The sequence below is a fragment of the Erpetoichthys calabaricus genome, chromosome 4, assembly GCF_900747795.2.
Source record: "Erpetoichthys calabaricus chromosome 4, fErpCal1.3, whole genome shotgun sequence".
Classification (NCBI taxonomy): domain Eukaryota; kingdom Metazoa; phylum Chordata; class Cladistia; order Polypteriformes; family Polypteridae; genus Erpetoichthys; species Erpetoichthys calabaricus.
The window spans coordinates 1,326,454-1,470,632 of record NC_041397.2 but is presented as its reverse complement, the minus strand read 5'-3'; the positions used below and the strand labels follow the sequence as shown (position 1 = coordinate 1,470,632).

General features: G+C 43.0%; 3 protein-coding genes across 4 annotated transcripts in view; all 3 read right to left on the bottom strand.

Annotated features, from left to right (window-relative positions):
- The window catches only part of LOC127527410 (tripartite motif-containing protein 16-like), a 46,976-nt gene extending 28,278 nt beyond the window's left edge, over positions 1–18,698 (bottom strand). The window contains exons 1-4 of the mRNA XM_051926049.1: positions 18,648–18,698; positions 9,871–10,030; positions 9,304–9,369; positions 2,388–2,918 (exon numbers count right to left, since the gene is read on the bottom strand). Of these exons, the coding sequence (XP_051782009.1) occupies positions 2,388–2,918; positions 9,304–9,369; positions 9,871–10,030; positions 18,648–18,698 (808 nt within the window). The remainder of the gene's footprint in view (positions 1–2,387; positions 2,919–9,303; positions 9,370–9,870; positions 10,031–18,647) is intronic.
- A 35,243-nt stretch (positions 18,699–53,941) lies between these two features.
- On the bottom strand, positions 53,942–96,166 carry LOC114641464 (gastrula zinc finger protein XlCGF26.1-like). The gene is made up of 3 exons (XM_028790494.2): positions 95,942–96,166; positions 72,501–73,000; positions 53,942–55,858 (listed from the first exon to the last, which is right to left on the bottom strand). The coding sequence occupies exons 2-3, from the start codon at positions 72,907–72,909 to the stop codon at positions 54,297–54,299; spliced, it is 1,971 nt and encodes a 656-aa protein (XP_028646327.1). The 5' UTR covers positions 72,910–73,000; positions 95,942–96,166; the 3' UTR covers positions 53,942–54,296.
- Positions 96,167–119,954: 23,788 nt separating this feature from the next.
- Positions 119,955–144,179, bottom strand: part of LOC114641471 (splicing regulator RBM11-like) — a 33,094-nt gene continuing 8,869 nt past the window's right edge. The window contains exons 2-5 of one of the 2 annotated variants that reach the window (XM_028790502.2): positions 138,407–138,569; positions 125,744–125,825; positions 124,223–124,316; positions 119,955–121,322 (exon numbers count right to left, since the gene is read on the bottom strand). In XM_028790502.2, the coding sequence (XP_028646335.1) occupies positions 120,990–121,322; positions 124,223–124,316; positions 125,744–125,825; positions 138,407–138,569 (672 nt within the window). In that variant the 3' untranslated portion in view covers positions 119,955–120,989. The remainder of the gene's footprint in view (positions 121,323–124,222; positions 124,317–125,743; positions 125,826–138,406; positions 138,570–144,179) is intronic. The other variant, XM_028790503.2, reaches the window with a different exon arrangement.

Genomic DNA, 144,179 nt, shown 5'->3' with positions numbered 1-144,179 from the left:
CTATCTATCTATCTATCTATCTATCTATCTATCTATCTATCTATCTATCTATCTATCTATCTATCTATCTATCTATCTATTTTGCTGTGTGAAGTTTAGAAAGGCCACAAGAGGCAGTAGTTTGGCGACTGGCTAATCAGTGACCCCCTTCTGTCCATCTGCTATCTTTAGCTTTTCTATTTCAGGTTTGTGGACAAGGCAGGACCCAACCCTGGACGTGGTGCCAGTCCACTAGAAGGCCCACACAAATTTGCATTCATATCAAGTGTGTGTCAGCTGACCAGAAATTACATTTTTGAGGATGTCAGACATTTCAGGATCCTTTTAGTGCCAAATCTGTGAACAAGAAAGAGGCAGTGCAGATTAATGTCCAATGTGTTATCAAGTGACTCAGTAAAACACCAAACTCTGTTACTACGGCTGACATCTTACTGACCAGGTTAGTCCTCTTTTTTTTAGACATTTTCAGTGAGTTCATTCAAAAGTGATGGACATCCTGAGTGACCAATGGAGGGGCACAAAATGTCTAGTGAGAGGACAACACTGTGGTCACATCTGTCACTCTGTGCTCCTACATATATAAACACTATTCAAGGGCTCCTGATACGCAGTCTATATGGTGGCTTTCAGTAGCTCTTCTCTAGCAGGACCACATGCCGGCCTTACTTAACAGGTGACATTCAATGACACTCAGAGGCCACAACAGTTGTTGGAATGACGGCCTAGAGGACAGGTGGCTGGGACTCATACAATACAATACAATACAGTTTATTTTTGTATAGCCCAAAATCACACAGGAATGGGCTTTAACAGGCCCTGCCTCTTGACAGCCACCCAGCCCTGACTCTCTAAGAAGACACAGAAAAGACCCTTGTAGGGAAAAAATGGAAGAAACCTCCGGAAAGGTAGTTCAAAGAGAGAGACCCCTGTCCAGGTAGGTTGGGCGTGCAGTGGGTGTCAAAAGAAGGGGGTCAATACAATACAATGCATCATCATCATCATCAGTGACCCCTGCTGGTCAGACTGGTATTTGTAAGTATGACATATCTCCACCCCTTACTATGACACATACCTGAGTGGCTAATTAACACTAGAATTACCAAAGCTTATGTGGCATTACACATGTAATTTGTCAGCGTGCCCGTGTCGATCAAACAGAGGAAGCTCTGCAGTCTACTTGTGACTTTACGCTGTAGGAAGATAAGTAAATAAATCAAGGTAAATAACATTCGATCTGGCTTTTATATAAGTAACATATAAATGTGCCTTATCTACAAACCATCACTACACATAATCACAAACAGGAGTTTGCACGATACGTTGGTGAGCTCTGTAAGCCGTGCTGTTTTGTTGAAGGACATGTGTGGGGCAGACTGACTGGCAGGATGACGCTGGACCTCGTCCTGCATGGAAACGGTGCCATCTTTCACCTTTACGCCTGGTGCAGCTGCGTTCTTCTTATATGCAAGTGGATATTTCTTGCGGGGAGGGTTTCTGTTCTCTTTCTCTGATCCGAGTTCACCTCTGTTATAGCTCGTCTTTATTTGAAAACAGCAGTGTCAGATCGGGGCGAGTGTGAACGTGACTGAGAGAATAAAACTGAATAAAAAAATGCTAACCTTTACAAGTACCATACATTTACAGCGGCGGTTACAGACTCAAATCAAATGTATGTTTTTATTGTATTATAGTAACAATAGGAGCAGCTCACAACTCAAAACGTTTATTCTGGGACACATGAAGACTCGAACCCAGGACCTTCTGAATAGGAGTCAGCAATTCTTACCACTGTACTACCAAAGCAGTCGCTACAAGGAGGTACACTGACCCCATTTCTTTTTCTATGGTTATAGTCTTGAATAAAAGCGCACTTGTTCTGTTATATTTGTGCTTATTTTATTTGATGGTTGGACTTCAGTCTTCACACATTATACACTTCATGTCAAAATTTTGTCTTTGGTACTAAAACAGGAAAAAGTTTGTCTTTTAGGTGTGTGTTCAACATTTCTGTCATCCTACACTTACATAGATCTTTGTAGATATGGAACACACCTGAAATGCATGTGTTCCAAATAACGATAGATTTTTTAGCCTATACAGCTCTAGGTGCCTGACTCCCTGAAAAACAAGGCTTCAGCTGGGAGAGGTTTTTGTGGGAGGTGCGAGCGGATTTGAGGTGGGCTGGATTTTCGAGTTTTTTCGTAAGCTTTGGTAATTCCAGTGTTAAACCCAATAATAATGGAGACCCTGACCGCTACATTCATCCTGCATTCTCATTCATGAATTCAGTCACAGAGGTGCTACCCACCCACACATCCTGTAAAATTCATTTTGACCCCAAACTACTAACACAAAGTGACCAGTGGCGGGTACTTGTCAGTGATTACCTGGCATCAGATGGCAGATTGTTACATTGGAGTCAAAACCAAGCCAAAATGCTGGATAGAGCGGCTCAGTGAAGGTGGTGTTGAACCTGTGCAGGAGGGTCATTGTCTCTGAGGCGCTATAAAATGACAAAGAGCCAGCAGGCCAGTCCAGATACACGCCTATTCTGGGGCTGTAGGGGGTGTGGATTTCAGTACCCTTGTTACCGTGATGCACAAAGTACTGGGAATATAAACACCGCAACTTCCAGGACTTGTCGTTGTTTCCAAGACTGCTCTCCAGACCATCTCCTTTCCTGCCCAGTCCTTTATATGCGACTCCAATCTCAATATAGTCTCCACTGCACTCCACCTCCCAGTAACAGCGAATCCCAGTCAGAACCTCTCTGCACAGAACTTGGTGCCAGTAGTCAAATCGGTCAGGATGATCTGGATATTCAGTCTCTGTCACCTCACATGTCACCTTCTTGTTCCCTTCAGACAGATGTAGGTCTCTGTGTGCCGTGCTGATGTCCAGTGTGACTGAACAGAAATCTGAAAGGAGACAAAAGAAAATGAGTGAGAAAATCTGGGAGTGTGTAACAGGACTGTGGGCGGGGCAGAACACAGACAATTAACAGGAACCAATCAGGAGGTGTGCTGACAAGACTCAGATGTGTGCCGCTGGCAGTAAAGAGCTCATTTGATTGAATAGAATCTTTGGGAATTAAAAATAAAATTCTGGAATTATGATAAATGCCATAAGGTTACTGTCAACGTCAGAGTTCTAACAGACTGTCCACATTGACAGTTGGCTTTATTAAATGACTCTTTTTATTGTCACCATCCACCTCTTTAATTTTAAAATCAACCACCAAACTGATTTTTCCTTTCCTCACAATAAACCACTGATCCTTTCATTCCCAGTCGTTTGTTCTTCCATTTCGAGTGGCCCACTAAATAGAGGGGTCACTCTGCAGGTCAGGGCTACACAGATTACGAAAATAAAAATAAAATCAGAACTGTCAGAGAATTAAATGTTTTCAATGAGTTGTCATAAAACTCATGACTGACACTCACACACTGAGACTGACACCTCGATGATTTACTGGTCATGAAGAAAGTCATCATGGAGTGAGCTGAAGCTGCACAGTCAGCAAAGGAGATGGTTCATTCAGTAGAAATGATCTTTAAAGTCCAATGATGCAGGTTTAGAATAATAAATGGAAAGAACAGAAACTGAACTGGAAAAACTTAATTCAGGACTGCATGATGGCATATTAAATGTTGAAGTATTAACCGACAAGATGTTTTCCATCAACGATCTTATTAATGACAGGAAAATTGATTTTATTGGATTAAGTGAAACGTGGCTTAGCTTTGATGGTGCGGCTGTTTTAATTGAATCTGCACCTTCAAATTACAGCTTTGCTCATGCAGATCGCCAAGGTAAGACAGGTGGCGGTTTAGCAAATATCTACTCGCACCGGTTAAAGTGTAAAAGGGTTGGCTTTGGTACATTCAAGTCCTTTGAGTATCTTGTCATTGTTATTCAAGGAGTTTCTCAGACCTCCTAAATATAATGCGCCTTTCTCTGAGAAATTTTCAGACTTAGTGTTAGTTATAATTATGAACTATGACACGTTCCTAATAGTTGACGACTTTAACTTTCATATCGATAATCAGTGTGACGCAAAAGAATTCATGAACCTCCTGCACTCTTTTGATCTGAACCAGCATGTTAGTCAGCTAACACACAAAGGAGGGCACACATTGGATTTAATGATTACTAAAGGACTAAAAGGTAATGTGAGGCAAATTGTGGATATCTGTTTATCAGACCATTTTCTCTTACTATTTAATATAGAAATAATGATAAAATTACTGAGAAGCATGTTAAAAACGCTTCTTTGATTCATCAGCAGCTTCAAAGATTACAAATATTTTAGGTAACCACTCCGTTTGTAGTGCTTACTACAATAGTGAAGATAATGTAAATAATACGGTGGAAAAGAGCTGCCGCTGATGTAGTCACACCTGAAAAGACAGTTGTTAAATCGTTACATGATGGAAGACCCAAAGAGTGTCTGATCTAAAGAGAACATGCTGGAGAGCCGAGCGTAAACAGAGGAACATCTAAACTGATCGTTCACTATAAGATATTGAAGACTAAAGTGACAGAATACAACAACACAGTCTGTCTCGAGAGGCAATTCTATTTCTCTAAAATTATAAATAACAATGCTGGTAATCCCAGAGTCTTATTCTCTACTGTTGATTGTCTGCTAAACCCAGAAGTCACTCAATGGAATGCCTCCAAGAAACTTCCAGTGAAACTTGTGAGGCTTTTGCTATATTTTTAATCACAAAATTAATGATATTAGAATTAATATAATACATCTCCCCAATACTGATCCTCTTAAACCCCAGTATTTTATTTTAAACAAATTAAATTCTTTCACCATCATAGATTTATCTGATTTATATAAAATAATTTCTCAACTGAGATCATCCACCTGCGTTCTTGACCCAATACCAACAAGTTTTTTCAAAGAAGTAGCTGCCGTGCTAATTGATAATGTTCTTGACATAGTAAACTCGTCATTAGATACGGGGGTCTTCCCAAACTGTCTTAAGACTGCTGTAGTTAAACCCCTACTTAAGAAAAATAATGACCCCTCTGCTTTTGAAAATTTTAGACTCATCTCCAACCTGCCTTTCTTAAGTAAAATCCTAGAGAAGGCCGTCATTATGCAGCTAAATGACCACCTCAATAAACCTGCTATTCTTAATAAGTTTCAGTCGGGTTTTAGAACAAATCACAGCACAGAAACTGCACTCGTTAAAAGTAGAAAATGATTTGCGGGTAAATGCAGACAGAGGCCATTTATCTGTTCTCATCCTCTTAGATCTGAGTGCCGCATTTGACACCATTGATCACAATATTGTTATAAATTGCCTTAGTCAGTGTGTGGGCCTCTCTGGCAGGGTCGTAAATTGGTTTGAATCAGACCTGGCAGGGAGAAAATTCTTTGTTAGTTGTGGTAATTATACTTCAAAGACCCCTGCTATTCTATATGGTGTTCCACAAGGATCTCTCTTGGGTCTGCTGCTCTTTTCGTTCTCCATGCTTCCATGAGGTCAGGTTATCTCGGGGCATAACGTGAGCTACCACAGCTCTGCTGATGACACACACCTATATTTATCAGTAGCGCCTGATGACCCCGACTCTCTTGTCTCAATGACCCCAATGTCTTAATTGTGTTTCTGAATGGATGAGTAGTAATTTTCTCAACTAAATAAAGAGAAAACAGAAATCTTAGTGATTGGCAAAATCAGGCCTGTATGGTAGAGTGGCCAGACAGAAGCCACTCCTTAGTAAAAGGCGCATGGCAGCCTGCCTGGAGTTTGCCAAAAGGCACCTGAAGGACTCTCAGACCATCTATCCATCCATTTTCCAACCCGCTGAATATGAACACAGGGTCACGGGGGTCTGCTGGAGCCAATCCCAGCCAACACAAGGCAGGATCCAATCCCAGGCAGGGTGCCAACCCACTGCAGGATACACACAAACACACCCACACACCAAGCACACACTAGGGCCAATTTAGAATCACCAATCCACCTAACCTGCATGTCTTTGGATTGTGGGAGGAAACCGGAGCGCCCTGAGGAAACCCACGCAGACATGGGGAGAACATGCAAACTCCACGCAGGGAGGACCCAGGAAGCGAACCCAGGTCCCCAGGTCTCCCAACTGCGAGGCAGCAGTGCTACCCACTGCGCCACCATGCCACCCACTCAGACCATGAGAAAGAAAATTCTCTGGTCTGATGAGACAAAGATTGAACTCTTTGGTGTGAATGCCAGGCGTCACATTTGGAGGAAACCAGGCACCGCTCATCACCAGGCCAATACCATCTCTACAGTGAACCATGGTGGTGGCAGCATCATGCTGTGGAGATGTTTTTCAGTGGCAGGGACTGGGAGACTAGTCAGGATAAAGGAAAAGATGACTGCAGCAATGTACAGAGACATCCTGGATGAAAACCTGCTCCAGAGCGCTCTTGACCTCAGACTGGGGTGATGGTTCATCTTTCAGCAGGACAACGACCCTAAGCACACAGCCAAGATATCAAAGGAGTGGCTTCAGGACAACACTGTGAATGTCCTTGAGTGGCCCAGCCAGAGCCCAGACTTGAATCCGATTGAACATCTCTGGAGAGATCTTAAAATGGCTGTGCACCAACGCTTCCCATCCAACCTGATGGAGCTTGAGAGGTGCTGCAAAGAGGAATGGGCCAAACTGGCCAAGGATAGATGTGCCAAGCTTGTGGCATCATATTCAACAAGACTTGAGGCTGGAATTGCTGCCAAAGGTGCACCGACAAAGTATTGAGCAAAGGCTTTTAGATGTGAAAAAAGATGCTTTTAAATGTGCTTTCTCAATTTTTTTATTTTTAATAAATTTGCAAAAACCTCAAGTAAACTTTTTTCATGTTGTCATTATGGGGTGTTGTGTGTAGAATTCTGAGGAAAAAAATTTATTTAATCCATTTTGGAATAAGGCTGTAACATAACAAAATGTGGAAAAAGTGATGAAGCGCTGTGAATACTTTCTGGATGCACTATATTAGAGAGGGGTTTCCAAACTTTTTCATATGACTGTATATATTAAAAATAGCAGCGGCCCTAGCCCTGCTCCCTGCTGGTCAATTCTAATGAGGTTCCTCACACCATCACCCTCTGCTTCCTGTGTCTGAGCCAATTATGCACTAATCTGAAAACGTTAACCTGAACTCCCACTTCTTTTAGTTTGATGCCCACCCTCTAAGGTGGCACCTTATCAAATGCTCCATCTTCTGACCCCACGCTGACTGTCTTGTCCTTGCCAGGTGTTGCTCGATCTTATCCTTAATACTGTAATTCCTTCCATTAATTTTCCTGTGATGCATGTTAAGCTTACTGGCCTATAGTTGCTTGGATCTGCCCTGTCACCCTTAATAACATGCATATATGCCCAGCATTTGGCCTACTTCCACTTTTTAAACAAGAATCCCAATTTTCAGTGAAATAATGTAAATTGACAACAGTGATTTTCATCCTCCATTTTTTGTTCCACACAACATACTCTTTGCTTTTAATTTCAGATGAACACTATAAAATAAATGAAAATGGCACAAATGTGTGTTCTGTAATACACTGTTCTCATGTGGTAACTGCCTTCAGGCACTTCCTGTGAAACTTCTACACCTCTCACTGTCCACTTGGCCCACTCTTCTTGAGCTTTGATGGATTTCTTCTCCCAACTGTAATGTCCAAATCTTTCCACAGATGTTAACTTGGATTCAGTTTGGGGATCATAGTTGACCACCTCAGAACATTCCAATGCAACTTCCACCATATTTGGGTGGTCTTACTTGTATGTTTTGGAGGACCCATGACCTGCATCTGAGACAGAGCTTTGTGACATTCGCTTCAGAATTTCTTGATGATCTTCTGCTTTTATTGTGTCCTGCCATATTCAGCACAGCAGCCCCATTACATTGATGACCTCCTCCAGGTTTCATATCTTTTCTTTGAACACCTCGTTTTGTCTCCTGTGGACACAGAGCTGCTGTCACTTACCATGAAGCTCTCCTAGACTGTGGCTTGTCAGCATGCATTTTAGAAAAGGTGTTTGTATCTTTCTTTTAAAAGGTGTGTCTCCTACTATGGAGCCCACTTTTTTTTTCAAAGAGCAACAGATGGCATTTCTTGATGTTGTTGTACTTTAATCTTCCAAGTCAGTTTGAATCTGTCTCGATGTTTTCCTTGGTTCTTTCTCCACCATTTCAACTCTCCTTCTCTTCAATCTGGTGTTAGCATTAGTCTTGTGATCACATCCAGGAAAGCTGGCTACAGTCACATGGACTTTAAATACGGTATCTTGATAGTGTTAGCTACTGTGGTCACTGGAACATGAAGCTCTTTGGAGATGGTCTTGTAGCCTTTACCTTGCTTGTCTGTGACCTTCTTCCTTTCCTCTTCTTCTCTTGACCTCGTTCAGTGTGAGGCACACACAGCTGAGTGACTGATGACCCTGGTGATACTCGTTAGAGGAATCAGTCTGCTTGAGATGTCACAACAGTCCAGTGAGGTCTTTTAACTTCTCACCACAATTTTCTCCCTGCCATTTTCATTTGTTTTAATGTTTAAAATATGTGAAGTCAAGAACTCAAAGCCAAGTGTCTGCTCTGTGGAGTAAGGAATGGTGGATGGCAAGTACTCGTCAGATTTGACCTTGTGTCACATTTAATTGTGATTAATTTTTAAACCAATACCTTTGGCTGTGTCTGCATATACAGTCATGTGAAAAACTAAGTGCACCCCATGACATTCAGTGCCATCACAACCTTTTCAGACTTCTTCATTTTTTCATATTTTTTATGTTGCAGCCTTGTGCTGAAATCATTTAAATGTATTTTTTACCTCATCAAACAACACTTAATACTCTCAAATGTTCAGGTTCATCCCATTCTATCAGTCATCATTGAGATGTTTCTACACCTTGCTTGGAGTTCACCTGTGGTCAAATAAATTGACTGGACATGATTAGAAAAGGCACAACTGTCTATAGAAGGTCCACATTGGAGCAAAAACCAACACATGAGGTTGAAGTAATTGCTTGTAGAGCATAGAAACAGGATTGTGTCAAGGCACAGACCTGGGGAATGACACTTGAAGAGATTCACACCCCATAGACTGCTTTGGTTCTTCCCTGTCTCTCTATCCCATAATGCCCCAGTCACAGGAACCCATCACTCACACCTCATCAGTCACTCAACACTCTCACGGCTCTTTCCGATGGCTACACTTTCACATCATAAGCCTGGCCTGAGATTTTAAATGAGAATTGATTAATATTTTGATGATCCATTTAATCAAAGCACAAACTCACATTGTAAAAACTCTTCTCTGCTCTGAGGTTCAGGAGACTGTAGAGGACAAATTGGAGCTTCATGACCTGAACATAAAAACAAAAGAGAATAATGGAAACTTTGATGACAGCATTGTGTAATGTTACTTAAATTCTTAAACACGTATTACAAATGCACCGCAATTAAAATAAAACAGAAAATGACCAGCAGCTGAAGCACAAAGCATGATGGGTTAACAACAACAAAATTGTCTGGTAATTGTAATTATAAAAAGATTTTAAAAAAAATGTAAGAATACAATAAAGTGTGATCAACATACAGAAAAATAGCTGATATGATATTTCAAAGTGAAGTGGCCAATCAAGAAGAGAAATCAAATGGTAAAAGCAACTGTTTGCTTTGAGCGTCTGATATCCCTCTGCTAGTCCCTGTAAGAGGCACTATATACAATAAAACATCTCTAACAGCAAAGGCTGATGGACACGTTCAAGAGCAGGCCTTCTTCATGCGTCTCAGTTTCCTCTTATCGTCTGACTGGTCCTTTTAAATGACTTTAACAACGGCCACAACATGAACAGACACTGTACCTGATGGAGTCAATGTCATGATGTCCCACTGGCCGATCTCCTCCAAACTCTTCTTCAGACAGGACTGTTTCTTTCTAAGGTCCTCACAAGAGAAGTTCTCAGTAACAGAGAAGCTGGGTGAATCTCCCTTGGCAGGAAGGACACAGTGAGATGACAAAGTCTGCATCAGGAGAGAAGAGCCAACATGGAGAAATTAAAGAAATGTTTGTTAGAAGAAACACTTCTGGTTTAAGGGATCTGTGTGGTGGACAGCCAACCTGGTTAAATGGGCATTCATGTTTCATTAATGTATTTCTTAGTTATGAGCGTGTACTTCAGTGTAGTTTCCCATAAATTATTATCGACCTTGACTTTCAATGGTCTTTTTAATGCATCAGAGGTGAGTCACCAGACTGTGAATGGGGGAGGTGAGGATGCTGCGGGCAGACGAGTGCAGAATTGACTAAGCACATAAAACAAGACATTATGGTCTAAGGCACGTAAGACAAATTATGGCCGTTTCACACTTCCAGTGTTTGTTTAGCATTTTAACGACTTTTTGCACACATTGCTCAAACATTTTTCAAGGTTTTCTTGGGCACTTTCAGGTGTTTTTCAAAAGTGTTTCATGCATTTTTCCAGGGTTTTCAAAGAAGCATTTTGCAGAAATGATTTGACATAATTTCCATTGTGCAGATTGTTTGCCATCTAGAGGCACCTGCCAAGTACCGTTTCATGAGATTCAGAGTGTAGATATATGAGGCTTGCCCGAGTTTCTCCAAAAAGTCATCTATATGAAGCATTGGTTACACATCGAACTTGGAAATCTTGTTCAAGCGGCGGAAATCTATACTAAACCGGACCAAGCCATCTGCTTTTGAGACCAGAACAATTGGGCTCTGCCATTCGCGTTTGCTTTCACAGATAACCCCCAATTTGAGCATTAGAACCACTTCCTCATGAATCACCTTCCTCACTGCACATGTTACGTATAACAATAATTATTATTATTATTAAACATTATATAAATGTTTTTATATAAAGACCATTACAAAACATATTCAAAAAACAGAACTTTGCACAATACCTTGGCAAGCTCGGCATGCCTTGCTCATCGTTTGAGTTCACTTCTGCTATAGCTTGTCTTTATTTGAAAACAGCAGTGTCAGATCAGGGGGAGTGTGAATGCGACTGAGAGAAAAAAACTGAATTAAAATAAAACGCTAACCTTTACAAGCACCACACATTTACACCGGCTGTTACAGTCTCAAATCAAATAAATGTTTTTATTGTATAATAGTAAAAATAAGAGCAGCTCGTTACTCAAAAAGTTAATTCTGGGAAGCAGCCAGGATCAAACCCACGACCTCTTGATTACGAGTCACCAGTTCTTAATGCTGTACCACCAAAGCACTGTACCCTACCCAATTTCCTTTTCCCTTTTTGGTTATATTGTTCAATAAAAAAGCACTTGTTTATTTGATATCTGGACTTTAGACTTCACGTATGATACACTTCATGTCAAAATGTTGTTGTTAGTACTAAAACATGAAAAATGTTTGTGATTTTAAGTATGTGTTCAGCATTTCTTGCCTTGCATTTCCTTTCACCCTACACTTACATAGATCGTTGCAGACACAGAACACACAAGAAATGCACGTCTTTCAAATAACAATTGTGGTGAGTGGCTGGGGGTGGTACCCAGCCGGGACACCCAGGAGGACTGGAGGAGGGCTTAAGCCTTCTCCAGACCACGAGGGGACGACTGCCCTGGTGGCTTTGGGGACCATGGGAACTGAGCTTGGAAGCTCAACCCTATAGGGGCCCGTGGTCACCGCCAGGGGGCTCCCCAATGCCTGGACAGCCCTGGTCCTCAGCACTTCCGCCACACACAAAAGTGCTGGGGGGAAGATGTGCTTCTGTGTGCACTGCCGGTACTTCTGGGGAGTGCCGGTGGAAGATTATCGGCAGGCACCTGGAGCACATCCAGGTGATTATAAAAGGGGTTGCCTCCCTCCGTTCAGGGGCTGGAGTCAGGAGGACGAGAGTCTTGGAGGAGAGGAGTGGAGGCGGACCTGAGAGAGAGAGGCATTACTGTGAAGGCCTGGACTTTGGGGGAGTTTTGGGGTTGTGTGCACTGTTGTAAATATTAGTTGTGTAAAGAAATGTGTGTTGGGTGATTTAAACATGTCTACCTACCTGTGTCCGGGACAGCTTCCACACAATATATTATTTACCCTATTCAACTCTAGGCACCTTACACCGAGATAAACAAGGCTCGAGCTGGGAGAGCTTTTTGCCCGAGTCGAGCTCGGTCGGTAGGAGGGATGAGACAGCAGTCTGCCTGCTGCTTGTGCTGATCAACAAATTTACAAAACAGAAGATGCTGATGGAGAGGTGCGAAGGAATTTAAGATGGGCCAGAATTATGAGTTTTTTTCGTAGTGTTAAACAACTATTGCAGTGAGATTAAACTTTTAAGTAAATGAAAATCTTTAAAATCAGTCAAACAGTGACCAAAACAGATTCTTAAAATGATGTCAAATCCTACATGACAGGTTTCTCAGGGAAACGATTATGGAGCAGAGTTAGAAGGCGAAGAACGTGAAGAACATTAAACTTGACCCAGGATCAATCTTCTGGTCCATACCCCTTCCAGTGCATCAAATATTCCACTGTCGACCCTCGTCTTCTAGAATCTACCAGATATTGTACCTCACACTCTTCAGTACCACCCATAGAAACAGCTGGTAAGGGAGAATGAAGAGAATAATATGGTCTGCTGGAAACTGGTCTTAACCTGGAATTATGAAAAGTGGCTTGAATCTTAAAATGTGCTGGCAGAGGCAAACTATAGGATGCCTAGCAAGAAGGCTGACCTTTTATGCCAGTTGTTGACCAAGTCAAAGTCACAACCCTGGAGATCCTGCCACTAGAGACAAGGGACATGACCCTGACAATGGTGCACAAATGGCTCCTCTAAAAGAAACAGGCCATGAAGCATCAGTTTACAGCTTAAATCATGATGAACAAGCTCCGGCTGTTCAAGAACTGCCTTCTCGTCTGGGCTGGACTCATCAGCCACTTGTGCAAAGTAATTATACAAGTTAGGCCAAACCAGATCACTCTGAGCCTTTCTCCACAGCCAATGGATGTCACCCCCTGGCAACTCGTAGTGCAGCTGCAACAGGTGGATGGTAACTCTACCAACTTTAGTGAGTCCACTCCTAATAATAAGGATATTGGCAGATGGTGGAGTGCCAGGACATACACTTCTGTGTCCCAGTGTGTCTCATGTAAACAGAGCTCAGAGGAACTTTGCACTTTGCTCTATTTGCCCTTCCATCAGTGAGAAAGAATTTTACTTTTGCACTTTCCCTAAGTTGCTTATGAGGCACTTTAAGCTTATTTCACAAACTACATTTCATTAGGGTGTAAGTGCTGCCAGTATTTACGACTGCCATCTCCTGTGACACGTCACACTTGTACGGGCACCGCTAAGAGGAGCAAGGTTGGCTGCAGCAAGGTGATATTGACACAGAGTTCTACCAAGGATGTCTCTCGTAATTTGGGACAGGGGACTTCCTGAGTCATGGCATTCTAGCGAGACTCGATGGCAGCACAGTCCCCCTCCACTCGGGACCTCAAATTCACTAACTTATCCACTCATTTTACAAGCTACCTCAGAACAGCTGCCACTCAAGGAACACATGCATCAAGGGCACATCACAATATCTCTTCCTCATGCATGTCAGAACATCGCTTAAGGCACAACACCCTGAATTCAAAGGCAAAGTCCCTGAGACTCTGTGATGGTTTTTGTACAACAGTCCAGTGCTTCTCCTCCAACAGCACCTGGTATTCATTGGAGAGGAACACATTCAGAAAGGCAGTGCAAAACTACACCCAGTTGTTACATTTAAGCTGCTCCACAAACCACCAAGAGTGAGCCAAAGCACTGAGCGCCACATTCAGGAATCACCGCAGCTCAGCACCGTTCAGTGGGTGCAACTCCATGAACAGGAACTCCATCCGTGCGGCCACATCTGGTAAGGATGATTGTCTCCAGTCACTCCCCACCCCTGCTACAGGAGTCAACTGCCTCAGTGGCTGCGAGACAACACGCCAGCTCTCTTGCACCTGCCTTCTGATCTCCCATCTCATGTTGCACGGACTATGTGAAGAACTGTTCCAAATGCTGCATCCTCACTGTCGTCTCACCGGATACAGGCGTGGCTCAGGCCTTGATGAGGAAGTAAACACTCATCTTTGTTATTAAAACTGTGGGCGATGTTGTCACCCTGTACCTCCAGTTGCCCTAGGCCAGGGGTGGGCAAAGTCATTCCTGGAGGGCCACAGTGGCTGCAGGTTTTTATTCCAACCCAATTGCTTAATAAAAAGCAGTTACTGCTCATGTAACACTTCTGCTTCATTTTATTTGTCTCGCTCATTAAGATTTCAAACCCTTATTGCTTATTTTAGTCTTAAACAGCTGTATGCTTGGTTTTTAATTGTCTCCTTATCAGCAATAAGATGCAAATGACAAAAGAGACAGACATTTCTCCATTTAGCTTGTTTCCATTTGTATGTATTTATCGTGCACTATTTGGTTTAATTAAATACTTGGAAGGAAAGTGAACAGAAAAAAGTGAAGCACTGAGAATTACTCATCAGTTTTAGACTTCAAATCATTTGGATGAGATCCTTAGAAAGGAAAAATAAGTGTAGGATATGAGAATTACATGACATGGCAGAGTTAAAGCACTAACAAGCTATGAAATTGAACGATTGACAAGGATTGTTTTTTAATTAAGCAACTGGGTTGGAACAAAAACCTGTAGCCACTGTGGCCCTCCAGGACTGACTTTGCCCACCCCTGCCCTAGGGCACAGCATCACATCTTGCAGAATGTGTCTCCAAAGGCTCCGGACTGGAAATGTACAAGGTGTGCTACAGGCTTCACCCCTCCGTCAAAGGGGTTCTGTGACATGGCATAGCCTAGGCGTCGGGCACATATCTAAACAGTGTGCTCAGTTCAAGCTCCTCACACCACCCTGACATTTGTGATGGTGTGATGTGAAAACAGGAACTAGAAGGGTGTGTATTTTTATTCTGGCTTGAACCAGCTCACCAAAATGTGTAGCGGTCAAGATGATGCTAAGATTCCCATTGGGATTAATAAAGTATCTATCTATCTATCTATCTATCTATCTATCTATCTATCTATCTATCTATCTAAGATTCAAGACCGTTCAAAGGCAGTGTTCTGTTTATTTTACTGTGGGAACCCCAGGAACACACCCAGCCTTGACCAAGCACGCATATACTCACAGAGACACTGCTAGCGGCACAAGGAATGGATAGGTAACTATGAAATATACTGTATTAATCAAAATAATGATAAAAAGGAACCCAAACTACATACACAAAGGGTATCCCTAACTCCCTGACAGCAATGATAAATTACAGCTCTAACAATAAACTAACAATAAATAAATACTGACTGCAATGTCCAAAACAGTCCAGAGGTCCTTATAATGCCCACAAGCTGAATTGAATTGGTATATTCTAACTATTTCTTGTCTCTCTTACTACAGATTAGTCTCAGTGACCTGCCTTGCCGTTAAGTAAGGCACGGAGGGCACAAGGTTTCAAACTCTGCCTTAAGGTGCCCAGTAGTATGTAATGTAACATGCAGCTCAATTCATTTAGAATGTACTGAAGGTGAAGTAAAGCATCTTTAAGTATAGAAAGCAACTGAAGTTTAACAAGAAAAACCTAACTTTAAAGTAGAGACATTTTTCCTTTTTTGCCTTTTATTCTATGTGTGTAACAACCTTTTATTCTTTATTTTCTTTATTTCTTTATTCTTGTGTGAACTGCTCACCTTGAATTTTCACTAAATCTCTTTTAAAACAGACCAAGAAATGTAGAAATGTCTTTTGGTACGCGTTTGACTCGTGCTTGATCCTGCCTTACCTACCAGCAGCTACAGTATCCAATCAGTATGAACTCACACAGACAGGCGGGCACAGGACAACAAATACATCCGGTAGGAAACTATAATCCAGTGGTGTATAGGAGGCGTATTAACAGAACAGACGGATGATTGCAATCCCCTCAGTGTCTTTTAGGTTCCTTTTCAAAGGGCCTGCTTGCTCAATCTTCTTCCCAGGAGCCCCTGTGCACTCTGAAGCTGTCCAATAGCATTATACCACTGGGGCTGCTGGGAGATGTGGTACACATAAAATAGCACTGCTACAATACAAACAGAGGGGTCATGGTCTGAATTTAGCACAGGGGAAGAGACGCATACTGTCAGGTGCATCAAACCCAGAGGTGGAGGTGTCTGACTGTTTTCAGGATATTGCAGGACTGGATAAGCAAATCTAAGTACTCGGAGATGGTAGGTAGGAATGAAGTCCCAACTGACACATCCAAATCAGTGTACAGAGAAATGAAAGAAGTTAAAAACCGGAATTGTGGTGCAGCTTTGATCCAGAGGCTGAAATCTCATATAGGGTATGGCGGATGGCTGGGGCTCATGCCCAGCTGGAAAACCCAGAGAGAGGAAGGACCGGGAGTAGAGCATTATCTCCCCCAGAACATGAGAGGGCAACCATCCTGGTGGGTGTTGGGGCCAAGGGAACAGATCTTGGAAGCTCAACCCAGTGGGCACCAGGATGGTTCTGGAGCCATGAACTGGAGCACTTCTGCCACAGCAGGAACTGCTGCCAGAACAAACACCAGGTAAACCCAAGCCCTTCCGGAAGCCCATGCAGCACTTCCGCAAGAATATCAACGGGCACCTAAAGCAAATTCAGGTACAATATAAAATGGGCCACCTCACTCCATTCATAGAGCCCGAGTCGGCAGGCAGAGGACAGAGCTTGTGAGTGGAGACAGCAGTGAAGAAAGAGAGAAGGAAAGAACGGACTGAGCATTGTGGGTTTGTGCACTGAATGGTGCTGTAGAAGGCAGAAAAATAATAAAGGTGCGTGTTTTGGACTTGGGTGTCCTGTGTCTGTCTGTGATCCGAGGCTGAATCTTCCACTAGGGTTTTGATTTACTGGTGCAGAGGTAGAAGTCCTACGTGGAGAGCTAAAAAAAGTCTTTTGGCTATGGTCAGTTGTCATTGTTCAGCATGCAATAAATGACATGCATAAGGACAGTCTATCAGATGTGTGGTCCAAATTGAAAGAGTTTATTGTTGTGTTGAGGAGAATTGATAAGGTGGTCATCTCAGAAGTTCTACTTGTGTCATTTACCACATAATCACAATCACAATGGATCAATATAGTGCCTGTGCCATTTAACAAACTCCATAGAACACCTGCAGAAAAACCCACAAATAATACAAAGAATATACAAACTGCACATGGGCAAAGAATTGAGGACACTGGAAATGTAAGGCAACAGAACTGAGCAAGAACATGGACCCAGCAAGGCATCATTACATTTGTCACACACGTGAATATTGTAGATGGTTTACACAGGCTCAAATGATGTTGTTTCTCAGCCAAACCAGGGGTTAGTGCTGTCATATGATGCTTTCTCCTGTTGTCCCTCTGCAGACCAACCGAAGAACGATCCCAGTAAAGTCGCTTCCGGGCTACAAATCCTGTCTCCTGATGACATCACTTCCTCTTTCCAGAACCCTCCTCCTCATGACCTCACTTCTGGTTTTGGTCCATGATGCCCCACCTCTTCCTGTCTACTCAATTTAAATAGAACAGCCATCTCAATGTTAGTCAATCCAGTTGTGGACTCCTGTCTGTAAAGACGTGTTCATTTTATTGCATATATCTCAGTATACGGGGTGGCCATCCCCAAACCTTTCTCTGCCTTCACTCTACTTTATTACACGTCCTAGTGTAGATAATAGTGTTACTAAGGAAAAGGTGATATTTTTAGAATCTTTCTGAATCATTCTGAATGTGAGGAAAAATTGTAAGACTTGTAAATATCTAAAGAACAGAAACTGTGGTCGAAGACTCAGACAAGACAGCAGGTGTGGTTATATAGCAGCTTTTATTCTTCAGCGTCACAGTGAGCAGAGTTTCAGAGAGCAGGCAATCAATATTAAAGGACAGCGTCAGAGCTCTTCTGAACCCCGTCTGTTGGGTGGGGCAAAGTTTTTATACCCCTAGAACGCGTGATTTAATATCATTATGAAATGCAACAGTCGACACTTTTATTTTACACAATCCTTGAGCCCCTTCAACGCCCCTTGTGCAACTTGATTTCTTGGCCACTTTGTTATGGCGTTCAGATGTAAACTAAGGGAAAACGTGATAAGGCAGTCTCATGTGTGGAATGCTTAGACCTTGAGTCCTTTGGACAAATATTTTTCTGTTTGCTCAGCAAAGCATGTTTTTAAAGCTTACTTCTGCTTAACTTCTTAGACAAGGATTAGTACAAGGGAACGAAGAGAACATTCATCTTTCACACAATCACAACAATTGAAAGTGCACTCACGAGACCAGTGGAACACCTAAAGCTATGAAGTCAAACAAAGGTGTGACCCAAAAATGAACACAAAAAGGCCAAAAAAGGATGTTGTGCCCACCAATCTCATTCAGAACATCAGTGCTATCCTGTACTTTAAGTTAATGTTAGGGGATGAAAATAAAAGTGTGACTGATAATCCAAACAAACAAAATGTGGAGGGCAGTGACATGCTATGAAGGGCATAATAAAACTACTTCTGTCTGAAAGCATTTTCCTGTCCTACATGTCATTACTAGTGAAGCTCTGCCGGCTCTTCTAATTTTAATTTATCGCCTTAATTCCACTCACCCTCATTTTGTCCATCATCCTCCTTGTCTTCTTCTGTTTCTTTTTACTCATCACGAGTCTCCTCCTGATTTCTCTCCGTGTTGTCCCCAGCCACTTCTGTTTGGACACACAAGAGGACATGCGTGGTCTTATCAGAATTCAATTTAGTTTCACGGACCACCTGAAGAAACATTTACTGGGCTCAGGTAAACCTGACAGGAAATCAAATAAGCAACATTATAACTAAAGCCAGAGAAAATGAACAACTTAAAATTTAATTCAAGGAAAAAGAAGACCACTGAAAGTTAACTAACTCAGATTTGTATGATGAAGACATTGAAACAGATTACTACATGGTGGGCTGCTTTAGGTCATGAAAGAGGACCACATTCAGCCTCCGTTACCAGTGATGGCCAAAGTGGCGGCTGTGAAACCAGTGAGGTCTAAATGGGCAACTGAGACGGTCAATAAAGATGAGCAGGGTCTGCAAGACAAGCCGGCAGTGGTCATGAAGGGAACGCGGAGAGATAAGAGAGCCTGCTCTGCTACAGATGTGGAGAAGAGCACAGAGCAGCAGAAGGACATCTCATACACCAAATTGTCATTCTACAGCGGTGGACCCTGTGTGTCAGTGTGCTGCACTGTCAAGTTTTCCCCGACTGAAAAATCGTACCTTCACCAATCACACTACGCCACTCTACTTCTTCACTCCCAAAGTCGTGAATACTGCTTTATGAGGACCTGTTCTTCCACCTCCACTGCTTCAGGGAATGCGCCAAACTGCATAATACATTCTCACCTGTTTCTGGGGTTTGAACCCTGGCTGTGGTCGCTCACCATCAGACCTGAGGCATCTAACAACACCTTCTGGGACTGTGGCCATCGGGCTTAAATGTGGCTGCCTGCAGACTGGTGTGGAGTGTGTTACTTGGCCTTTGCACTCTCTGCTGCAACTGTTCAATTGGGCCACCTGTCCACTTCCTGCTCGGGTGAAACGTCCCTCCATCTCAGTTCCTCAGGTGGCTCCTGTCAGTGATGGCCTGAGGTATGGAGCAGTTTTTCTGCCTCACATTTTTGGGACTGCAGCTGAAGTCCACATAAGTGAAGTGGTTGATGCACTACAGCTGTTGGCTATTCTCACCTCTGAGGCCCCTCAACAACTCATAGCTGAGGGTCTCACCACAAGAACTGTGACTCGGCAAAATCGAATGGCCACGGATGTGCTCTTGGCATCTGCAAGGTGACAGGGCAGAACTGTTGCTCCTACACTTGTCACAATATATTTGACCTGGCCTGTAAGTCTCTTTAAGTAGCTAATCCAACGTTTGCTCCTGATTGGACATCAGGACTGAATGTTTACTGGTTAATTAATTCTTCTCTTTCTTTCTTTTTGCCCAGCTTGGTTAAGGGCAGTATCCATTGCTTCTTTCATAACGTTTGTCATCATTATTTTTTGTGCTACTGTACCATGTGAGCTTTTATGTCTCCTGTCACCCACATCATGATAGACACGTCTGCACCCTGAATCAGCAGTTTGAATTAAATGCTTTTTGCGTATTTTTGTCGTAGAAGAGCAAAAAGTTGGAAGGTGTGTGTGGGGGGTTGGGGGGCTGATAGTTGATTTTGCTCTTAAATATGATTTTCACTAATTCATTATATTGAATGACTTTGGTTTGCCTTTAGCACTTGTAGGCAGGACTTTACTTAAAGTCTCTTGATCTGTGACTCAGTCCCGCTGCTACTCTTCTTAAGGGCATCAAGGCACAGAAGTAAAGAACCACCTTGGCAGGGACCTGAGGGCGACATCAAGCTTTATGCAACAGGGCCTCAAGTGAACACAAGTAAATATTCAAATGAAGATCAGGACATGACAACACAACACACACTAACAGAAGAGATGCCGATCCTCGAGTATAAGATTCATTCAGTTCCACATAAACTCAGTACACATGTATAATTGTTGTAAATTGAAATAAAAGCCAACAACTCAATCAGTATAAACAGACTTGTACTGAGACCACCAAGACAAGAACTTGTTAAATTGATCCTTCCATGTCGGAGCTCTTGATTACACAACTCTGCCTGAAAGTCAGTCCTGCTCTCCAAGTCATCTAAGTGGGTACTGTTATCTTAGGGGTACAGTGGGTGTTTTTCAAGTTGAAAGTTCTCAAATTGGGGTCTTCATGAATTAACCCTTCCAGGCCTGTGTGGCATTTTAAGTAGACTTCAGAGCCCTTTATTCTGCCCCCATTCTTCCAATCCCTTCTTGTTCAATCAAAGCAAAGACTGTTGAAGCTGTCACCTGTAACTTGGGACACAATATTGTCGACCAAGCTCCCGGCTTGATGTACTAACTACGCTCCACTTTGTCCCATCCTTTTTAATTTGCTCCTTGAGCTTCTAGTAGTTGCAGTTTGTAACTAAGATTTACACCATGGTGGTGGTGGTGGTGGTTGAGAGCATGCACAGATATAGCGTGTTGCCGCACACACCTCAGGGTCCCAATTAGGACCGAAGTGCAGTCGTGCAATGAGTGACACCTCAGTACCAAATACTCCCCATAAAAACTCTCTTTATGCTGATGACATTTTAATGTTTCTTGGAAACGCCACCTCTGACTTTCATGATGCCATCAGTTTATTTAGCTCCTTCAAAGTCCTGTCTGGAGGTAACATTCTGCTCTCTTCTTCTTTACATCTCATCAGTACAATAAATCATCAGTGCAGTTTTAGACGGGTTAAAGATTCTCTGTCCTCCTGGTCTCACATGCCTCAATTGTTCTTGTCTAGACTAACCCTTACTTAGAATTACACAACTTGGCGTCAACCTTGACATCTGTTTGTCGTTTGCTAAATCTTCCCAAAGTCCCTCATCCTGATTTTCACTTGGACCTAACCTGGTCCACCCTAGATTTGTCACTTCTCTGTTCCGCTTCTCTGAATTTAAAAGAGCCAGACACATTAAATTAGGCCCATTAGCCTCATATGCACTTACAGTTTGGTACAAAGAACATCAACATGAAAGACCCTTCTGATGTCCGCATTCAGAACGATAGACACTTAGAATAAGCTACCAAGTAGTGTGGTAGACAGTGAGACATTGGGGACTTTCAAAACTCGACTTGATGTTTTCTTGGAAGAAATAAGTGGAGAGGACTGGCGAGCTTTGTTGGGATGAATGGCCTGTTCTTGGCTAGAGAGTTCTAACGTTCACATATAAGCCCAGTCTGGTTATAGGAGGTAACACCCTATTGTATTCCTAGTCTGAGCAGAGCATGGCCTTACTATACGTATATATAGTGTCTGAGGTTCAGATTTTCTATTCCATCCTTCTCATTGTCCTCTCCTGTAGTATTCTCTTTACTCCCCAAGTTCTCCTTCTCTTGTATCTTTCTGCTCTTCCTCTTTCCTTTGTTGTTTTTAGGAACAACTTCTGCAAAGTTAGCCCAAGCTTTGATTTGGAAATCACCTGGCTCTATTCTTGTATTTCTTGTAATCCTTATTCCCTAACCTTTTTCTTGTTGAATTTTTTGCTGCCATAATTAATGGTGTGACCAGCTCAGATGTTTTTAAGTGGCAGACCTATGGAAATCTTGTTTGGATTAGCCTAAAGTCCATGTAGAATTTATTCATTGATTGATTGTGTAGCTGTTCCTTCTCTCCTCTGTGTTAAACTCCTGCTGTTTGGGTGGTTGATGTGGGCTGGGTGTTTCATATTATTCAGGTTATGTAATGAAAATTGATTTAAAAAAACCTAATGAAGCTTTGACTGCTCCTCTAGCTTGAATTTCTTCCTTCATAATTTGCTGTAAACCAGGGGTCTCCAACCCTTTTTCTACCGAGAGTTACTTTTACAAAATGAAAATGGCCGAGAGCTCCTCATGTTTTCTAATGTTTATTCTCATAGCTTATTTCAACCCAAACAAACTGAGTAAGCTTGTTTTGCCTGAACATTTACAGAATGTTGGTGTCCACAACTCACATTTTGCATTAAAACATCACAAAAAATATTGAGTTCACCTGCAAGTGCATTTTGTATGTCTGTACGCATTTTCTCATGTATCTCACACTATTGAATTTAAACATGAGTGCTGTCAAAACAAAACAATGCAATTCCAAATCCACTGATCTGACTTCTTCATTTGTCATTTTGTCACATGTCACTGTGTCACTTTATTCACAGGTCCAGTCGCATGAGTGATGTGTTGTTTAGTTAGTCAGATGACTGGCACTGAGGTGTGTGGTGGAGTGGAGCTCATTTAAATGTCCGTCTGTCAGTCTTGTTCTGAACTTTGACCTCATGACATTCATGTCAGACTCCCAGAGGTTTGGAGATCCAAACAAAGTAGACATTTTCAGAGCTGCTTGGTGAAGATTCTTACAGTTATCTGGCTCTACTAAGCTCCAGAAATGCTGAGAATGCTGTTGAGACTTTAACTGCACATTATTTTGAAGGTTTACTAATATATAAAAAATCCAATGTCTGTCTGCCTGTCTCTCTGTCCGCTTTTCATGAGAGAAATACTTAATGGATTTAGATCGGTTTTTTTTCTATGCTTGAACATTCCGGTTGATTTTGCGACTACTCTCATTTCTCTGTGTATCATAGTTCGCTTGCCATACTAATTTATTTGTGCGAATCCCAGAGACACGCAGCGGGCTGAGGGGCAGGGAGCCTTCCTCACTCACTTGCCAGCTTTGGGGCATGTGCCTTAACTCTGCTTAGCTAGCGAACGAGAGAACAATTGAATTCAACTTTGTTGGATATTTAAAATAAAGTGTCACTTCGGTCTTGATGAGTATGAGTCCAGATATTCTCTTAAGTGTATGTCACATTGAAAAGAGAGATTGCAGTTCAGATTGTGGATTGTGATTTTGTGTTAAAAGGATCGTGATATGATTTTTTGGAAAGATCGCCCAGCCCTAATTTGACCAATCAAGTTTTCAAATTTATGTAGGATTCATTAACCCTTTGTCGACCTACTTGTAAAGGGGTTGTGAGCTACTGATAGCTCGCAAGCGACATGTTGGAGAGCGCTGCTTTAAACGAGGAGCTCAAAAAAGTAACTTAATGTCATCGTCTGCACCACTAAGCAATCTTCATATGTCAGGCAAGGAGTGGAAGTCAATTATTCATAATATACTTGGACTTTCTTCATCCATCTATGTAAAACTAGTTATTGTTCATCTTAAAATTGTATATCATATCCATCTCTCTAGACTCAAATGATTGCAAACATCTCTGCTCATTTAAGCTATAAACTCACTGATTTCCTACAGCACTTTTCTAGCATGTTGATTGATTTGCTTATCTCCAAGAATTCTAAGGCATTTTCCATAAACTAAATGGGAAAATGATGTGTTAAGTGATGTACAACTGGAAGAAATGGCATTATCTTTATGAGGACCAGTGCAAGGGAAATAAATAATGGAAGCCAGAGGCAGTCAAAAAAGAGCATTTGAGCGTTACAAGGTCAGTGGCTCAGCCACCTCAGGCAGGAGACAACCTGGTCAGCCTCAAAGGAGGGCGGCAATGCGTTTTTAGTCTTTCATCTTGAAACTGCCTTATAATGTATTTGTCTTGGCCTAATATAGAGTACAGTATAAGTTGGTGTTCTGTATTGATCATCATAATCACAGCATTTTGATTTTCCAGTAACCCCAGTGCTCAGGGTACCAAAGGAATTCTTTTGCTCTGATGTCTACCAAAGTTTTCCACTTTTCCATTTCATCCATCCATCCATCCATCCATTTTCCAACCCGCTGAATCCGAACACAGGGTCACGGGGGTCTGATGGAGCCAATCCCAGCCAACACAGGGCACAAGGCAGGAACCAATTCCGGGCAGGGTGCCAACCCCCTGCAGGACACACACACACACACACACAAACTAGGTCCAATTTAGAATCAGCAATCCACCTAACCTGCATGTCTTTGGACTGTGGGAGGAAACCGGAGAGCCCGGAGGAAAACTTTTCCATTCCATGAACTCCCATTATTCCATGAACATGGTGCTCACTTGCCATTTTCACAGAGCCGACTGTGGGTGACTTCTTGCAGTTTATATGCCATTATGCCCTACCATATGACAATATTTGAGGACATCTCTGCTCAGTCACAATGTGCTTGTTTAAAGCACACAAATGGAGACTTTGTGATTGGTAAACAGGCAAGTTGTGAGAAGGGCTTAGGAATTTTTATTTATGCGTAATTCTCCAGAAAGCTCAGATTGAGGAACATTCTGCAAGAGGCAGTGGTGAGAAATGTGCAGAAGAAAGGCCAGTCTGTGGGAATGATGACACAAGTCAGTTAAACATTTATGGTATTGATTCAAATACTATGTGTGACCCTTCAGGATGGCCGAGATCTTTAACAATCCAGTGTGTTATGCATGTCCTGAACAAGAGACACCTGTGTTTCAATAATATTTTGTGCCAACTTCACGATCCTCTGTAGTGCCCTGTAGCCCTGGGCTGAGCAGGTGCCGTATCAGGATTTTACACAGACAGTACTGATGAAGTGCACTGCCCACCCACAGAAGCAGGTGAGCATCCATGAAGACATTCAGTTCATCTCTGAGGTCTCACTGCCTCTCTAAAGAGCACACATATAAACACACAAACACAAACACCTGACGTGATATTCACAAATAAAGAACAATAAAAATGACATCAACAGCAGCACTCACTCTCTAATCTCTAAAATTAGTCTCCTTGACTGACCCTATGAAATTTGTTTGAAATTTAAAGTAGAAACACAAATGAGGGCCACTGATTTCTAGACATCAAGTGATCTGCACAATGTGCTGTTGACTTGTCATTTGTCCTGGATGGTGGATTGATAGACAGGAAGAACACCAAACCCAGAAGACCAGTCCAGTTGCAGCTGCATACGTTCATTTTATGACACACCTGGTGGTGGTAACTCCATAGCTGAGTCATTCCTCATAATTTCACATCATTGATCATATTTGCTCTAAACACAGTCTTTTTATTTCACTTGACAGTGAATTTTGGAAATCCCCATGCAACACTGGACAACAGAGCTACAGACTGAAACGAATCATAATGGTGGTTGTTGTACTGTCACATGTACAGAACATCATGAACTTCTGACTTGCATGTCTTACCAAACACGAGTGGTACGGCATACTCCAGTGTGGACAGAGGAACAGCAGCATGCTAGGGGAGACGATGGTGTGACGGTGAACACACTTGACTTACACATTTGATTCTTGTCCATTTATTTAACTTTTTCTGTAATCAGGATATTAAGAATAATTAAATACTAAATGGAGATGCATTTAGTAACTAAAGTCTGAAATTCCTTGTAACCTTTACACCTTTGATGAAATCTGCATAAGCCAATGGGTCACCTGAAAATAAAGGGTCCTGCTATGTGGTACATCACCACGTGGTGCATGATATCCCTCCTGCCATCCCTTTGCTGGGCTAACATGTTAATGTATCTGGCTACAGCCTTCTGATTTTCGGTTTGCCCACGCATTACCTGACACATATTGTATGAGCTAAGTTTTGTATTAACGTTTTTATGTTCAGTTAATTTGAAAATATGTTAAATATATTTGTAGATCACAGCACGGTGGCGCAGTGGTAGTGCTGCTGCCTCGCAGTTAGGAGACCCGTCTTGGTTCGCTTCCCAAGTCCTCCCTGTGTGGAGTTTGCATGTTCTCCCCATGTCTGCGTGGGTTTCCTCCCACAATACAAAGACCATGCATGTTAGGTGGATTGACAATCCTAAATTGTCTCTAGTGTGTGCTTGGTGTGTGTGTGTGTGTGTGTGCCCTGCGGTGGGCTGGCACTCTGCCCAGGTTTGTTCCTGCCTTAACCCTGTGTTGGCTGGAATTGGCTTCAGCAGACCCTGTGACCCTGTGTTAGGTTATAGCAGGTTGGACAATGACTGACTGACTATTTGTAGTTCAAGATTAGTTTATATACAGGTGCTGGTCATAAAATTAAAATATCATGACAAAGTTGATTTATTTCAGTAATTCCATTCAAAAAGTGAACCTTGTATATTAGATTCATTCATTACACAACATTAAAAGGAATAAACATTTGAAATACATCCATCTGTGTGTAATGAATGAATCTAATATACAAGTTTCACTTTTTGAATGGAATTACTGAAATATTTTAATTTTATGACCAGCACCTGTATTAAGAATAGGGCTAGATAATTATTTGGTTCTAATGGGATATTGTTACTTTAAGAAGGGGTGCTGGGTAGCGGGAGTTATGGGAACTAGGAAGTTATTGTAAGTTTGTGAGTGGATTAACAGGGTTTTCTTACCGTGTCTGTCTGTCTTGAGTTTCATTTTGACTGTGCAAAGTGGAAAATAAACGGCAAGGACAGGACTCGCGTAAGTTCCTGCTGTAGCCACCGTTTTGTTTCACTCCTTCATTTATCTCGCTTGAAATTTGATTGTCTGCCTTTGTCGTTAATTACTCTTGATTGCCTGTCTTAAGCTCGACGCTCTCGGAGCCTTTGAAAAATTCTATCGATTTCCGACCATAAAAGCTTGGTTATGGAGGATACCGCAGCTTCAGCGGCCGTCTCTGTCGGCTGAGGGGGATTTTTACTTTCTGTTTTGCTTGAAGCTTGAGGGGTACCTACCGGGTGTCGCGCTATTTTGGTCTTGCAATTGTAATCCACTAAGCTGATCCACTAACTGAACATGCTAGGCTCTGAGATCTGCTGTTTTCATAAAGCCATATCATAGCACTCTGAGAATGTTTTAAATTTCTTAGATTTTCGTTACCTTTGGCCAGTAGAGGTTATACCTTAACATTTATCTCTTCGAGGTGAGCCTGCGCACGGTGAAAGCTCATTTCATACATCTCAGATACTACAGAAAAATTTGCGGGATCGCTTTTAGGGCTTTTGATCCTAGACATGAGAGCAAAAGGCTGTTGTTGCCGTTTTTTAATGCGAGCACAAAAAGTGAGTTAAATTGATCCTCATTTGTGTCTGTACTCCTATCACTACTCCCTCTGGCTTCTCATCGACTCTTTAGACATCCTGCAAATGCGTTAGCAACTGACAGCGTATCCAGGCAACAGCGTCACAACAACAGCTACGTCACAGTCGCAACGTTCCTCAGACTTTCTCAGGTAAAGGCAAGTCAAACTTCTTTAATTTGTCAAAAACAGAAACAATCTTCGTCAATGCCTTTAAATTCTAACACAGTCTCTTTAAGTTTGGGTACTGCGTCTTAAATTTTCAAATCCAGACATGCAATTATAGAAGAGAAGAGCACAGTACCTCACAGTAGTCCGCTGCTTCTTCTTCTTCTTTCGTTGACTTGTGCTCAGATGATAGTGTCCGTTTCAAAGCCTTCGGATGGCAGTTTTCTGACGAAAAGATGTAGCTGCGATTACCCAAGTTCTGCAGCTTTACTTTTCTTCATGGGATTCTAGCAATTGCCTGACGCGATCAAATGATTCCACAGACAGACGTTTTAAAAAACTTTAGTAAACGTTCAAAGTAAAACAGTTCACACAAAAAACAGAGAAAAAACAGATATTGCAAAGTAAAGTTCTTGTTTAACAAAAGTTCTATTATGACTTATATCTTGTTCGTTTCTTTAAGTTCTCTCATACATTTCTATACGTTTATAAAACTGTACGCCAATCCCAATCACAAACTGCTAAGGGGTCCATCAGTCCATGTTAGCAATGCAACTCATTCAAACTCACACACTGACTCAACTAACACACCACATTACTGACCTAGCAAGAAAGTTCTCATATCTCATATCAACTTACAGGGGGTGAAAGGCTACGCCATAATCTAGAACTGTGAAAGAACATTCGATTCTATTCTAGCAAACGTTTCTTAAAGCTTTATTTATCCTTGTAAGATTGGCTCTTACAAGAGTGCTTTACTTTATTTGATCCAGTATACTAGAGGTCATCGTCAAGAAATGGCTAAAGGCTGCGAATGAATGCCACCAAGGGAAGGCTATGCAGAAGCCAGAAAGCAACTTGAAACCTACTATGATGACCAAATATTCATAGCAGACCAAATCAAAATCAAAATCTATATTACTAAACCACAGTTTAATTTATGCAAGGACGCACCGAAACGCATGCGCACTGCGCTCAAATGCAGCGGCTTCCCACAGTCAGTAGGTGGCGCCCACTTCAGACACACCAGAAGCAAACACGGCTCTACAATGAAAGAGCTCAACTAACGGAAATACAAAAGGAGCCCGTATGGATAGACACAATGAACGAAGGCGCCCACACAAAGAATCCGCTGTAGTACAAATGCTCCGCGGCGCCCCAGAGTCAGTAGGTGGCGCCCATTTCACGACCTGTCAACTAAACATGAGGTAAAGCGTGCACGCCAGGTTCTACAGCCGCCCGGACGTGACCGCCCACACCTAAACTTGCTGTGCTCCACTCTGTCAGCAGTCGGTGTCAGCAAAGGCAACGGAATCACGTCTCCACAAAACGAAACCGCCTTAGTCCAGATATGCTTATTTAATTAAATGACATTTCCTCAGACGCACCCACCTTCCATGATATGTCATCTATCTATCTATCTATCTATCCATCCAAATATCGGACGGAACAGAAACTGATTGCCATTCTTGGAGTTACGATTCTCTAGAGAGTCGCAGGCTTGCTTACTTGTTTATTTATAAAGCACAATTTGAAAACATCGTAAGTGTAAACCAATGTGCTGTACAATAAAATCAAAAAATATCAATAATAAATCAGTAAACAAAGAAAGAACAAAAATTACATAACTACTAAAACAATTAACTTAAAGGAACCTTTTAGAAGATAAACAATTTACAGAAAAACAATGGATATGGGCGGCACGGTGGCGCAGTGGGTAGCGCTGCTGCCTCGCAGTTGGGAGACCTGGGGACCTGGGTTCGCTTCCCGGGTCCTCCCTGCGTGGAGTTTGCATGTTCTCCCCGTGTCTGCGTGGGTTTCCTCCCACAGTCCAAAGACATGCAGGTTAGGTGGATTGCTGATTCTAAATTGGACCTAGTTTGTGTGTGTGTGTGTGTGTGTGTGTGTCCTGCGGGGGGTTGGCACCCTGCCCGGGATTGGTTCCTGCCTTGTGCCCTGTGTTGGCTGGGATTGGCTCCATCAGACCCCCGTGACCCTGTGTTTGGATTCAGCGGGTTGGAAAATGGATGGATGGATGGATGAAATGGAAAAGTGGAAAACTTTGGTAGACATCAGAGCAAAAGAATTCCTTTGGTACCCTGAGCACTGGGGTTACTGGAAAATCAAAATGCTGTGATTATGATGATCAATACAGAACACCAACTTATACTGTACTCTATATTAGGCCAAGACAAATACATTATAAGGCAGTTTCAAGATGAAAGACTAAAAACGCATTGCCGCCCTCCTTTGAGGCTGACCAGGTTGTCTCCTGCCTGAGGTGGCTGAGCCATAACTACTAAAACAATTAACTTAAAGGAACCTTTTAGAAGATAAACAATTTACAGAAAAACAATGGATATGGGGCGGCACGGTGGCGCAGTGGGTAGCGCTGCTGCCTCGCAGTTGGGATATCTGGGGACCTGGGTTCGATTCCCGGGTCCTCCCTGTGTGGAGTTTGCATGTTCTCCCCGTGTCTGCGTGGGTTTCCTCCAGGTGCTCCGGTTTCCTCCCACAGTCCAAAGACATGCAGGTTAGGTGGATTGGTGATTCTGAATTGGCCCTAGTGTGTGCTTGGTGTGTGGGTGTGTTTGTGTGTGTCCTGCGGTGGGTTGGCACCCTGCCCAGGATTGTTTCCTGCCTTGTGCCCTGTGTTGGCTGGGATTGGCTCCAGCTGACCCCCGTGACCCTGTGTTCGGATTCAGCGGGTTGGAAAATGGATGGATGGATGGACAATGGATATGAAAAAAGTCATAAATTATTAATAAAATTGATACCACAATTACTCATATACAGTACAGTTAAAAGCAATCGTGTCTTAAGTCTTGATTTAAACATTTGAGTTGACGATGCTGACCTCATTTCAATTGGCAGAGCATTCCATAACTTTGGTGCTAGAACTACAAAGGCACAATCACCCCTGGTCTTCATCTTAGACTTTGGCACAACCAACATGTTGAGAAGAATGTAAAGAGCGCACTGGTGTATACGGAACCAGCAGCTCAGCCAGATAGGATGGGGCAGCACCATTTATTGACTTATAAACCAAAAGTAAAAAAACAAGAGGGTATTGATTGAGGATATGTCGCTGCAACAGTATAACACAGATTTTCCAGAGCGCAGCTGTGAAGAGAAGGTGGAAATGTCACAGGAGGACATCAAGTTCATGCTCATAGCCTCAGAATCTGCGAGACTGGTAGGTGCCCACTATTGCTTAAATTTGCGTTTGAAAGATGAAGCACTTAAAATGCCAAACAATCGCTGTATTGCTTAACAGCGTGCTATCAGGTTCAAAAGAAAGTCAAGTCAAGTTGGGGAGCATGCACTGGTACAGCGCTTTACCGCACCCACCACACGATGAAACAATTCGGGATCCCGGTTGGCAAACCCCCAGGCAGACACACGGTCCAGTCCCACCCTTCGGAAATTACCCTTCATCTGCCACAGCCAGGTGTTACGTGGGCGACCCCTTGGCCTGGTCCAGCCACTTGGACCCCCAACAATGAGGATCTTACGAGCCGGATCACCCTCGGGGAAACGCACCACATGGGCGTAGTGCCGTAACTGACGCTCCCTCACAATGCAGGTCATGTGCCTCATTCGGGACTCCATGAGCAACACAAAGTCAAACCAACGGTACCCAAGGATTCTCCAGAGAGACACAGTACCAAAGGAGTCCAGTCTACGTCTCAGGTCACTGGATAGCGTCCATGTCTCGCAACCATATAGCAAGACAGGAAGCACCAGGACTCTAAAGACTTGGACCTTTGTCCTTTTGCATAGATATCAGGAGCGCCACACACCCTTTTGTGGTGACCTCATGACCCCCCATGCTCTCCCAAACCGTCTACTGACTTCATAGCAAGAGTCACCAGAGTCACATGCATGTCTCTGCTGAGGTCAGTAAACCTCTCGACAAGGTCAACACTCTCTCTACAGAGACACACTGCTGATGGCCGTGCCCAAGAGATCATTGGTTTTTATCAGGACACTTGCAAGCCCAGACACTCTGACTCCTCATTCAGTCTCTCAAGCGCCCCGATCAGAGCCTCCATTGACTCCGTGAAGATCACAACATCGTCCGCAAAGTCAAGATCCGTGAATCTTCTTCACCAACAGATGCCCCACAGCTGCTGGACCCCACGACCTTGCCCAACACCCAGTCCATACAAGCATTGAACAGAGTAGGAGCAGAACACACCCCTGATGAATCCCTGAATCAATTGGGAAAAACACAGAGGGTCCACCTCCACTCTGCACAGCACTCACAGTATTAGTGTACAGGCCAGCCATGATATCCAGCAACCTTGAGGGGATCCCGTGAACCCTCAGGATGTCCCATATTGCAGCTCGATCAACTGAGTCGAATGCTTTATGAAAATCGACAAACGCTGCAAAGAAACTCTGCCAATATTCACGTTTGTGCTCCATGAGAATCCTCAGTGCCAGGATGCGGTCGATGGTAGACTTCTTAGGTGTAAAACCAGACTGCTCCAGTCGGTGGTAGGTGAGCAAGTGATCATGGATCCTATTGAAGACGACCCTAGCAAGGACCTTACCCGGCACCGAGAGCAGTGTTATCCCCCTGTAGTTGATCACCCTTCCCTTTCCAGATAGGGATGACAAGTCCCATTTTCCAGTCAGTTGGGATGATGCCAGTCTCCGAAATGGAGACAAAGATTGTTTGCAATGCCAGGAGGACAGCCTTACCACCAGCCTGGAGAAGTTCACTCCAGATACAGCAGATCCCTGCAGCCCCCACTCCCCTCAGCTGGTTCACCACCTGTGCCATCTCAGTGAGACTGGGGGGTTCACAGCTAATTGGAAGGTCAGCCTCAAGAACCGTGGACCAGAGATATCCAACGTCCTAGCCAGAGGATCAGCTTTGAACAACTGCTCACAGTAGCCAGCCCAGCGGGTCACAACTGCAGTGTCATCTGTAAGGACCGTTCCATCAGCTGCCCTGACTGCGACTCTCCGAGGAACAGATTCAGATGTGTGTAATTCTTCGATTCCTCTGTAAGCTGGACGTGGGTCACGAGACCACAGATGGTGGGTCACTTGCTCACAGATTCCTCTAACAAACTCTGAGGGCAGATAAGTTCAAAAGAAAGCTGAGCAAAAATTCAGGTTTCCACAAAGACTGTAAAGCATGAAAGACATTATTGAGAAGGGTTACGCTGTCAAAGTACCCAAAGAAAGCCAGAATTGCAGTGAAGGCAGGGTGTGGTACATACCACAGCACGTCGTGTACCATCCAAAGAAAAATAAGATTCGAGTGGTCTTTGATTACACAGCAACCTACCAGGGGACTTCACTTAATGAACAATTATTAAAAGGTCCTGACGTAACTAATACTCTCTTTGGTGCCCTTACAAGATTCAGAAGGGAGCCAGTAGCATTAATGGCAGACATTAAGTCAATGTTCTACCAAGTTAAAGTCCCAGAGAAAGACACTGATCTCTTATACTTCTTATGGTCGACAGAAGGTAACCTAAGTAATGAATTGGAGGATTTTAACATGACAGTACATCTTTTTGGTGCCACCCAGTTGTGCTTCTTATTCTTTCAATAACTTCTATGTGGATGACTGCTTAATGTCAGTGGCAAAGGAGGAGCAGCAATAAAACTGGCAAAGGAGCTCAATGCTTCAGAGGTGGATTTCATTTGACCAAGTTGGTGAATAATAGCAGAACGGTTTTATTGTCTATTCTTGAAGAAGACGGAACTCTTGAAAAAAAGACTTAGACTTGAGCCACAGTCGGCTTTCCACAGAACGTGCTCTGAGCGTCCAGTGGTGCACAGAAATGGGCAGTTTCAAATCCCAGATAAACGTACAAAACAAGCCCACTACAAGGCCTGGTATTCTGCTCAGTTTTTGAACTCTTTGGGTTCCTAGCACCCGCCATACTGCCAGCAAAGCTTATCTTAAGGGACTTCTGCAAAGATAAATGTGGGCGAGATGAAGAGGTAGACATCAAACACATTCAGAAATTGACAAAATTCATGGATGACTTACCATTATTAGCAGACTATAAAGTAGGCAGATACATCAAACCTGCACAGTTTGGAACCATAAAGTCCGCCCAAGTGCCCCATTTTGCAGATGCCAGTGAAGACGGGTATGGCACTGTCACATATCTGCTCTTGACTAATGAAGAAGGCAAAAAACATTGTTTATTCTTGATGGGCAAGTCAAGAGTCGCACCATTGAAGCAGGTCACGATCCCAAGATTGAAGTTGACAGCAGCCATTGTGGCAGTTAAAATGGACAAAATGCTAAAAGGCGAACTTCAAATGCTCTTACAAGAATCTACAATTTGGACTAAGAGCACCACAGTTCTAAAATACATTTCAAATGAAAGCACTCGATTCGACTTTTTTGCCAACAGAATCTTCGTGATCAGAGATCATTCACAGCCTTCACAGTGAAGGTATGGCGCAAGTTAATAATCCAGCTTATCAAGAATCAACATGACAAGCATAGAGGAGGCGACTGAGCCCATCAACAAACTAATCACCTCCTTTTTGGATTGGCTACACTTGAAGGAAGCAGTGGCTTGGTTTCTCAAGTTTAAAGACATACGGCAGCACTTAAAAAAATGGAAGAAAAAAAACATTTCAACTAGAAGTCAGTCAATCTAAAAGTAATCCAGAAGAACAAAACACACTCATCACAGAATACATGAAAAGGTATAAACTGACTATAAAACCAAGCCCCATTTCTCCAGAACACTTGACTAAACTGAAACAGAACTTCTCCGCCTCACTCAACTGCAAGAATTTCCAGAAGAATTAAAGGCTTTAAAGAAAAGAGTTTGTGTAATAAAGAAGAGTCAACTCTGTAAACTTGACTGAGTCATACAAGATGCAATACTGAGAGTTGGAGGAAGACTCAGCAAAGCTGCAATGCCAGAAGAAGCTGAACATCCTGCGATTCTTCATAAGCATTCACGTGTTGCTTCTCTCATATTGCAGCTCATCTACAGGTGCTGGTCATAAAATTAGAATATCATGACAAAGTTGATTTATTTCAGTAACAAGGGGGCTCCGCCCCCTGGTCGCTTTGCTCGCCTACCCCCGGCATTTTGAACCCGTGCCCGCTGGGCAGCCACGCGTGAGGATGACGCACGTTTAATACGGAGCGTTCGCCCGTGTCACTCTGGGGCCCCCCACTGTTAATACAAAGGTCTTTCCGAACTATTATGCGGTGCATTGTGGAGCACTGCGGACTCTGTGGTGTTTCTCGTTTCACTTCGAATCTCGTTTAGTTGAGCTCTTTCTTTTTGGAGCAGTGCCTGCCTTGTTTGCGGCATTTCAGACGCACGTTGTAGGCACCTGCGTTCATTAATTATATCCAGGCAGGCGTGTGTTTGTATCTCGGTCACTCGAGATGTGTCGTGTTGAATCCGTGCCTGCTTTGCTTACGCAGTTTGAGACGCGCGTTGTAGGCTTCCGCGCTTTCAGACGCGTGTCTGTACCATCTCGGGTTTGATGTTTGAACCTTTGTGGACTCCGTACTGTGTCCAGTTTCATTCTGGGGCGGAGCGTTGACTCTTTTTGTCTTACTATGTCTCCTCCTGCGCTTTCACCACACATTAGTGCCACTCACAATATGGCGGCGACGCCTGCGCCTTACGTATTATGTCGGTTTTTACCATGCTGTGTAGGCGCATTTGCCTTTTGTACTTTATCGCGCCTTCCGACGCACGATGTAGGCGCCTGCACTTTCCGGGTCCGCCTCCGCTGTGTGGTGTGGACGTTTAACTGTCGCTGTTTCTGCCTTTATATTCTGTATCTCGGTGTGCATGTGTTTCGTGCCTAGGTTTTTTTGAAGCTGTTGCATTCCAGTTTTCATCATCTGTAACTCGCTCTCCATGTGTTCGTCCCCGTTCTTTAATGCCTTTATAAAGTTTGACTTTGTTTCCTACTCTGTGTTTTATTTCTGACCTCGCTTTATCCCGCTTGCGGCATGTCAGACGGTTCGTAGTCTCTCTCGTTTTACTCTGGGCAGGGGGGCTTTGTTCTGTAACCTGCTCTGCATGTGTTTGTCCCTGTTCTTTAATCTCTTTATGACGTTTTACTTTGTTTCCTACTCTGACAGTTCGTAGTCTCTCCCGTTTCACTCTGGGGGGGGGCTATGTGTGGCATTTGCGCAGTATGTCTTTTGCGTCCACGAGCAGGTCCCTGCGTCCATATCCGGTTTACCATTCTCATTTAGTAATATGGATTCCATTCAAAAAGTGAAACTTGTATATTAGATTCATTCATTACACACAGACTGATGTATTTCAAATGTTTATTTCTTTTAATGTTGATGATTATAACTGACAACTAATGAAAGTCCCAAATTCAGTATCTCGGAAAATTAGAATATTGTGAAAAGGTTCAATATTGAAGACACCTGGTGCCACACTCTAATCAGCTAATTAACTCAAAAGCCTTTAAATGGTCTCTCAGTCGAGTTCTGTAGGCTACACAATCATGGGGAAGACTGCTGACTTCACAGTTGTCCAAAAGACGACCATTGACACCTTGCACAAGGAGGGCAAGACACAAAAGGTCATTGCTAAAGAGGCTGGCTGTTCACAGAGCTCTGTGTCCAACCACATTAATAGAGAGGTGAAGGGAAGGACAAGATGTGGGAGAACAAAGTGGACAAGCAATAGGGACAACCGCACCCTGGAGAGGATTGGGAAACAAAACCCATTCAAAAATGTGGGGGAGATTCACAAAGAGTGGACTTCAGCTGGAGTCAGTGCTTCAAGAACCACCAGGCACAGACGTATGCAAGACATGGGTTTCAGCTGTTGCATTCCTTGTGTCAAGACACTCTTTAACAAGAGACAGCGTCAGAAGCGTCTCGCCTTTGGACTGCTGCTGAGTGGTCCAAAGTTATGTTCTCTGATGAAAGTAAATTTTGCATTTCCTTTGGAAATCAAGGTCCCAGAGTCTGGAGGAAGAGAGGAGAGGCACAGAATCCACGTTGCGTGAGGTCCAGTGTAAAGTTTCCACAGTCAGTGATGGTTTGGGGTGCCATGTCATCTGCTGGTGTTGGTCCATTGTGTTTTCTGAGGTCCAAGGTCAATGCAGCCGTCTACCAGGAAGTTTTAGAGCACTTCATGCTTCCTGCTGCTGACGAACTTTATGGAGATGCAGATTTCATTCTCCAACAGGACCTGGCACCTGCACACAGTGCCAAAGCTACCAGTACCTGGTTTAAGGACCATGGTATCCCTGTTCTTGATTGGCCAGCAAACTCGCCTGACCTTAACCCCATAGAAAATCTATGGGGTATTGTGAAAAGGAAGATGCAATACGCCAGACCCAACAATTCAGAAGAGCTGAAGGCCACTATCAGAGCAACATGGGCTCTCCTAACACCTGAGCAGTGCCACAGACTGATCGACTCCATGCCACGCCGCATTGCTGCAGTAATCCAGGCCAAAGGAGCCCCAACTAAATATTGAGTGCTGTACATGCTCAGACTTTTCATGTTCATACCTTTCAGTTGGCCAATATTTCTAAAAATCCTTTTTTTGCATTGGTCTAAATTGATATTCTAATTTTCCGAGATACTGAATTTGGGACTTTCATTAGTTGTCAGTTATAATCATCAACATTAAAAGAAATAAACATTTGAAATACAGTAATCCCTCCTCCATCGCGGGGGTTGCGTTCCAGAGCCACCCGCGAAATAAGAAAATCCGCGAAGTAGAAACCATATGTTTATATTGTTATTTTTATATTGTCATGCTTGGGTCACAGATTTGCGCAGAAACACAGGAGGTTGTAGAGAGACAGGAACGTTATTCAAACACTGCAAACAAACATTTGTCTCTTTTTCAAAAGTTTAAACTGTGCTCCATGACAAGACAGAGATGACAGTTCTGTCTCACAATTAAAAGAATGCAAACATATCTTCCTTTTCAAAGGAGTGCAAAGCAAGCAGTCAAAAAAAAAATCAATACGTGCCCTTTGAGCTTTTAAGTATGCGAAGCTCCGTTCAGCATGTCCTTCAGGAAGCAGCTGCACACAGCCCCCCCTGCTCACACCCCCCTACGTCAGCGCAAGAGAGAGAGAGAGAGAAAGTAAGCTGGATAGCTTCTCAGCCATCTGCCAATAGCGTCCCTTGTATGAAATCAACTGGGCAAACCAACTGAGGAAGCATGTACCAGAAATTAAAAGACCCATTGTCCGCAGAAATCCGCGAACCAGCAAAAAATCCGTGATATATATTTAAATATGCTTACATATAAAATCCGCGATGGAGTGAAGCCGCGAAAGGCGAAGCGCGATATAGCGAGGGATCACTGTACATCCGTCTGTGTGTAATGAATGAATCTAATACACAAGTTTCACTTTTTGAATGGAATTACTGAAATAAATCAACTTTGTCATGATATTCTAATTTTATGACCAGCACCTGTATATTACTAAACCACAGTTTAATTTATGCACGGCGGACGCACCAAAGCGCATGCGCACTGCGCTGCGGCGCCCCAGACTCAGTAGGTGGCGCCCAAACAACACAACCTGTAAACTAAACTTGCTGTAATCCACTGTGCCAGCAGTCTGTGTGGCATGTTTGAATCACATAACGGTAATTCAGTAACACAGAAACAAAAACGAGAACGCATGGATAAAAACAATAAACGGAGGTTCCTATAACGCGCTTCACAAACACCAGAAGCAAAGAAGTCACGGCTCCAAAACGAAACACGGACGGCGGACACACCGAGGCGCATGCGCACTGCGCCACAGTGCCCCAGAGTCAAACCCAGCGTAACTTGCTCTAATCCACTGTCCCAGTAGTCGGTGTCAGTGGAGGCAAAGGAGTCACGGATCCAAATGGAAAGAGCTCAACGATTTATAATACAAAACCGAGCCCGTACTTCCCAGAGTCGGTACGTGGCGCCCAAGCACCACAACCTGTAAACTACACTTGCTCTAATCCTCTGTGCCAGCAGTCGGTGTGGCATATTTGAATCACATAACGGTAATTCAGTATTAAATGTAAGTTGGATTTTGCTTCCTAACAGTAAACGACTTCTACCTAACGACACAGCCACAGAACAACAAAGACGAGACCGCATGGATAAAAACAATACACGGAGGCTCCTACAACGCGCTTCAGACACACCAGAAGCAAAGACGTCACGGCTCCAAAAAGAAAGAGCTCAACTAATGGAAATACAAAACGAGCCCGTATGGATAAACACAATGGGCGCAAATATGTTTATTTAATTAAATGAACTTTCCCAGGACGCATCCACCCTCCATGATATTTCATCCCTCCAAATATCAGAGGGAACAGAAAGTGATTGCCATTCTTGGATTTGTGATTCTTTCGAGAATCGCGGGCTTGCTAGTTCATAAAGAAATCAGACATTGTGGGCACAACTATGTTCTCGCACAGTTACACCAGAAATACTGGATACCTCAAGCAAACTCAGCTATCAGAAAAATAATTTCAAAGTGCACAGCATGCAGAAGACACAATGAGAAAGCAGGGCAGCAAAAAATGGCAGATTTACCGGAAGATCACCTAGTACCTGACCAACCGCCAGTCACCAATGTTGGAGTCGATTATTTTGGTCCCTTTCAAGTTAAAAGAGGACGAAGTCTGGTCAGGAGGTACGGAGTAATCTTCACTTGTCTAACAATCAGAGCTGCACACATAGGCATTGCACACAGCTTAGACACTGAGTCATGCATCAATATGCAGATTCATTTGCAGAAGAGAAAGCAGCTACAAAAACCAATTAAAAAATCTTGACCAAAAAAAAAATCAGCAATGCTATGATGAAGAAGGAAATCAAATGGATTTTCAATCCACTATAAAGGTGGAGACAAATCAGAAGCTCAATAAAGATTCTAAACTCAATACTTTAACCAATAAACACTCGACAATGAAAGTCTCCAAACAGAATGTGTGAAATTGAGTCAATCATCAATAACGGACCCCTCACAATGACATCAGATGACCCAAATGATGTGGAGGCACTCACACCCAACTTCTTGCTGCTACTGAAGACACAACCCAACATGCCTCCTGGACTCTTCTCTAAAAATGACACTCAAAGACGCTGGAAGCAGCTTCAATACATGGCTGATTTGTTTTGGAAAAGATGGTCTAAAGAGTATCTGCCAATACTTCAAGAACATCAAAAATGGCTAACAGCAAGAAGAAATGTTGAAGCAGGGGATGTTGTTTTAATTGTAGATGAATTTGCTCCCTGCAGTTCCTGGGTAACGGGGCGAGTCATCAAGACGATGCCAGATGCCAAAGGTGTAGTCAGAAGAGTTTGTGTGCAGACCAAAACCAGCACACTGGACAGGCCTGTCAATAAACTGGGCCTGCTACAAGAAACGGCCAATGTTTGAAATAAGAAATTCTTAAATGTTTGTTTGCAGTGTTATTGCTAGTGATTTGCAAAAACCAAAGTTAGAATATAGTTAGTGGCTTTTATTAAAGTAAGATATTGTAATTGTCTCGGCTCCTGCATAATCAATTAGGGGCTGGAAATGTAAGAGCCAATCTCAGAAGGATAAATAAAGCTGTAAGCTAAAGTCAAGTAGAACAGAATAGAATGTTCTTTCACAGTTCTAGATTATGGTGTAGCCTTTCACGCCCTGTTAGCTGATATGAGATATGAGAACTTTCTTGTTAGTTGAGTTGCATTGGGTCACTGCTTTTTGCAGATGATGTTGTCCTGTTTGCTTCATCAGGCCGTGATCTTCAGCTCTCTCTGGATCGGTTCGCAGCCGAGTGTGAAGCGGCTGGGATGAGAATCAGCACCTCCAAATCCGAGACCATGGTCCTCAGCCGGAAAAAGGTGGAGTGCCCTCTCAGGGTTGGTAGCGAGATCCTGCCCCAAGTGGAGGAGTTCAAGTATCTCGGGGTCTTGTTCACGAGTGAGGGAAGAATGGAGCGTGAGATCGACATGCGGATCGGTGCGGCATCCGCAGTAATGCGGGCATTGCAACGGTCTATCGTGGTGAAAAAGGAGCTGAGCCGCAAGGCGAAGCTCTCAATTTACCAGTCGATCTATGTTCCTACCCTCACCTATGGTCATGAGCTATGGGTAGTGACCGAAAGAACGAGATCGCGAATACAAGCGGCTGAAATGAGTTTCCTCCGCAGGGTGTCTGGGCTTTCCCTTAAAGATAGGGTGAGAAGTTCAGTCATCCAGGAGGGGCTCAGAGTAGAGCCGCTGCTCCTCTGCATCGAGAGGAGTCAGATGAGGTGGCTCGGGCATCTGATCAGGATGCCTCCTGGACGCCTCCCTGGTGAGGTGTTCCGGGCACGTCCAACCGGGAGGAGGCCCCGGGGAAGACCCAGGACACGCTGGAGGGACTATGTCTCTCGACTGGCCTGGGAACGCCTCGGGATTCTCCCGGAAGAGCTAGAAGAAGTGGCCGGGGAGAGGGAAGTCTGGGCATCTCTGCTCAAGCTGCTGCCCCCGCGACCCGACCTCGGATAAGTGGAAGACAATGGATGGATGGATGGATGAGTTGCATTGCTAACTTGGACTGGTGGACCCCTTAGCAGTTTGTGATTGGGATTGGCGTACAGTTTTCTGAACGTGTAGAAATGTATGAGGGAACTTAAAGCAACAAACAAGATATAAGCTATAATAGAACTTTTCTCTATTTTTTGTGTGAACTGTTTTACTTTGAACTTTTACTAAAGCTTTTAAAAATGAAGATATTTTGTCTGTGGAATCATTTCAACGTGTCAGGCTATTACTGCAATCCCATGAAGCAAACTAAAGCTGCAGAACTTTGGTGATTTTGGAAAGACGCAGCTACAACAACTTTAAACTTTCGGTAGTGGATACCCTTTGAAACCCAGCTAATAAACTACTAAAGCCAACTAGGAACTCGTCAGCTACAGAGGCGTCAGCCATATAAAAGTGTGGGCTGATTCTGATTCTTAGTGACAACTGCCATGTGGGAATATTCTACTCTGCACACCCCACACCGCTTACCCCACGGGTGCCCCTGTGTTGGACCTGCATGCCCTGATGTGCCAGCCACTACTCCACGATCCATACCCATATTTAGAGGTCATCATACATCTACAGCCATTTGGGGGTCAATGCCCACCAGTATTGCTGTTACAGTCAGGACTGGCTTAGTGGCATACGCCATTTACAACGTGTCCTAAACCTTTGTTTACTTCAAACTCTTCTTATGCAGTTCTTCCTTTATTCCTCATTTTTACCCATCATGCCTTATGGCGCCACTCCAGAACTCATCATCTTTCCTTCTCCTATTTACAGCAACAGGGGGTGTGATTGGAACAGAGGGAAGTGAATTAGAAAGAAATGAGAGAGTGAGTGAAATAGAGAAAGAAAAAAATGGAAAACATCAAAAAAAGAAAAAAGGAGAAAGACGAATGAAAGTGGGCCAGCACTTGTGTGCCCCCTTATACACACACACGGTCACACCACCAGGGGACGTCAAGTGTCAAAGATACTCATCACGATGATCCAATCGGTAAGATCACAAACTCACATGGATGAAAACGGACACCTCAGTACCTGAACAGAAAGAGAAACATGGCCACTGTTAAGAAGGCCTTTGCTACCTCAGATCCATTCACTGCCCACTAATGAATAAAACCGTGTGGTCTAAATGTGACACAAAGTGACTCATGAAATACAAAGCAGACTGCTGAACCTCCAGCCGATGCCCACATTACGCACTGACGCATATTGAGTTCAGCTGCGATCAAAGACTTGGTAGACTCACCAGCTCTCACTTTATGTCTCGGCCTCTCCTCTTCACCGCAGACAGTCTTTAGGTCCTCTTAGTCAGACAAGTCAGCCATGCAGAGCTCAGCTGGAGAGGCCAACAAGAATGAGCAGATCAGAATGTGCCGAGTGGCTTTAAAGGCTTTGGTCATCAAGTGCCTGGAGGTCTCTTTATGTCCAAGCACAACTTATAACAGAGTTTGACTTTCCGGAGGCTTCAGACAACCGTGAAGAGACAAGCTGCAGGGTTACAGTAGTGAGTAGCTCTTTGGTAAGCTGGGCCTTGTGATGTGACCCTCAGTCTCTGTCAGTGAAAGAGCTGCCTTTTGGTCATCACACCAAACATTGAACATTACAAAAATAGGATGTGTCCCCAGTGTCTTTACCGCTCCTGTTTCTGTTGAAATTCCCCAGCCTGGTTCAATCAGCTCATAATGCTGCTGATTATTAATTAGTGTCACTCAGTTTTATTTGTTTATTCCTGCAATGTTTAATCTGCCATTTAACAGGTCAAGACTGTAAGCAGAAGCCACAAATTTAACAGTCAAAGGAAAAGGCAGGTTTGGAAATGTAAAATGTACCTTCTGCTACTGACATACGGATGTAGAAAACAGCAAATCCAAGATTAAATGAAAATATCTGCACAGGGCTGTATGTGAATGCTTGATCACTCTGGACCTAAATGTGTCCACCAGCTCACCGTCTGCTCACTGCTGACCGACACTTCCATTTCACAACGGTCTGTTCTCTAATCCAGATCTCGAAGAGCAGCCAAGGTCAGCACGAGATGACCTCAAGCAATACATTCATCCAGAGGGCAAGACAACATGGTTATGAGCCTGTAGAGTCTGAATGGCTGCCAATGTGCAGATGTGATGTGCACCTGAGTGACCAGAGAGAGACCAGTGGATTCATGAGGTCAGACAGTGAGGATGGAAGCAATGGATGAGTTGACATAGGGGAGAGAAGAAGGAAGCAGGGTTTAGGTCAGCAGTGAAGGGCTGTAATAAGTACATAAGTTTAATATGTCACTGTGCTCTGCGCAAAAACTATTTTATAAATCCACTCACATGTATAGCTAACACAAAGCCAGATTTAGCACACAGGGGCTCAGCATTTAGAACTGCTAGGCAAGCATTAGAAGACAAGAAAGGGACAACAGCGAAATGGGCATTGTACTATTTGTGTGTGACAGAGTCAGCATGATATTGGATCCTTCTCTTTGCCTTGTTTGGCATGGCATGATTTACCTAAGTAAGGGCCAGCAAATGGAGAAAGGGTATAAAGCTTTGGAACATTGCCTGGCACACCTTTGAAGCTGAAGGACGGATGAGAGATAACGTTATCTGATCCTGAAAATCCTTCCAGCCCAGCGACAAAAATGGCAGACTGTATACATCGAGATCCCACTTTGATAATAGTCTTGCTATGGCTTCCTCGTTTGTTATGCAGTGTAAATAGTCATTAAAGAAAGCTGTTATTTTCTCTTATGTGATTTCTTACCGCCGTTATCACTATGGGAAGGGTGTCGCCTTTTAATATTATATCTATATAGTTTTGGGTTACTTAAGACGCTGCAATTAAAAAAGAACTTATTCCAACCAGGGAACTATCACCCCCTAGAAGAAAACAATGGTGTAGTCGGCAGGATTGTGGCTAAATTAATAACCCTATAATATTTATAATGTGTCATATATATATATAAAATACGATTCTGATAATGGCGGCATGGAGGGTCTCGGTTAAATATTAAAGTTACTGGGATGGTCGCGCGCACAGTCATGGACTCCTGTGGCCGAGTTATACTACTCTAAATGCCTGGCCCTAACTGGAAGGGGATTTTAATCCCGTGAAAGTGCAAGAGGCGGTCATGAAACACGGGTTACAGTGCAGGGGCACTAAATAAAAACAGATAGCTGCCAGTGAATTGTGGTAGCTTCTGCTAATCGCATTATGCGGGTTGAACATAAAAGTCCAAAGTATGACTATAAAATGTGGGAATAAATTAAAAAATAGACAAAACTAAGACAGACACAATAAATTATAAAACAACAGTTTTAAACTTATAGACACGAGAGTGGTGGTCCAGAATAAAGCGAAATGGCACCTGGGTGGACAACACAGATTAATCAACTGCCGTACGAATGTCCAAAACCTGCCAGAGAAGTAAATGCCGTGTTGGAGAAAACTGTTATTAAATAAGTTACACCGTTAGCCGTTAGAAATAATATTTTGTAAAGCTATGAAGAACTGCGCGTTATTAAGAGTACGGAGCACAAAGCAGAGCAGCGAGCGGAAGCACGGAGCAGCGGCGTCTCCCAAAGGCATGTAGCCCTTCACAAACACCCAAGCAAGTTCTTCTGAAGTAAAGCCGGCAGCTGACCAGTAGAAATAACCGGCAGTGAGAAATTAAAGTCAATCTCTCAGCGGGTGGTGGAAACTTAAAGCCGACAGTCTCTAAGTGATTCAGCTGAACGCGGAAAGCACTTAAGTTACTTCAAAAAACGGAGAAGATGACATCAATACTAAACGTAAGTTCTATCTGCTCTCTGCCCGTTGGGGGCACATTTATATGTTGTGTGTCCTGTTCAGGTTTTCCAGCTGACATTGTAGACAGCTTCACCTGCCAAAAGTGTTTAGTTAATTTAGAGTTGGTCATGAAAATACGCGAATTGGAGGACCGCATTAGGAATCTGATAGCGATTAGGCAAACCGAAAATTGGATCGACTCGGTTTGTTTAGACAATTCGGCTACTTCTGATTCGGCTTCAGTCTCTCCTGGCCCCACTGTAGTCAGTGCACGGCCAAAGTCAGCAGCACCAATTCAGCCACAGGGCGAGTGGGTAACAGTAAGACGGGGGTCTAAGAATCCAAAATGTAGTCCCCCGGCACCCAGGTCACCAATTCGGACCCAGAACAGATTCTCAGCACTCCGCAGCGCGCCTGTGGAAACTGAGAATAAGAAAGTGCTCATAATTGGCGATTCCATAGTGCGGAATGTTAGAATTCTAAACTGTGTTAAACCAGCAGTTCATGTTAAGTGCCTCGCAGGGGCCGCATTGGACCGTGTCGCCGACGATGAAGTATCTAACTTATTGCTGCATGTCGGCACTAATGATATTTATTCACAGCAATCTGAGGTATTAAAGAGGAACTTCATCTCTCTTTGCATCAAAGCTAAAAGAAAATGTCGGAATTTAGTTGTATCTGGCCCCTTACCAAGATTATATAGAGGGGATGTGATTTATAGCAGATTGCATTCCCTTCACTGCTGGCTAGAAACCTGGTGTGCAAACAAAAGCATAGCGTTTGTGAACAATTGGGATGATTTTTGGGAAAGGCCTGGATTTTTCAGAAGAGATGGTCTTCATCCTAACTGGAGGGGATCTTATGTATTATCCCAAAATATGGCAGCAAAACTGCCTGGTTGACTGATTAGAGCACCATCCAGGCCGCAGTCATGTGATCCTAAATCACAGGCTGTTGTTTATCCCACCTGTTACTTTCCTGAAGCTGTTACCCATAATCCTTGTCTTGGGGCATCCAGTAAATTTAGTCTTGATACAAACCTTAAATTAATTGATAACCAAAAAATAAGGTGTATAATTAGACCAAGGGATAAAACCAGACCCTCCACCAGGGGCATCTGTAATAGAAATTTACTACATATTAAAACAAAAAGAAGCATACAGCTTTAAATGCTGCTAATTGAACATTCGCTCTCTTGGCACTAAAGCTGTTTTGGTAAATGATATTATATTAAGTACAAAATCTGATCTGTGTCTTCTCACTGAAACCTGGCTTAGTAAATGTGACACTGTCCCCCTAGCTGAGGCGTCACCAGATGGCTACTCGTTCCTTCATAAGTCTAGAGATTCTGGTCGAGGAGGGGGCCTTGGAATAATTCATTGTAACAAAATGCAAATCACTTCTAAAAATTTAGGCAACTTTACATCCTTTGAGGCATTCATTTTAAATATTAAAACAGATTCCAACACAATTATAGTGCTAGTCTATAGACCACCAGGGCCATATTCATTGTTCATGTCTGAATTTAGCAACCTTTTATCTGACTTGGCTATAAATTATGATCACGTAGTACTGATGGGAGATTTTAATGTACACATTGATGTGGAAACTGACACTTTTAGCAAATGTTTTACTTATTTGTTAAATTCAGTAGGATTTTGTCAGAATGTCAAAGGTCCAACTCATAATCATAACCACACATTAGATTTAATTATAACTTACAAAGTTGAAATTCAAAATTTAATTATTACTCCATTAAATGAAGTTATTTCTGATCACTATTTAATTACATTTGATTTAGTCCTGCCCTTGCCAACACACTCCCAGATTAAAACAAAGACAGTGCGACATCTAGATTGTAATTCTGCTTCAAAATTTATAGATACTTTGAGTAAGTCGAGTGTAATTGTGGAAAACCATTTAGATCAGTTAACATCAAATGTAAACACAGAAAACAATTTAGATGAGCTAACATCACATTATAATGTGACCTTGAGAGATGCTCTGGACACAGTGGCTCCCCTTAAAACAAAAGTGATCAAAGCACATAGAAACTCTCCCTGGTTTAATGAAAACACTCGAGCTCTTAAATTAGAGTGTCGAAAACTGGAGCACAGATGGAGAACAACAAAGCTACAGGTCTTTCAAATTGCATGGACAGAGAGTGTTAATAAATATAAAAAAGCCCTCTTTAAAGCTCGGTCAGAATATTATTCTACATTAATAGATAGCAATAATAAAAATCCTCGGGCACTGTTTAGAACAGTGGCTAAATTAACAAATGGAAATTCAGATCAACAGTGCAAAATACCAACAGACATTAGCAGTACAGACTTTATTAACTTCTTCAATGAGAAAATTAAAAATATAAGATCCCAGATCTCTGCATCACAGTACAAACCAAACACTAGCTTAGCAGACCCTGTCTCACATTGCACTCAGCACTTTAGTAATTTTAATCATGTAACTGAGCAGGAAGTCTTAACTTTAATTTCTAAAATGAAGCCCACTACTTGTTCCCTAGATCCAGTGCCAACAAAACTAGTAAAAAGTGCAATGGATGTTCTTGCAGCGTCTATCCTAAACATTATCAATAGTTCATTATTGCATGGCACAGTACCAGATGCACTAAAAGTGTCAGTCATTAAACCATTACTTAAAAAGTCAGACCTTGACCCACATATACTTAATAATTATAGGCCTATTTCAAATCTACCATTTCTCTCTAAAATACTAGAAAAAGTAGTCGCCAGTCAGCTTCAGACACACCTTATGCATTACAATTTATTTGAGAAATTCCAGTCTGGTTTTCGCACTGGTCATAGTACAGAAACGGCACTAACACGGGTTGTAAATGACATTCTGATATCCTCTGATGAAGGAAACTCCACTGTGATGATGTTGTTGGACTTCAGTGCAGCATTTGACACCATCGACCATTCTATTTTACTGCACAGGCTAGAAAATGATGTTGGGCTTACAGGCACCGTGCTCGCTTGGTTTAGTTCTTATTTATCAAATCGATTCCAATATGTACAGAAATGTGCTGACAGGACTCCATCATTATACACAGAAGTTCAATATGGTGTCCCGCAGGGCTCAGTACTGGGACCTTTACTGTTTTCACTTTACATGCTTCCACTGGGATCTCTCATTAGGAAACATAATGTTAATTTTCACTCGTATGCAGATGACACCCAGTTATACCTTTCATTTAAATCAAATGAGGTTTCTCCAATGTTGTCTTTAATTAGTTGTGTTAGTGAATTAAAGGAGAGGATGAATAAGAACTACTTGTCTTTAAATACAGATAAAACAGAGATGTTAATTGTTGGAGGGAATGATGCTGATCACAACAATATTTTGTCATCATTTAACTCAGTTGGAATCCCAATTAATTTTACTGAATCAGCCCGCAATCTAGGAGTTATCTTTGACTCTAGCATGTCATTTAAAGCGCATATTACAAAGTTGTCCAAAACATGTTTCTTCCATCTTAAAAATGTTAGGAAATTAAGGCGCTTTTTAAATAAACAGGATTCTGAGAAATTAATTCATGCATTTATCTCTAGTAGGATTGACTACTGCAATGCGGTGTTCACTGGATGTTCAAACTGTTCTTTATACAGCCTCCAGTTAATCCAAAATGCGGCTGCGAGAATTATTACAAGAACAAGAAAATACGAACACATAAATCCAGTTCTTAAATCCTTACACTGGCTCCCGGTTAAGTTTAGGACAGATTTCAAAATCCTTCTTTTAACATATAAAGCATTAAATGGTCGAGGTCCGGCTTACTTGTCTGAACTTATCATGACTTACAAACCTGAGCGCACATTAAGATCTCAAGATGCCGGTCTGCTTATGATTCCAAGGATTAATAAAATAACAGTGGGAGGTCGAGCTTTTAGTTACAGGACCCCTAAACTGTGGAATGGTCTGCCTGCTACTATAAGAGATGCCCCTTCGGTCTCAGCTTTTAAATCCCGGCTGAAGACTCACTACTTCAGTTTAGCACACCCTGACTAGAGCTGCTGATTAACTGTACAGACTGCATCTCTGTTGTTAGTCATTAGCACTTAAACATAAGTAACATGACAGTTATAATTGGATACTAACCCTCACTTATTCTGTTTTTCTTCTCGGTACTCAAATGTGGCACTTGGTGCCATGGCCCACCTGCCAAGTTGTTTTGCCTGCCTAAGGAAAAGTCATCCCAGATGGAGGATCGCAGGAATCGTGGGAAAGAGGGGTCCTTTCATCGGATTGGCTGGCCCAGCACTGTTTCAGCCGTGGAATGGCCAAATGGGGGAGGCAGCTTGAAGGATGAGGTCTCCAGCACTTACACAAATCCAAATCTTATTATGGGATATATCATCTACTGTTAAATTCTGCTCTGTACTTCTAAAATTTATATTTTTTATTTCTTACTATATTGAGAAATTGTTCTGTGTACTGTACTGTATTGTATTGTATTGACCCCCTTCTTTTGACACCCACTGCACGCCCAATCTACCTGGAAAGGGGTCTCTCTTTGAACTGCCTTTCCTAAGGTTTCTTCTATTTTTCCCTACTAGGTTTTTTTTGGGAGTTTTTCCTTGTCTTCTTAGAGAGTCAAGGCTGGGGGGCTGTCAAGAGGCACTTCCTGTGTGATTTTGGGCTATACAAAAATAAACTGTATTGTATATGTTTATATGGTTATTTTTATATTGTCATGCTTGGGTCACAGATTTGCGCAGAAACACAGGAGGTTGTAGAGAGACAGGGACTTTATTCAAACACTGCAAACAAACATTTGTCTCTTTTTCAAAAGTTTAAACTGTGCTCCATGACAAGACAGAGATGACAGTTCTGTCTCACAATTAAAAGAATGCAAACATATCTTCCTTTTCAAAGGAGTGCGCGTCAGGAGCAGATAATGTCAGAGAGAGAAAAGCAAACAGTCAAAAATCAATAGGGCTGTTTGGCTTTTAAGTATGCGAAGCACTGCTGGACAAAGTAGCTGCAAGGAAGGGAACAAGCATTTTTAGACAATCGTCCGTATCCTCTAGGCCAGTATATGAACAGCCCCTCGGCTCACACCCCCTCCGTCAGAGAGAGAGAGAGAAACAATCAAAAATCAATACGTGCTGTTTGATCTTTTAAATATGTGAAGCACCATGTGGGAAGCATATTGCTTGCAAAGCAGCCACATGTAAGCCCAGCAAAGAAGGGAGCACTGTGAAGGTAATCTTTCAGCGTTTTTTGAGGAGCGGCCGTGTCCTCTAGGGGTGCGAACAGCCCCTGTGCTCACAATGTATTTGAGGAGTTTTATTTAATACATAATACACGCTGTGGTTGGGTAGCTTCTCAGCCATCTGCCAATAGCGTCCCTTGTATGAAATCAACTGGACAAACCAACTGATGAAGCGTGTACCAGAAATTAAAAGACCCATTGTCTGCAGAAATCCACGAACCAGCAAAAAATCCGCAATATATATTTAAATATGCTTACATATAAAATCCGTGATAGAGTGAAGCCGCAAAAGTCGAAGCGCGATATAGCGAGGGATTACTGTATATACACTGAATTCTAATGATTTGTATAATGCCATGTTAGGATGTGCTAATTCTTTAGCGAGTTCACCTTTAGAGGAGCTCTGTATTACCACGAGAATCACCATATAGCAGTTTACCTAGAAAACCCGGACAAAGCGGTATAGATGCAAATAATTTAATTACCATTTCACCAAGAGATGTGTACGGTATTTGATCTACAACAGAAGATTATAGACTACATAAAAATCTACACAAAGCAGCATAAATGCAAATAACTTAATTACCATTTCAAGCTACCGCAACACTCTACGCAATCCTTAAATATGGCTCTGCTAAATATTAGAGACTTTTTACATTAACGATCAGTGATCAGAAAATCGACTTTCCCTCAATAAGCGAAACGTGGTTCAGCTCAGACAGTGCAGAAGTGTTAACTGAAACAGCACCCCTGAATTACAGTTTTATTCATTTGGTTCGCCAGAGTGAAAAAGGCGGTGGTTTAGCGTGTTTTTACTCAAGCCAATTAAACTGTGAAAATGAGTTTTGCTACCTTCACGTCTTTTGAGTATCTTGCCGTGGTTAATCAAGGCGTTTCCCAGTCTCTCATATTGACACTTTATAGACCTCCTAAAAGTAATGTGTCCTTTACTGTGGAATTCTCAGACTTTGTATCTATAATAACAACTAACTAGGACAGGTTTGTAATTGTAGATGATTTCAGTTTTCATGTGGATGAGTAGAGTGACCCGAAAGCAAGAGAATTCCTGAACTTACTGCACTCCTTGAATCTCAGTCAGCACTTCAGGCAGTCCACACATAAGGGAGGACACCCGCTGGATTTAGTGATTTCAAAAGGATACAAAGCTGACATGACGTTGGTCATGGATATCGGACCATTTCAGAATATTAGTTAATGTAGAAATACTGATAACTACAACTAATAAGAAGCTTATTCTTAAAAATATATTATTTTGATACATCTGTAACTTCAATGCTAATATTCTAAACACTCAGTCCAATCGTTTTGCTAATAGTGTAAACAGTACGGTGGAAAATTTGAATGCTAAAATGAGAGCCGCTGCTGACATGGTGGCACCTGTTAAGAAATCCTGCAGCAATAAAATACCTTGAAGAACCCAAAGAGAACTTGCCAGAGAGCTGAGTGTAAATGGAGAAAAACTAAACTGACAGTCCACTATGAAATATGGAAGGCAAAATTAACTGAATATAACAACACCGTCCACCATGAGAGGTTGTCCTTTTTCTTTAAAATTATAAATGATAACACTAATAATCCAAGACTTTTATTTTCAATTATACTATAAACTGGTTTAAAAGACTAAGTTAAACTTGTGAGGCTTTTGCCATATTCTTTAAACACAAAATAAGGGGTCGTTACATTGGTTATGCAGGTCATTCAGAATGAAATAATCCTCACTCCATCCTATATCTTGGAAAGCCTGTCCCTGCCTACACTTCAAGTCATAACCTTAGATCTTTGAATGGAGGTCTGCTTAGAAGTCCAAGAGCCAAACTTAAAAGAAGTGGTGAGGTGGCCTTTTGCTGTTATGTAACCCAAGATCTGAAATACTTTACCAACAGAAATTTGCCAGGCTAATATACTGGAACATTTTAAATAAGTGCTAAAATCCGTTATTTTAATTTGCCTTTCTCATAGCTATGTTTCAGTTGTATTCCTGATAAACTCTATGGGCAGAGAATTATCATATTCCTCAGGGAACTGCAATCAGTGCTAATATCCACCATTTTCTGCTGTGGTAGCGATCTGTGCCACCACCACCTGATCAAGGCACCATGCAGCCCCCTGAGACGACGGAATGAAGGTGGGGGTCTCAGCTGTCCACAAGACCAACTTTATCAAATCCTATCCTGTGAAGCCTGAAAACTAAGAGGTTTCATTTAGGAACATTTATGTTGGGTAGAATGCCCACCTGGGGTTGGGTGGATTTTTGGCCCCCTTGAACCCCTGAAGATTTTGTTTTTTTCCACAGCCTAATTGGAGGCCATTTGACCGTACCTTGTTTTGTTGTTATTTATTTCTTTAATATTACTGCTTAATCTTAATTTTTTGTTATTAACATTCTTTTTGTATTGCACTTTGAACTACACTACTGAATGAAAATATGCTGCAGAAACAAATGTTGTTAGAACGTGGATGGACTTTCTTTCTATGGCTTCCTTAAGCTCATGCACCTCATTAAACTCAGATTTAAGGTTTTCTATTGCATAGTTTTGAACATTGGTTATTCTATGTACACAAAAATTCCATAGTTCAAGGGTCTTTGCTTTAAAAGTTTTAGTGAAATTCAAAGAAAACACAATTCACACAAAAATAAAAACAGAAAATGATATCCGACACATACACTAATTCACCTCAGATGTTTCATTTTAAGGATTGCACACCTTAGTTGCGTTTCTTTACATTAACACAGTCCTGGTCAATAATGCTGTTAATCACAAGCATTTAAACATTCAGTAGAACATGCAGCCTCCAGAAAGTTTCATTTGAATCTGCCTAACAGTCCGTGCTTCTGTCTAACGGAGAGCATTTTGCTGAAGTGTAGCCGGAGTATCAAGAATGTCTGTTAATATGCTAATTACATGGAATGAAACAAGAACCTTCCATTATCTAAGCAGCTACTGCATCTAAAATTAACATTCTTTTTTACTTAAGAAAATATGTGTGCATTAACCTTTTACATTTACTTATTTGGCTGACACCTCTTATCCAAGGTGATACAATTGGTTCCATTTTGTTTGGTTTTCCAGTTGAAGCCCAGGCAGGTGACCTGCTCAGAGTCACACAATGTCAGTAGCGGGATTTGAACCCACAATCTCAGGGTTTGAAATCCAAAGCCTTAACCACTACATCTCACTCCAGCTTGGCTCTTACGCCCTCCAGCTGACTCCTTCCAGTATGAAGTCCACAGCTCCTTGAGAATCGCTTATCACATTCGGTACAAGTCTTCTCTCCACGGTGGATTCTCAGGTGTCTGTGGAAATTCTTTAAAGGTGAGAATCCTTTACCACATCAACAGCAGTAATACATTACTTCTCCAGTAACAGCAGCCTTCACAGCCATTCAAAAAATTCAAATTGAAGAATCTTTTGCCACGTTCAGAAGAGCAATGTGGCTTTCCTCAGGGTTCATTTCTCCACAATACTTTTTATAGTTTGCAAGCTTTACGGACAAGAATGAATCTCTCCGTGTCTTCATGAAGTGATATTTTTTTAGGTGATTTTTGCACTGAGACACTTATTCTCTTGGATGTGCTGCCAGGGATTGGCGTAGTACTTGCATTGTGCTTCGTTTTCTAATTCAGTTTTGGAGTTTTTTTTTTTGATAAGGCCTGTTGATCCTAGCACCACTGGCACAATCTTTGTTTTTATAATCCACAGCTGGGTTTGCCTTCCCATTCAGAGGGCACAGTAATCATTTGAGACTGAAACTTTAATGGTTTCTGTTTTATCAGATTGTTTTTCACTGAAGGCTGTGTCTGGTTTCTAAGTATCTATTTTTATTTATTTTTTTGGTGTGTCTTAAGTAACTAAACCTTCTGGCGTGAGGTCCAAATGCATTTGTGGTCCTGGTAAGGTGCATTTATTTGCATATTTTCCAGTGAAGTAATCTGGTGCCACTGCTGTGTCTCTGTGTACGTAACCTTTCTGCCGTCAGCACCTCGCAGCCTTTTCTCCAGCGTGTATTCTTGTGTGGCTGTTGAGATTGCTACTGTAACTAAATCTTTTGCCACACTCAGAACAGCAATATGGCTTTTCTCCAGTATGAATTCGCATATGTAGCCGAAGACTGCTGTGGTTGATGAATTGTTTGCCACATTCAGAACAGCAATAAGGCTTCTCTCCTGTGTGAATTCTTCTGTGGTTCTGAAGACTTTTGTTAAGGGTAAATCTTTTACCACATTCAGAACAGCAATATGGCTTTTCACCTGTGTGGATTCTTGTGTGGCTGTGAAAAGTGCTACTGTAACTAAATCTTTTGCCACATTCAGAACAGCAATACGGCTTCTCTCCAGTATGAATTCGAGTATGCAGCCGAAGACTACTGTGGTTAAAGAATTGTTTGCCACATTCAGAACAGGAATATGGTTTCTCTCCTGTGTGAATTCGTTTGTGGTTCTGAAAGCTTTTGTTGAGGTGGAATCTTTTACCACATTCGGAACAGCAATATGGCTTCTCTTGTGTGTGAATAAGTATGTGCTTCTGAAGACTGGTGTTAAGGGTGTATCTTTTTCCACACTCAGGACAGGAATATGGTTTCTCCCCAGTATGAAATTGCATGTGCTGCTGCAGGCAGCTGAAGCTGGAGAATTGCTTGCCACATTCAGAACAGTAATATGGCTTCTCTCCAGTATGAACTCGTGTGTGTCTCTGCAGACTGCCACTGTAAGGGAATCGTTTGCCACATTCAGAACAGCAATATGGCTTCTCTCCTGTGTGGATTCTTTTGTGGCTCTGAAGTGCGCTACTGAAAGTGAATCGTTTGCCACATTCAGAGCAGCAATATGGCTTCTCTCCCGTGTGGATTTTCTTATGTCTTTGAAGACTGTTACTGTCAGAAAGTTGTTTGCCACATTCAGAGCAGCGATAAGTCTCTCCCGTATGAATTCTTATGTGTGTCTGAAGACTGCTGTTACGGAGGAATCTTTTGCCACATTCAGAACAACAATATGGCTTTTCTCCAGAGTGTATTCTCATGTGGCTGTGAAGAGTACTACGGTAACTAAATCTTTTGTCACATTCAGAACAGCAATATGGCTTCTCTCCAGTGTGGATTTTTCTGTGCCGTTGAAGACTGTTACTGTCAGAAAGCTGTTTGCCACATTCAGAGCAGCAATAAGGTTTTTCTCCAGTGTGAATTTTTAGGTGTTTCTGAAGAAAGCCATTACGACGGAATTTTTTGCCACATTCAGGACAGCAATATGACTTTGCACTTGTATGAATCGACTTGTATTCTTCACCATCAGATTTATTTATTCTTATTTTTCTGAGTTCTTGGCTGGTATACATATCCTCAGGGTTATGTTGTTGATCAGTATTGATGGCTTGTATCTTTGTTACAGGAACAGAACTCCGCTGTGAAGTAGTCAGGGTCGAACTCTCAGACTCTCTTGTTGGTTTCTTTATCTTCTCATCGTCCTCTTTGTGTTGCAGTCTGTACTGAGGAGAAGGCTGAGCAAATGAAAATGTGGTGAGGCCGACAGTCTCCTGGAAATCTGCAATAACACAAAGAGATTAGTTTAATGCTTTTAATCCTTGTTTTCTTGTCCCACTCATTTCTATCTTCCAAATCGTGAACAGGACCCTGCAGTGGATGCGAGAATTTCAATGATGGACTCAGCCCCAGAGATTTTTCTTATTCTGTTGACATTCATCTTCATTGTGATACAGTAACAGAAAGGGGCCAAAAAATGTAAACCTTTTTACATGTTTTCTGAGAAAAAATGTAACGCTAAGGAGACTAATGTTAATTTCCTCAGTGCGTCGCCTTTCTGTTTTGTCTACAAAAAGCGAATGCTGTGTGTTGTACAACATAACTGAAAATGGCAGCGTTACCAATAAGTCAATTATGACACACAGCATGACACACTACCATCTGACAAAATAAAGAAATCAACATTAGAAAGACAGCATCACGTATCAGTCATATTTTAATTGAATGAAAATGCTTTCTGTTTAGAAAAGTAAATTCATTCTGTGATGCTGCCTTTATCTCAACATGTGTGCAAGTCAATTGTGCATATATACATACATATACATATATATATACATACATATATACATACATACATATATACATACATACATATATACATATACATACATATATACATATACATACACATATACATACACATATACATACATACACATATACATATATATACATATACATATATATATACATATACATATATATATATACATATACATACCGTATTTTTCGGACCATAAGACGCACCGGAATATAAGACGCACCAGTTTTTAGAGAAGGGAAATGAAGAAAAAAAAGATTCTGATGTCTTAAAACATTTTATGTGCATTAAAACCCAACATCACAGTCATAAACACATGTAATCAACCCTGTAAAGTGAACAGCAGCATTTAGAACCATTATTAACAAATACAGTCAGCAAAAGACAAAATTACTGTAAAACACAATAACGAGAGACTTCAGTAATAAAATAGAATAAAGTTGAACAGTTACGCTCTTTTAGGTTCTGCTTGTTTTATGAGAACCCCAAGAACTTCTTATCGCTAGAGTCAGAATCTAGAAAGCTCAGATCCTCACAATCACTAACAGGACTTTCGTCACTACTGGTGCTGGTACCGGTATTTTCATATAACATATCATCTTCAGTCCCATCTAAGGCATTGCTGATGCCACATTTTTTGAAGGAATGTACAATGATCTCATCCTTAACTGAGTCCCATGAGGTTTTCACCCACTCACAAACTTGGGTAATAGTGGGCCTTTTCATTCTTCCAGTAGGTGTAAGATCATGATTACCAGCAGCCATCCATTTGTTCCACTCTTCCCTCATAAACACTTTAAATGGTTTGTTGATGGACACGTCCAGAGGTTGCAGCTGGCTGGTAAGACCACCGGGAATTACAGCTAAATGAGTTTTGACTTCTTTAAAGTTCTTTTTTGTAGTGTCGGTGATATGTGCTCTGAACTGGTCAAGCACTAACAAGGATGGTTTTTTTTAAAAGCCCACCAGGACGTTTGGACCATACTTTTTCAATCCAGAGCCTCATTCCTTTTTCGTCCATCCATCCTTTGTCATGGACATGCACCACGACTCCGCGAGGAATTGCTTCTTTTGGAAAAGTTTTCCTTTTGAAGATGAGCATTGGTGGCAATTTAGTACCATCTGCACAGCAGGACAACACAAGAGTGTAATGGGTTTTCTCATGCCCTGAGGTTTTAACGGTTATAGTTTTTGCTCCTTTGTGGTCTACTGTTCTATTGGATGGTACATCAAAAGTAAGCGGGACTTCATCCATATTTCCAATCTGGCTTAGTTCAAATTGATTCTTCTTTCTGGCATCAATGACGAATTTGTGAAAAGACAAAATCTTTTCTTCGTATTCGTTGGCCATTTTTTGAGAAATTTTTGTTTTGGTGCGCATAGCAAGGCCAGATCGCTTCATGAATCTGTAGCACCATGATGGTGAGCCAGTGAAATCTTGAATTCCTTTTTCTACAGCAATGAGTCTGACTTTATTCATGATCATTTTTGTGGAGACTGAGAAGCCATTTTCACGGTGATGTGTGATCCACTCCTTTATGTCCACCTCCAACTCTGGCCACTTTGCAGCATGCCCACGTAAAGTGTGCTTACTTTTGTCCAACTTTTGCAGCTGATCCTCCTGTTTCCGCCACTCTCTAATCATCTTTTCAGAGGGAGGTGGTCCAAAGTGTCTCTCTGCTGCTCTGTTGCCATGTTCCTTGGCATATTTTATAACTTCCAGTTTGAAACCAACTTTATATGTGCATCTCTTCTGCTTGGACATCTTAGTGAGGAGGTGGTACTGGTACAGTATTTCTGCAAAACCTTCAAAATCGTAATTAAAGAACTGTCAGTAATACCAATACGGTGTCTTTTTAATTCCCCCCCCCCCCCCATATTCCATCAGGTGCTCTCATATCCCCCCTCATTCCATCCAGTGCTCTCATATCTCCCCCCCCCCCCCCCACACACACATTTTATTACTATCAGGCCTAAACACTGTTACCAGTATAGTGGGGGGCAAGCTGTACCGTAGTTCACAATATTGCCCGTATACTGTATGCAGAGACTTTCTGTGATTTACCATAGCGGTAACATTTACGGTACTGTCCCACAGTGTAAAACACTTTCCAGCCTCTCACAAGGCTAAAAGCTGTCAGCAAAGTTCAGTGTTATTTGCCATGATATGTATGGTTATTTTGTTCCAGGCTCAGGCTGACTGAGACTGTGACGGTCTGTCACTACTAGTTCTGAATTTGTCTCAGTTGTATTTTTAATTGTATTAGGGTTTCTATTTATGCATATTCAGTTGTATTTTTAATTGTATTAGGGTTTCTATTTGTATGCATATTCTTGCGCTTTTACCTTCACTCAGTCATTTCACTTGTCATTTACCTCTATTCGTATTTCACTGGTGTGTGCGGTGGTGGCGCTCGACTCGCAACTCCTGTCCTGCCTCAGCTGGTTTCCCCCACTTCCGGGATTGGAACCAGCGTGAGGCGCACACGTGTTCTCACAGGAGGGAGGTCACATGTGCGCCTCACGCTGGTTCCGATCCCAGAAGCGGGCGGACACCAGCTGAGGCGGATGGGAATCGATGAATGATGATGCATGCAGACTGCAGGATCAAGGAAGGGACCGTCACCGTACACTACACTGTACCAGTTAGAGTCCAGTATATATATATATATGTATATATATATGTATATATATACATATATACATATATACATATATACATATATATATATATACATATATACATATATATATATACATATATACATATATATATATATACATATATATATATATACATATATATAGATATATATATATATACATATATATACATATATATATACATATATATATATATATATACATACATATATACATACATATATACATATATATATACATACATATATACATATATACATACATCTATATACATACATACATATATCCCAATAGCAATTTGTTAAGGATCTGTTTTTTTGTGAAGCAGCCTTAACACAGCTTTTCCGCTGTTTTATAAACGAACGCCATATAAGGTCTTCCTTTTTCCTTGCTTCGCCAAGGAAAGAGCCTTTTTATTAAATCCAAGGGTTCTTCGCTTTTTTTTTTTTTTTGTTTATTTATTACGATTGTTATAGTTCTGTTTGTATACGACGTTGTCAGTTCAGCACTCAGGTTGTAATATGACCAAGCCGTGCAAGCTTACTGTTAAGAATGCAACGTATAGTTGTACATGAGAAAAGCAATCTTGCCTCAAATCAATGGCAACCTTTTGTAGGTCTATGAACTTATAATAAATAAACGAACCACACGCCGTGGCGCAATTTTAGGGGCTTCGCCTCTAGCGCTGACGTCCGAGGTTTGATTCCCGTATTGGAGTGAAGTGAGTGGGTGGTTACCTACCAGGTAACGCTTATGGTTGGCCAGCAAGTCAGGTAACATCAGCCACGGTGCCTTCAGTTGTGAGAAGCAGATCATAGAATGGATGAAAATAGTTTACTGTCAAATAATGCAAAGAGTACGCGACACCTGTTTCCCCCTTATTATTGGCTCATCAGGTGTACACACTCATTGCACTCGCTTATGGTAATCGAACATCGGACGTCAGCGCTAGAGGGGCTTCGCAGCGGTGAAGTATTGCTTTTAAATTTTAATTAAGAAGAAAAGAAAACCTTTTTAAATTAAGTCTTAAAAAGAGGTGTAAAGATATTGACAATAAGCTACGCAAACCCACCAAGACATACAATCGTTTAAATCAAGGCGCAAGTCGAAAAACACCATCCCATAATATTAGTTAACGATTAACATATTTGTATATGTATTGTAAGCATACAATACAACTGATAATATGTTGCGCTTATTTATCTGGTGTACTGACATTTTTGCGCGTTTAATGGCTGAAATCTAACGTGGTTTGTGCCCTTCAGAATGAAAAGAGTTTGCATTTACCTTTTTAATAAAAGGCGAGCTTTTAAGCCTGAGAAATCACCCCGTAAATGTACACGTTTAATTGCACATGTGTTAATATGTATGCTTACACAGTATTAAAAGACACTCAACAAGTACACAGTATTAAAAGACAGTCAACAATTAACGTCATTTACCTTCGTTCCCGCCTCCTCCATTAGAGTATATGGACAAAAAACAGGTTCCAGTTATGACCATTACACGTAGAATTTCGAAATGAAACCTGCCTAACTTTTGTAAGTAAGCTGTAAGGAATGAGCCTGCCAAATTTCAGCCTTCTACCTACACGGGAAGTTGGAGAATTAGTGATGAGTGAGTCAGTCAAACAGGTTCCAGTTATGACCATTCGGCGTAGAATTTCGAAATAAAACCTGCCTAACTTTTGTAAGTAAGCTGTAAGGAATAAGCCTGCCAAATTTCAGACTTCTACCTACACGGGAAGTTGGAGAATTAGTGATGAGTGAGTCAGTCAAACAGGTTCCAGTTATGACCATTACGCGTAGAATTTCGAAATAAAACCTGCCTAACTTTTGTAAGTAAGCTGTAAGGAATGAGCCTGCCAAATTTCAGACTTCTACCTACACGGGAAGTTGGAGAATTAGTGATGAGTCAGTCAGTCAGTCAGTCAGTCAGTCAGTGAGGGCTTTGCCTTTTATTAGTATAGATACATATACATATAAATATATATACATATACAGTGGAACCTCGAGATACGATCACCTCTGTATACGAGAAATTCAAAATACGAGGAAAGTATGAACGAAAAATTCAGATCTAAATACGAGCATTGGCTCACGTAACGAGCCACGTGCCAGGCTGTGGGTATAGCTCGCGGCTTAGCGAGCGGGCGTGGTAGCTGTAGCGAGCCGCAGGGCGATCTGCAGTGTGGGCGTTTCTCACCTAAGCGCACAGGTGGGAAACTGCCTACATCCATGATTTGTCCGGTGGCTGATGGGCTGGGCAGGGTTGCCACCCGTCCTTTAAAATACGGAATCGTCCAGTATTTGAGAATGAAATTGCGCGTCCCGTTTTGAATCAATACGTATGCGTCCCTTATTTTTTTGTATTAAAAGTGGTAACCCTAGCAGCTGCCATGTCTTCCCCGCATATATAGAGAAGCGCGAGCCGGTTAAGGGGGAGAAGAAGTAAAAGAAAAGAGAGGAGAGGAGAGAGAACGGAGGTTGCAGGAGGAGGCAGGAATCCGCAGCAGTAGGAAGTCGGTGCGAGAGAGCGAGCGAGTACAGGCTCGCGTGTAGCTGAACAGGCGAGCCAAACAGCTGAAGCAGGACGGTGTAGAGAAGGTCAGCTGCATTAAGTGTCTCGCCTGTTGCAGAGCCCGCATGGGAGAAGCAGGTGAGACGCTAACAGAGAAGAAGCACCGGGGATTGTCATCTGTTTTTTGAAGACTGCTTCCTGTTGACGTTTTAACCTCGTGTTAAAGGATTGTTATTCTTATGTACTTTAAACCTCCACTTCACAACTGTTTTAAGGATTATTTATTTAAAGATTTATTGAATGCTCTACTGCACTTTGGACACCTGTTTTAATTCTTTTAATAATCAGTTATATTATTTACCAGTGTTATTTATTAAAGGTAGACTACAGTATATATAATTTATCAGTGTTATTTGTTAGGAAAAATGATTTTTATGTTAATATATTTGGGATGCGGAACAGATTAACTGGATTTCCATTATTTTCAATGGGGACGTTTGTTCTAGATACGAGAAATTCGCTATACAAGCTCAGTGCTGGAACGAATTAAACTCGTATCTAGAGGTTCCACTGTATATATATATATATATATATATATATATATATATACATATATACATACATATATATATATACATATATACATACATATATATATATACATATATACATACATATATATATATACATATATACATACATATATATATATACATATATACATACATATATATATATACATATATACATACATATATATATATACATACATACATATATATATATACATATACACATACATATATATATATATATACATATACACATACATATATATATATATATACATATACACATACATATATATATATATACATATACACATACATATATATATATATATACATATACACATACATATATATATATATATACATATACACATACATATATATATATATATACATATATACATACATATATATATATATACATATATACATACATATATATATATACATATATACATACATATATACAGTGGTGTGAAAAACTATTTGCCCCCTTCCTGATTTCTTATTCTTTTGCATGTTTGTCACACAAAATGTTTCTGATCATCAAACACATTTAACCATTAGTCAAATATAACACAAGTAAACACAAAATGCAGTTTTTAAATGATGGTTTTTATTATTTAGGGAGAAAAAAAATCCAAACCTACATGGCCCTGTGTGAAAAAGTAATTGCCCCCTTGTTAAAAAATAACCTAACTGTGGTGTATCACACCTGAGTTCCATTTCCGTAGCCACCCCCAGGCCTGATTACTGCCACACCTGTTTCAATCAAGAAATCACTTAAATAGGAGCTGCCTGACACAGAGAAGTAGACCAAAAGCACCTCAAAAGCTAGACATCATGCCAAGATCCAAAGAAATTCAGGAACAAATGAGAACAGAAGTAATTGAGATCTATCAGTCTGGTAAAGGTTATAAAGCCATTTCTAAAGCTTTGGGACTCCAGCGAACCACAGTGAGAGCCATTATCCACAAATGGCAAAAACATGGAACAGTGGTGAACCTTCCCAGGAGTGGCCGGCCGACCAAAATTACCCCAAGAGTGCAGAGACGACTCATCCGAGAGGTCACAAAAGACCCCAGGACAATGTCTAAAGAACTGCAGGCCTCACTTGCCTAAATTAAGGTCAGTGTTCACGACTCCACCATAAGAAAGAGACTGGGCAAAAACGGCCTGCATGGCAGATTTCCAAGACGCAAACCACTGTTAAGCAAAAAGAACATTAGGGCTCGTCTCAATTTTGCTAAGAAACATCTCAATGATTTCCAAGACTTTTGGGAAAATACCTTGTGGGCTGATGAGTCAAAAGTTGAACTTTTTGGAAGGCAAATGTCCCGTTACATCTGGCGTAAAAGGAACACAGCATTTCAGAAAAAGAACATCATACCAACAGTAAAATATGGTGGTGGTAGTGTGATGGTCTGGGGTTGTTTTGCTGCTTCAGAACCTGGAAGGCTTGCTGTGATAGATGGAACCATGAATTCTACTGTCTACCAAAAAATCCTGAAGGAGAAGGTCCGGCCATCTGTTCGTCAACTCAAGCTGAAGCGATCTTGGGTCCTGCAACAGGACAATGACCCAAAACACACCAGCAAATCCACCTCTGAATGGCTGAAGAAAAACAAAATGAAGACTTTGGAGTGGCCTAGCCAAAGTCCTGACCTGAATCCAATTGAGATGCTATGGCATGACCTTAAAAAGGCGGTTCATGCTAGAAAACCCTCAAATAAAGCTGAATTACAACAATTTTGCAAAGATCAGTGGGCCAAAATTCCTCCAGAGCACTGTAAAAGACTCATTGCAAGTTATCGCAAACGCTTGATTGCAGTTATTGCTGCTACAGGTGGCCCAACCAGTTATTAGGTTCAGGGGGCAATTACTTTTTCACACAGGGCCATGTAGGTTTGGATTTTTTTTTCTCCCTAAATAATAAAAAACACCATTTACAAACTGCATTTTGTGTTTACTTGTGTTATATTTGACTAATGGTTAAATGTGTTTGATGATCAGAAACATTTTGTGTGACAAACATGCAAAAGAATAAGAAATCAGGAAGGGGGCAAATAGTTTTTCACACCACTGTATATATATACATATATACATACATACATATATATATATACATATATACATACATATATATATATATATACATATATACATACATATATATATATATACATATATACATACATATATATATATATACATATATACATACATATATATATATATACATATATACATACATATATATATATATACATATATACATACATATATATATATATACATATATACATACATATATATATATATATATACATATATACATACATATATATATATATATATATACATATATACATACATATATATATACATATATACATACATATATATATATATATATATACATATATACATACATATATATATATATACATATATACATACATATATATATATATACATACATATATATATATATATATACATATATACATACATATATATATATATACATATATACATACATATATATATATATACATATATACATACATATATATATATATATATACATATATACATACATATATATATATATACATATATACATACATATATATATATATATATACATATATACATACATATATATATATATACATATATACATACATATATATATATACATATATACATACATATATATATATACATATATACATACATATATATATACATATATACATACATATATATATATACATATATACATACATATATATATATATATACATATATACATACATATATATATATACATATATACATACATATATATATATATATACATATATACATACATATATATATATATATACATATATACATACATATATATATATATATACATACATATATATATATATATACATATATACATACATATATATATATACATATATACATACATATATATATATATATACATATATACATACATATATATATATATACATATATACATACATATATATATATATACATATATACATACATATATATATATATACATATATACATATATATATATATATATACATATATACATACATATATATATATATACATATATACATATATATATATATATATATACATACATACATACATATATATATATATACATACATATATATACATATATACATACATATATATATATATACATACATATATATATATACATATATACATACATATATATATACATATATACATACATATATATATACATATATACATACATATATACATACATATATATATACACATATATATACACTGTGACAGACGACCGCCTATGGACTCCGGTCGTCACCCCCAGGCCGCTAGGAGGAGCCCTCCGGACAGCATATTCGTGCCCCGAGTTCCAGCAGGGCCTCATGGACTTTGTAGTGTCATTACACAGCCCTGCTGGATACCTTGGGGGCCGCCAGGAGTCGCTGTAGGGGGGCTAGTGGGCTCTTGTGTGCCCTATAACCCGGGAGTGCATCCCAGTCACGTGACTGGAAGAAGCGATGTGCTCCCGGGATGAAGAAAAGGACTTTGCCCTGACCCGGAAGGAAAACGGACTTGTGGGTTTGGCTTGGAGCCACTTCCGGGTCAGGGTCTATAAAAGGACTCTGGGTAAGCCCAGACACTGAACTGAGCTGGGAGGTAGGGTGGCGACGTGTCTGGGAGTGGAGGATTGTTATTATAGAGAATTGTTTATTGAGTATATGAGTGTGGTGTGTGGAGTGCTTTGTGCACTGTACAATAATAAAAATAGTTATTGTACTTTCACCTGGTTTGAAGAGTGGTACCTGAGGGTTCGAGAGGTGGACAACACGCGTATCTGCTACACTGGCGTAGCCGACAGGATTCTCTGGCCGTCTGGAGGCAGAGGATCTGCATTTAATAATAAATTTGTTGTGGCAGAGAACCCTGAGAAGGTCCCGCTTGAAACTGCGGAGGTGCAAACACTCCCCATTACAGAGAAGGTGGTGACGCTGATGAATCTCGCCTCGTACCTGGTCGAGATGGGGAAGAAGTCTGGGAAAAAGAAGGATAACACCGACTGGGTAAAAGACATGACCAACGACGAGTTGGCCTGGACTCGCCTGACTGGGTGTGCCGGCGACAGAGAGCTGGTAAAGGCTGAAGAAGCCCGAAGGGCGCAACAGCAGGAACGCAGCCAGCCAGGGGCCGCGCCGAAAACCCTGAATAAAGTGGGGACACCGCTGACGAATCTGGAGGTATGTGTTGGGAAAAAGCTGTTATTCTTCCTATTTTGCAGAAACCTACCTCCAGAGAGAGCACGGCGCGTTAGATGCCTGTCGCATCCCTCCCCAAGATGGCTGCGGTACACAGAAGGCAGGCCAGGCTAGGAGTCGACAATCTACCAGCTCATTCGAGGACAACATCCACGTGACCTCGCGCGATGGAGTCTGGGATAGAGAAGGTCAACAGCGGTCCTTCGGTGAGGTCAGTCTTCCCCTGACGGTTCAGAGCTCCCTGAAAGGGAAGGGGGCGGCGAGCGAAGCAGCGCCACCATCAAATGAAGGTAAAAAGGGACGGGACGTGACTGTAGTGTCTGCCGGCAAAAGTAAAAAGGCAGACCGCAGCCAGCCGAAGGAGGCTACCCGTTCCTCTAAAGACTCCATTTCCCAGGAGCCCTTGCGCTCATCAGCAGAGCACGTGCCAGGAGTGGACGTGCTCATTGGTTCCCGGTCGGCAGATGACCAAAATAAGGAAGTAGCCTTACTGCCGGCTGAGACAAATAACTTAACTGATTATATGGTACGGGATCTCGAAGAGGTACTCGAGCCCGTACTGCCTTTCTTACAGGGAATCGCGGACTTGAGAAGACGTCTGGAGGAACTGGGAGCCACGGTCGAAGCGCCGCTGAGGAGACTTCATGAATACCTTCGGCGGTTAGGCCGTGAAGCCCTGGCCTCGATTAATGCGGCGGTGCAGGTAGGTGCCCTCTGTACCGTATATAATAAGGGGACGCAGTGTGAATCGGCACCGCGTTTAATTAGTTGCGGTTGCCAAAGCGCTGTGTGCCCGACAATCGAATGTGGCACGATGACAGAGTGGTTGGGAAATTGTCCGTTAGAACCGGAGCAGCGGTATCAGACGCTGCTCTGGACTAATGCGGACGTTAAAAGCCCGACCCGCGTGGAAAAGGGGTTGCCGTTAGTTAATGAAGAGGCGGGGGAGGCACCGATCGTCCCGGGGCAGCTGAATAGTGCTGTTACCCGGAGCGATACGGTACTAATGACGCCGCCTCCGACTTTATATAGGACAACGGGCGTGCAAACAGCAAAGAGGCTCTCTTTATTCCATAGAGAGCCTCACGTTGTACACAAGCCCCAGAGAAAGCAGGAGATCCCCACACAGAAATGCGGGTCTCCTAACAGGGAAAAGACAAGGGCAAAGAGCAGCAAAGCGGCTGTTAACCCCTCCTTGGCGGAGGACAGGGTGGAGCTGACAGAATTCCCGAGGTGCTTCAGGTCTCGGGAAGAGAGGCCACCAGGAGGACGTCGGCGGTGCAATAACTGCCGGCAACCGGGCCACGTGTGGAGGAGTTCCCCCAAGGTTCGCTGGGGGATCTAGACAGCAGAACCACGGCCCGGATCTCGCGTTCTCCTGGAGGAAGACGTCCCTCGCGGGAATCAACGCTCCGCCCCACTGGTCGTCGCTAAGGGGGAGGGACTGTGACAGACGACCGCCTATGGACTCCGGTCGTCACCCCCAGGCCACTAGGAGGAGCCCTCCGGACAGCATATTCGTGCCCCGAGTTCCAGCAGGGCCTCATGGACTTTGTAGTGTCGTTACACAGCCCTGCTGGATACCTTGGGGGCCGCCAGGAGTCGCTGTAGGGGGGCTAGTGGGCTCTTGTGTGCCCTATAACCCGGGAGTGCATCCCAGTCACGTGACTGGAAGAAGCGATGTGCTCCCGGGATGAAGAAAAGGACTTTGCCCTGACCCGGAAGGAAAACGGACTTGTGGGTTTGGCTTGGAGCCACTTCCGGGTCAGGGTCTATAAAAGGACTCTGGGTAAGCCCAGACACTGAACTGAGCTGGGAGGTAGGGTGGCGACGTGTCTGGGAGTGGAGGATTGTTATTATAGAGAATTGTTTATTGAGTATATGAGTGTGGTGTGTGGAGTGCTTTGTGCACTGTACAATAATAAAAATAGTTATTGTACTTTCACCTGGTTTGAAGAGTGGTACCTGAGGGTTCGAGAGGTGGACAACACGCGTATCTGCTACAACACATATATATATACACATATATACATATATATATACACATATACATACATTACATATACATACATACATACATATATACATATATATATACATACATATATACATATACATACATACATATATGTGTGTATATATATATATATATATATTCAGTTATAATCATCAAAATTAAAAGAAATAAACATTTGAAATACATCAGTCTGTGTGTAATGAATGAATCTAATATACAAGTTTCACTTTTTGAATGGAATTACTGAAATAAATCAACTTTGTCATGATATTCTAATTTTATGACCAGCATCTGTATATACACATACATACATATATACCAGGAAAGCGGTTTAAGAAAATGAGATGAGAAATAAGATGGATGGGTATGAAGAAAATTCACCTATAAAATGACACTGCGATAATGTCATAAAATAAAAGAAATTTTAAACAATAGACATAATAATTTTATAATAATGTAACAATGATCACCCATCCATCCATCCATTGTCTCCCACTTATCCGAGGTCGGGTCGCGGGGGCAGCAGCTTGAGCAGAGATGCCCAGACTTCCCTCTCCCCGGCCACTTCTTCTAGCTCTTCCGGGAGAATCCCAAGGCGTTCCCAGGCCAGTCGAGAGACATAGTCCCTCCAGCGTGTCCTGGGTCTTCCCCGGGGCCTCCTCCCGGTTGGACATGCCCGGAACACCTCACCAGGGAGGTGTCCAGGAGGCATCCTGATCAGATGCCCGAGCCACCTCATCTGACTCCTCTCGATGCGGAGGAGCAGCGGCTCTACTCTGAGCCCCTCCCGGATGACTGAGCTTCTCACCCTATCTTTAAGGGAAAGCCCAGACACCCTGCGGAGGAAGCTCATTTCAGCCGCTTGTATTCGCGATCTTGTTCTTTCGGTCACTACCCATAGCTCATGACCATAGGTGAGGGTAGGAACATAGATCGACTGGTAAATTGAGAGCTTCGCCTTGCGGCTCAGCTCCTTTTTCACCACGACAGACCGATGCAATGCCCGCATTACTGCGGATGCCGCACCGATCCGCCTGTCGATCTCACGCTCCATTCTTCCCTCACTCGTGAACAAGACCCCGAGATACTTGAACTCCTCCACTTGGGGCAGGATCTCGCTACCAACCCTGAGAGGGCACTCCACCCTTTTCCGGCTAAGGACCATGGTCTCGGATTTGGAGGTGCTGATTCTCATCCCAGCAGCTTCACACTCGGCTGCGAACCGATCCAGAGAGAGCTGAAGATCACGGCCTGATGAAGCAAACAGGACAACATCATCTGCAAAAAGCAGTGACCCAATCCTGAGCCCACCAAACCGGACCCCCTCAACACCCTGGCTGCGCCTAGAAATTCTGTCCATAAAAGTTATGAACAGAATCGGTGACAAAGGGCAGCACTGGCGGAGTCCAACTCTCACTGGAAACGGGTTCGACTTACTGCCGGCAATGCGGACCAAGCTCTGGCACCGATCGTACAGGGACTGAACAGCCCTTATCAGGGGGGCCGGTACCCCATACTCTCGGAGTACCCCCCACAGGATTCCCCGAGGGACACGGTCGAATGCCTTTTCCAAGTCCACAAAACACATGTAGACTGGTTGGGCAAACTCCCATGCACCCTCCAGGACCCTGCTAAGGGTATAGAGCTGGTCCACTGTTCCGCGACCAGGACGAAAACCACACTGTTCCTCCTGAATCCGAGGCTCGACTATCCGACGGACCCTCCTCTCCAGGACCCCTGAATAGACTTTTCCAGGGAGGCTGAGGAGTGTGATCCCTCTGTAGTTGGAACACACCCTCCGATCCCCCTTCTTAAAGAGGGGGACCACCACCCCGGTCTGCCAATCCAGAGGCACTGTCCCTGATGTCCATGCGATGTTGCAGAGGCGTGTCAGCCAAGACAGTCCTACAACATCCAGAGCCTTGAGGAACTCTGGGCGTATCTCATCCACCCCCGGGGCCCTGCCACCAAGGAGTTTTTTGACCACCTCGGTGACCTCAGTCCCAGAGATGGGGGAGCCCACCTCTGAGTCCCCAGGTTCTGCTTCCTCATTGGAAGGCATGTTAATGGGATTGAGGAGGTCTTCGAAGTATTCCCCCCACCGACCCACAACGTCCCGAGTCGAGGTCAGCAGCGCACCATCCCCACCATATACAGTGTTGACACTGCACTGCTTCCCCTTCCTGAGATGCCGGATGGTGGACCAGAATCTCCTCGAAGCCGTCCGAAAGTCGTTCTCCATGGCCTCCCCAAACTCCTCCCACGCCCGAGTTTTTGCCTCAGCAACCACCAAAGCCGCATTCCACTTGGCCTGCCGGTACCTATCAGCTGCCTCCGGGGTCCCACAGGACAAAAGGGTCCTGTAGGACTCCTTCAGTTTGACGGCATCCTTCACCGCCGGTGTCCACCAGCGGGTTCGGGGATTGCCGCCACGACAGGCACCGACCACCTTACGGCCACAGCTCCGGTCAGCTGCCTCAACAATAGAGGCACGGAACATGGCCCATTCGGACTCAATGTCCCCCACCTCCCTCGGGATGTGGTCGAAGTTCTGCCGGAGGTGGGAGTTGAAGCTACTTCTGACAGGCGGCTCTGCCAGACGTTCCCAGCAGACCCTCACAACACGTTTGGGCCTACCACGCCTGACCGGCATCCTCCCCCACCATCGAAGCCAACTCACCACCAGGTGGTGATCAGTTGACAGCTCCGCCCCTCTCTTCACCCGAGTGTCCAAGACATGTGGCCGCAAGTCCGACGACACGACCACAAAGTCGATCATCGAACTGAGGCCTAGGGTGTCCTGGTGCCAAGTGCACATATGAACACCCCTATGCTTGAACATGGTGTTCGTTATGGACAATCCGTGACGAGCACAGAAGTCCAATAACAAAACACCGCTCGGGTTCAGATCAGGGGGGCCATTCCTCCCAATCACGCCCTTCCAGGTCTCACTGTCATTGCCCACGTGAGCATTGAAGTCTCCCAGCAGAACGAGGGAGTCCCCAGAAGGTATGCCCTCTAGCACCCCCTCCAGGGACTCCAAAAAGGGTGGGTACTCCGAACTGCTGTTCGGTGCATACGCACAAACAACAGTTAGGACCCGTCCCCCCACCCGAAGGCGAAGGGAGGCTACCCTCTCGTCCACTGGGGTAAACCCCAATGTACAGGCTCCAAGTTGGGGGGCAATAAGTATACCCACACCTGCTCGGCGCCTCTCACCGGGGGCAACTCCAGAGTGGTAGAGAGTCCAGCCCCTCTCAAGGAGATTGGTTCCAGAGTCCAAGCTGTGCGTCGAGGTGAGTCCGACTATATCTAGCCGGAACCTCTCAACTTCGCGCACTAGCTCAGGCTCCTTCCCCTTCAGAGAGGTGACATTCCACGTCCCAAGAGCCAGTTTCTGTAGCCGAGGATCGGACCACCAAGGTCCCCGCCTTCGGCCACCACCCAACTCACACTGCACCCGACCTCCTTGGCCCCTCCCATAGGTGGTGAGCCCATGGGAAGGGGGACCCACGTTGCCTCTACGGGCTGTGCCCGGCCGAGCCCCATGGGTGCAGGCCCGGCCACCAGGCGCTCGCCATCGAGCCCCACCTCCAGGCCTGGCTCCAGAGTGGGGCCCCGGTGACCCGCGTCCGGGCAAGGGAAAACGCCGTCCAAAATGGTTTTTCTTCATAGGAGGTTTGTTTAACCGCTCTTTGTCTCATCCCTCACCTAGGACCAGTTTGCCTTGGGTGGCCCTACCAGGGGCATAAAGCCCCGGACAACAGAGCTCCTAGGATCATTGGGACACGCAAACCCCTCCACCACGATAAGGTGACGGTTAAAGGAGGGGAACAATGATCACAGTTAGTTTTAATTTTAAACACATTAGACCAGGTTAGGTACTGCAGCTCAGTCACTCAGGTATCCCACTTTCAGTTCCACCTGCTTAACAATCTAACCAAGGTAGATTTAATGAATGTTCTCAGTTGCACTTTGTTAGGTTTAATCCTATTACTTACGCGTCCCAACACTCCCAGATGACTGCTGTTCTTCTCCTTCTCTCTTATCTTCTTCACTGACTTTCTCTTCAGACTCAGATTTCAGCTCCTTTGAATTCTGCTGAGTAGCCAGCTGTCCAGTATTAGTGAGCCATGGCTGTAAACTGCAATCAGATTTTTCAGAAAACTCTCCCTTGACATTATTCTCATCTTCATGTTTTTTCAGTTTGAGAGTAACGGAGAAGTCACTCCAATCTTCAACTTTAATGTCAGTAATCTCCTCCTTGGACTCCTCCTCTTTAAAACCTGAAATTCTTTCTTCACAATCCTCCACCTTCACACACAAATCCTCGGTGACCTCCCACTCACAGTCTTCCTGTTTTATGTAGGCCAGTCTCTCAGTCACCCCATCATCTGTGGCTGAGGCCATACTCTGTGGAAAACTCTTCTCACACAGAGAGCCCTGGCTTAGAGGCCCTTAGAAGCCTCACCGCACGACTGGGATGGAGGTCCCTCTTTATCTGTCAAATTAAAAGTGACATGATTACTACATAAAATCAGGTAAATTAACTTGAACACATTTCAGGTGTTTAACAAATAAAGAAAACTTTATTGAGAGACAAGAAACGCTGTGACCCCTCCATGTTGGTCTAAAAGCTCTCGGCAGACTTGGAGTGTAAACGGACTTAATATGGAGACAAAGTCAAGAACGAGAAGGTTTAAAAATGATTTTCAATCTAATGAAGGATGAATAAAATGCAACACTGAAAGATTCAACGGCTGGATTTGGTCTACAGTCAGGGCACCATTTCCAAGAAACTCAGCCTGTGACTTACTGATGTGCCTCAGCATCAAGATATACTGAAGAGAATGTGTACATGTTTGAAAGCCATTATAAATATTAACAGACCAGCCTACAGCCTCTCAACTCAATAAACACAGAGTGGAGTTTAGTGGTTTTCAGACATCACTTCCAGCCAAGCCTCAAAATCACTTCCTGGTCAGGTCAGCCCTGTTTCTGGTCCTGTGACACCTGCATAGAACTCCCCCTGATGTCCACACACTTCAAAAGGCCATTAAGAGGACTGGCTGCGGCCTTCATGTTCTGTTCTCTCAAAAGCCAACATGGCCCCAGTCTTTCCAGTTCAGGACTCAATGGAGGTTCACAGCGGACCTCCTGTGCCAGTCCTCACCATTATAAAGGTCATGTGCTACGAGTTCTGTTGACTGGAGGTCCATTGTCAGGCATCTTCTCTATCGATAAACTTGTAGTCATTTGCATACCGCAGTTGGAATATGGGCTTTAACTTGGTGTTTCTCTATAAATATTGCACATATTACATAATATGTCTCAGTTTAACACTAGAATTACCAAAGCTTATGAAAAAAATTCGTAAATCCAGCCCACCTTAAATCCGTTCGCACCTCTCAGTCAGCGTCTTTTGTCTTGTAAATGTGTCAATAAGCCCAAGCAGCCTGCTATCCCATCACTCCCACCAATGCTGAAACTGCAAAAACCTCTCCCAGCTCAGGTCTGGTTTATCAGGGAGTCAGGTACCTAGAGCTGTATAGGCGTTATTTGGAACACATGCATGTCACGTGTGTTCCGTGTCTACAAAGATCTATGTAAGTGTAGGATGACAGGAAATGCAAGAAATGTTGAGCACGTACCTAAAAGACCAACTTTTTCCATGTTTTAGTACTAACAACAAAATTTTTACATGAAGTGTATAATGGGTGAAGACTGAAGTCCAAATATCAAATAAACACTTTCACAAAAGTTACAAATATAACAGAACAAGTGCGCTTTTATTCAAGACTATAACTGAAGAGAAAGAAATTGGGTTAGTGCGGCTTGTTTTTGAGACTTCTTCGGTAGCACAGCAGTAAGAACTGCTGCCTCCTATCCAAAAGGTTGCCGGTACGAGCCTTCTCATGTCCCAGAATAAGCGTTTTGAGTAGTGAGCCGCTCTTATTGTTACTATTATACAATAAAAACATTTATTTGATTTGAGTCTGGAACAGCTGCTGTAAATGTATGGTGCTTGTAAAGGTTAGTGTTTTATTACTCAGTTTTATTCTCTCAGTCGCGTTCACGCTCACCCCGATCTGACACTGCAGTTTTCAAATAAAGACAGAGGTGAACTCAGATGAGGACGCCCTTTATTTAATTATTGGGAAAATTCATGGTGGGCCTCATCAAAATATATAAACATTAAACACACATGTAGGCAGAGTTGATTATTTTAACATGAAACATCCTAATCACAATGACCGTCTAATGGCTCTAAATTTAATTGCGATGAATTGGGTCACGGGGTTTGTGTCTTTTTTTCTCATGAAATCTGAAATGCTGTGAACCATCCATACTGCTGATCTCCAGTGAAACTCGATTGAGGTGGGCAGATAGTCCGGCTGATTGAAAACACGAGATTGTGAGCAAACCTTTCTTTTCATTTTAAATCTACAGCTTTGAGCTCTGCTCTTGTTTTGAGCTTTGATTTTGGGGCCTTGACGACTGATCATTTAAATTATCTTAGAAAGTCTTTTCTCGTTCACGTTTTCACGGTCTCTCCTTGATTCAGTACAAGTCAGAGTCTCCAGCTCACTTAATCTAATCGTTTATGGTGATGCGAGTCTTGTTAATGATCAGGAGACAAAGCTGGAAAGAAATGAGAGCAACAGCAAGAATGATGATGATCAATAAGAGCAGTGAAAAAAACAACTGGAAATGAAGGGGCTTGAGCTCGAGTCTGTTTGAATCCATGTGCACTTCAGCAGCTCCACTTGGCAGACCCCACTCACCCGTTTACTTCTCCCAGGGTCACAGGCAGCTTGTGAAGTGACATAGACACCCGCCTGGGTTACTCCTTGTCAAATCAACCAACGGCCCGCACACTTCGGACTCAAAGAATTCTGTAACAGTGACCAGGTGTACCCGTGTTAGTCAGGAGACACCCTGCCCATTATTCTGATGGAAGATCAACACTTTCCAAGTCACAGCCACTTTACAGAGGGGCCTTGTTTTTTCATCACATTTCACAAGTCCAGAGCTCAAGAACTAAACCTCCAAGCCACCACAGACTTGGCATGCTGCTGCCTTCATTGGTGTCGTATGTGACAAAATTAAAATAGTTGGTCCAGATGACCCTGCATGGCCAAAGCAGCCCCTTGAAATTGATCAAAATTTAATTTGAGTTTTTGGCTTTGCTATGTTTAGGCCTCAGAAACACAGACTTTAGATTTTTTTCTCTTATGCAGAAAACTATAAAGGGATTTCTGAAACAGCAATAAACAGAAAAGTAACAGTACCAGGGTTTGGACAGCGGACCACTCAAATCCAAAAAATCATTTTGGATTTCATTTTTAAAGCTCCCTAACGGCACATGGTGATCATTTTAAAAATATTTTTCATTTATTCAACTTTGTCCCTTCTTCCTCAAAACCTAAACCTTACTTTTCTTATGCAAACCTTCAATGTTTCTTTTCCACCTTAAACGTAGGCTGAATGTGCCACATGTCAGTAAGGGTAATCACTGAATTCTCAGTCAGTACGTTATCAAAAATGTCGCACTGTTTTTCATATCTCATGTTGCTGAACAAAGAATACGATTCTCCGTGGCGACAAGAGTACCTGGTACTCGAGAACAGCCCGCTGTTACATCCCTACAGAAGATGGCAAAGCTCCAAGTCAGCCAGGGGTCTGGAGAAGACGGTCCATTCACGGTGCGAATGTTCAGCGTCCTATTGGGTGCAGGTAGGGAGAAAAATGTTGGATTGGTGTGATTGGTAACGCACGTGAAGCGGAATCAGACATCCTGATATGTCTCAGGCATCCAAACTCTCCTGCACAGTCTGTCCATTGGCCACCTAGAGATGAGATTTGCTGGGCGCCATTCCAGTGTGTCACTGCACTGCTCAGCGCACCTACAAGGAGGCTACAGTGCCATCGTGATCTCAAAGACAAAGATGCCCTCCACTCTGCACATGGATTGATATAGAAATGAAATAAATGGGTGAAAGTCAGGTGAGGTCAGGGAGCACACACTGGTACAGTGTGTTGATGTACCCACCACATGACAAAACAGCTCAGGATCCTAGTTGGCAACCCCCCGGGCAGACACACAGGGGGTCCAGTCCCACCCTCTATCTGCCGCTGCCAGGTGTTACGTGGGCGTCCCCTTGGCCTGATCCAGCCGCTCGGGTCCTCGACAATGACGGTCAACCTCAGGGAATCGCACCACATGGCCGTAGTGCCGTAACTGACACTCCCTCACAATGCAGGTCATGTGACACATTCTGGACTCCGTGAGCAACACAAAGGCAGAGCAGCTTTACCCAAGGAATCTCTGAACAGACACAGCATTGAAGGAGTCGAGTCTTCATCTCAGGTCACTGGTGAGCGGCCATGTCTCACAAACAGTGAACACCAGGACTCTAAAGACTATCAGCAGGGGGCACCACACACCACTTTCCAGCGACCTCATGACCCTTCATGCTCTCCCAGTCCATCTACTGACTTCATAAGAAGAGTCACTAGAGTCACATGAATGTCCTGCTGCTGAATACCAAGATGCTGACATTTCATTAGAACTTGTGTCGTATTTCACGGCAAATCAAGCAGCTGTTGTTCAAGTGTTGACTTAATGGGCCTTTGCCGATTTATTCATTTCCATTAATCCTGTGCCCAAGTCAGTGATGAAGAACTTGATGATTATCATTACTGACAAATGCTGAATTTCGCCCCTGTTTAGAATGAAAAATAAAAATGAAAGATTCATATAAGAAAAGTAAGACTTGTTTTTGAGAAAGAAGGGACCACGTAGGATACAGGAGAAATCATTTTAAACACTGGACACTGGTCTGGACATTCCCACAGTGCATGGTCTGCAAATCAGACACCAAATGATTTTCTCTTCACATTTGAGAGATCTGCTGGTCAAACCCTGATGCAGTTTCTTGTTTGTTAATAACTTTTTGAAAAGCCCTGTGTGAGTAACTGAACATGGAAAACATGTCGGCAGGCCGCGTCAGTCAGAGCTCCGCTAACTGAAAGCCTAAATGGGGCAAAAGCCAAAGACACAAAATATTTTATTTTCCATTTTTGAAGGTCTGCTCTTCCCAAGTGGTGCCATCTGGACTGAATATTTTCATTTTGTTACATACCACACCTATCAAGGTACCAGTATGCCAAATCTGAGCCTGTTAGGTGCTTTAGCTCTTGAGATAAGCGCCTTGAGTTTGGGAAAGGCGCTATATAAATAAAATACATTATTATTTTATTATTATACGCTGTCTCAAATTTGAGCCCCCTCTCCGAGTCTTGGAAAGTTAAAAGTTAAAGTTAAGTCTGACATCAAAATCATTTTACAGGGCGTCTCCTGGATAACATGAGGCACACCTGCTATGTTTTCCGAAGTTTTTGAGACCAAAGTATGTGGGGATTTCTGGAAAATCGGTTGATTTGACACAGAATGACCAACCTGAGAAAGGACGCCAGTCCGCTGCAGGGCACAGTGGCACAAACATCCACACTCGGTCAAAGCAGATGGGGATTAACACAGCAGACACATCGGCAGGGAGACAAGAAAAGTCCACAAATAGACCTGGATGGAGCAGGAATGGAACTGAGGGGGAACAGAGGCAGCCACACCAACACAGTTTACAGATAAATATTAAGAAAAATAAATTATGAATTAGCTAAAGCGTGCATTGCAGATTTCCATTAGAATGTCAGCTTCTTCTCAGCTTCATTTGCTCAGCGCTCTCTTCACAGCAGGCTGCAACACAAACAGGACAAGATGAAGAAACCAATGAGTGGATCACAAAGTGTGGCCCTGGCCTCGCTGTAGTTTAGTTCTTTTGCTGCTACCAAACAAAAACAGATAGAAGCCATCAACAACAATACGCTCAGCGGTCACTTTATTAGGTACACCTGCTGAACTGCTTGTTAACGCAAATCTCTAATCAGCCAATCACATAGCAGCATTCCAGCAGGTAGACGTTGTCAAGACCACCAGCTGAAATTCAAACCGAGCACCAGAATGGCGAAGAAGGGGACTAAAGGGACTTTAAACATAACAGACAGGCTGCTCTGAGGATTTGACAAACTGCTGACCTACTGGGATTTTCACACACAGCCATCTCCAGGGTCTACAGAGAAGGCTCTGAAAAAGGGAAAACATCAGTGAGCGGCAGTTCTCTGGGCAAAAAGGCCTTGTTGATGCCAGAGGTCAGAGGAGAATGGCCAGACTGGCAAGGCCACAAATACAGAGGTAAGTATGCTGCCCTCCTACAACAGCCCCAGGTGGACCCTGGACTTACCCACGGATGGCTAACAAAGAGCGACTACCACCAAAAGATGAGCGTCTAATCCTGACTGCACAAGACAGAACAGGGAGTCGACAGGAAAACATATTGTATAACCAGAGGTAGAAATTGTGACATATCAGGCAGCCAGCTGTGAGGGCACAACAAAGGGACCAACTTTAAGAAATACAGCTTAGCAGCACCAGAAGAACAATCCAGACTGCAGATACTCCATACAAAGTCCAAAAGGAAGTGTTATTAGGAACTCAGCTTTGAGTGTTTGGATGATGCCCAGGATATCCAATACAAATACAGAGTGATAAGTCAAAATGGGGACCTTTGGACCTAAAAACATTTTGTTATAGATGTGAAGGAAAAGGCTAGCATGCACTCCACAGTAAGAACCAAGTCCCAACTCTCAAGCACTTGTGTAATTTCTTAGCTGATGCATGTGGTCGAGTTGCTGCCATTGAAGGAACCGTAAACTCAGAGGTGTATCTGAGGATTCTGCAGACGTGACATCAGGCCACCAAAGTGGTGTACTGGACACTTAATTACAGTTGGCTTTGGGATGGAGGGAGAACTTCATGCTTAAATATTCAAAAATGTCCCCCAGTTCTGTGAGAACGAGTGGACAGAACTCCTCAGATCTGACAGAGTGAGTGACATGGACTGGGGGATTGACTGGGAGAGCTGGTGGGGGACAGACCCAGTGTCGAGTCCAGGAGAGCAGGTCCACGTTAGATGTTTCTAAAATATATTAAAGAAAGTTATGCACTAACGTTAAACAGCTTGTGATTTTCAGTCACACCTTGAGTCATTAATCGAGTATTAGGGTTTAGTTGAAGATCTCAAAAAAACTTGGAAGGGTAGGCAAGTGCTTTTTCACCCCCTCAGTATAAATGTGCACGTGTGTGTATTGTCACAAGTGTCACCCAAACGCTTTCAGGCCGTGCGTGAAAAGGTGCGCTGCGTCTTCATTGAGAATGTGCCGCTCCTAATGAAGGCCTGAACCTTTGAGCCACGTCCTCCATGACAGTCTTCCATTTGGCCGTTGATTTGGATTTCTTTTTTTTCTTCTTTCTGCCATCCTTCAAAGTTCCCCTTCGAATTCCACTGATCAGCGTTACTCTTTAAAGCTGCTTTGCCAACAACGTGCTTTTAAAATCTGCCCTAAAATCAGTTACATTTGCTATTGTAAGATTCACATATGCGTCTTTATCTGTTTACAAAAACAACAGAGGAACATTTAACAGATGCTTTAATTTTAGTTTTTTAATGGAAATCACACAATCCTGGTGCTTTCATTGTTCACATCTGTCCTGTTTTATTGAAACTTTAAAAGTTTCATGTGTGATCTCAAACTCTTTGCTTACACCTTATATGGCTGCTCACTCTGCTTTTGCTTCGTTTCTGAACAAATCCAGAACTACAACATACTAACTGGAGCAGCAATGTAACTGGCAGGCCGCTTTACAGTTGCCGGCGTCCCTTTCAAATGTACGACGTGTGTGTATTCACCTCGTTCAACACATTAAGCGTTGTGCAAATGAACGTCATTCATGTGATTTAAGTGTTTGCCAAGTCACGTTTAGCACTGACGTATGCCGTTTCGCCTGCCCTGCTCACCGGTATAATGGCAGTGCTCTGAAGCACTAAATCAATTTTATTGTGGTATTAATAAATGGAGCAGATCATCTCACTGCCAGTGGAGACAAGCCAAAGGGTCACATCGTCAGATGCCTGATTTCAAGTTTTACTTGCTACAGCTGTTTGCGCTGCCAGGGTGCACATCTTACATGCACAACAGGGGTGGACATCTCCCCCATGTCCCTCAACTGTACCACCTGTTAGAAAGTTGGATGGAGGCTTAAACAGACGTCTGTAGCTGTACTTGATGCACTCAGAGAATGAATGTGAAGCCTCCATTCCTTTTTTAGGGACTTTGCAGTACGGCTGTCAGATCAAATGTAGCAATTCGAAAATGTGGTGCCCTCCATGATGTTTGGGCCAAAGGCCGTTTTTCTTGATTAACCCCCTCTCCTCCTCACTTTAAAATTACAAACCAAACAATTCAGACATCGTGATTCAAATGCACATTGCAGACTTTATTGTAATGGTAGTTTAGCACGTCGGTCACCGCATGTAGAAACGACAACACTTTTTATACATGGCCCCCACTTGAAGACCAAGCATTTCCAGACATGACTTGTTTTTCTTTTTGACATGTGGTGATGTGGTGTTGTGTCGCCATCATCATAGTTTTTACATGTAGCTCTTATTCACGTTTTTCTCACGTTTTACTTTGCCTGCTGATGTAAATCGTCTGCGTGCAGTCAGTCGTTAGTCCAGCATGGATTGTCATTCGGTATTACCGATACTGAAACAAAGCTACAACTGTTATGGTTTTGGATCATTCATATCAGCACTTTCCACATCCCTACTCTCACCCGGTCACTCCTGCTAACTTACCCATAGTCCTCTTCACCTTAAACTGCTCTGCCTCCCTGTGCCTGTTTGGCTGCGAGACATATCATATCACAGGACTCCAGCCGAGTGTGGCAAGCGGGACCCACACAACAGTGTGACAAGGGGGTCATTATCTGCAGGCGTATCATGTAGTCAAGCTCAGTGCCGGCTCATTAGAATTTTAACTCATTTTCATTGCTGCTTTTATGGCTCGGTGTCCCAAGAAGGACTTGTGCACCCAACTGTCAGCACCAGACTGAAATAAATAAATAGATAAAGAAATGAGATGGCGGTGCCCAAGCTCAGGACTTTGGTGGCTCTTGTATTTAGTTGACAGTTGTCAAAGCGTCACTACGTGGTTTGATTTATTTATTTTTTGCTATTGTTTGTTCCTGCTGTGGCCCCCAGTACAGCTGTTAACAGAAAGTATAAAAAAGCACTAGCAAATGTAATGTCCAGAATTGTTAACCTAAGTTTGAATACAGTGGGTATAGAAAAGGACCCCCCCCCCCCCTTTGAAATATTCCCTTTTTTTTGCTTTACAGCCTTAAATGTAAACACACAAACTAATATTTCTTTCCAGCTTTACTTAATGCCACCTCCAACATCCAAGTGAAAGAAATCACAGCTACAGTTCAAAAGAATGATAAAAAAAATCAAAACAAGACCTACTGAGATGAATAAAGGGTCCCCCCCCCATGTCAATGTCATTTTGTTGACCCCCCTTTTGCTTTAATGACAGCCTTGAGTCTGTTGAGATTCTTCTCTATTTGCTTTGCACACCTAGATTGTGTAATATTTGCCCCCCACTCTTCTTTACAGTTTAACTGTTCAAGTTCAGTCAGACTGGATGGTGAGCATTGGTGGTCCGCTTATCTTCACACCAGGACATTCACTTTTTTCTCCTTCAACCACCGTGTGGTTAGTTTTGCTGTGTGCTTTGTGTTGTTGTCGTGTTAAAAGGTGAACATTCTGCTCATCTTCAACCTTCTGGCAGAGGGTAGCAGGTTTTCCTCAAGAATTTGATATTTTGCCCCCTCCATTTTTCCTTCTACCCTAACGAGAGCCCCAGGCCCCCCACAACAGGATGCTGCCCCATCCATGCTTTACTGTTGGTATGGTGTGTTGTGGATGGTGAGCTGCATTGGTCTACCATCTAGTATTGAGGCCAAATAGTTTGATTTTGGTCCCATCTGACCATAAGACCTTTTTCCACTTGGCCTCAGAATCTTCAAGGTGTATTCTGGCAAAGCTCAAACGAGCCTTTCTTAAGAAGTGGATTTTTCCTTGCGAACCTCCCGAACTTGTGGAGCACTTGTGAAATTGTTGTCACATGCACACCATTAATGACCACTCTTTGCCATAAAATCCTGCAACTCCTACAAAGTGGCTTTTGGCCTCTTGGTAGCCTCTCTTACCAGTTTTCTCCTTGCTCTTCCATCCAGTTTGGAGGATCCAGGGAGGGACCTAGTAGTACCAAACATATCTTTGCCCTGTGTTGGCTGGGATTGGCTCCAGCAGACCCCCGTGACCCTGTGTTCGGATTCAGCGGGTTGGAAAATGGATGGATGGATATCTTTATGATGGACTTTACTGGGCTCCTTGGGATTGATAAAGCCTTTGAGATCTCCTGCCTTATGTCCGCCCACAACTCTATCCCTGAGATCTTTTGAAAGTGGCTTGCCCCCCCCCATAGTGAGTTGTGTGCTGTCAGTTACATTACCAAGCAAGGGAATGAATGGTCCAGGAACACCTTCACTAATCACGCTCATTACAACTGATCACAGGTGGGAGGAAACCAGTAACCGCAATGGAAATGGGGGGCACTGACACCTGATTGAGTTTAGGATTGGGGTGGAGGTCCTTTATTCAACTCAGGATTTCTTGTTTCTGACAGCCTAACTGTGCAGGACACCACATGAAAAAACAATTCATCTCACCATTTATAGTCTTCCTATCACTACAAGCTGAACGATTACAACTCACACCTCACTGGTCACATCAATCACTGCACTCATCAGTCATCTTCTTCTATAATACGCTAGCATGGCAGTCTGTGTGTCTGTCCAGGATTTTAAATCACCTGTAGCTCGTTTGACCGATTGCCCTGACATTCGGTACTCATTTACTACGTGATGTCTACTATCTGCTTTCAGGGTGATGATTGACCCCCAAGTTTATTCCTCTTTTATTTTTTTTTTATTTTATTTTATTGTAGAATCCACTCTTGGCACTGGCCGGCACATGTGTACGGGCGCCGTTCTCATTCCCTATCACCTTCGCCGTCACTTCCCCTACCTCTTCATATCTTAAATCATTCTTGAGGCAGATTGAACACTTAAGTGCCAGTTTAAGTGAAAAATTAAAGAAAACATACTAAATAATTGCAACACAAACACCGACTTAATCAGGTTTAATGTGAAAAGATGCTGGCGAAAGAAAAGAAGCAGCGGGCCGCTAGGGTGGAGAAAACAAGAGCTGCTCAGGAAGGAACAAGTGTATCAACCTCTGAGCAAACGAATGAAAAACGTAAAAAAGAGAAAGAAAGAAAGAAAGAAAGAAAGAAAGAAAGAAAACTATAAGTCAAGTGTATTCACTGCACGTCATCCTTATAGCAGTGCGCCATTACTGGTTTATCAATAACTAGGGGGCTCCGCCCCCTGCTCGCTTCGCTCGCCAACCCCTGGCGTTGGGGCATGACAAAGAGTGAGATGTATGAATGAGATATAGAATAGTGTGATGGTGTAGATGATGCATATAGAAAGCAAACAATACAGTGTTTGGCACAGAGTAATGGTTTATTGGAATATTTCTTTGTATACAACATTAGTAGTAAAGATGGTGTGTTGTCCTTGAATGAGTCTTCCTTGGCATGGATCATTAATAACTTTAACTTTAACGTCAGATGAACGTCGAACACGCGAGAAGGCAACATAAAGTTGTCCATGTCCAAAAACGGGTTCAGAGAGGTAGATGCCAACCTTGTCCATGGTTTGTCCTTGTGATTTGTTGATAGTCATGGCAAATGCAGGTTTAATGGGGAACTGTCGGCGTTTCAATGTAAAAGGTAATTCCAGGTCAGAACTCGTAAGGTCAATTCTAGGAATCAGAACAGTATTGTTAGAATGTGATCCTGTAAGAACTGTCGCTTGAATAACATTGTGTGTCATGGTGTTGACGACTAAACGTGTGCCATTGCATAAACCCTGTTTAGTGTTAAGGTTTCTTAATAGCATGAGTATTGTTCCGTTTTTAAGGCTAAGATTGTGTTGTGGTAATCCGGCTGGGTTAATAATGTTTAAATATTCTAAGCGGAAATGAAGATGGTCATTGTCGTCATCAGAGTCAACTTTGTCAGAGCTTAGAAAGAGCTGTGTCTCTCCAGGAAGTAATGCAATGACCTGGTTATTTATGTGATTAACATTAATATTTTTTGGACATAATATAGTGCGTTGTGTTAAAAGGGGTATTTGGTTTAATGAGATTGCTGTTCCAAATATCTCTGTAACTAAGTCGTCGCAGATAAAGGATTGAGGAATTGTAATAATATCTGGGTGAAGTCTATCTGTATTTGTGAGTGTACCATTTCCCAGTTGTAATAGCCAATTGTTATATTCTGGATCTGGACATCGCATGTTTTGTACTAACTGTATTGTTTGAAAGCAATGCCAATTGTCAGCGTATTTTAAGGTGGACTGAACAATAGCTGAGTGCATGGCATGTGGAACAATAGCCAAGCATTGTCTAAAATCACCTCCTAATAAAAGTACTTTTCCTCCAAAGGAAATATTATTATTCATCAACGCTTGTAGAAGTTTATCAATGGTGTTGAGTAAGTGACTGGATGCCATTGTACATTCATCAATAATTAACAGTTTTGCAAGACGGATGTCACGGGCATTGCTACTGTGCATGTTCATAGTGGATACCGATGTCTCTGTGATTGGGACCGGTATTTTGAATAAGGAGTGACATGTACGACCATTTATTAACAAATTAGCTGCTACTCCGGTTGTAGCAGATGCGATAATCAACTGTTGTTTTGCAGCAAAGAAATGTGTAAGTGTTTCATAAAGGTATGTCTTTCTGCTTCCTCCAGGGCCGTCAAGAAAGAAGCATTTGGGTATAGGGCTGGTGTCTTCCGTGGCATGAATAATTTTGTGAAAAGCAGCAGATTGTAAGGCATTCAAAGAGGAAAGCATAGTCTGTGCAATCTGTTGTTCTTGTTGGAGATCAATTGTTGTGGAATGTAGATCTGGTAAGGAATCCGGAACATTTGGTAAATGGAAGTTATCCAATGTATACCCAAGGAGCATAAGAGCTAAGCGAATGTCGTTTAGTGCATAGGCTTCACAGTCGATGCAGGAATCATTTTTCCCATGTAGTTTGTGGCATATGTCCTCAATCATTCCCACTTTGTTTGTATTCCAGAGGGTGAAAGGATCTGATGGGGAGGAGAAGGCACAGATATAAGCAAATAGTTGTCGAACTTGACCTGGCATTGAATAGGATATGGCATTGTGTAGAGTTCTTTGCCAAATTGTATCATCTAATAAATATCCTTTGTCATTTACCGCCTCTTGGAATGTCTGACAGAGTTTGATGGTGCAGCCATCTCGTACAGTTTTAATGTCGTGAAATGATGTAGCTCCTGTTTCATGTTGAAGAAGTAATCGAAGGTAAAACCTTTCAGGTTCCTTAATACTGACAGTGTACATTCGGCCTATGACATTATCACCGTGGTGATGTCGTTTTCTCCAGAATGTGCCATTGTCAATCCAAACATAGTGAAGAGGAATTTCCCAATACTTCCAACGGTGAGCAGTGGGATCGTTTTGATTGAGTTTAAACCACGTGGTTAGTTTAGTATCTTTTGCGGCTGCTCTCTTTGCCGCTTGTAGCTCATTACCTGCATGAAAACAGACAGTTTGTTCGTGCTCCAAATGAACTGGCAAGCGACATATTGTGTGGCTCTGATGGTGCATAGGAAAGCAAAATATTCTCCAAATGGCCTCTGGAGCACTGACGTACCGTGAATCAACATACATTCGAGTTTCATCGTGAGCATTCGTTTCAGATATGGAGACATTAGCACAATCATGTCCCTTGTAAACGTATTTGAATAGATATTTAACGCTTTTTACTGTAGCGCAGATTTCAACATTTATATGGCAGTTGTAGCGTAAACATAAATAAGGATTGTATGGTACGACCCAGCTATTGTCAATTGAACGACCTGGATGAATTTGTAATTGACTTGTCTTTCGTCTTCTATATTTAGGGTATCCATTTATATTACCAAGTGTAACGTCTTGGAAGTCTTTGGGGAAGCCTTTTGAACATTTGCCATTAACCATACATGGACTGTTTGGATTTGTAGCGCCACATGGTGAATGAATCATATTTTTTATAACAATCTGAAAGAGGCGTGGAGAGGTGTCACGGTCTGGAATTTCAGCTTTGACTATTTTATGGATGTCAGATTCTGTGCGTACTTTGGAATCCTCATCAAGTATTAGTAATATATGGGCGTGTGGTAAACCTCTCTTCTGAAACTCGATAACGTAGATAATGGCTGTGACAGTTCCAAATAGAGATCTATTTTTGATATCTTGTAGCAGGTTATTCAGTTTAAGTCTAAAGACTCTTGCAACTAAATCAGGACGATGTTCGACTCTCTGCCAGGGCATAAGATTAGTTGTAATTTCTGTCCATTTAGGATTGCAGGTCATAGTGATAAACAGATCAGGTTTTCCAAACTTTCTTACGATAGCCATGGCATCTTGGTAATGTTGTTGCATATTGCGTGGGCTGCCTTGAAAGGATGATGGTAGAATAACAGGTTTTCCAGCAGGGTGTTCCATGACGTCAGCATCACGATTAATGTAGTCCATTAGTGATTTGTATTTATCGGCTCTAAGTGAAGGCTGGTTGTTTTTTATCCACTGTAGATCATTTGATTCCGCTCGAACATAAACGTCAATGATGTATTGTTGAGTTAGCTTTCCTGCATTGAGTAACCCTAACCCTAACCCTAATTTTCCCTTACTGAGAGTCTGTAGGAGAAATATTCTTTCATGGATACACGTGATCGTTTCTGTGCTTGATGTGTTTTAAATCTGGAAATTGTAGCTCTCCATCCTTCCTGTCCAGTCGGAAACAATATGGGGTATGTTAAAGTATCAAGTAGCGGAAAGCAAATGTCTATGTGTTGGAATGTAGGTTTGTTGGTTTCATCAGGACTTAAATGTAGAACAATATCGCGGTAAAATGGAAGCTCCCCATCTTTACTTTGAAAGACAATTGCCACTTCATTAACGACGGGAAGATTGTATCGTCTTGGATCTTGTTCTTTGTCCTTTATCAAGACTAAAGCAATTGTAGTTGCTGCTACACCCTCTGCTGTTGCTTTTGTATTGGCCTCCTTTTCAACCTCATGTAGCATTTTTATAGACTTAGCTAATGGGTGATTGTTTATGACATGAGTGATGTTTCTCATTATAAGCTCTGTGCATTGTTTGTTTTCAGGAAGGTTCATTCGTTGATAGATTGCGTCATCTGGATCTAGGATGTAGATTTGTGCATATTTGCATTCTTGATTTGTTTCAGGGTGCACTGTCCCAATGCGATGTAATATTTGTCCACATACGCGAAAGCAGTATGGGCCATTGCCTTTTGGTGGCCTGATATTTACTCCGGTAGATGCAAAAGCAAATGAACTATTGTAGGATCCAATGCAGTTCATAAAGTTTTTACTTTCAGGTACATCATTAGTTAGAAGCTTCTGTAGATATTCAGTATATGAATGTAAAGGAGGCAGTCTAACTTGACCCTTTTGACAACAACGTGTAAATTCATTACTTGTATTGCCAGTTGTTTCTTCAGGGAAGTTAAGTGAATGACAATGATTGCAAATGACATTCATTAATCCCAATGAATTTTCCTCAATAGTGGACACATTATTGAACGCGTTGTCAGCTAAGTCGCGCAAGCGTTTAGCAGGTGTCTGGCGTTGATGTCCGCGACGTGTATGTTTTGCTTGTGCCGTTTGAGAGGCACGGTGTTGCATGTCCAGTATTTGGGACGTGCTATTTTGGAGGTGTAATCAATTCGCCTGTGCTGTGCGAGAAGTCCGTTGCAGTCTACGTCGTGCATTGTTTGTATTGAGCCTTGCCTGTTTTTGTATGTCGGTCAGTTGATCTTTCTGTTTTTGGAGCCTTGCTTGCTTGTTTTCCAGCATTTCACATGCGCGTTGTAGACGTCTGCGTTTATTTATGTTGTCTCTTCGCTGCCGTTTTTGTATGTCTGAGACGCGAGGTGTTTCGTTTTGAACCCGTGCCTGTTTCGATGCAGCACTTTGAGAAGCGCGCTGCATGCGTCTACGTTCATTGTGTCTGTCCATTTGGACTCGTCTCTGTAACTGGGTTAGTTGAGCTTTGCGTTTTTTGAGCCAAGACATTTTTTCTTCCGGAGTTTCATAAGTGCGTTGTAGGCGCCGCTGTGTATTTTGTTTTTTCATGCGGGTTTGTGTGTTTGGTCCCGTTATCCGAGCCGTATCGTTTTGTACCCGTGATCGTGTATTCATGACTTGTTTGTTCTTCAGCGTGAGAAATATGGATAAGTAATAAGGAGGATCGCACTCACTGTTAATATGGAGTCTTTTCTGCAGTTGAACGGTTAATAGTGCTTCATTGTAAGGAGATCCACCTATGCTGCATAGTGTGAAGGTGTTGAGATGACGTATGTTTAATACGGACAGTTCCTTCAGAAATGGGGCTTTGGGTGTCACTTCTTATTGATGTTAGTGTGTTTGTGGGTCTGAATCGTCGTTGTTCTGAACGTTTCGTGTGCTATGTCCGTAGTCTGTCCCGTTTCGTGTCTAATGGGCTTTGTGTGGCGGTCACGGCTTCTTTTTTTTGGTGTGCTAGGGGCTTGTTGATTCCTCCTCTTTGTGTGCGTCCCGTTTCGTGTGCAATGGGATTCGTGCGGCGCTGTGTGCTTTGCCGGCGTCTGGGGGGGGGGGGGGATGTTGCTTGGAGGGGGTGGTGGGATTGGTGGGGCGCGAGCGGCTTCTTTTTTTTGTGTGCTAGGGGCTTGTGGAATCCTCCTCTTTGTGTGTGTCCCATTTCGTGTGCAATGGGTTTCATGCGGCGCTGTGTGCGTCGCCAGCGTTTGACTCCTTTTTTCTGTGGTCGCGGCGCCTCATTTCTTGGGGTGCCTGCGCAGTACGTCTTTTGCGTCCACGGCCCATGGCCGGATGTCCCTGCATCCATCCGGTTTACCATTCTCGGTTAGTAATGTGGATGAGATAAGCGTGGCAATGACAAAAGCCTGTGTGTGGATTGTAGTTATCTAAATGGTAATAATAAGCACAATTCCATGCTGAAATTCTCCAGACTCAAACACAAAGCACTTTCACACAGGACTTCTGCCGTTTCTCTGCGCTGTATGATCACCACTTTCAGCTATTTTTACATGAAGTTTTTAACTCGCGTATTTCTCATGTATTATTGGGCCTTCCAGAGCAATTTGTCGACTTGTAGCCACATGAGTGCTACGCAGACTTTGACTCAGGACTACAGATACGTGTAAAAAAGTGAGTACCATTACATTTTCAACACTTTCATAATCAACTTGGTACCAAAGTGACAGTTCTCATTATTTTAGTTACGTCACGTATGACTGCATTTCATCGATTGAATTCTGCGTTCTTCACTCATTGTTTGCAGTGCTGACTTTTTAGGTTCTTTGGTTGGTTTTCGTTCTAATTTTGTAAAATGTTACTTCAGTTTTTTGTTCTGGTTAAAGGTAGAAAGCCTTGTATTCTTTTTACATTTCTGTTCAGAATTGAATTTACATTTTTCATACTCAAATGTGGATGTTCATTAAACATTTAAGCAATTGCATGATTGGGGCACAGCAGACACAGGATGAATTAAGGCCAAGTGCCAGCTTGACTGGTTTTATTCTTTTATTCTCTTTGTTCCACTGCTCTGTCTCTATAGATGGATGCAAGTATCAAAAAGTGAAAGTGCTAAACGAGGTTCTTTCCACTGGCGACTGGCTACTAAAACCTGTTGCTCACAAGACACTCAGCCATACGATATACAGAGGGCGCTCCAAACACCCCCGGCATTCATTTTGTGTCTTCTCGGTTTTTCCTCTCACACCACCACAGATGTGCAGGCTGCTGGCCACTCCAGACGGACCTCTCTTACTGGACACTGAGGGACTGGCGCCCCCCCCGTGGGTGTTAATTGAACTAAACGGGTTTCACAGTCTTACTGTTAACTAGGGCTGAGTATCAGCACTGATGTCCCGATTCGATGTCGACTTTATCTTGACTGAATTAGCGTGCGCTGATATACGAGGGATGTTCAAAAAGTTTCCACACTTTTATATTTCCGTTGGAAATGGTGAAGACGGGAGGGAGGAGTAGTGATTGGTCGTGTCTGAGAGTGTCATGATTAGGAAAATTGTATTGCAAACGAAGGGGACTGTGTAAAAAAGTGAAGTCATTTGTTTTAGAAATTCTTAGTAAATAGAGTTTAAAAAATGTGCGGAAACTCTTTGAATGTTCTTCGTACTTGAAGTGCGGTCTTTTATAGACATTACTTAATCATGCATAGACAACATTAATATAATGCGACAAATTTCAGTAACGCTTTATATGAGGGGTGTCTACACCTTTCACATCACTGCGCTCATTCACAATTCACCACAATTTAACTAAGATATGTATCGCCACACATATGGTTGGGGGACTCCTTGTTTTAATAAAACGCAATGGCTTCTTACTTTATAAAACATTATCATGTTGCAAAAAATAATAATAAAATATTGATTCTTAAATAATAAATGATATTCAGTTACCTACTCGTGTGTTATGAACCTCCATGTAGACCCCCTTCAACTAAACTGTTAGCCACATGTATTCCACCACTGAACATTTAAACTTTAAATCTTAGTGTAAATTAAAGATACAGCAGGAACACTCGCGTCTCTCTGTAATCCTACAAGTTACACAAACCTTTAGCCACGTTAATCACTTTTCAGAAACGTGTCCTCACACGTGTCAAAAAAGAAGCGTTTTAAAACAAGGGTCTGAGAGCTGAGGCTTGTTGACAGCGGCGTTGGATGAATGGAACATTAAAGACAAAGAACTGACCATCATCACTGACAATGTCGCTAATACGATCTGCGAGGTACAGCGTATGGAGCGACTTCAGGTCACCTGCTTTGTGCAGAAGCTCACTTTGGCATCGCAGGCTGCTATGAAAATTTCAACAACTGCCCGCTTGCTCAGCTGGGTGGAGTGCATTGCAAACATTTTCCACCGTAGCAGTAGGGCCAGCCATGTGCTTAAAGGGAAGCAACGTTGCTTGGACTTGCTGACACACAAACTTATGATTGATGTGGTCACATGATGGGACACAACATTGCAAATGTCAGAAGGTTTTTAGGACAAACAGCCAGGTAGCCATCTCAGTAGCAAAGTTGCTCTCAGTGCGACGGGCATGCAGTGAGCTGGCCTGCAACACACCTGCCACAGATGCCCACTCGTTTTTAATGCAGGGACATGTTAAGACATTAAGAAACTTTCTTACTTTCACCTCTGTAACATATCCCATGTTCGCTGCTTCCTCTCCTTCTCTAATGCTGTCCATGCTTTTATCACATCCCGCATCGATTATTGTAATTCCCTACTGGCAGGTGCCCCTTCTAATCTTACAAGGGGGCTTCGCCCCCTGCTCGCTTCGCTCGCCTACCCCCGGCATTTTGAACCTGTGCCCGCTGGGCAGCCGTAGTTTCAGATGCACGTTGTAGGAGCTTGCGTTGTTTTGAACCTGTGCTTGCCCTCCTTCTGCGGTTTGAGACGCGCGTTGTAGGCGTATATTCGTCAGTCGAGCTAGTTCGGTTTGAACCTGTGCCTGGCTTTGCTTCCGCAGTTTCAGACGGTGGGTCGCGTTCGGCGTTTTGTACGATCCCAAGCAGCACATTATTCCTAACTTCACTCCGCAGTAGTGTTACGCACAATATGGCGGTGACGCCTGCGCCTTCACTACGCAGTAGTGCCACTCACAATATGGCGGCAACGCCTGCGCCTTCCGTGTTATGTCGGGTTTTACTATGCTGTGTAGGCGCCTTTGCCTTTCGTACTTTCACGCGCCTTCCGACGCGCGATATAGGCGCCTGCACCTTCCGGGTCTGCCTCCGCTGTGTGGTGTGGACGTCTACAATTATAAGATAAATTCAGGTATTATACTTTATTGACTTTAATATCAATAATGAAGTTGCATATCATTTAGTAGTTTCATTCTGAAAACTGTGTGCCTGTTGTAAGAGCCAATCTTAGAAAGATAACATTAACTTCACAAAAGTGTCTGCTTAATTTCTCCACACTACAGTTTCTCCTCTTCACCCAGGCTCTGGAACTCCTCACCTTTAGTGGTTAGGCAAGCCGCTTCAGTCGCCACATTCAAATCACACCTAAAAACGCACTTCTTCACATTGGCTTTTAATTCTTAACCTGTCTTATTTCCACTTGCTTTTTGCTATTTCTCTGTTTTATTGGGTCCCCTGACCCGTTTTTAGTGTCTCTGTTTTAATTCTCTCTTAATGTTTGCTTTTAATATTTTGCTTTTAGTCTTGCTTGTTTTAACTGTACAGCGCTTCGGTTAGTTGTAATGCTGTGTTTTTAAGCGCTTAACAAATAAAAATGGTATGGTATGGTACTCAGATTTATGGTATAATCTTTAGCGCCCTGTAAGTTAACATTAATAGAACTTTCTGAGCTCTTCCCGAGAGTGTTAATTAAGCCAGTCAGGCCATCGACTCGCTGCCAGAGGCTCGGACTGGTAGACTGCTTTACAAACAGAACTTTGGCGTACAGATTTCTGATCGTCTCTTGGTCTTTTTATAAACTTTTTATGAACATATGAAGCTGTGACTGTATGACTAAATATAGAGAGAAATGAAATAAGATAAGTAAGCCTTCAACAGAATCTTCTTTAATCAACAACTTTTCTTTGTAATATCAATTTTTTGTATCAACCGTTTTGCTTTGAATTTTACTAAAACTTTAAAACGAAGATACTTGGATTGTGGAATTACTTGAACTTATATCACACTGGTGCTTGAACTGATCTATGAAGTAAACTTAAAATCTGCAGAACATTAGAAACTTTGGACAAACACAACTACACTTTAGTCAGAAAAATGCCATCTAAAGACTTTTAACTGGAAGCCACCATCTGAAGACTTGTACTCTGTAATTTATCAACGATAGAAAAAGAACTGAGCTGTAGAGGTACTGCTTGTCAACTTTAAGCATGCAAGATCGGGACTGAAAGCCAGGGACGCTGTATCCGAATTAAAAGAGAGAGACTGTGATAGAATATGAGGCATCGCGGGCGACGTTTCAATCACTGGCTCAGGTTAAACAAGTTGGACTCGCGCTTGCTGGGGAGGAACGTCGCGATTGTGACGTAGCTGCCGTTGAGAAGCCGTTGCCTGGAAACGCTGTCAGTTACTTGCGCAGCTCTCAGGGTGACGTCAGCGGAAGCGACCCGAGTACAGATTCAAATATGGATCGATTGAATATCCTTAAGGATCACATAAAGAAAAGGCACAATCAGCTTTCTGGTCTTATGACTGAAACCGAAGGCCTTGAAGGCGATCCTGCGAGTTTTCCCACAATAGCGAAGCTGCTTTTAGCAGACTTTCCTGATATACAGGGTGAATTTGAAGCACTAAATGAAAGGTCATTATCCTTATTGACTAAAGATAACGCAAAAAAAGTCAGCGGTTTACATCTAAATCTGAGATTTTGAATTACTTTGGCTTGAGAACAATGGCATGGCCTTACGAAACAAGCAAAAGTCAGACAATCCCAGTCGTGAATCCAAGCCCAGTTAACGAGCAGTTACCGAATCAACTTAGCGAATTCCAGCTACAGGATCAGCATCGCCCAGACGGCAGAATCACTCAGTCAAAGCGCACACTCGAAAATAAACAACGCTGCATGCCACCACAGCCAACTGCTACGGCAGCAGCACCTTGTCCGAAATTCACACTTAAACTGCCCGAACTCGATGGACGTCTCCAAAACCTACATGAGCTTGAGACGCTTAAAGCTGAAAAGCAGGAGCAGCCAATGCCTAACACCGGCAATGATGCGCAAATTGACACAAACGATCTGCGCCAGTTTGCGCCGAAGCAAACGGAAGGCTAGAATGTAATTACAGAATTGTTAGTTCAACAAAACAGCAAGCCCCACGCAACACGTACACATATACACCTCTTATAAGGCCAATGCGTTTGAAACAGATCCAGATCAATTTAATTTTCTTAAATTGTACACTAGAGGGAGACCCACAATAACTTCTTCGAAATTGTGGACCCCGATCTGCACAGAGCAAGGATGTAACTTCAAAGGTATTTCGGCAACGAGTTGAAAAGAGTAAACGCACATATAAAAAAGCACTGCAGTGACATAACAAATTAAACCAGAAGATGGAGAAGCACTGAGTGATTATGCAGGCTTTCTTAACAGCATAGACGCTGCAATGCTGGTACCGAGCATAGGAACGAATTTGACAGCAGCGCAAATAGACGCGCACTCTTATCAAAGCTCCCGTTTTAGACGAGAGTTAAATGGGGATATACCGCTTACAATATTAAAGAAAATACTGGAAGACTAACACACGATTTGTTGATTTGGTTGGTTTCTTAAATCGAGAGGCAGATTTTGTTCTGGATCGTTTATTTGGAAGCTGCGCATACGGCAGAAAAAAAGAAAAGGACCGACTCGACACTTCGGTCACAAAGATTGCGACGGCTGTTTATGTATTTAAAAACCTTGTGTATTATGACAAACACGATCTTACGGAATGCAGTAAAATCAAAGAATTGTAACGCAAATGCAGCCCTTTTAGATACACCCGCAGTCTTACAAACATGCGCGGGTATAAAGAGATCAGTTAACGTTCACCTTAGGACGTGTGCGCTAAATTATGCGGGCCAATGAATTCCACGGGACATCGATTTCTTAACACCCCAACTAAAAGGTTCGATAGGTCCTTTAACTAGAATAAATTGGATCACTTCGTCTTATTTATTGATCTCACTCGTGTCTCGTCAATGAAGTTTATTATACTGAGCCACAGCATATGTTTACCTTGGCTGTGAATTCCATCATTTCATTTACTAACAAAGGTGTGACTGGAAAAAGAAAGTAAATCAGGGAGGCACCGGAGCAGATGAGTGGGAGGGACCAGGAGTCCCCGTCGCATGCGGATGACGTATATTTTCGTCGCGTTGTTTCCTTCCTTAAACATTTGTATACTGGCGCTGAGATTCTCACCGTTTCTGGATTTTATTTGGGGACACCAAGAACACATTCAGCCTTGTTTCGAACCGCACACACTCATGCAAAAAAATCCTTTTTGTTAAATTAAACTCCCCAAAGAATGCATTAAATAAGCGATGAAATAAAAAGAAACATCACGAACTCAATATGCCACCCAAAACACCCCAAAGGCAACAACTCATTAACTAAACAAAGATAAATACACACGTATATAGAATTACTTCTAGAAAATCGATTAACACAAACACCGTACAGTTTCATAAATGTAACAGATAAAGAATAACGAAATGTCAAAAGTGAAGAGATGCCCTACCAAAATACTGAACGTCCGTTGTCGTTCTGCAGTAAATGGAACTCCAAAACCAGATGAATCCGCCCAATAAGCGGGGCACAGAACACAAATCCGAGCAAAGCTGCAACGCTTACGGTAATCCAAAGAACGAGTTTGCTGCTGCCGTTAAAGCAACCCGGTAACAATACTAAAGACAGGCGCGATTCTCTTCCGGCCTCCTGTTCAAATCCTACGCTCCATCTTCGACCTCCCAGCAGTCCCTGCGTGAACAGCAAAGACGGTGGCGCAGTGGCCCCGAGGCTGCTGGGTAATGAAGTTCTTTCAAGTTGCACTTCGGAGGCTGCGTACTGGAGTGAATCCCGGCGGTGAAGGACAACGCGACATGATGAAGGGCTACAAATTTTCAGCGGTACCAGATACATAGTCTTTGCTAGAGTCTGACGTTCTGATGGCGTGTGGGTGGCGAGACAGCAAATCGTTGTCTCTTCTCGGTTGTCAATCACTTCGAGTTGGTTATTGTGGGAGTTTTCCGATTTAGGAGGATCTGTGAGAATTCTAAAAGTGTTTCTTTGATTAGCACTGACGCTGTAAGTCTGGCTAAATCACAGAGAGGGAGACTATACTGTAAGTGCTGATCTGTGAACTTTTTTCGCGCTCAAGCGCCTTTTACGTCGTTTGAACTTTTGATTTCACGCATGCTCCGTGCCTTCCTGTCTGTCTGGCATGTGCACGCGCAGCCGCGCGCTCTCCTTTTCGCTCCCGTGAAGTCCGCACGCTGATTTTCCTAGTGATGGGCGGAGAGAAGCCTCATGAAGCATCAACACGTTTGAAGCAATTGTGTCGGAAATCGTATCGAAGCTTCGAAGCATTTGACACTCACCTGTCTAGGGACACCTCCTGGCCATTTGTATTAACAGCACATTTTAACAGTAAACTCTTAGAGCATTGTGGACGAATACCGAATCTCTATGAAGTTGTGATATACACCTTTGAAGTCAAAAATTATAATTGGCAATAATGTCAAGCATTGTAAATCGACATACGCTTAGCGAGTAATTATTCTGCAGTAATCGGATCAACGTTGACTAGTTACGTTAGGCGCTAGCACGGATTACCGTTGTTTAGAAGTAAATGTATGCGTAACGGTGGCTTGAACAATTACGCCAGTCGGACAGCGCCAGGTCTCGTGTTCAATAACAAACCTGGTCAGCATCTGTCTGGGGATTGCAGATTGCCGTTGCCTGATGCGTTTGATTGATAGTTCCGATTATGCGGCAATGCTCCTTGAAAACCTGGTTGGTGTTAGACTTCTAATCGGGAATTTAATCTGCATAATGTACATTCATATTCTAATTCCAATGTAAAACCAGCATATATCAGTATTTGAATTAAACTCTTCAACCAAACTAGACTACACCTCATGGAAATGAGATTGGTCCATCACTAACTGTCACTAAATTTTGCAATAACTATACTGATACGAACTGGCGCTACACATCCACATCATCACGTGCAGTGGAAATGAGACGCTGAGCTTTTGACGCACAAATGTTTCAAAACGACACCTTGAAGCTTGTTTAAAAGTGCACGTGAGATGATGAAGGGGAGGTAAAGCCAAATGTCACTGAGATATGTCGTGTGTTTACTTTTATCAGCACTGTCAATTACTTCACCCCATGTTAGCCTTGTTAATGACGACGCTGTAGACTCTTCATCGACTGATACAGACGCCGACATGAAGATCTACTAATGCACTGGAAACAAAGAGCAGGCAGCTATCCATATTTATAGTAATTTCAAAAAAAATCTGTCTTTGCCAGAAACATTTATTCTTGTTTACCGTAAGAGCAGCCCATACTAAGCATGTATCTCGAAGCATGCGCAAATAAGACTTGATACACGTATATCACCTAACGTTCAAAGTACAAGACCTGCAGTTTACCTATTGTAACATAATATAGCTAATACAACTAATGAAACCCTCTACGTTAGCTAGATCTACCATTTCATCATACACATGAAACAAGACACATATTTTCATTAGATAGATCTTGATCACACTGCTGCCTCACAGTAAGGAGACCCGGGTTAATTTCCCGGCTCCTCCCTGCGTGGTGTTTGCATGTTTTCCTCGTGTCTGTGTGGGTTTCCTTCGGGTGCTCCGGTTTCTTCCCACAGTCCAAAGACATGCAGGTTAGGTGCATTGGAGATCCTAACATGTCCCTAGTGTGTGCTTGGTGTACGTGTGTGTCCTGCGGTGGGCTGGCATGCTGCCGGGGATTTGTTCCTGCCTTGCGCTCTGTGCTGGCTGGGATTGGCTCCAGCAGACCCCCGTGACCCTGTGTTTAGATATAGCAGGTTGGACAATGACTGACTGACTGACAGACATATTGAACATTAATGCAGTAATTATAGCAGTAATAATGAACCTGAGGAAGAAAAGGAATATTTATGAGAAGGGACAGAAACAGTGATATCGTAGCAAACAGTATAAAAACAACATATAACACAGTAAATAGAACATATAGAATATCAAACAAGATATTACACTTCACCAGCAACCACCCGGTATCTCATAAACGGAGCTGTGTTAAAACTCTATTCAGAAGAGTCCACACCCACTGTAATACGAAGGAAACAAAAATGAATGAGAGACGCTATCTCTTCCATCTTTTCACTTCAAACGGATACTCAAAAACATTCATTAATCAGAGCTTACACAGAAGACGCCAAAAAACTCAGCAAACAATTGAACTGAATCAGAACCCCCACCTCACCTGGCACTCACTCCCTCATCACCACAAGGTGTCTGAAGGTACAGCGGGCATCCTGGCCAAGTCAGGCGTCAGAATAGCACACAAACCCACCAACAATCTGCGCACGGTCCTCTTTAATGCTAAAAACAAGAAATCGATAGCAGAAACACGAAACGCACTTTATAGTATTCCACGCAGTTCTTGCTCAGCAGTATACATAGGACAAACTTCAAAAAGAATCGCAACACGTATAGAGGAACATCGCAACGCCGTCAGAAGAAAGGACTCACTTTCATTGATCTACACGCATACTAAATCAACAGGACATTCATTTAACTGGGACAAGTCAAATTTAAGGCCAGTACTAAAAGTGGCAGAGAGCTGGCCGAGTCTTGGCTATCAAATGAGAACGCCATCAACAGACACTTGGACGTAAATGCAGCATATGTAAACTTAAGAAGAACATGTTCATAATAAATAAACTGTACACCCAATACCCCCCCCCCCCCCCATTACACTGATTTAGCCACCCCACCCCCCCTCCACATAATGTTTTGCTATATATTGCCTCTGATTCTTGCAAGTCTAAGCATTATCCTCTGATGAAGACCCCTGGCAGGGATTGAAAGCTCAGGAATAAAAACTACTTTGATACATGATACATTTTTTCTCCCTTTGTGGATCTCCAGCTGCAAATATATATATATATATATATATATATATACAGTAATCCCTCACCTATCGTGGGGGTTACGTTCCAGAGCCCCCCGCAATAGGTGAAAATCCGCGAAGTAGCGACCTATATTTATTTTATTATTTATACATATTTTAAGGCTTTATAAACCCTTCCCACGCTCTTATAAACACTTCCTATGCTTTTAAACACTTTCTACATTCTTAAACACCTCAGACCAACACTGCACACTGCATGCAGCTATCAGATGTCGATGTGTCTGCAGTCGCTTTGTGAAGGGGGCAGCTGAACTCACGCTGAGCAGAAATGGACTTTGTGCTGCTTCTGCCAAAATGCCTGCTTGTCGCTCTGCGCGTTCGGAAGGAGGAGGAGGAGTGGGGGTGTGTGAGGGCTGAACGCACCTTCGCTCAAACCCCCCTCCCCAGAGGCGCAGTACGCTCCTGCCACTTCGGATTGTCAAGGGGGTGGGGAGCTGAATGAACGCTAAGGAGAAGTGGACTTTGTGCTGGCTTTGTGCTGCTTGTCGCTCTGCGTGTCAATAATTTAAAAGCCTGTACATCACCTATTTTCCTGTCTCACTGTCTTGTCTTGCGTGAAGTTAAAATGTTTTATAATAGTGAGATGTTACTCATATCCTTAGCCCGACATCCACATATCATATGTGTTAACAAAGTGTGTTTTATAAGTTTACATGTGTTTAAAGCATGTGGGATGGGTATTTTAAGGCTTAAACTATAAAAATGTTTATTTATATGGTCTTTCTATATCACGGATTTTCTCCTGTTGCTGATGGGTCTGGAACATAACTTCCGCGATAGGCGGGCAATCAAGTCGTGAATCCGCGAAAAGTGAACCGCGAAGTAGCGGTACAATCATATATATGTTGATTTCTATATTCAGTGAATACACGCATAACACTGTTCACTATAGAAGTGAGGCAGTGCAACACAGAGACTGGAATATTTATGAGAACAGCCAGAGTATTATGGTGAAGGAAGTGTTTTGAACCATATTAGTACAGCTGTTCTTATGCATTCTAATAGTCAGCATTTTAATATGCAAAATTTGTCATTTTATATTTTGACACTAAGTAATGTACTGCACAATAATTTCAGTTGTGTTGATGATCCAGAAAGATTTGTTTCACCAATCACAACTCTGTTGAAATTTTATAACCTGGTGGTGGAATATGCAGTGTAATGTAATTAATATAACTTCCTAACTCTCGGGTCGAAGCAGTAAGCTGACATGTGGAATGGAAATGTCCCGCCCCCATGCATTGTGGTTCGAAGCAATGAGCAGACATGCGTAGTACTGAGATTGCATCCTGATGGGGTGCCGAAGCCTCAGACATGCTGAGTACTGAGATCGTGACGGGAGACCGAAGCCTCTGACATGCGCACTAGGTTAACTGAGGCTTCGTAGCCTCGAGCAGATTCGAAGCCTCAGACATGCGTAGTACTACTGAGATTGCGTCATGACGGGCTTCGAACGGGGATATGAAGCCTCAGACATGCGTAGTACTACTGAGATTGCGTCATGACGGGCTTCAAACGGGGATTTGAAGCCTCAGACATGCGTAGTACTGAGCTCATGACGGAGCTCTGAGGCCTCAGACATGCGTAGTACAGAGATTGGATCATGATAGGGCTTCGAAGTCTCGAGCAGACATGGTTACTGAATCTTTGTGAAGCCTCAGCACACTCAAAGGCATTGACCTCTATATTTTGAGAGTCTATCTGACACTTAACTCTCTAGTTATATTTTGTAATTCGTATTGACATTACACACTTCACTTAATATAATTAAACTACAATTCAGGTAGTTGCTGAGAAGTAATTATTGTTCTTGTGGTTTGCTGTGATTTCCTTTGTCTGATACATACTGTAGTGTCAAAGATATATTGTCATATATCGACTTTATATATATAAAAAGATTAGGTAAATCGTGCAACCTTTTTATGGAACGCTTAATTTTGTTCAAAACCGTACGTCATATAGTATACATCTATAAATATAATTTTTTTGTCTTCATTAGGAGAATACAACAATGATACTCTCGTGTCAAGTAAACCAATTTAACGTGTATATGTCAAACAACATATTTCCACATCCGCCGCAGTAAGAACAGTAGTAGTAGTTCAGTTGTGCGAAGCTCGCTAATTATCCTGATTAGGTGGCTCAATGGTATCGCAACTGTCTCTCGGTAAAAACACCAGCGGTTCGCGTCGTCGATCCTCCACTTGTTAAAGGTTTTTTTCAATTCCTCCATTTAACAATATTTTCAGCTTGGACGGATAGCGAGCGAATCGAGCTGTCGAGGGAAGATTGGGCCGCCGTAGACGGGCAGGGGGACACGTCCCTAATTATATTGTGTATGTAAAGAGTTTCACTGTAAAACGTAATAAGCTTCATATTTGTGTGTTTGGAGACCCTGGTGTCGTACTGAATTTGTATTGTAGAAAAACAAACTACTGTCCAGCATGCCTAAATGTGTCTTTTCGTTTCTGATCGCTATACGGCACTACCAATTTAAGACAATTCGCTATAAACAGTTTCAGCCAATCAGCGCCTTCTGAACATGCAGAATAACAGTGTGAACCTTTATTGTAGCGGCGCAGCATCTTCGTACAGTCAGTCATTGTCCTGTTAGACTATTTACTGTTAAGTGCTGCTTGAGGTAGCGTTTATAGTACGACAGGTAGCCTACGTAGTTCTTAAATTGGTATTGAAATGCACACACAAGTCTCCTAAATTATTTATTAAAATGCATTTACAGTGTCCGTTTTAGGAAATCGTAGTTTTTACTTGTTCCCGTTATTAGGGATTACAATTTCTCAGTGTCATATATTATTCGTTACTACTCGCGAGTCCCGCATCATTGAGATTCTGATTTATATTCGGTATAAGCATTTTTTTTAAAAGGAGCGTTAATTGAACTGACTATAGCTGACTTGTCATCTTCTTAAAATGACTTTATTGATTTGATGTTGACAATTAATCATAAGGTCAAAAACCAATGAGTTTGCACGGACTGTGCTGTTTCTTTTTTTTCGTGACATCGCGTCAGTAGAGAGTGCGTCAAGTTAACAATGCATTCTGTCCTAAATGACAGCGCACACGCGTTTTTATATTTCCTAAAGGCCAATGTGTCTCAGTTTGCTCATTAATATATTTTGACAGTGTATTTTAGTGAGAATGATTATAAACATATTACCCATGTTCATTTCCCATGTAGATGTGTAACGTTTGGTGAGAATAAATAAAAAGTAACAACACATATAATAGTTATGTTGCATTGTTTATGATTAACAAAATTCATAGTTTATCTGAAATGTTCTACTTATACAGTCGATTTATTCCACTTCTGAAGGTGTACATTGTCGGTATTCTCCATTGCAATTGCCCCAGAGTGTAAGGTGTGCCAGTGCAACTGAAGGGTGGCAGACGAGCTCACGTAATGGGTGACAAGGCACATCCTCACCCTGATGCCGAGGCTCTTGTCATGAATATTCCCATCTTGTGCTTTTTCTCGTTCCTGCCAGTTTACTATTATTATTGGACACGTATGTAGAGGGAATGTGTGTCTTATTTTATGTCTATGAAAGGAAGGACAGTAAAGCCTTGAATGAAACGGAGTGTTGATGCTTTGGGTGACACGACAGGTGAGGAGCAGGGAACGTTAAATGTGACAGTGACTGCGGGGGATTGTGGGACTGGAAGATGGTTTAAGAATACAGAAACGACAAAAGCTTAGTCTTTCAATAATTTTATTTACATCAATGATTTACTCCGTTGAGCTGCAGTTCGGAAGATTACTTATTTACCCCCCGGCGCAGCCTTTGATAAGATGCATTCAGAAGGAAAGGATGTTGCTGACAAAGTCAGGTGCTTTTTTGAAAGTTTGGCTCCAGATGTGCTTATCCAGCTGCTCCTTCTTGTCAGTACTTGAGTGATCTTTATGTTCACCTCTGGATGAATTTGTAAAGTTTCTTTACAACTTTTTTGTCTCGTTAACGCAGAACTCCCGAAGCTTTCCTAAAATTGCAGAAGACAGTTGTGATTAGTTATGCAGCACACGCTTTTACTCACATTGCATTTTGGAAATCAGTAATACAAATCAGCTACAGATCTGGGAATCACTGAATAGTAAAAACGTTTAATGAGAGTGTCTTGCGCATATACTGGTGTAATGACCACGTCGGCTTTAGTGAAGCGTTTCTTAGCCTCTCTGATATGATCGACATGGCGTAGAGTAGATTCTGGATTGTTATAATACGTGCTACCTTACGCAAAATATGCTCATTAATTTGTTACAGATTCTAGGTGGACACGATTCCACACCAAGGAAAAAGGTGCCCCATGTAAACCGTTCATAATGTCTCCAAAATATATTTGTTAACTTTCAGACAAATACTACTTAACTGTTTTATACAAAATCCTTATTTCAACATTTGCGAGCCTAAATTAGGATTTGACCTCGGGTTAGCGAACCCTATCGCTTTTGCAAAGACAACTGTTTTTACGCTTTGAGCCAAAATGCTTTAACAGGCTAGTGAATGACCAAATCGACTGCTGACTGCGCAGATATCAATGACGTCATTACGCAAGCGTGACTCAAAACCACGTGACGGGCGCATTTGAAGCAAGCCTCGAAGCGGCGCTTCGATCTCCAGTGCTTCGAAAGCTCGACACAGTGTCGAAACCTGAGTATCGAGCGGCTCATCACTAGATTTTCCTGACGTAATGTGCGTTGTTTTCGTCTGAGCGACGTGGTCTGCGTTTGAAAAGCTGACAGTGAACTTTATTAAAAGAGGTGTCTAAACATTACACTTAAAAAGAAGTGTTTAGTAGAATTTGGAAACAGTTTATCGTACACACTGTGTTAGCGCTAAATTGAATTCTTTAACGAGACTATCTTATCACGGAAAAATAGGCCTACAATATGGTGTAAGCATACTGAAATAGCTTTGATAATAATAATGATGTTAATAATGATAACGTGTCAAGGAGCCTCTGAGACGAGTCACTATTTAGGGGAGGACATGGAAGTGGTACAGACCTACAAGTACCTGGGGGTCCACATAAAGATTCTCGATCCCACAAGCACCACTGTGAGCCTGTCTGCTGCACAGAGCCGACTGGAGGACCCGTGTCTGTCTGTCAGACCCCGACACAGCTTTCAACTCTGCACTCCACAGTTTTCTCGTTTCGTATACTGATGTAATAAATCACAGCGATTTTAGTAAAGCTTATTCACTTTCCACCCCAGCTTCCAGCAGCTCACAAAGGGAAAGTTAATGCTGTGAGATGATCCTTTTTTCCAAGCTTTTAAAAAGTGATGAAGCTGCTGGTACATCAGAGACAGCAGCTAGCATGCCTACTCCTCTGGCATCAACAGGCACTGCTTCTCCTGTACCTCTGCCAACAATTGCTGCCCCAAACCAACCCGCTCCGCTACCCAGAGACTTAAATGGCAATACACCATCCCAGCCAATACTGGGTAGTCACCCCAAACGTGTATTTGGTGGTACAACATTAAGATTATTCAATCCTGCCTGGTGCCACACACGATCATGGCTGGAGTACTCTGTTGTGCGGGGCGCATCCTTCTCTTTCCCCTGTCGGAAATATGGCAGCACTGTTAATGAGAGGGATGTAGTTTTTAGCTTAACTGGTTTTAACAACTGGAAAGCAGCACTCAATCGAGACATGGGGCTACAGAGGCATGTGTCCAGCCACAACCATGTGCATGCTTCAACCATCTGGACTGAGCATAAAAGTAGAGAGGCCACAGGGGGGACTGTGGATTCAATGTTGGTTGGTAAAACACAACTTGATAAAAACCATTACTATGTCAAGAGTACTGGTAGTGCTAGAAGGTTTCTCTGTGTAAATGAGTTGGGGCTCCGTGGGACTGCAGAAACCCTGAGACATGATGCAGAGGGTAATGATGATGACATTGCGACAGGTATTTTTCTAAAACTGATGGAATATACCTTAGAGAAGGATGAGAAGCTAGCAAGCATTGCTAAGGGTATCCCAAAAAATGCAAAATACACATCTAAGGATGTCCAAAATGAAATGATCCAAACGCAGGCTGACATGGTGCTTGGAGAGGTCAGGAAAAAATATGAAAGTGCTGATTCTGCAGGGTTTTGCCTCAAAAGTGATGGGACCAGGGATAGGTGCAATGTGGAAAATTTGTCTGTGATAATATGGTTTGTCAGAAATTCCATGCCAGAGGATCATCTTATTGGGTTGCTTGACTTGCAACAACTTGATGCAGAGTCCATCACCTGTGAGATACTGTTCCACCTTTCTGATGTTGGCTACAAGCGCAAGTGAGCAGAGAGCTAAGGAGACTTCGTGCCAGCAAAGCAGCGGGTCCAGATGGAGTATCGCCACAACTGCTGAAGGTCTGTGCATCGGAGCTGGGGGGTCCTCTACAGCGCATCTTCAACCTGAGCCTGGAACAGGGGAGAGTCCCGAGGCTTTGGAAAACATCTTGGATCACCCCAGTCCCAAAGGTATCACGTCCTAGTGAGCTGAACGACTTCTGGCCTGTCGCTCTGACGTCACATGTGATGAAGACCATGGAGAGGCTGCTGCTTCACCACCTTAGGCCACAGGTTCAACACGCCCATGACCCTCTGCAGTTTGCATATCAGGAGAAGGTGGGAGCGGAGGATGCCATCATCTATATGCTACACCGATCCCTCTCTCACTTGGACAGAGGCAGTGGTGCTGTAAGAATTATGTTTCTAGACTTCTCTAGCTCCTTCAACACAATCCAACCTCTGCTCCTTAGGGACAAGCTGACAGAGATGGGATTAGATTCATACCTAGTGGCATGGATCGTGGACTATCTTAAAGACAGACCTCAGTATGTGCGTCTTGGGATCTGCACGTCTGACATTGTGGTCAGCAACACAGGAGCTCCACAGGGGACTGTACTTTCTCCGGTCCTGTTCAGCCGATATACATCAGACTTCCAATACAACTCGGAGTCCTGCCATGTGCAAAAGTTTGCTGATGACACTGCTATTGTGGGCTGCATCAGGAATGGGCTGGAGGATGAGTATAGGGACCTAATCAAGGACTTTGTTCAATGGTGCAACTCAAACCACCTACACCTGAACACCAGCAAAACCAAGGAGCTGGTGCTGGATTTTAGGAGGCCTAGACCCTTCATGGACCCTGTGATCATCAAAGGTGACTGTGTGCAGATGGTGCAGACCTATAAATATCTGGGAGTGCAGCTGGATGATAAATTAGACTGGACTGCCAATACTGATGCGCTGTGCAAGAAAGGACAGAGCCGACTATACTTCCTTAGAAGGCTGGCGTCCTTCAACATCTGCAATAAGATGCTGCAGATGTTCTATCAGATGGTTGTGGCGAGCGCCCTCTTCTACGCAGTGGTGTGCTGGGGAGGCAGCATTAAGAGGAAAGACGCCTCACGCCTGGACAAACTGGTGAGGAAGGCAGGCTCTATTGTTGACATGGAGCTGGACAGTTTAACATCTGTGGCAGAGCGAAGGGCGCTCAGCAGGCTCCTATCAATTATGGAGAATCCACTGCATCCACTAAACAGGATCATCTCCAGACAGAAGAGCAGCTTCAGCGACAGACTGCTGTCACTGTCCTGCTCCACTGACAGACTGAGGAGATCGTTCCTCCCCCAAACAATGCGACTCTTCAATTCCACCCGGGGGGGTAAACGTTAACATTTAACATTATACAAAGTTATTGTCTGTTTTTCACCTGCATTATTATCATTCTTTAATTTAATATTATTTATTGTATCAGTATGCTGCTGCTGGAGAATGTGAATTTCCCATTGGGATTAATAAAGTATCTATCTATCTATCTATCTATCTATCTATCTATCTATCTATCTATCTATCTATCTATCTATCTATCTATCTATCTATCTATCTATCTATCTATCTATCTATCTATCTATCTATCTATCTATCTACAGTGCTGACACTATACTTAGCCAGTGTTATGATGGGGCTTCTGTGATGAGTGGGGTTAGAGGTGGTGTACAAGCTCTGCTCCAAAAGAGGCTTGACAGATATGTCCCATACATCCACTGCTACAACCACCAACTGCACTTAGTGCTTGTGCATGCCATGCAGAGTGAGCTGTGCAAAAAAATTTTTTAGCCTTTCTAGTTCACTCTACAACTTTTTTCACCAGCACTATGTGCTCAATAAACATGATGCACCTTGTCTAAAAAGGCTGCTTGAGATCAGATGGACAAGCCACTATGAGGTGACGAGATGCACTGTGGACACTCAAGAACAAATCCTTAGTATCCTATCTGAGATGACAGAGGATGATGATGCTGCAGTTTGACCTGTGCACCGAGGCATCAGGCCTGCTAGGCCAAATTAAGAGGCATCACTTCTTTGAGATTGGAAAGTTCCTACTGTGGGTGCTTGGTGTCTTGAAACCAGCAAATGCTATTCTCCAGTCTCAGTCAGTTGATCTGTGCAGTGCTTCTGAGGTTGTTAGTGCAGCACTGGACTCCTTAAAAAACATCCGTGAGGATGACTGTTGGGAGTGTCATCTCCTGCTGAGGATGAGTCACATCCAACAAAGAGAAGGAGAACAATGAGCAAACACCTGGGTCAAAGTGTTGTGCTCTCAATTTTGGGCCATACAGACCCTGCCATTTCCCCCCATTAGTCTCTGAAAAGATCAGAAATGGAAACTAGATTTTCACACAAGAATATCGACCTGATGAGAGCCATATCTAGTCTTGCACCCAAATCTAATGCATTTCTAGATCCCACCCTGTTGCACCCTCTGGCTGTGATGGCTGGCACTGTAGCAGATGTTGTAAGTCTGAAAAATGAAGTTCTTGTGGCAGAATAGATGCTGCTTAAAAAATGTTCAAAGGAGACAGACCTGTCCACTGTGTGTAAACTCCTGCAGGAGTACAAGGAAGCCTTTCCTGAGTTGCATAAATTGTATGTAACAGCCCTGGTCCTTGGTGTGTCTTCAGCACCGTGGGAGAGTTCCTTCTCCACTTTGTCACGGGTCCTAACCCCCTATCGTCGCACCATGTTACATAAAAGAAAGAGGAATTTGGTGATCTTGGCCCATGAGAAGTCCATAACAAATAACTTGGATATTGAAGAATTTGGAAGAGTTTTTGCAAAGGGAAACAGGAGACTGTTGTTGTAGAGTGGATTGAGGAGAAAGGAGAGTGCTGCTGTTTAGTTACAAACAGAGAGTTCAGTTGCTGGCAAAACAAACAAGCACAAGACAAAAAAAGAAGAAGAAAGTTCAAATGTTCTGTTCTAAATCTGTTGTGTTCTACAAATTAGTTTGACAATTGTAGGCAAAGACTTGGGGAATCGATTTTTGTTTTTTATAGCTTGGCCTACCCTTTTTAGTTTTGTTAATAATGGCAATAGTGAGAAGTGTTATTGTTGGGTTCGAATATATTTGATATAGGCCATCCAATCAAGGTAAATGTCATGTTTTTAGTTGTTATAATCTGATGAGGAATATTTTATTTTATTTTTTGTTGTTTTATTTTTCAGTTTTCCTCCTGAGGGATTGCCACCTTATCGTGGTCAGGGGGTTTGTGTGCCTCAGTGACTCTAAGAGCTACACCAGCAGAAGCTTTGCCTTCAGGTGGGACACCCAAGTTGGACAGGTCTTAGGGAAGAGGCCTGACAAAGTGCAATCCAATTACATGACAAAAACAGTTATCCAGAGCACCCCCACCGCACCCCTTTCCCGTCTCCGTCACCACCATGTGCCCCCTTCACATTTCTGTCTGCCCCCTCATATATGCCTGTCTAGAACCCGGCCCAGCCGACCAGATATTCCATCCATCCATTTTCCAACCCACTGAATCCGAACACAGGGTCACGGGGGTCTGCTGGAGCCAATCCCAGCCAACACAGGGCACAAGGCAGGGAACCAATCCTGGGCAGGGTGCCAACCCACCACAGGACACACACAAACACACCCACACACCAAGCACACACTAGGGCCAATTTAGAATCGCCAATCCACCTAACCTGCATGTCTTTGGACTGTGGGAGGAAACCCACGCAGACACGGGGAGAACATGCAAACTCCACGCAGGGCGGACCCGGGAAGCGAACCCAGGTCCCCAGATCTCCCAACTGCGAGGCAGCAGCGCTACCCACTGCGCCACCGTGCCGCCCGACCAGATATTCACTATGACTACTGCACTAACACTAATACTTTATTAAAACTAGCTTGTAAGACGACTCGGCCACTTGCACCAGCTCCGCTTCTATATGCGCATGTCCGTAACTTGAAAACCAAGTGGCGGCCCATGATATTCTCATTACGGCAGAACGTTATAATACTACATATAGCTTACTGCTCCGACTCGAGCGACATTAGTAAATACAGCCTACTAATTAACAAGAAACACAAAGTTTTTCGGCCACATTGCCATCAGCTCTGTTGTTATTTTCTCTTTCTGTTTTATATTCAATATATATTGGCGTGGCAGCCCCTGGGATTTGGGGGCCCTGTGCAGGTGCACAGTTTGCACATAACTAAGGCTGCCCCTGCTCCTGGTGAAGCCACCTGAACACAAAAGAAGCACAATGGCTGAACAAACGTATCAGGAGAGCCTGTGCCATCTCAGGGTCAACCCTGGACACACAAAGAGGATGGTGGCAAAATAGGATGCCATCATGAAAAGTCCCCTCCATAAGCCACTGGCTTATTCCACCAATATGGTGTGCTGCTAAGAAGCACCCCTGGGGGTCTTTTCTGCTCACTGCTATCAGGCAATTCAATGCTTTGTCTCAGGGCATTCATTTAAAATGAGGTCATCAAGAACACGGGGACACAGTTGGAAACTTGTTAAGGGCAAATTTCGCACAAACATTAGGAAGTTTTTCTTTACACAAAGAACGATAGAAACTTGGAATAAGCTACCAAGTAGTGTGGTAGACAGTAAGACGTTGGGGACTTTCAAAACTCGACTTGATGTTTTCTTGGAGGAAGTAAGTGGATAGTACTGGCGAGCTTTGTTGGGCTGAATGGCCTGTTCTCGTCTAGAGTGTTCTAATGTTCTAATGTTCTAAGTTTATTTTATTTATTTATTGATTGGTTGTATTATCTGCCCTTTATCCTTGCTTTTTATGTTTCTGCTGCTGTATACATTTGAATTGCCCTTTGGATTAATAAAGTTTATCTAATTTAATAACAGTATTAACCACCCAAAGCTTGCATTTCGTTTTGTTTTAGTGTTCTACAACATTGAGTCCCAGTGTATTTAATTAGACTTTTTTACACAAGAACATAAGAAATCTGACAAACGAGAGAAGACAATTCAACCATTTCTGCAAATTGATCATTCTGAAATGCAAATTTCGTCATCTCTGGAAAGCTGTTTATCAGATTGCTTTTGATTTTTTCTGCAACAAGGAATTTAAAGTCATTGTATTGTTGAATAATGACACTTTCCTCCTGAAGAAATTGTTTGTACTTTAAACAAAGAGATCGGATATGTTCAATTCCAAAGTCAAAGTCGCATTGTGCTATTGCTGTACAGTCAAAAGCAGACCATTCCTCAATTTCATTTTCAGGAAATCTTTCACCCAGATGCAAACATAGGATGTTGATGAAGGTTAATATGGAATTAGTATCCACGGAAACTTCTTTTCCAGACACCTTGTCAAGAAGACTCTTAACTTTATCACTCCATTTAACCTTTTAGCAAAATTGATGGACATTGGTGCCACATTCTTAGCTTCGAGTGCAGATTGTGAGCGTGGTTTTAGTTTAATGAACAATCTGAAAATGAAGCAAAGGAACCGTTTACAGTTAGAACATTTGGAAATGCTGATGCGTATTAAGAGTAACCTTCAAGATGGAGGCACGATAGATCTTGACAGAATTTATTCAGACTGGATAAATATGAAAGGTCGCAGAGAAAAACTTTGAAAACTAAATTACTCTTATTTTCGAAATGCTACCTATAAAATATAATTACAGTAATCCCTCCTCCATCGCGGGAGTTGCGTTCCAGAGCCACCCGCGAAATAAGAAAATCCGCGAAGTAGAAACCATATGTTTATATGGTTATTTTTATATTGTCATGCTTGGGTCACAGATTTGCGCAGAAACACAGGAGGTTGTAGAGAGACAGGAACGTTATCCAAACACTGCAAACAAACATTTGTCTCTTTTTCAAAAGTTTAAACTGTGCTCCATGACAAGACAGAGATGACAGTTCAGTCTCACAATTAAAAGAATGCAAACATATCTTCCTCTTCAAAGGAGCAAACAAATCAATAGGACTGTTTGTCTTTTAAGTATGCGAAGCACCGCCAGTACAAAGCTGTTGAAGGCGGCAGCTCACACCCCCTCCGTCAGGAGCAGAGAAAGAGAGAGAGAGAGAGAGAGAGACAGATAAAAAAATCAATACGTGCCCTTCGAGCTTTTAAGTATGTGAAGCACCGTGCAGCATGTCACTTCACGAAGCAGCTGCACAGAAGATAGCAACGTGAAGGTAATCTTTCAGCATTTTTAGACAAGTGTCCGTATCGTCTAGGTGTGCAAACAGCCCCCCTGCTCACACCCCCTACGTCAGGATCAGAGAAAGTCAGCGCAAGAGAGACAGAGAAAAGTAAGCTGGGTAGCTTCTCAGTCATCTGCCAATAGTGTCCCTTGTATGAAATCAACTGGGCAAACCAACTGAGGAAGCATGTACCAGAAATTAAAAGACCCATTGTCCTCAGAAATCCGCGAACCAGCAAAAAATCCGCGATATATATTTAAATATGCTTACATATAAAATCCGTGATAGAGTGAAGCCGCAAAAGGCGATATAGCGAGGGATCACTGTACACATTATTAATAGGTATAGCATTTAACAATGAAACTTGTTTGATTTGATTTGATTTGTTTCCCATTGGGATTAATAAAATATCTATCTATCTATCTATCTATCGATATTGATAACTGAAATAACATCGTGTTTTTGTAACTTGATTTAGACAAACTGGAAGAGCTGCCCAAAAATGCCCATAACTGAACTCCAACAAACATTCTGTAGCGCACAAAAATTTAGTCTTGCTTTAAAATGTGCACGGATGATATTTTTTGCGCACATAGCCTATAAAAAATTAGAGGGAACATTGGATCCCTGGTGTTGATGTCATGCTGGAAGAGTTAGGCCAGTCTGACATCTTCAGAGAAGGTGGAGAACCAGTCGCTGTGCTCATACAGCAGTCCCTGCAGTAGCCATCGCTGGACAATTGTCAGACCAGTGCCACTGGCCTTCTGTACTGCATATGCATTTTGTTTAAGACCTCAGCTAAAGAAATGGGTGCTACACTACGGGGCTGAAAGAGGACGAGTCACTTCATCAGTGACAGATCTTTGGGTCAGCCTTCCTCTTGTAACTGAACTCTGACCTTCCTTCTCCTCACTTCAGAGGTCATGCTGTTTCCAGGTCCAGGGTGCAGAGGTTTCTAATGGCTGCAAGCGCAAGGTCCTGTTGCACGCTGTGCTCTTCCACTTTCAGCAGGGCAGGTCCAACCTTCTCGGTTCGGGAGCTTTACCCAATGATTGAAGATGGACCTTGTGGGGAACAGCCTGGACACAGACAGACAGACATCATTTTGTCACCCAACACACGTTTATTTACACTATTTACAAAGTTATTGTGCCACACAACCCACAGACTCCCCCAAAGTCCAGGCCAATACCACAACACCTTTCCTTCAGACCGCCTCCTTCTCTCTCCTTCCAGACCTCGTCCTCTTCCACCCGACTCCAGCCTCGAATGAAGGGAGGCGGCCCTTTTTATCTTCACCCGGATGTGCTCCAGGTTTGCACTGGCAATCTTCCACCCGACACACCCCAGTGTGGCGGAAGTGCCAGCTGTCTCCCCAGAAGGACTCCGGGTGTCCCCTCTCTTCTTCCCCCCTGCACTTCCTGGTGTGGTGGAAGTGCTGGGGTCCAGGGTCCATCAGGCACAGGGACACCCCCTGGCGGTGACCACGGGCCCCTACAGGGTTGAGCTTCTAAGCCCTGTACCCGTGGCCCCAAAGCAACCGGCACAAGCCTTCCTCCGGTCCTCCTGGGCATCCCGGCCGGGCAAGAACCCCAGCCGGGTGCCACAACCTATTCAGTAAGTGGCAACTGAAATGCCAAGCCAGCTTCCAATCCAAGTAAGAATGCCAGTGCAGCCTGCTCTCCTCTCTTTAGAGTTGATGGCTGTTAGGGGGAGCCAGTGCTGTCCTATCTATAGTATGGTGGTCCCCTGTATTCACACCCTGCTGTTTTTCCTGGTCCTGCAGCACTCTTGTGCCCGACTGTCCACACTGCAGAGTTAGCTGGCTTCCCTGAACCAAAGTGCTCTAATGCAGTGGTCCTTGAGTTTGGTCCTGAGACCCTCTGTGGCTGCCAGGCCTTCATCCCAACTATCACCTACTTTCTGTTGAACTCTGGCCCTTACTAAGCAAGCTGGTATTACTAAGTCTCTGTGGTTTGGGGTCAATTACAAAACCAGATCATTTCTGAATGCAGCAATCCTCTGCTGTTTGTGTGCTACATGGTGACACTTTTGTGGTGTTTGTTTGCTGTGTTTCTTAAGACTCTGATTATCATCTTGACTTTTCATTCCTCTTTTTTCTGCTTATTTGACTCCTTTCTTCTTAAGGTCAGGCACGCAGGGAGTTGCAGCTCTTCACTGTTCTCACATGTTGGACACGGCCACCCGCAACAACCTCTCCTCAGTCCAAGGGGAGTCACAGATCTGAGAAAGTGCATCTGCATTAGTGTGGAGGGTCCCATTCCAGTGCTGAACAACACATTTTTAGGGATGAAGATCCTCCTAATAACCCTGGGATTTCCATCTTTAGGTGTGGCTATTAATTGTAATAGAGGGTGACCTCACTCCTCAGCAGATAAGATAGATGGCTTCTCTCTCCACTGCGCTGTCCCTCTGTTCTCAGCTCAAGGATCGCACAGATTGCCTGGTAGCACAAGGTGCAACAAAAGATAAAGAAAAGTTAGGAGCAGTTGGCACCAGGGCAGCAGTCGCAGGCTTGTTTAGGTTATGGAAGGCGTTCTGCATTTTCATTCCATACCACCACATTAGTGGGTAGTGTGTCTCATATGATGTGCTGGAGATTCGGCCCTCTTGGAAAATCAGGGTAGAAACCTCTGGTAGTAACCTTCTGATCCGAGGATGGCTAATACTTGCCTTTTAGTTTTGGGACACAGCCAGTTTTGTATGGTGGCAATTTTGAACATCTGAGACTTGATTTGACCTTGTCCTACCACATAAGCTAAATGTTTGGCTTTCTTTAAATGTGCAGGCCTCCATCTTTAAGGGTCTCTAAGACAGACAGCAAATGGTGTAAGTGCTCCTCTCAGATACTGGAACACACAATAATTTCCTAAAGATGCTGTAGGTGGCACTGTAGGTATTATGGTGTCTGAGCAGCCTGACCACCAGATGCTGGAAGGTTTTTAAAGACCCCTGAAGCCCAAAGGGAAAGACCACAGTGGATACTGAAGGCAGTGTTCTCATTTGTTGCTTGGGTTAAAGAGATCTGTCAGTATTCTTTGGTCATATTATTATTAGTGCTTCCAAAATGATAAGAGACTTGGCATGTGAGAGGCATCTAAACGAGAGAAGTACTGGAGTCACCAGAAATCACTGCAGAATCACCACAAGCCATCTGGTTTGGGAATCAAAACGATGGGACTTGACCATGGACTACTGCCTTGCTTCATTACACCAATGTCAAGCGTCTTTGGCTTCTTGTATATCAAATTTGTGAATTTCCCATTGGGATTAATAAAGTATCTATCTATCTATCTTCATTATAATAACTATTCATGGTGACTCTAAACTCCGTACTAACCCCTACTCTATCTTCTGTTTCTTTGTCATGGCGGCTTGTGCCACCACCATCTACCCAAAGCTCCATGATGTTCCAACATTGATGGATTAAAAGCCAGAAGTCTGTATGACCATCAGCATCAAGTGACTCCGTGAGAACCCTAACTACAAAGAGGACTATTTCATTTATGTTAGGTAGAATGCCCAGAGGGGACTGGGTGGTCTTGTGGCCTGGAACCCCTGCAGATTTTATTTTTTTCTCCAGCTTTCTGGAGTTTTTTTTGTTTTTTCTGTCCCCCCTGGCCATTGGACCTTACTCCTTTGTCTTATTTTAATTTCTTATTTTGTCTTTTCTTCATTATGTAAAGCACTTTGAGCTACTTTTCTGTATGAGAATGTGCTTTATAAATAAATGTTGTTGTCGCTCTCTTTTCTGACCGTACTTTCTCTTCTGTATTTGCACTTTGTTTGCTTTTGCCTGTCATGAAGACGTTGCCTTCTGCGAGCTTATTGCTCAACAGAGCCTTTCAAAAAATAAATCAAAATATCTTATCCTTATTCTCCTGCAAATTAAGGGCCTGCAGTCAGTCAGGAGGTGACGACTTTGGTCATTTCTGTTACTTGTGGCCAGAGCTTCCAGGCTGTAAATGAGCCCCTAACACCCCCTCTTCTTTTCTGACCCCACCAACCATCTCCATTAAACTGTCTGGACAGAGTCCTCTCTTCTAATCCTCCCTCTGCGTTTTGTTTATGTGTTGGTGCTGCTGTCTCGTGCGGACAGCGTAAGGGCTCTAGTGACTGCAGTTACCCGCCAAGCCAGCGGTTGGCGCTGTTTTCTGATCCTTTCACTCTTTGTCCTTCTGCAGACCGAGTGAGTGACGACCCTCCATCAGTGACGTCATCTTTGGTGTCCGTCCATCTTTAGAAGCCAGACGAGCAGCTACCTGCTTCAGTTCTGTTTTGGACTCGTGTCTGCAAATTGTGTTTATTTCCCCCCAGCCTTTCAAACTATGCAGGGTACCATACCAAGGTGGCACCAGAAGTGCTTATCTGTGTTCCTTGTGTCACCGCACTGTCAATTGTAACTTAATCGATTCACATTGTTCACTCCGTCCCTCGGCCATTTACTTTATTCTCCTCCCTTCACAGTTGCACATTAATTATATTTTTTATTTCGCCCACCACTGTTCTGTTAGTTTCAGACATCTTGTTGGTCTCATCTGTCTTATCAAACCCCAAATGTGACCACCTGCAGTTGGTCCTTCCAGTAGTTACATCCCCATTCCACCTTCCTAATCTGCTTATCCAGAGCAGGTCTGAGGGGCAGCTGGAGCCTATCCTAGCAACTTCAAGGCAGGAATGACCCGTGGGCACAATGCCAGCCCACCACAGGACACAAACCCACCCACCCCACCTCACCTGCATGTCTTTGGACTGTGGCAGGAACCTGGGGGGACATGAAAACTGACCACAGGGAGCAGTTCAGTCTCCAGCCATGCCACCACTGTGCCACCACATCACTGCTTATTCCCATTCCACAGTGGAAATCCAAAACTTCTGTTCAGAAAAACTCGACTCGCTCTCAAACCACAGGAGCTTATGGCGTTCAGCATTGGCCTGTAGAAACTACTGATGCTTTATTCTGGGCTTCACTAGCTCCTTGTCCAGTGTGGCGTACGGCTGGGGCTCATGCTGGAAGGACCAGGGGAGGGAGCGCATCCAGAGCATGACCTCCCCCAGAGCGCTAGGTGGCAGCCCCCCTGGGTTGCCTAGGATTCACTCAGGGCCCCCATGGGAGCTGAAGTCCAGTGCAGCCCTGTTGGATTTCGTGGGCGCTGCCAGGGGTGCTGAAGCTACTGCTGAGCCCCTGAATGCAGATCTTCTGCCACACCCAGAGGTGGAGCAGTTATAAAAGGAGCCGGCAGCCACTACTCCGAGAGCCAGAGTCGGGAGGAGTTGAGGAACAAAGAAAGAAAGAAAGAAAGAAAGAAGAATTGGGTTGTGTATTGAGCTTGTGACTGTGCTGTATTGGTAGGAAACGGGTGAAGGTATTTCCCATCCATCCATCCATTTTCCAACCCGCTGAATCCAAACACAGGGTCACGGGGGTCTGCTGGAGCCAACCCCAGCCAACACAGGGCACAAGGCAGGAACCAATCCCAGGCAGGGTGCCAACCCACCGCAGAGGTATTTCCCAGAGGAAGAAAAAGAAACCTAAAAGCGTGTGCTGGCACTTGTGCCCCCGTGTCTGTCTGTGTCGAGTTCGGGTGGCTTTAGTGCGAGTTACGCACCCTTAGGCTTCACACCTCACATTTACCACACAGTAAAATAAAGTAAAAATAAGAAAACAAAGGCATCTGAATTGCAGGCCTCATCACTGGACACAGCTCGCCCCCTTGTGGTCAGTACCCATCATGAACACGTTGTTATTATCACTACAGTAGGACTGAGCTCAGTGGTCACCAAATTCTTAGTTCCTTGCACTCGTACTCGCTGTTGTGTCTCAGGGGCCAAACCAGGAGTTGCACCACCTCCTTCCGCAGTCACCATGAAGGCCACTTTTGCTTCCATACCACAGTAAATCAGACTCAACTTCAAATGATCCACACAAACTCAGTCATGGATTTCTTGATGACTCCCCCCAAACTGCCCACTGACTCTTCTCCCTCACGGCCTCCTCCTTCCAGTTCTCTTCTACAGGCTCCCAGTCTGTTGGCTGAACTTAATGAGGCTTTGGACTCCATGAATGCTGGAAAGGCCCCAGGGTTGGCCGGACTCCCCCCCCCTAAGCTAACATTTTGGAAACAAGCCACCCGTCACCTCTCTGAGCCATCTGACACCCAGAATTAACATGGCAGGTGTTACGTTAAGACCATGTCAGAATTACAGGACCCTCACACCCATTTATTAGCAGAACATTATTAGTCACCTAATCCATCCTGACCAGTCTGGCGTCATACACTCATCACGTCTGCCTGTCCCCAAGACGACTGCCTCCCGCTCAATTCCTGCTGCTTGATGCTGAGAAGACTTTGCACACATGAATTCACCAGAGACGCTTTATTTCTGTTTGACATGATCTCTTTTTTTCAAGTAGCTAAGCATTGTCGGCATGGAGAAGATGTGGAGATGCGAGTGTCCACTTGATCAGGTCAATGAACTGCCACCCGACCGTGTCCTTCAGGCACCAAACACGTTCTTCATTTCTTTTCTTTTACTTTTTATACCACCTAGTTATGTTGGTTACCAGAGATGGTGACTGAGGACCACAGAGCAGACGGGACGGTCAGCTAAACCACACAAACACAACTGCTGGCCACCAAAGGACTGAAAGAGACTTGTGTGAGGAGACCATGATGAACAGAAACACCAGGAGTGAAAGGAAACCCGCCAATGGCTGAACGGTAAGCTGAGGGGCTCTTGAGCAGGCAACACAAGTTAAGCCATTAAAAGGGAAGACCACTAAATACTAACAAAGGGTGTGGAGACCCAATGAAAACCTGATGTGGTAAACGAAGGCCGACATCAATCTGGAGATGAAGGTAATGGAGTCAACACAGGGAATGTGTGGAGCAGTGAAACGCGCAGTTTGAAGGTCCTTGGACAGAAACGTGTGCCCTCAAGAGCAGCAGAACCTTCTCAAATCACATTACCACCCACCGTGGTGCCACACCTGACCCTGAAGATGGGACAATAAGGACCTGGAAAACCAAACAGAACCACACGTCATGTGTCCTTCAGCTCAGATGAGATGATTCGCAATTGAGATAAAGAAGCAAATGAATGGCACCGTCATCAACACAAAGTAAGGCCATCATACGCAGCGTCACAAGGACATTCAAACAGCCAGCAACTAACTACTTAATAATAATGTTATTCATATAGCGCCTTTCCGATGCTCAAGGCGGCGTGTTGATCAAGCACACAAATGGCTCTGCGCACGTGACAACTCAATCGATCTGCGCTGCATTATTTGGTCAATTAACAGTAACAGTAATAACTTCATTCAAAGGCACCTTGTTGGGAGTCAGACATCACGCACTGATCTCCGTTTCATTAGAACTGAAGGTTCAAGTGGTGATGACTGGCCAGCAAACCAAAGGGTGCCAGTTCAACCCCATATGGGTGCCAGCCTGGTCAAATCTTTATAACATTAAGGCTAATTGGCTCTTTTACTTAAGAAGTTGGACAAATGAGAGAAGGCCATTCACTCCATCGCGCTCCATTGGTCATCTAAGTCCAGGACAATGCAGGTGGCAGCCAATCCCAGCAGCTCTGCCCTGTGCTCTCCCTCTGCTGTTCTCTAGTTCTTGAGCTTCTGGCACAAATAAAGTGCTGTCAATTATATAGTACCTTTCACCTCTCTCTGTTTATCTGTGCCTTTCACTAGATATCAGCTCAGCTGTCCCAATGTCAGATATTTTTAAACTCTCTGACTTTTTAGTTTCTTTCCAATTTTCAAATCTCTCATGTCTCCTGGCCTCAGCCACAGATGCAGTTCCCGTAGCTTCCACTAGGTGTCCCCATGTCCCCAACTGCTGGACCTTGAGCCCCTTTAAATCCAAAAGCAATTCTAACAACTCTACTTCTGGACCTCTGAAGCCCCCAAATGCCCCCCTGATATCTCAAATATTTTTAGAGGCCAAGAACAAAATGTGTAAACAATTAAACCAAAAGCCAGATCACGACGCACTAATTCTGCAGGTGGTCTGCCTGTCATTCTGGGTTTAATTAAAAAAAACAAAAGACCACCGGTGTCACTTCTGGTCACATGCAGACCGTGCCATGGACTTTGGCGTTCTTTTAGTTTGATGCCCACTTTGAGAATTATGATAACAACCACGGCAACTGCAGTACTAACGGCACCCAACAGACAGGGACAAGCCTGGCAGGAGAGTTCTGAGCAGATGGCACTGCATGTCCCCTGTGGTGACTGCCACTTACATTGCTCGGCTTCATCTGACGGAGACGCACACCAGGAAAGGACAGCTGCAAAGTCACGGCTGGGGTGGGCTACCAGTGTTGTGCTTGTCCCCCACTAATGTGTATGATGTGGATTTTATTGTGGTCTATCATGCCAAATGTTCAGGTCTGAACCCCAACATATACTGTATGACAGTCCCACCTGATTGATCACAGACAGAATTCTGGTTCACTGCCCTAAAAGTAATTCCTGTCTACGCCACTGGGTGGCAGCCAACTAGTCCAAAACTAAACGAGAAGCCAGCGGCGCGCTGTGTGGGTTTCTGTCACATTCTCAATTATTTGGGTCAGATGAGCCACAGTCACCCATCCATTCAAAGTAAGCTGGTGCCAATTCCAGCTGCACCGACCCTGGAAAGGCCGCCAGTGGACCACACGGGCACACTTTAGAACTGCCAGTTCATCTAACATGCGAGCATTTGAGGTTTGGGGTAAAAACTCAAGGGCAGATAGGAAAGCCTCCAGAGACACGAGGAGCACATGCAAACTGCCCACCAGTGGGGATGTGAATCTGGAATGTTGGTGCTAACTGCTGTGCCACCCTACTGGTATCCCGTAACGTAACGTCGTGTCACTCAATCATCTACCGCTGGCGGTAGATCAGCAGGTAACGGGCTGTCAAATGACTCAGACATTCGGGATCTTCACGTCTGTGAACTTCCTTTTGCTTTACTCTCCTCATTTGACATAAAGTGCAGGAAGAAGAAGCAGCAGAAGCAGCCGCCACCGCCATCAAGCCAATCCGCCGCGCGCGTTCCCTTCAGCTTTTGTCACCTCGCGTTTGACTTTTGCGCCTCCTCCGGTGCTCGTGCCTGGTCAGGTGACTCCTTTTCCCCCTTTTCTCTCGGTTTTCGTCACTGTCTGTGTCACTCTGCTGGTGTCTTCCTGCTCCCCGTGCTACTCCTGGGTACTCCTGGGTCAGCTGATGCTCCCAATTCCAGTATGCTGGTCCGACTGGAAGGTGCGGAGTCGCACTCTGACAACCAGGAAGAGGCGCTGGAGGCGTCTGGTAACTCGCTGCATTATGAAAATAAAACTGATGTTGAGCTGCACAGACATCAAAGGGAAACTGCAGGGCTGGAAACGGAGGTACCTGGAAGGGAAAGACGAGAGTCGTTTAGAAAAACATCGAGACGCTCCAGACGACAAACAGTCAGCGGCGGCGGGCGGGCGGCATGTTCAAGAATAATGACGACAGCCCAAACAGGCCGGGGGGAGCAAGAAGCACATGACACACACTCGGGGGACCTCGGCGAATGGGAAGAGTTGGTGCACACGATTCGGCGGTCAGTCCACTTAGCAAATGACCAGCGGTCACTTCATCCACGCATTTGCCGAGTCATTTATCAAGTAAACGTGAGGCCAGTCCATTAACACAGAGACAGACAGACAGACAGACGCCTGTCCTAAACTGGACATCACTGTCAGAAGCCATTCACATGAATCCACTAAACTGTGCGCTCAGAGTGTGGCCGTAAGTGAGCACCACGGACAGATAATTATTACTGTAAATACGCATTTTATTTCAAGTCTGTCACAGTTTTCAATAAAAATAAAATAAACACAGGACACGCTTTACATACACGACGACTGTGCAAGGACCTTTAAAAACCGCAGGGAAGTCTGAATTCCAGTTTAGGCCCGGGGGGCACATCTGGGGTTCTGCAGTGACTTGCAGTGAAACGGTAAAGGACTAAACTGTCAAGGATCAGGAGATGAAGCGATGCAGTCAACCAAAAGTCAAGGCGCTCGATCAGCCGTCAGGATTAAATCACTAACCAGAAATCAAGAGCAGAGTTCTAAACGCCCGAAGTTCACTATCACCAAAAGAATTGCACACTAACACAAGGATTATCCACAACCTCGGATGAGAACATGGCCGCCATTGCCAGCCCTTAAACCGGATGTATTCACAACGTCAGGGGTCATGACCTCAGTGACCATGCCCCTGGCATCCAAAAGGTGCGTCTTGGCAACACGTCCCACAAAACGAGACGCTGTAACGCTGAAAACGTTTTTCACACAAGCCATGGGTTCCAAATCCCCTGAATGCTATATATGAATACTGAAAACACAGAATAAGAATAAAAACTGCCAATCACGACGGGTTCATGCCGCACTTTGCCAGTTGTACTCTGTGTTGTTACAGGTGGACTCACAAAGCATTCAGACTCCTTCACTTTCCACATTTAATATTAAATTTCCACTCAATAATAGTAATTTTTTACATTTATATAGCGCCTTTCTCACTGCTCAAAGTGCTCTCCACACAGGGAGGACCCGGGAAGCAAACCCACAATCAAAAACTGAAATCTCCCATTCAGACCCTTAACTTACTACTTTTTAGAGGCCCCTTTGGCAGCAATTCCAGCTTGGAGTCTTCTTCGCAAGTCTCTATAAGCTTTGCACCCCTGTATTTGGACAGCTGATCCCATTCTTTCTGGTAGATCCATTAGACTGGGTGGGACGCGTCTGTGAACTGCCATCTTCAGCTCTCTCCCCACACATTATATGGTGTTTGCCAGGGCCACTCGAGGACACTCGGACACTTGACCTGAAGCCACTCCAGCGCTGCCTTGGCTGTATGCCTCAGGTCACTGAACCATTGCCCCAGTCTGAGATTGCACATTTTCGTCAAGGACCTCTTTGTTTTTGGCTGCTTTCGCCCTTCCATTAATACTGACTGGTCCACCTGTCCATGTCCCCACAGCATGATGCTGCCTCCACTGGGCTTCGCCATAGGGATGGTATTAGGCAGGTGCTGAGCAGGGCCTGGGCTGTGCTTGGAGTCCATTTTTGTTTCATCAAAAGAGAGCCTCTTCCTCCTCATGCTCACAGAGTCCCTTCAACTTTTACTGAAGAGTGTCTTCCATCTAGCCACATTGCCTAAATAAATGAATAATGGAGTGCTGCTGAGATGGTTGCCCTTCCATCTCAGCAGAGGACTTCTGAAGGTCTGCAGAGTGACCATTGGGTTTGTGGGCATCTCCCTGACCAAGGCCCTTCTTGCCCTGTTACTCAGTTTGTATGGATGGCCAACCATAGGAAGAGTCCTGGTGGTTCCAACATCTTCCATGAAAGAATTCATGAGGCCACTGTGCTCCTGGGAGCACTCAAAGCCTCAGAAATGGTTTGATCCCCTTGCTTTGATCTCGGTGGTCTTTGGCTCGGACATGCAGTGTGAATTGAGGGACCACCTTCTGTACATGACATGTCTTTCTAAATGATGCCCAGTCACTTCAGTTTGCCACACGTGACTCCAGTGAAGTTCTCAACACATCTCAAGGAGAATTAAAGCAAACAGAGACATCTGAGCCCAATGTGGAGTGGCACAAAAGAGGTTCTGCATACTTCTGTGAGTGAAAGATTTCAGCTTTTGATTTTTAAGACATTTGTAAACCTTTTTGGTCTCATGTTTTCACTTTGTCATTATGAGTTATTGAGAGTAGAATGGCAGTCAAAAATGTCACCTTTGTCTGTTTTAAAAGAAATCTACAAACCCAACAGTGTGCAGAAGGTGAAGTTGTCTGAAGACTTTATGAGTCTATGGTACACTTACATGACCTGTAGAGTGAGATCTAAGCCACCGGCATGTTGGTCAAGCACACAAATGACAACATTCACTGCACTCTGCACACGTGACAACTGAATCAATGGATCTGTGCTGCGTTTTCTGTCAATTCACAAGACAGCGGACATCACTGGCCACCTGCGTGTGGTTACTAAGCCCACAGTACCCAACACAGCTTGGCACCGTGTGCTTTCTACATAGAGCGGGATGTGGGCACACACAATGAGAACAACACTGCGGGACAAGTTAAGCTACTCTTTTTCAGAATACGGTAGAGAGAAAGAGAATGGGATATGAAGTATGATTGTTTGAACCATAAAAGGACCGACCAGCGTCAGCATCTACAAGGCAACTTGGCAGCCATTTTAGTTCATGCAGGATCAGCATGCCAGCAGTAAAGGCCTCTTCATGGCAGGACGTACCGCATTGGGCCAACAGGGATTCTCCTGTGACACCCCTGTGCTGACCACCCAGGGAGAAGGACAGACCTGAGGAGACCCGTGATGACCATCAGCCCTGGACACAAGACAAAGGTGTCAACTGGACAATCAAAGTGTAGCATGTTTCACTATGCAAGGCGCCACATGACTGTCAGTGCTTTACTTCTGATAGGCTTTTTCAGGGACATTTCTAAATAAATCACATATTACAAAATAAATGTGTTGACTTACAAGTGATAGCAGATGCCACTATTAGAATTTACTATCAACCGAAAATGAGGGTACTGGCATCTGAAGCACCGTGTCGGGTTTGTCCACCAGCACACCGGGCCTGTCCCCATTGTCAATGACGGACCCCACAGGATTTTTTTTCTAGTTTTAACAGTTGTATTCCGGATTTGTCAATCAGTTTCATAATTTCTCAGTTTTACTGTATGTTTAACCTTGTTTGTGTGTTCACATATGTAATAATGTCTGCTGTCACCATTTCTGTTATTGCATTACACCTGTGAACTCAGGCAGGAAGGCTGAGCTTGGCCTCGGTGACGAGTGCAATGACTGCCCAGAAAGAAAAAGTCATAAATGGGTTTACTTAACACTAGAATTCCTGAAGCCTATGCAAACACTCGTAATCCCGGACCACCTTAAATCCCTTCACCCCGCTTCATCACCGTCTTTTGTTTTGTAAATGTGTCGATCAGCACAAGCAGCAAGCAGCCTGCTATCCCATCCTCTCCACCACAGACGCAGCTCAAGTCACAAAGAAGATTCTCAGAGCTCAAGTCTGTTTATCTGGGTGTGAGGTGCCTGGACTTGTAGAGGACCTCTTGCTACATTCAAACGGCACCATCTTTCACCTTTATGCCTGGTGCAGCTGCGTTGTTCTTATATGTGAGTGGATGTTTGTTGCAGGAGGTGTTTCTGTTCTCTTTCTCCGATGTAGGACCCTCATCCTCATCTGAGTTCAACTCTGTTATAGCACATCTTTATTTGAAAACAGCAGTGTCAGATCATGGGGCGCATGAACGCAACTGAGAGAATAAAACTGAATAATGAAACAAAACGCTAACTTTTAGAAGTCTGAAACATGTCAATGATTAGTTTGATTTTCTCTGAAAACCATACATATGTATTATTATTCTTATTTAATATTATTGCTACATTTTTAACATGACTAAAAACTGATTGCATCAATGATGTGTTTTGCCCTCGTTCCTGAGCGTTTCAGTGCCCATGAATTACGGCCCCTAAAGCTTTGTTGCAGTTATTTGCCTTTGCCAGGCCTGGATGATGTGCAGCCAGAGGTGAATCAAACTGGCATCACGTCCGATACGCTGCACCTACAAGAGATAAGTGAGCTCTGAAAAGAGCAAAATCCTAAATGGCGGGTCACCATGCATTTACTTTTAGTGTGTGACTGCAGCCATGTTTGTGATCTAGACATTCATTTCATTTTTGTAAAAGGATACTTGTGGTCCCACAGAACAGCAGGAAAGTACTCACCTGGGCCCACCTGAGGGAGGTCGATAAGGACTGCTGTCTGAGCTCGCGTAAGGACTGCCTGCCTCATTTATGTGAGAGCTCCCTGTAAAGAAGCAAATACGTGTTACTTTACTTGGTACAGCGTCTGTGGGTAGTCAACGCCGCTCTACTAATATCACTTTCATAGCTCATTCAAATCTGCAGAGGGCCAGAACAAAACATCCAAGTCAGGGTCGGAGACGCCGGGCAGACCCCATCCTGGCACCAGTGGGCAGAAAACAGGCCCACTCACCCACTCATGCCCACCCACTCCCTCACACTGTCAAATAACACTGTGCTTAAAAACAAATCTTTGTTCCAAATCAGAGTCACAAAATGACATAAACTGAAGCCATCTGCTTAATTTGAACTTGTGACCTGACATATTAAAAGAATAAACCAACAATATCAACAGCACACGGATGGCTCTGTAGATTCCAGTGTGGCACCATTAGTCAACAACTATTGGTTTAACACTTTAGGTTCTGATTTTCTGGTAAAGACTCATAACTTTCCAAATGTCATGTTATGGAAAACGTGAGGAGCAAGAAGAAGAAGAAGAAGAAGAAGAAGATGATGATTTTGGCTCTAGTTGAATTTTTTCTGTTTTTGTTAGCAACTCCTGCCAATTCTTGCTTGACTACAATAACAGTTTAGCCCTCTGGTGTTTGATAACAACCCATAATCAATCTGTTGTAGCTTCTGTTACATGCACCATGCACATCTCCTGGTCTGTTGCTAATAACATCTAGCAGTTGATCTTCAAAGAGGATGGCTGGAGGAGAGCATCTTTACTGAAGTTCAGCCGAGCTGCTTTGACTATTCTCATCTGGCACAGAAAAGTCCACAATCTAAAGGAAAGTTCGTAAATCAGGAAATCACAAGAAGTACTAAGGAAGATCTGAAGAAACACAACAATATGTCAATGTCCCAGTGCTAGCAGTGACGCTTTCTTAGGCTTGTTTAGGCAGGGAGGCTCACCCCCTTCGGTTCAACATATTGAGAATAAGGAGCAGAACTAAGAAATAAATAATCAGAATACTACGATAATATAAAAGAATTAAATAAAAACAATATTCACTAAGAGAACTGGCTATGCTAAAATGGCCCTGTTGTGTGTATGTGTGTGTGTGTGTGTGTTTGCTCTGTGATGGACTGGTGCCCAATGCTAGCTGGGACAGACCCCAGCACCCACCCCCCCAATGACCATGGTCTGACTGGATTAAGCAGGTTAGAAAATGATAGGACAAGATTCACTGAGAAGTAATAAAATCCAAACAGTAAGAACACACAAACAGAATTTACATATTAATATTTAAAACATAAACAGAAGACCATCATAACAGTGCTCAAATGTAGTTTATGTGAAAGTCACTCTGTTATGAGAGGGTCACTGAACATTTATCTCGTTATTGGCACATTGATTCTTTATCTGCTATTTGATTTTGTTTGAATTAAGTTAAAAATATCTTAGTGGTCTTCTGCAAAACCATCTTGGCTCTCGGAGGCGCTGCCACTTTTTGAACATTTGATTGCATCCTGCTAGGTTACGATCAGAAGTCCACGATGCTCGACATCACGGTCAACTGTATTAAGGTCGTCGAGGGCATTTTCAGTTTGTCCAGGCTTGACGGATTGAGAGTGAAGTGCGTGTGTTTAAAGTCAGCAGGTTCACAGTTTGTTCCCGTTTCACTATGAGTGGGCTTAGTTGGCATTGGCCCTCCATCTTCTGGTTTAGATTAAGGTTTTGTTTCTGACTGCACCATTCTCCCATTCCTCTTTAAAAATGTTATTTCATCTGCTTGTGCTTCCTTGTGCAAATTGTAACATGCTGGAAGCACCACAAATGCCGTATCTGTACTGACTGCACCAGGTAGACGCAGGCTGGAATGAAAAGGGGGCTACGATGTTTCAGCCAGGGTCCATCCCTTGGCTTAGGTTTAAATGTCTTTTTTGTTCATTTTTAATTCAAGAATCACTATATTGGTTATGTTAATATTGTTAATTGGTTATACTACTTGTCTCAGTCGATTACATTTGTTTGTGTACTGACCACATGACCTGTTGAAGACTGGTCATAAAATAAATTTAGAAAGATTTGAAATCTCTTGCCCTACATGTACCTTTCCACGGTATGTTCAGCTGTCTCTGCCTCTCTCGCCTGTTCCCATAAATGTTGCTTCTCTAACTCCTGTCCACTTTTATTCATTGTTGAAGGCGACTCTCAGCGTGCCTCCTGCACCTTTACTTCTCCTCGTGTGTTGCTCGCACTTCCTCTTTCAATTGTGTCACCAAAGCCAAACTGACCAATCCGATCGCTCTGAGGGACCGGACCGACACACAGACCCAGGCATTTTATTAAATAGTCGATTATTTACTTTCGAAGTGAGTAATCTTGTTCTCCATTGTTCCTTGTGTTTTGTGGATGGACCCCTGAAGAGGCCGGACCACTATTACCTCACTGCTAAGGTACCGCTCCTTGCCTTGTTATATTGTTGAGTATTTTGTCATTTTCCCCTTTTTCTCAGTAAATCCTTTTTAATAAAAGATTATTTTCATTGCCCTTTGGTACACAAGACAGGAGTTGCCTTGTGGGCATTTGGAATATTTTTGAAGACTTTGCCAATATTTTTAAATTTTCCAAGCTAAAGTCCCATTTGGCCAGGTGTAGGCCGAAGCCAACCATCTGAGTAGGCAGCCAGGCTACCTGGAAGTGATCTTTATCTGGGCAGCCTAGCAGGAAGCATGGCCTGACTTTTTGGCTCTCGCTTTGAGGCATCACATCAGGTTTGGAAATTTTGCATCTAATGCACAAAGCACCTATTGCAATAGCCACGTCTGTATGTCTGTTTGTCTGCATGAAAATACTCAGCCACCTTGGATCAATTTTGTTGAAATATGTCACACTTATTCTTAAAGAAATTTGTTGAGACAGTTCAATTGTCATTGAGATGAACTGCAGGAATGGGCGAGAATTAACAAATAAAATGAAGCTGACCAGACAAAACCTGAAATGTCTTGGGTTCAAAGTGTCAGAGTCAAAGTAAATTTAAGAATGGCTGCGTTTTTTAATTTTCTTTGTTTGCATTTTCCATGCCGTCCCAACTTTTTCTGATTTGGGCTTGTAATTTAACGCATGTATCAGTCATTTTGTGCTAACAGTTATTTTTTTTGAATCACTTATTTTTGGATGCTGCTCTATTAGGTATACTTTCAAGAATGTGCTGTTTAAGAAAACTGTACCCCAGTTAGTCACAGAGCCTCTGCCACTAACACGCACCACTCGCCGCCATTGTCACATCACTTGAATTGTAGTCTGCTGTGTACAAAAGCCTCTCTGTGCTCCGCTTTTAACTCCACTGTAAAGTGCCCCACATTTAACGTCATCGACTAACACAAGGAATTGCATTTTATTATTGATATTATTTTGGAATATGATTTATTGTTACAAAAATATTCAATAAACAAAAATGTAATAACTGACTTTTGAATGGCATAAAAATGTGAAATGTTCCAGCTAAAGGCGTCTGACATTTTCTGACTTGTTTGTGCCGCAGTCACAGCAGTCGGGTTACAACTGTCCACAGGAATGGGCCTTCTGTATTAATAAATTCTAGCCGATGCCCGTCGTAGCATACAGCGGTGTAAGAATAGGAACAGAAAATGGTGAGAATGGAATTCAGATATCAAGAAGAAATAAATACTTCTTGAAAGACGCAGTGTGCATGTAGAATTTCCGGCCAAGCAGGATTACATGTGAAAGTGATAAATAAATCAGGCTTTCAGAATTTACGTACTATGGCCATGGCATCCTGATAGTTTTGTTGCATGTATCTTGGACTTCCTGGAAATGTGGACGGTAATATGATCATTTTGCCTACACGTATGTTGTTATTGTCAGCGACTGCTTGCAGTGCGTCTGATATTTCCATGCGCAGATCTTGTTGTTGTAATCTGAGATAGTTGAGACGCGCGCGCTCTGTTTTAACGTACGCATCTACGACATACTGTTGGAATAGTTTGCCGCTGCAGTGCAAAATACTAAATGTATTCCTCGTTGCTAATCTGTACATTGGCATTGAGTAAGCCTTATTCGCTTGGCGATTCTTTTATCGGGAACATGTTATAAGTCTTTGTGCCAGCCAATGTCTCCATAAGGGAATAAAAGTGGGTAAACCATAAGATCGCAATTCATATTGAATGTAGAAATCTGTTTACAGGAGTTGTCCCTTTCAGCAGGCGTTTCGCCATCTTCTCCAACGCTGCAACATCGGTGTGACATGTCGGGGCATTGTATCGTCGTAAATCCTGCCCAGGGTTTTCCTTGAAAACCATTCGTACAGATGCTGTTGGATTGGACTGAGCGATTTCATGCATGTGTTTGTATGATTTAGCGAAGAGGTTGATGGTTCTGAGTATGGAATCTAGCTGGAGAAGTACATTTTGCTGCATGCAGAGTTTGCTTTATTTTGTAAGCGTACTTCAGTATCTTGCGCTGTGTCAAAAACATACAACTGTCCATATCCTGGAGAGGTAGAAGTGTTAGCGTATAGTGGAGAGATTTGGTGATAAATTTGCCCGTGTATTTTAAATCAGTATGGTCCGTGGCCAGGAGGTTGAGTTATCTATGCACCCATGGAAGCAAACGCTAGAGAAGAGTTGTATTCTCGAATGTGTTCACGATAATTTTTAGATTCTGATGTTTGCTGTGTAAGAAGTTGTTGTAAAGACACAGATGGCTCCCACAAAGGTGGTAAAGCTACTTTACCGTTGTGGCAGCACCTCGAGTACTTGTTGGATGTATTACGCTCAGCGGGCCAGTATAGTGCATGACATGGAAGACGACGAATAGGAATCAAGAAATGCCGTGTCGGCTGCGTGTGGGGGGGACCGGTTTTGAAGTGGAAGCAGACGAACCAGAAGAGAAATATATATACTGATTGGTTTCGTCCGTTTATAGGAGATGGACGTCTGAAGCAGAGCTCCGCTAAAAGCGGATTTATTTTCCCACGTATTTCATATTATTTAGAGGTATCCTGTATTTAACCCGACCAAGGAACTTCCACTACAATATACAAGCATGAGTAACAAGAAGAAAAGTCAGAAAGAACCGGAAAAGAAACTTAAAGCTGTATCAAAGTCTGGACAGACTTCCGGCCTGAGTGCAAGTGCAAGGTATGGCCTCACGGAGACTGACCTGGAACAGGCAGACGAATGCACAGAAATCCTGGGACCCCGCTCCATTGTATTGTCTCCAGTCGAGAGTGAAAATGGGAGCGAAGGTGCAAGTGGTACAGGTCGCGATGGATCGCCGATTTCTGAGGATCATTCGAGACTAGAAAGGGCTCTGCAGGATGTGCTCTCATCTACTCATCGCGAGCCTGCAGCGCCTGCTGTAACAGGCGCTGCATTTCCACTCGCGGAGCACGAAAGCTGAAGCGAACTGTCCAAACTGAAAGAGATGATCGCTACACTGGCCACTGCCATGGTTACGGCCATGAATGAGCTTAAGAAAGATAACACGAATGATCTTAAGAAGGTGACCATTGAGCTCAAGAAGGATAACAAAGATAAGGAAACACGTCTATTTAAACGTTTTGACGTGAACTTTAAAGGCATGTTGGAGAAATTAGTGGAACACATTGAAGAAACTAATTCCAAACTGAAAATGCTTGATGACCATATTAATGACGTTTCAGATCAGCTGGAAGACGTTAAGCAGGGACTCACGGCTCAAGTGGAAACAGCGGAACAACTGGCGTCTAACGCTGATGAAAAAGCCACAGCTGCGAACTCGGAATGCAAAAAACTTGGAGACAGACTTGCAGCCCTGGAGGATGGGTGCAGAAGAAATAATATAAGAATTGAGGGTATACCCGAGAAACGAGAAAGCTCAAGCCCAGTGAAATTTGCAGTAGAATTACTGTCTAAAATAATTGGAGATGACTTTAAACTCGACATTGAGATAGCCACGGCTTATCGCACAAAGATACCAAGCGCCTTTAAACCTAGGTATTTTATTGTGCGCTTCGAGCGACTACGATGTAAGCTTGATGTGATGGCACTTCTCAGACGCAAGCAAGAGATTATATTCGAAAATAATCTTATTCGTATTTTTCCCACCATCAACAGCTGCAAAACGCAGATCCTACATCGACATTAAAAAGTTGCTACGGAAAGCCGATATCAAATACAGCCTCTTGTATCCCACCAAACTGAAAGTGGAAGTTCAAGATCAACATTATATTTTCTTAAGCAAAGAAGAAGCTGAAAAGGAACTAAAGAAGCTGTTTCCGACACTTTTTTGAAAGTTAATAAGGTGCCGTATTCTATCAAGGCACGAGAAGGACCTATGATCTGCTCTCTGGATCCATGTTTAAAGAGACTGGTATTATAATTATACATCCTTTTCTTTATCTGGACTTTATATGTTTATGTTTTAATCAGAGCTATAGAGTTATAGACGTGAGTGTGAAAATGTGAAAGTAATTAAAGTAGGATTCATTTTTTTTTTTTTTATTTTACTATACCTTAAAATAGACTGTTTAACTTCATACTCTTGGTTTACTGCTTTTTCTACTATTTATACTATTACCATTACACTATTACAGTAGGAATTACCAGGTTTATCCTAGACTAGTTTTTAAAATCATTTCCAGGGTTGTTTCTTTTTTTTTTTTTAATCTTAATATCTTAACTTAAAAGCGCTGAAGATTATTTCAAGCTTAAATATTGTTAATGAGAACATCTTCGGCAGATAGTATTAAGAATTTAACTGCAAAAGATATCTCTGTTTTAATTCTGTAACGCCGCTGCAGGGTGGGGTTTGTTTTGTTTTGGACGTGCTCTGTCTCTTTGTATGTCAGAGGACTGGGACATCGCGAAGTGGGATCTAGCCTCATGTGGGGAGGCAAAATGGGGGGGTGGGGGGATAAAAGGGGGAGAGAAGGAGAGCAGGTTATATCTAATCTATTCTTGTAATTCTTATAATTATAAATATCAATGCAACAATAGGCTAAAATGCAATAACTCCTAGGGAATCTTGAAACTAAGATTAAAACTGCCATATTACCAATTAAAACTATAAATGACATTAAAAACTCAGAATCAATGTCTCCATGATGGGACAGTTAACTTTGTGAGCTGGAATGTTAAAGGCCTGAATCACGAATTAAAGAGAAAGAAAGTATGCTCTCACCTAACAGGCTTAAACGCTAAAATAGTATTTCTACAGGAGACCCACTTACTAACCAAGGATCAGTTCAGATTACAAAAAGACTGGACTGGCCAAATGTTCCATTCTAGCTTTATAAAGAAAACTAGAGGGGTGGGAATTCTCATACACAGAACAGTTCCATTTGTAGCATCAGATGTAGTGTCGGACCCTGAAGGGAGATATGTGATGGTCATGGGCAACTTATATAACAGTAAAATGATTTTGATAAATGTTTATGCATCCAATGTTGATGATAAGGAATTCATGCAAAATCTATTTGCATCCATTCCCAATGTGAACACTCATAACATTATAATGGCTGGGGACTTTAATTGTGTTTTAAATCCACTCTTAGATAGGACTCCTAGGACAGGGGGGACGACATCTAATACTGCAAAGATAATTACACAGTTTTTGAAAGATCACAACTTATCAGACCCCTGGAGGTTTCTTAACCCAAACTCAAGAACATATTCGTTCTACTCACCAGTGCATTATAGCTACTCAAGAATTGATTATTTTTTTATAGATAATAATTTCCTGCCTACAATTAAATCATGCAAATATGACACAATTGTTATCTCTGACCATGCACCTCTAGTCTTGGAGCTAAAATCAATAAGCCCCTCACACTCACCTCGCAGATGGCGCCTTAACCCTCTTTTATTGGCAGACGAGAACTGCACAGAATTTATATCCAAACAAATCAGCTTCTTCCTAGAGACAAATACGTCCACAGAGGTTTCTGCAGGAACACTCTGGGGGACTCTAAAGGCCTTCTTAAGAGGACAGATTATTTCATATCTTTCCCACAGAAATAAATTAGAAACCAAGAAAGTGTCAGAGCTAAGAAATGAAATTACTGGAATAGATGAAGAACAAGCCAGGCGTCCAAGTGAAGTTCTCCACAGGAAAAGGCAGGCCCTACATACAGAACTTAACATCTTAACAACTAAAGAAACTGAACAACTAATTTATAAGTCTAGACAGCATTACTATGAACACGGAGAAAAAGCTAATAAGCTTTTAGCTCAACAAATTCATAAACAAGAAGTTCACATTTGCAATACCAGTAATCACCAACAAGAATGGAGAAGAAATCATCGACCATAATAAAATAATGCAAACATTTAGAGATTACTATAAGTCTTTATATTCCACTGAGCCCAAAGAAGACAACACACAATCTAATGCATTTCTGGATAATTCACAAATACCATAAATAGATGCTTTAAGTGCTGAGGAACTAGATAAACCTCTAACGCTAACAGAATTACTAGACGCTATAAAGTCACTACAAAGCGGGAAATCATCAGGCCCTGATGGTTACCCCGTAGAGTTTCATAAGAAATTCTCCACTCAGCTAGCTCCACTCTTATTGGCAACATTTACAGAAGCTAGAGACAACCAAACACTACCTCAAACATTTCGTCAAGCATTAATCACCGTCTTTCCTAAACAAAATAAGGACTTGTTACAATGTGCATCATATAGACCAATTTCACTCCTGAATAATGATGTTAAGATACTCTCAAAAATCCTAGCTAGAAGGATGGAGAAAGTGCTGCCCTCGGTAATATCACAAGATCAAACTGGATTTATTAAAGGCCGACACCTATCTTCAAATCTCCGACGCTTGTTTAATGTTATATATTCACCAGCAAAATCAAACACCCCAGAGATATTACTATCATTAGACGCAGAAAAAGCATTTGATATGATTGAATGGAATTACCTTTTCACTGCATTGGAGAAATTTGGGTTTGGCCCGAATATTTGTGCTTGGATCAAACTACTGTATACCAATCCAGAAACTTCAGTTTGTATTAATAACATTTGCTCAGACTACTTTAAACTAGAACGTGGCACCAGACAAGGATGTCCCTTGTCGCCACTGTTGTTTGCAATCGCTATTGAACCACTGGCGGTTCACTGCAGAAATTCTTATCAGATAAAGGGGATTGTCAGAGAAGGACTGGAACAGAAAATTTCTCTATATGCAGATGATATGGTCTTATATATATCAGACCCAGAAAACACTGTCCCCGCTGTTTTAACAGCACTAACAGAATTTCAAAAGATATCTGGTCTTAAAATTAATCTGAATAAAAGTATACTCTTTCCAGTAAATTCACAAGCATATAATATTAGATTAGACACCCTACCTTTTACCATAGCAGATCAGTTTAAATACCTATGGGTAAATATCACAAGTAAACATAAAGCTCTTTATCAACAAAATTTTGGCGTCTGTATGGAAAAAATTAAGCAAGACTTGCATAGATGGTCAACCCTTCATCTCACTCTAGCCGGAAGAATTAACATTGTTAAGATGAATATCCTTCCTAAACTTCTCTTTTTATTTCAAAACATTTCAATATATATCAATAAATCATTTTTTAAACAGTTAGATTCAATAATAACCTCATTCATTTGGAACTCAAAACACCCACGTATCCGAAGAGCGACCCTACAAAGACCTCAGGCAGAAGGTGGCATGGCTTTACCTAATTTTCAGTTTTATTACTGGGCAGCAAACATACAAGCCATAAAAACCTGGACACAAATAAATGAACATACACAGGCTTGGTCTGCAATAGAAGTAAAATCCTGTAGTACTTCTTTATATTCCCTGCTCTGTTCTCCAATAAATGAAAGTTATCGCAAATATACTAATAACCCAATTGTGCTTTACTCACTCAGAATATGGAACCACATTAGAAAGCATTTTAAGATGGAGAATCTTTTATCAGTGGCACCTCTGCAAGAGAACCACCTCTCTCAACCTTCGCAAGTATATCCAGTTTTTAATACCTGGAAAAGTTTTGGGATTAAAATGCTCAGAGATCTTTATATAGACAATATATTTACATCTTTTGAACAATTACGTTCAAAATTCAACCTCCCAGCTACACATTTCTTTTACTATCTTCAAATTAGAAATTTTGTTAAACAGAAATTGCCCGATTTCCCCCACCTTGCACCCTCCACAATGCTGGAAAAAATACTGCTCAATTTCGAGGAAATAAACACTATTTCCGCAATATATAAAATCTTATTAGAGTCCCTACCTTTCAAAGATCCAAGAGGACACTGGGAAGAATATCTCTTAATCAATATATCAGAAAAGGAGTGGAAGGTAGCAAAGCAGAGAATTCACTCGAGTTCTATATGCGCAAAGCATAGAATTATTCAACTAAAAATTATATATCGAGCCCATCTGTCTCGCTTAAAACTGTCCAGGGCAAGATCCAACCTGCCAACGCGGCAACCAAGCTCCTGCCTCACTGGGTCACATGTTCTGGGCCTGCACTAAACTAACATCATTTTGGACAAAAATTTTTAAGTGCCTCTCAGACAGCCTTAGTATCACAATCCCTCCTAACCCACTAACAGCTGTTTTCGGTGTTCTTCCAGATGGACTTGAATTGGAGAAGGACAAGAAAACTGTGATTGCATTCACTACACTTTTGGCACGCAAACTTATTTTGTTAAATTGGAAGAATCCTAATTCTCCTCTTATAAGTCAGTGGGAAACCGATGTTTTATATTATTTGAAATTGGAAAAAATCAAATTTTCAGTTAGAGGATCTGTACAAAATTTTTTCAAAACATGGCAGGATTTAATCAATATTATTTTAGAATAAGAGAAATAACTATTATTGCATTTAACTCCCTTCTCCATCTCTTATTTACATAGATATTTACTTCTCCCTTTCTTTTGTTTAATGTTGCCTTATTAAAAAGCCTAAAGCAATTTTCCTTTAGCTAAGCTCTCCTTCTCAGGGGTGGGGTTTGATTTGTCTTCAAATTTGTTGGGTTATAAATTGATCTGTTTGTATGGAATGATTAAAATGAAAATTAATAAAATAAAAATATTAAAGAAATATATATATAAGAGATGTATAAATAAATAATAAATAATAGCATCTACAGTGGGGGGGGGGGGGGCCTGAAGGCATGTGTGCTGATTTATGGTGAGTTTGCAGCAGAATGTCGTATTACAGGACGTCGCCAACAGTCTATTCAAAACTGAAGACTGATACAAATCTCAACTCTCCATTAGCACCAAAGCCTGAAATGAGGCCTGCCTCAGTGTACAGCGGGTCTGAAGAAATGTCTGCCAACAACAAGCAACACAAGTTACTGTTTACTTTTAATCACTCAAAAGCATCGTCCTCTGTTGTTCTCTCCAATCCCGTTATTAAAAACAGAATTTTGCAACAGCGAAGCTCACTAAAAACAGGTAGGTGAGTTTGGGAGTTTTTCAAATTGTGCTTTTGATGTTTTTGAGGAAAGGAAAGAAAGAAAGGATTTGTCAACACTGCATAAACGTCTTTTGGACTTCTCAGAAAATGGTCCAGATTAAAGTGAAGGAGGAAACATGTCTTCTGGAAACACAACATGGCTAAAAAAAAACCTTGAGGCCATTATTTTAAATTTCCTGGGTGCTGATGAAACTGTCCTCCACAGGGCACTCCCTCAGCCTGATGGGAATTGTAGTCCCTGTGTCAGCAGAGCCACAAGATACCGTATCAGATCAGATGAACATATAGGGATGGATGAAGGTGTGTCACTATATACGAGGTCTGCCTATTAAATAACGAGACTGGGTTTCTGTCTCTTAAACAAAGCGGTGAGAACTGATTATGAGCAAACCTGTTTAAACCTCTCCAAACTGGCATAACAAACGACAACACTCTCTGCCGTTCAGCTGACTGTCACTCACCATTTAATGCAGTTGTATTTCCCATTGTGTGCCACAATTATGAGAAGTTTAAAAGATGAGCAACGTGTCAATTTGAAATTTTTAGTAAAATTGAACAAAACACCAACGGAATCTTTTTAAATGCTTACTGAGGCTTACAGGGAAGACTGCAAGTCTCATACGCGTGTGTTTTTCCCAAACCGAAGGAACACATTTTGAGTCAATAGATGCAGTCAAGAAGTAAAGAAGAAAACGTCTGGAAACAGCTGACAGAAGCTGATCTGCTCCACACCTTCGACCGGTGGGCCTGCGTCGGTGTGTAATGGCGAATGGGGAGAATATTGAAGGGGACGAGCATTACAATTGTTATATAAATAAAAGTGCCAGTCTCGTTATTTAATAAACAGACCTCATATTATATACTATTAGATATATAAGACTATTATATAGACTATTAGATATCTTTCTTTCTGGATCAATTGGGCAAATTTGACTCGCTGAGAAGCAAGTGGCATACTTTAGCAATTCTTTTTGCAAAGCAAAATTCTAAGTTTCCCTGCGGACTGAACTTCACTGGAATCATAGACACATCGATATAGGTGCTAAAAACAGCCACAGGCTCAGGCAAAGGGCCCCCCACCACCCCCTGGTTGTGCAGATAAATAGCCAAAAAAATTGTAAACAAAATAAATAAATAAAATAAATAAAACAGGATACCCACCAAATTTGTAGTGGAGCTTGATGGGCCTTCCATACAGGTGAATACCGTTGAGCAGAGCGATGGCGTACGGCACAGCCTCCTTGTGTTTGAAGCATACAAAGCCGTATGACTTCTGTCTCCCATCTTTATCTTTTGGAATGGCAACTCTGGTCAGGGGTCCAGCCTAAAATGAAATTCACAAACAGTTAACTGAACATGCAAGAAGTTGTTTTAAAAAAATGATTCTACGTCACACATCATCAAATAGAATAACAAAATGGTGCAGGCGCTCCTCTCAAATCGCTGCACTCTCGCTGAGTTTGCATGTTTGACTTTGGGCCGTTCAAATGCTGCAGCAACTTGAAGGACCATCCAGACACATATTGTGAATCTACGGATTTCTGCTTTGAGGAACCTTCAAATAAATTTAGATTACTGACAAAGGTCCACGTGTGTGTGTGTGTGTGTGTGTGTACCAAGCATGGCGTGTTCAGCAGGAGGGTCACGTTTTGCACCCGTGTAGGCCCAACATGGTACAATAAAATACAATACAATAGTTTATTTTTGTATAGCCCAAAATCACACAGGAAGTGCCGCAATGGGCTTTAACAGGCCACTACATGGTAGTGGGCGATACATGCAGTGAATAATCAGTACACAAAAGCAGAGGGTAGTGGCTGAGCCAATGGGATCAGTCGTGGCTCAGCAGCCAATCACAGGGCAAACGTCTCTATCTGCCTCTTCATCTTACTTGGCAGTGCAAGACTGGACGTTCAGCATTTAACCCATTTTATTCAAAACTGAAAACACGGATATATTTAGTTTTACATTTGATATCCAAAGTTAAACCACTAAACATTAATGAGGTTAAAAACTCGATACCAAATTTTGAGAAAGCCACTGAACAATTCCACCACGCTAGTCACCTGCTTACTTTTGTTCTGCTGTCTCATCAGTTAGCAGCTAACATCCATGTATTCCAGACATACTGTTATATATGAGAGGTTTCATAACTTAGTCATTTCCTGAATATCCTCCCTTACTTTAACTTTGTAAATTCTATGCTAACCCTTCGCCACATAAATAAGGGGTTCAACACTGGATCCCCAATTTTCAAATTCTTATGAAATAAAAAGAAACCCTCTGTTATGATTTCAGCACCACACAAATGGCACAAATGTGAGGCCTCCAAAACTGGGCCAAAAGCAGGCCAGTACCCTCGCCTGCCTTCCCTGAGAAGGCAACACTCCAAAAAGCTGGCATACGAAATCCTCAACAAAAATCTTAAGAAGCAGAGCAAAATAAGTTGGAAAGACTAAAGATCAAAGCCAGAGAAAACACAAAACTCACAGAACCACCAAAATCCACGAGTGCACATTACGGAAACACACAGGACTTCAATTCCCAGCAGCCTTTATAGGTTTGGGGGTGGTCCCTGAATATGATGGATGGATGGCTCTGCCTCTCGGGGATCCACCCACAAAATACAAAAGAACCCGAGAGAACTGCAGGACACACAAAGATACTACATGTGAAACAAATAGAATAAAAAACAACAGATAATAGATAACTAAACAAATAATCAATGAACGGGTCGACATCAAAAGAACAATGGAAAACAAGGTCAGTTCAGGTCAGGGAGCAGGCACTGGTACAGCACGCTGCCGCACCCACCACAAGACTAAACAGCTCGGGATCCTGGTTGGCAACCCCCCAAGCAGACACGCGGTCCAGTCCCACTCTCCAGAGTGACCCTCTATCTGTCTCAGTCAGGTGTTATGTGGGTGTCCCCTTGGTCCGGTCCAGCCACTCGAGTCCTCAGCAATGAGGATCCTGCAAGCTGGATCACCCTCGGGTAATCGCGCTACATTGCTGTAGTGTTGTAACTGACGCTCCCTCACAATGCAGGTAATGTGCCTCATCCATGACCAACTAGTCATTCAACACAAAGTCAAACCAGCGGCCCCCAAACTCACAGGTGGCGCAGTGGTAGTGCTGCTGCTTTGCAGTAATGAGATTGTGGGTTCGGTTCCTGAGTCCTCCCTGTGTGGAGAGCGCTTTGAGTAGTGAGAAATTGTAAAGAATTATAATTATTATTAAAGATTCTCCGGAGAGACACACATGAAGGAGTCCAGTCTTTGTCTCTAGTCACTGGATACTGTCCATGTCTCACAAACAGGGAGTGCCAAGGCTCTAAAGACTTGGACATTCATCCTTTTGCACCACACACCCCTCTACAGTGACCCCATGACCCCCCATGCTCTCCCAATCCATCTACTGACTTCACAGGAAGAGTTGCATAAATGTCACCGACGAGGTCAGTAGACCTGTCAATGACGACGTCGACCCTCTCTCCGCAGACAGACACACTGCTAATGTGCCCAGGAGGTCATTACAGGCCAGCCCAGACAATCAGAGCCTCCATTGACTCTGCGAAGATCACAGCATCGTCAGCAAAGATCAAGATTAGTGAATCTCTCTTTACCAACCGCTGGACCCCACGACCCTATCCGACACCCAGTCCATACGAGCACTGAAGAGAGTAGGAGCAGAACACACCCCTGACAGACCCCTGAATCAACTGGGAAAAACGCAGAGGGTCTGCCTCCACTTTGCACAGCACTCACAGTATCAGACTACAGCCTGGCCATGATTTCCAGCAACCCTGAGGGGATCCCGTGAAATCCCAGGATGTCTCTCAGGGCAGCTCAATCAACTGAGTTGATTTCTGTAAAGCATTCAACAAAGTCTGCAAAGAAACTCTGCCGATATTCACATTTGCGCTTCATGAGAACCCTCAGTGCCAGAATGCGGTCGATGGTAGACTTCTTAGGCAGAAAACCAGACTGTTCCGGTTGCAGGTAGGTGAACAAGTGATCACGGATCCTATTGAGGATGACCCTAGCAGGGACCTTACCCGGCACCGAGAGCAGTGTTATCCTCCTGTAGTTGATCACCCTTCCCTTTCCAGATAGGGACGACAAGTCCCATTTTCCAGTCAATTGGGATGGTGTCAGTCTCCCAAATGGAAACAAAGATTGCTAGCAATGCCAGGAGGACAGCCTTACCACCAGCCTGGAGAAGTTCACTCCAGATACATCAGATCACTGCTGCCTCCCCTCCCCACAATCTCAGTGAGATTGGGGTGGTACATATCTAAATGGAGGATCAGCCTCAAGAACTGTGGACCAGAGATATCATCCTAGCTGGAGGACCAGCTCTGAACAACTGCTCAAAGTAGCCAACCCAGCGGGTCACAACTGCAGTGTCATCCGTAAGGACCATTCCATCAGCTGCCCTGACTGCGACTCTCCGAGGAACAGATTCAGATGTGCGTAATGCTTTGATTCCTCTGTAAGCAGGACGTGGGTCACTAGACCACAGACGGTGTGTCACCTGCTCACAGATTCCTCTAACAAACGCCTCTTTATCTGCCCTCAGAGTCTTCACAGCCGTCCTTCTCAGTTCCCAGTACAGACCCGAGTTGCCATCAAGCCATGCACTGTGACTCCCCTTGATGATATCCAGAGTGCCCTGTGAGATGAAACAACACCAGTAACACCAACAAAACCCTCAGCAACCTTCAGGGTCTCCCAGAGGGTCTCCCACAACACATTAGGATCGGCAGTCACACCCAAATTTGCAAGTTCCTCACACAAACTGCATGCAAACTCATTAGAAACATAGAAGACAGAAGGAAATACTTGAACCATGAGCCAAAGAAGGAGCCCTGCCTTGACCTTAATGCCCTCGATTAAGCATTTCCACCCTACGTTGTGATCGATAAGATGGCAGAGTCTCGTTTCTGGATTTTCATTTCATGCTTCTGTCTTTTGCCTGTTTTGGTGCTTCTTCTGATTCCTCCCTTCCTGGATTTGACCTCAAATCCCATATTGCTGCCCCCAGGTCCCACTCTCTCCCTTCTCTCATTTTCAGCACTAAAACTAAAATCTCTGGGTACCAACTTTGGCTCTTTAGTGTCCCACATGATGACTTTATGGCACAGAAGGTGGGTGAGGAATGAGACAGAGCTCAGCTGATGCACACAAGGAGGCAGGGTTTAGACAGGAAGTCCCTGCGCATTTTGGTATCAAAGTTCTCCTATTAGCTCACGCTGTAAGGAGCTGAATCTAAGGGTCTTTGTGATCCAGACCTTGTGGGTCTGCGGCCGACCATCAACAGATTACTCAACGTGTGACCTGGGAGGGATGGTGATGTGATTCCAAGACCAAACCAGCTGAAACACTTTTAGATTATTGCTCAAAGTGCCAGTCGCCCACTGAAATCTTCACATTCCCTGCTTTATGTATTGGTCGTCGTCTCCTTTTATTTCCCTCCTGGTTTCCGTCAATTCCCATTGACTGCTCTTGGTAACATTTTTAGCGATGCTGGGCTCCAGTCAAGAGGGTTCGGAGTCTAAACTTCTGTCCTAATCTCGTCTCCTTTCACTGACACCTTATTGTGTGAGGTTTTCTTTCCTTCTCTTCAGCTTGTCTCATCCACCCAGATTTGCAGCTCTTTATCCTGCACATCGAGGCCAGTGGTGTCTCTATACGCTCGTCTGTGTGGCGTTTGTGATGGCACTTTATCACTTCTCTCTATTTTTTAAGCGGGTCTCACCCTCAACACGTCGCTCTCTCTCTGATAGTGATCTCTGTATTTGTTTAAGAGCCCCAAACTACAGACTACTCCATCTGGGATTGTCCACCACATTGGACACCACATTGTTTTTACTCCCCCCAATCCCCCCCCCCCCCCCTTCAACTTTCTGGGCATCTATTGCTAATTTCCTCTCGACCACCTTTCACAATAACTTTCCTGGTTTTTCTCCACATTTTTATTTAGTGGTCGTCTCATCTTTCTCTTCCTATCACCTCTTATGCAGAAGCCTTGTTTGTGGCTCCAATGGGGTCTCTCATTGGGAATCTGATGTCTCCTTCTCCTTTATATCTCACCATATTACCCTTCAGGATCCCTCAGCGGAGGTGATAAATGGGTCACCCAATTCATAAATTACTGAATGGTACCCTCAGGTGTCATTTCTGTGGGTGGCCAGTGATGGCTGTTGTTTACTCCTTCTGCCAGCCGCTGTCCTACTGTGCCACCCTATAATGTTTTCAAAGCATTTGTCCCATTCACAGTTGTGGGCAGCCACTGACTATGCCAGCAGCATTAGGTGCCAGGATGAGAAAGGGGAAACTTCACTCAGAAAATACACATTCATGCCAGGAATTTGGATTTGAGCAGCTGCAGCTAACCACAGTACATCCCATAATACAAGTTAATGTGAGGAATTAGCCACCTGCCTCTAAATTGTTGCTGCCTGGCAATGAAACTGTCACGGCAGAAGGCGACATGTTCAAAAGTTTCAGTACTTTAAATGCTGTAACCACACAGGTGATTGGAGTAATTGCCCCAGTAATTGGCAGTGTGGGCAGACAGGGGTCTTCAGGGGGCAGTAAGTGAAGCTCAGGAATAAATGACCCCAATGGCTCCCAGCAAAGTGGAGTTCATGAGCCACCAGAAGGAGGCCAACAGAGTTCACCAGGTAGGGTGGGTTTGACATTACAGAAGGAAGGCAGTCTAAGAGGTGCCTTAAAAACACAGACCTGGCGGGACAAACTAAGAAATGGGTTTGAAGATCGCACTTGGCTAGTGGTCCACTACGCTTAGCAGAGGATGGAGAGCTGGCAGAAGGGTCACTGGGCAGACAGACAGTTTGACCAAAAGAGTGTTCTGGTGCTTGAAATGCCAAGCCTGAGGTGGGTACATGAGTGACAGGCAGATGCACACA

Bases quoted from the DNA above. Each gene is read 5' to 3' on its own strand.
- LOC114641464 (XM_028790494.2), bottom strand. From the start codon at position 72,909: ATGGCCTCAGCCACAGATGATGGGGTGACTGAGAGACTGGCCTACATA. The intron at 55,859-72,500 runs GTAAGTAATAGG...GTGTTATTGCAG, and splicing joins ATCTGGGAGTGTTGGGACGC to ATTTCCAGGAGACTGTCGGC.